General features: G+C 50.9%; 2 protein-coding genes and 1 long non-coding RNA gene across 21 annotated transcripts; 2 read left to right on the top strand and 1 right to left on the bottom strand.

The window, feature by feature from the left end:
• Positions 1-49736: 49736 nt before the first annotated feature.
• On the top strand, positions 49737-78120 carry LOC138915125 (leucine carboxyl methyltransferase 1-like). 5 transcript variants are annotated; one of them, XM_070269713.1, is made up of 8 exons: positions 49737-50080; positions 66603-66694; positions 68603-68724; positions 69368-69400; positions 73405-73481; positions 75234-75295; positions 76996-77124; positions 77951-78120. In XM_070269713.1, exons 1-7 carry the CDS (start codon positions 49971-49973, stop codon positions 77001-77003), a joined length of 504 nt encoding a protein of 167 aa, XP_070125814.1. In that variant the 5' UTR covers positions 49737-49970; the 3' UTR covers positions 77004-77124; positions 77951-78120. The 5 variants fall into 5 exon arrangements, 3 of the variants coding, with proteins under 3 accessions (XP_070125814.1, XP_070125815.1, XP_070125816.1); XM_070269714.1 differs by lacking the exon at positions 69368-69400; XM_070269715.1 differs by lacking the exons at positions 69368-69400; positions 73405-73481.
• LOC102149382 (heparan sulfate glucosamine 3-O-sulfotransferase 4-like) lies at positions 65811-123806 on the bottom strand. Of its 15 annotated transcripts, none has more exons than XR_011439619.1 (10): positions 122742-122962; positions 122364-122633; positions 96940-97095; positions 95566-95686; positions 90343-90392; positions 88322-88415; positions 87010-88069; positions 68414-68427; positions 67105-67519; positions 65811-66009 (listed from the first exon to the last, which is right to left on the bottom strand). XR_011439619.1 is itself a non-coding variant. In XM_070269705.1 (9 exons), the coding sequence occupies exons 7-9, from the start codon at positions 87676-87678 to the stop codon at positions 67285-67287; spliced, it is 918 nt and encodes a 305-aa protein (XP_070125806.1). In that variant the 5' UTR covers positions 87679-88069; positions 88322-88415; positions 90343-90392; positions 95566-95686; positions 96940-97095; positions 122364-122636; positions 123510-123806; the 3' UTR covers positions 66018-67284. The 15 variants fall into 15 exon arrangements, 10 of the variants coding, with proteins under 10 accessions (XP_070125806.1, XP_070125805.1, XP_070125812.1 ...); XR_011439618.1 differs by having other exon boundaries at positions 65811-66004; XR_011439620.1 differs by lacking the exon at positions 68414-68427 and having other exon boundaries at positions 65811-66004.
• On the top strand, positions 98335-104623 carry LOC138924624 (uncharacterized). Its single transcript, XR_011439625.1, has 4 exons — positions 98335-98563; positions 99310-99355; positions 99943-100003; positions 100282-104623. It is a non-coding gene; the product is annotated as an uncharacterized lncRNA (long non-coding RNA).
• Positions 123807-141501: the final 17695 nt, after the last annotated feature.

Here is a 141501-nt window from a genome sequence, read left to right as displayed (position 1 = left end):
GCCGGCCCCGAGTCGGGCCCCGAGGACGACGTTCCGCCGGGCTCAGCGGGGCTGGGGGCCGCGCGCTCCACGAGCACCTCTGGGTCCTTTCCCCGCTCCACCGCCCGCTCGACGCATGGGGAAGACTCCCTTCCCCGACCACAGCCCGCCCCGCGCTGACAGAAGCGGGCGCACAGCGTGCACGCGGTGTGCCACACCCCGCCTGTGGCGCCCGAGAGCCCCCAGGCTCCTCCCGGGGACCGCTTCTCCAGGCAGGGCCGCAGGAAGAGGGCGGCGAGGCGGCGGGGCAAGGACCCCGGCGACTGTGTGGGGGATGGCCACGGTCAGGGTGCTCAGGAGGGTCGTGCTTCCGCGCAGGGGGCCGACGTGTGTCCAAACACACTCGTCGGAACTCTGCAGGTGGAGGCGGGTCCCCACCTACCTTGGCCCTCCGAGTGTTCTCCAAGCCGGCTGGGAAGATCCCCGGCCGCAGGACAGGAGGGAGCGTGGGAGGCGCTTGGCGGCAGCCAGAGCCCTGGGGTCCTTTCTGCCCACACGCGCTGCCCCGCGCACAGGTGGCGGTGGTGTGGGGATGGCGGCCTTCAGCGCGGCGTTCCTGGCGGGCGGCCCCAGGGGGCAGGGGGGCCGCCTGGCCCCCGGGGGCGGCACTGAAGCAGAGGGAGAGGGGGGCCCACCGCCGTGGTGGGAAGCCCTGGGGATGAGCGGAGGTCCACGGGGCTGGCGGTGGGGGGTGGAGGGGGGCGGAGCGGGGCACGCGTGTCAGGAGGTGGCCATGGGTGAGGGCCAGGCGGCAGGCCTCGCGGTTGCGGGCAGCCCCTCCCCTCCCCTCCGGGAGCCCCGAGCCCAACGGTTGGAGCCCGCGCCCCGCCCAGGCCCCGCCCAGGCCCCGCCCAGGCCCCGCCCAGGCCCCGCCCCCAGGCCGCCAGCCCGCCGTTGCCTAGCAGCGCCTGGCTGTGATTTGACTCTTAGCCTCGCGCAGCCGCCGGGGCCCTGACACTTGGCGGGGCTGTCCGACTGGGCTGGACGCTCTTCGCGGAGCGCACCAGGTCAGTGCTGTGACCCGCAGCGATGGCCTCCTGGTTTGGCCGCCCCGGCCTCGGCTCCGGCTTAGGCCATTCCCTGGGGCGAGTGGGCGGCAGCGTGGCTTCCCTCCCCGCACACCTCTCTGACTTCACCAGAGGTGTGCTGAGGGAGGGGACGCAAAAGCTGCCAGACTTACCCGACTCGGGGAGAACGGAGACGGAAGCCATTCGGGCGACCGGACCACCCGAGAAGGAGAGACCGGCAACTCCAGCTCGGAGAGACACCGCAACTCTGCGGGAAAGCCTCGAGGAAGGAGACACGAGGCTCGCCTCCCTGCAAGAAGAAGGCAGTCACCTGAGGGAAGCACTGGAGCCACAGAGACAACGGGCTCGAGCCGCTCCAGTGGTTGACCCGAACACCCTCGACGCCGGGACACAACTAGAATCTGAGGGGTCTCAACTGAAAGGGATCGAAGGTCACCTGGAGGAGGAAACCCAGCATCCTCCAAGGACCACTGAAGAGCAAAAGCAGAGGAAGGCGCTGAAACTTGGGACCGAAAAGACGATCCCTCTGACCGAGCGGCTTGATGAGCCGGACGACGATGAGACCGGGCCACGAACTCAGACGATCCGGCCGCAAGACTGGCAGAGCCAGGGCCTTCCCGCTCGCCTAGCTTCGGCTGCCTCCGTCCAGGATGCGGGGGGCCTCCAGCAGCAACTGCAAGCCTCTGCTTTGGAAAGGGAACGGGTGTTGGCCGTTTTCGACGAGAAGCTGAGGGAAAACAGCCACCTGAAAAGGGCGTATCACACAATGATGGACCTGCTGGTGGCCAAAGAAGCAGAGCTCGCGAAGCTGCGAGGCGAAAGTCAGACACGGCGCCCTCGATCTGACAGCGGCGGTGAGGACATGTTTCGAGAAGCGATCCGGCACTTATCACGCCTCGTCCGAGCCAAAGACATTGAAATCGGTGCCTTGAGCCAGAAATGTCAGACTTTACTGACCATCTGGCAAACGTCCGACGCCGGCCATGAGGTTCGGGGCGTGGACGCGAATCAGTGGGAGGAGCTTCTCCGGGAACGGGACACGTTGAAGCAGCGGGTCAACGTGCTGGAGGAGTGGCAGCGGCTGGTGCTCACCGAGGTGCACCATCTGCAGCGGGAGTCATCCCAACTTCAGAAAGAACTCCCACCACTCGAGGCACGGGCCTTAGTGGACAGCGAGGAGAAGCGTCGGCGACAGATGCACTCTGCCGCCCCGTTCCCGCGTCCTCGAGGGGATGCGACCCAACTCCGGCTCTTGGGGAAGAGACTGGCACAGATGCAGCTCGGCCTAGAGCAGCTCTGCAATGCCAAGGAGGTTCTCTTGGGTCCACCCGCCCTCACGTCACCACAGCCGCCCGCCGCATCGTCGCGGACTTGCGAGGCGGCCGGCTCTCAGGAGGCAATTAAGTCCGAGGCGCCGGGCGAGTCTTCGAAAGGGCCGCCAGCAGAGGTGGAAGCCTTAAGGCGAGCCACGGAGGAAAAAGACGCAGCCATCAGAAGCCTCCAGGAGGAGACTCAGAGACTGTCCGAGGCGATGGCCGCCACCTCGGAACGGGAGAGAGAACGGCACGCACAGACGGATTCCGAAATTCAGCGGCTCAAGGAGAAACAGGAGGCTTTACAGAACACGCTGGAGGACAGAGAGCTCTTAATCGAGGCGCAGAGGGAGGAATTCCTTTCTCTGAGGGAAACCCTCACGACCCAAGCGAGCGAAAACGAACTGTTGAGGCAGGCGGTGACAAACCTGAAGGAGAGGATAGTCCATCTGGAAGCGGATGCGTGCCAAGTCAAACGGGAGAATGCAAAACTGCTGGCAAGGTCCAGGGAGAAGGACACCGAAAACCAAGCCTTACAAGAGACGAACAGGCGCCTCTCTACGATGCTGAGGGAGAAGGAATTCGAATGCGTCTCCGTGAAGAAGAAGGCTCTGGCTTTTGAGTGCCTCCTGAGAGAAAAAGAAGAGGGCCGGGCTGGGGAATTCAGCCAGCTTCTCAATGCAGTGACCTCCATGCAGGAAAAGAGCATTGTCTTTCAGCACGAGAGAGATGAGGCGGCGCTGGCGCTGAGACAGGAACGAGCGGAAAAGTGCGCCCTGCGGGAGGAGGTTCGCCTTTTGCGGGACAAGGGAGCGCGCCTAGGCCAGGAGCTGGGGAGGTCTCGGACGCAGGCTTCAGAATGCGAAGACTGGCATCTCCGGGCAGCGCGGCTGGCAGAAGACAGAGCGGCTCAACTCAGGAGGAAAGTCACGGCGCTAGAGGAGAGGCTCCTGTCATCTTCCCACGCCATGCAGAAGGCGAGCCAGCGGGCCGCTGCCCGGGTCGGGTCCCTGCAGGAACAACTGGCTGCGGTCACCCAGCAGAAAGAGGAGACTGCCCTCCAGCTGTCCGCCTCCCGGGAAGCAGAGAAGCAGCAGGCCGGAGCCCTGGCCAACCTGAAGGTGGTCCTGGCCGAGTGGATGCAAAAGGCAGACGGCCTGGAAGGGAAGCTGAGGTCGCTGCAGGGACGGCTGGAGAGAGCGCAAGCCGCCTCGCGCCTGCAGGAGGAGCAGATCGGAGAACTGCAGCGACAAGACGAGGCCCGACGGGAAGTGCTGGAGGACGTCCAAAAGAAGTGGACCGACTTAGTGAGCACCCTGGAAGGAAAAGCAGACAAGGCCCTCCTGAGAAAGCTCTTCACGGACGCCTTGCAAAGCGCCAGACACGAACGCCGGGAAGCGTTCCGACGGATGGGAAGCACCCTGGGTGTGGAAAGGGAGGCCATGGAGCAGTTGCTGCAGGAAGAGCAGGGCGGCCTTACCGGATGGGTGACCGGGCGGCTCGGATCCCGCAGTGCCCCCGACACGCCTCCTCCTCGGAGACCCAACCAGCAATCCGAGCTCAAGAGTTCCTTCTCGGAGCTTTTCGTGAACTTTCTAGAAGCTGAGTCTCAGGGAGCTTCTCCACCACGACAGCTCCCCGCTCAGCCCAGGAAGCGTCCCGGAGCACCCGCCAGGAAGAGACTGCCTAAGAACGTGCCAGCTCTTCTGAGAACCGCCCTCGCAGCCACCCCCAGAAGATCGGACGGGAATCCCTGCTGCCCAGCCGTGTCTCTCATCGACCCACCCGGCCCCGGAACCGGAGGGTCTGGGCACCTTCTCTTAGACGCCGTGACCGACGTCGTGCCCACCGGCACACCTTGGCTGCTGCCACCCGCCAAGAGTGCTGCCGGGCTGCTCCAAGGCCTGTCCAAGCCCTAGAGGCTCCCCAAGCCGCAGAGGAGACGACGGCGCCTTCAGGAAAGCCGGTCCCTCGCTGCGGGTTCCTTAGCACAAAGTGGCCTTGTGCTAAAGCTCACAGGTTTCTCTGCGGCTTCACTGGAGCTTTCAAAGAAATAGCTATGGTTCGCGCTTTCAAAAGGGTGTCGCTGCAGGTAGCCACCCACCTTAAAGCGGACGGACGTCACTTCTCTGGAGAGCAGGCGCGGCACGGGTGGGATCGCAGGCTGTGGGCCAAGGACGCTTCCGATTCTGTTTGTCACGCTGTCACCGTCTGGGAGGAGCTGGGGGGCGTGGGGTGGGGGGGTGGGGGTTGGGTCTGGGAGGTGGGGGGGTTGCGGGCGGGTGGGGGGTGGGGGTGTGGGAAGAGTGGGGGGGTGGGGGGAGGGGGGCGTTTATTGAGCTTTCCCTCGGGGAGCGGGAACCTCACTTGCCTTAGTGCTGCAGCATCAGAAAGCGCGCGAGGGCGCCCACTCCCGGGACAGTAGGAAGAAAGGGGAAGGGCACCAACGTGCAGCGGGCATCCAAACTTCACGAGGAAAGCTTGCTCTCCCCCGGCTCGGTCCTCCTCCTCTTTCCACTGCCTGGGAAACCGCCCTCGGGTGCTCTGCGGCCTCTGGGACAGAGAGGAAAACTCCTAAGCACGGGAGGATCTTATTCCCTGACTCGCTTTGGGTTGCAAAGCCAGTCACCAGACCTCAGAGATCTTTGCAAGGGTTTACGAACTGCTTCTTGTTGTTTTCCAAAGCAGGGGTCTGTGGTCTGTGGTCCGGATGGACACCGACTGACTGAACCGGCGCCTCGCGATGGGCATGGAAGCCGCTTCCGCCCCCAAGCCCCTCAGAGGGCCGTGGTCAACCCCCCCCCACCCCGCCCCGTTTCCTCAACAGCCCCTCCAAATCATCTCCATCGCCTGCCTCAAGCGGGATCGTCCTCATACCCGTTCGGTACCCGAAGAGATCAGAGGCCAGCTGGTCAAGAACTCTCCGTTTCCCCGCACCACCCCCCACCCCCGTTTGAACGTCCCTCTATTTCTCTCCACCCACCCCTCCCCTTTCCCTTTGGTTTTCCAGGAAGAGGGATTCAGCTTGGCAGTTCCAGGGTCCTGGCTCCACGTGGGGTGCCCTGGGAACCGTCTGCTCAGCCTCCCCCAAAGATCTCGTTCCCTCAGTTGGCCAGCTGCTTTCTCTTCGGCCCGTCTCTTTCCTTAAGCCGCTGAGCACACCCAAGTCTCTCCCAGCATCCACACCTCTCCTTTCCGCTCCTCCACCACCGCCTTCTCTCTCTACCTTTCACGGCTAAGCTGCTGCCAAAAGACCTCGACTCCTCGTCAGCCATCCAGTCATCGCCTCGTCTCTCACCGGCTCCTCGAAAGACTCCCCAAATCTCGTCCTATCAAGAGGCCAGGGCACGCCCTTCGGTTCCTTCGCCTTCCTAAACTCTCTGTGGTGTCTGAGGAATGCTGCCCACGCCTTCAGTCTCTGCAAGTTCTCTCCACCCTCTTTCTCTGGGGGATGGCCCCCTCCCCAGGTGCCCTTCCTAACCTCAGACCCCTCTGTCTCCCTTTCCTCTGCGGCTTCTCCTCCCGACCACTTCTCCAAGGGTTCTGTTCTCGAAGGCAAGGCACGGTCTTCAGGGAGCAGGAACCCCTCGGGTCTCAGAGCAAGCTCATGCGCTCTCCTACGATTCGACTCGCCCCCCGGATGCCCAGGGCTTCTGAGTGCGTACGACTGACGTCACCCTGCCCCTGACTCCACGCTGCTTTCTCTAACTGTCTGCTGGACGCACCTCTCGGGATGTCCAAAGGCTTCTCAAAACCGACACGTCCAAAAGGGAGCCCGGTATCCTCCAAAAGAACCCTCCCCCTCCTCTTACCTTCCTTTCATCACCTCAGAAAATCTCTGCCCATCTCATCCCCCCCCCCCCCGAGAGCGAGAGGCCTCAGGGCCACGCTTGAGCTCTCTGTCTCACCCACTTGGCAGCCTACCGACTCCCAAAGGGAGCCGAGCGCCTTCCCGACTTTGCCGTCCCCGCTGCTCTGCCGCATGCCTTCCTGTCTCTTGCACGCAACCAGCCCAGTAGACTCCTTACTGATCTTGCCGGCTGGCCTCCTGGCACACCGCACCCCCCCATCCCCGCTTGAACCCATCCTCCACACTGTTGGGAGGGTGACCCAAGAGGAAAACCCTGCCGTTACTGACAACACGGTGCCCGGCCCCCACAGGGGTGGACGTGGGCGAGAAAGTAACCAAAGTTTCTGAGGTTGTTTTGCAGAACAACAGGAAGACGGCAGATCAGAGAGCAGCTTGATGGCAGCCCCCCCGGACCCCGCCCGAGCGGACATCGTGCAGAGGCTTGGACCAGCTGAAATGACGGATCGCCCACTTTCCGCGTCACGGACAGAGATCCTCGGCGTGCAACGCGTCGAACCCCACTGACTTCGCACTTGTGACCCACGAAGAAATACGAGTGACAGTCGCACCTGAGCAGAGGACTCTTCAAGCTTCACCCCCAGCGCTCTCCTGGTCCCACCCCTACCCCAACCCCAGATAAACGCCCCAACGTTTTGCTTTCCCTTTGAGGAGGCGGGTTTGAGTTTTACGCCCACCTCCTTGTCTGGCCGCCTCTTGATCATAAACCTCTTTCCTTGCTGCACCCCTGACTTCTCACTGATTGGCTTGGCTGCGAAATCGGGTACCCGGACCTGAGTTTGTGTGTGGTCCCATCGCTTCCCTGCTTGAAAGGAATCCAGGGTTCTCCACTGCCTGCAGGCCAAACTGGAGCAGAATCTCCAAGGCCTCGCCCCTGCAGCCTTCCTCCCTGCTCCTCACCCACACGCGGGCCACCCTCCCGCCACGTGCGACTCTCTGCAGACCCCAAACAGGTTCTGACTCAAAGGACTTCAAGCTCATCGAGCGAGCCTAATCCTAGCAGGGTAATCCCTTCGATCCAGTGCACACCGCCAGTGTTCGACCTGCCTCTTCTTGGCAGGACTCAGAGGAGAGAGAGGTTGGACGGGAGGACGGGAGGACGGGCGGAGGCGGAAGGGGTGGAAGTCCAAGGCTCAGGGAAAGGCAGCAAGCAGCGGAGAGCAAGGAAAGGTGGATCCCCTTTCCTGCACCGCCTGCTCCCCCCACCCATGCCGGCTCGCCTTCTTCCATCCTCAACCTCTTCCCCGCCCCGCTTCCTGGGGCATTTCACACTCAGCGCCCGCCGGAAGAGCACGGCAGCAGGACCAAAGCAACACGGAGAAGCAGCTGCTGCCAAAGCCAAAGGGAGGAAGAGGATCCGGAGAACCCTTTTTCCTTTCACTGGCGCCCGGCGCCTGCATCCTGCTCCCGATTCCAAATTTCACGCGGGCAACAACTGGCACCGCTCCTTCCTCCTCGCCCTGGGCTGGAGGCAGCACCGCCTCCCGCTTCCCTGAAGGCCCAAGGGAAACGCACGCACCGAGGGGATCCCACCGGCTGGAAGCCCCTTTACAGATTTCCGCTGTCTGCACTTGGACCTCAAGGGTCTGCGCGGCGCGCCCTGCCCCCACGACCACCCCACGTCACTCCTTAATCGCCCCCCCACCCCGCCCCGCTGGAGCCCAAGGCTGAGAATCCGGTCCCAGCACCCGCCAGCCCGCCGCGCCCCGCCCCGCCCCGCGCCCCCCACCCCAGCGCCGCCGTCATCGCCTGTGCAAAGGCACGCGCCCCAGGGATGCGAGTGGTGGCCCCAGGCAGCCAGCACGGGCGCCAGGGTCGCCGGCAGGACAGGAGAAGGCGCAGGTCCCTGCTCCCGGGGGCGGGGCCCGGGCGGTGGAGACCCCGACGGGTGCACGGAGGGAGGCGGCCGCCCGGGGCCCTCACCTGCCCATGCTCTGGTGGGCCCGCGGCCTCCCGCAGTGCAACGGCCACTACCTGGCGGCGGCGGCGGCGGCGGCGGCGGCGGCTCCCCAGCCTGCGGGGCTCCTGGCGCGCGCATCGGGACGGCCTGGCGGCTGCTCCCGCGCGACACTGCCGAGCCGGCGGCGGCGGCGGCGGGGGCGGCGGCGCCGGGCTCCCAGGCCCGCGGAGCTCGGGGCAGGCTGACCGGGACTTTCTGGTCGCTGCGGCGGCGGGTCCCCAGGCCCGCGGGGCCAGCCGCGCCGCCCCCGCGCCCCGCGCCGGGGCAGGAGCGCACGGCAGGCCCAGGGGGCGGCGCGCAGCCGGGCCTCGGCCGCCGGCCCCGAGTCGGGCCCCGAGGACGACGTTCCGCCGGGCTCAGCGGGGCTGGGGGCCGCGCGCTCCACGAGCACCTCTGGGTCCTTTCCCCGCTCCACCGCCCGCTCGACGCATGGGGAAGACTCCCTTCCCCGACCACAGCCCGCCCCGCGCTGACAGAAGCGGGCGCACAGCGTGCACGCGGTGTGCCACACCCCGCCTGTGGCGCCCGAGAGCCCCCAGGCTCCTCCCGGGGACCGCTTCTCCAGGCAGGGCCGCAGGAAGAGGGCGGCGAGGCGGCGGGGCAAGGACCCCGGCGACTGTGTGGGGGATGGCCACGGTCAGGGTGCTCAGGAGGGTCGTGCTTCCGCGCAGGGGGCCGACGTGTGTCCAAACACACTCGTCGGAACTCTGCAGGTGGAGGCGGGTCCCCACCTACCTTGGCCCTCCGAGTGTTCTCCAAGCCGGCTGGGAAGATCCCCGGCCGCAGGACAGGAGGGAGCGTGGGAGGCGCTTGGCGGCAGCCAGAGCCCTGGGGTCCTTTCTGCCCACACGCGCTGCCCCGCGCACAGGTGGCGGTGGTGTGGGGATGGCGGCCTTCAGCGCGGCGTTCCTGGCGGGCGGCCCCAGGGGGCAGGGGGGCCGCCTGGCCCCCGGGGGCGGCACTGAAGCAGAGGGAGAGGGGGGCCCACCGCCGTGGTGGGAAGCCCTGGGGATGAGCGGAGGTCCACGGGGCTGGCGGTGGGGGGTGGAGGGGGGCGGAGCGGGGCACGCGTGTCAGGAGGTGGCCATGGGTGAGGGCCAGGCGGCAGGCCTCGCGGTTGCGGGCAGCCCCTCCCCTCCCCTCCGGGAGCCCCGAGCCCAACGGTTGGAGCCCGCGCCCCGCCCAGGCCCCGCCCAGGCCCCGCCCCAGCCCCGCCCAGGCCCCGCCCCCAGGCCGCCAGCCCGCCGTTGCCTAGCAGCGCCTGGCTGTGATTTGACTCTTAGCCTCGCGCAGCCGCCGGGGCCCTGACACTTGGCGGGGCTGTCCGACTGGGCTGGACGCTCTTCGCGGAGCGCACCAGGTCAGTGCTGTGACCCGCAGCGATGGCCTCCTGGTTTGGCCGCCCCGGCCTCGGCTCCGGCTTAGGCCATTCCCTGGGGCGAGTGGGCGGCAGCGTGGCTTCCCTCCCCGCACACCTCTCTGACTTCACCAGAGGTGTGCTGAGGGAGGGGACGCAAAAGCTGCCAGACTTACCCGACTCGGGGAGAACGGAGACGGAAGCCATTCGGGCGACCGGACCACCCGAGAAGGAGAGACCGGCAACTCCAGCTCGGAGAGACACCGCAACTCTGCGGGAAAGCCTCGAGGAAGGAGACACGAGGCTCGCCTCCCTGCAAGAAGAAGGCAGTCACCTGAGGGAAGCACTGGAGCCACAGAGACAACGGGCTCGAGCCGCTCCAGTGGTTGACCCGAACACCCTCGACGCCGGGACACAACTAGAATCTGAGGGGTCTCAACTGAAAGGGATCGAAGGTCACCTGGAGGAGGAAACCCAGCATCCTCCAAGGACCACTGAAGAGCAAAAGCAGAGGAAGGCGCTGAAACTTGGGACCGAAAAGACGATCCCTCTGACCGAGCGGCTTGATGAGCCGGACGACGATGAGACCGGGCCACGAACTCAGACGATCCGGCCGCAAGACTGGCAGAGCCAGGGCCTTCCCGCTCGCCTAGCTTCGGCTGCCTCCGTCCAGGATGCGGGGGGCCTCCAGCAGCAACTGCAAGCCTCTGCTTTGGAAAGGGAACGGGTGTTGGCCGTTTTCGACGAGAAGCTGAGGGAAAACAGCCACCTGAAAAGGGCGTATCACACAATGATGGACCTGCTGGTGGCCAAAGAAGCAGAGCTCGCGAAGCTGCGAGGCGAAAGTCAGACACGGCGCCCTCGATCTGACAGCGGCGGTGAGGACATGTTTCGAGAAGCGATCCGGCACTTATCACGCCTCGTCCGAGCCAAAGACATTGAAATCGGTGCCTTGAGCCAGAAATGTCAGACTTTACTGACCATCTGGCAAACGTCCGACGCCGGCCATGAGGTTCGGGGCGTGGACGCGAATCAGTGGGAGGAGCTTCTCCGGGAACGGGACACGTTGAAGCAGCGGGTCAACGTGCTGGAGGAGTGGCAGCGGCTGGTGCTCACCGAGGTGCACCATCTGCAGCGGGAGTCATCCCAACTTCAGAAAGAACTCCCACCACTCGAGGCACGGGCCTTAGTGGACAGCGAGGAGAAGCGTCGGCGACAGATGCACTCTGCCGCCCCGTTCCCGCGTCCTCGAGGGGATGCGACCCAACTCCGGCTCTTGGGGAAGAGACTGGCACAGATGCAGCTCGGCCTAGAGCAGCTCTGCAATGCCAAGGAGGTTCTCTTGGGTCCACCCGCCCTCACGTCACCACAGCCGCCCGCCGCATCGTCGCGGACTTGCGAGGCGGCCGGCTCTCAGGAGGCAATTAAGTCCGAGGCGCCGGGCGAGTCTTCGAAAGGGCCGCCAGCAGAGGTGGAAGCCTTAAGGCGAGCCACGGAGGAAAAAGACGCAGCCATCAGAAGCCTCCAGGAGGAGACTCAGAGACTGTCCGAGGCGATGGCCGCCACCTCGGAACGGGAGAGAGAACGGCACGCACAGACGGATTCCGAAATTCAGCGGCTCAAGGAGAAACAGGAGGCTTTACAGAACACGCTGGAGGACAGAGAGCTCTTAATCGAGGCGCAGAGGGAGGAATTCCTTTCTCTGAGGGAAACCCTCACGACCCAAGCGAGCGAAAACGAACTGTTGAGGCAGGCGGTGACAAACCTGAAGGAGAGGATAGTCCATCTGGAAGCGGATGCGTGCCAAGTCAAACGGGAGAATGCAAAACTGCTGGCAAGGTCCAGGGAGAAGGACACCGAAAACCAAGCCTTACAAGAGACGAACAGGCGCCTCTCTACGATGCTGAGGGAGAAGGAATTCGAATGCGTCTCCGTGAAGAAGAAGGCTCTGGCTTTTGAGTGCCTCCTGAGAGAAAAAGAAGAGGGCCGGGCTGGGGAATTCAGCCAGCTTCTCAATGCAGTGACCTCCATGCAGGAAAAGAGCATTGTCTTTCAGCACGAGAGAGATGAGGCGGCGCTGGCGCTGAGACAGGAACGAGCGGAAAAGTGCGCCCTGCGGGAGGAGGTTCGCCTTTTGCGGGACAAGGGAGCGCGCCTAGGCCAGGAGCTGGGGAGGTCTCGGACGCAGGCTTCAGAATGCGAAGACTGGCATCTCCGGGCAGCGCGGCTGGCAGAAGACAGAGCGGCTCAACTCAGGAGGAAAGTCACGGCGCTAGAGGAGAGGCTCCTGTCATCTTCCCACGCCATGCAGAAGGCGAGCCAGCGGGCCGCTGCCCGGGTCGGGTCCCTGCAGGAACAACTGGCTGCGGTCACCCAGCAGAAAGAGGAGACTGCCCTCCAGCTGTCCGCCTCCCGGGAAGCAGAGAAGCAGCAGGCCGGAGCCCTGGCCAACCTGAAGGTGGTCCTGGCCGAGTGGATGCAAAAGGCAGACGGCCTGGAAGGGAAGCTGAGGTCGCTGCAGGGACGGCTGGAGAGAGCGCAAGCCGCCTCGCGCCTGCAGGAGGAGCAGATCGGAGAACTGCAGCGACAAGACGAGGCCCGACGGGAAGTGCTGGAGGACGTCCAAAAGAAGTGGACCGACTTAGTGAGCACCCTGGAAGGAAAAGCAGACAAGGCCCTCCTGAGAAAGCTCTTCACGGACGCCTTGCAAAGCGCCAGACACGAACGCCGGGAAGCGTTCCGACGGATGGGAAGCACCCTGGGTGTGGAAAGGGAGGCCATGGAGCAGTTGCTGCAGGAAGAGCAGGGCGGCCTTACCGGATGGGTGACCGGGCGGCTCGGATCCCGCAGTGCCCCCGACACGCCTCCTCCTCGGAGACCCAACCAGCAATCCGAGCTCAAGAGTTCCTTCTCGGAGCTTTTCGTGAACTTTCTAGAAGCTGAGTCTCAGGGAGCTTCTCCACCACGACAGCTCCCCGCTCAGCCCAGGAAGCGTCCCGGAGCACCCGCCAGGAAGAGACTGCCTAAGAACGTGCCAGCTCTTCTGAGAACCGCCCTCGCAGCCACCCCCAGAAGATCGGACGGGAATCCCTGCTGCCCAGCCGTGTCTCTCATCGACCCACCCGGCCCCGGAACCGGAGGGTCTGGGCACCTTCTCTTAGACGCCGTGACCGACGTCGTGCCCACCGGCACACCTTGGCTGCTGCCACCCGCCAAGAGTGCTGCCGGGCTGCTCCAAGGCCTGTCCAAGCCCTAGAGGCTCCCCAAGCCGCAGAGGAGACGACGGCGCCTTCAGGAAAGCCGGTCCCTCGCTGCGGGTTCCTTAGCACAAAGTGGCCTTGTGCTAAAGCTCACAGGTTTCTCTGCGGCTTCACTGGAGCTTTCAAAGAAATAGCTATGGTTCGCGCTTTCAAAAGGGTGTCGCTGCAGGTAGCCACCCACCTTAAAGCGGACGGACGTCACTTCTCTGGAGAGCAGGCGCGGCACGGGTGGGATCGCAGGCTGTGGGCCAAGGACGCTTCCGATTCTGTTTGTCACGCTGTCACCGTCTGGGAGGAGCTGGGGGGCGTGGGGTGGGGGGGTGGGGGTTGGGTCTGGGAGGTGGGGGGGTTGCGGGCGGGTGGGGGGTGGGGGTGTGGGAAGAGTGGGGGGGTGGGGGGAGGGGGGCGTTTATTGAGCTTTCCCTCGGGGAGCGGGAACCTCACTTGCCTTAGTGCTGCAGCATCAGAAAGCGCGCGAGGGCGCCCACTCCCGGGAGAGTAGGAAGAAAGGGGAAGGGCACCAACGTGCAGCGGGCATCCAAACTTCACGAGGAAAGCTTGCTCTCCCCCGGCTCGGTCCTCCTCCTCTTTCCACTGCCTGGGAAACCGCCCTCGGGTGCTCTGCGGCCTCTGGGACAGACAGGAAAACTCCTAAGCACGGGAGGATCTTATTCCCTGACTCGCTTTGGGTTGCAAAGCCAGTCACCAGACCTCAGAGATCTTTGCAAGGGTTTACGAACTGCTTCTTGTTGTTTTCCAAAGCAGGGGTCTGTGGTCTGTGGTCCGGATGGACACCGACTGACTGAACCGGCGCCTCGCGATGGGCATGGAAGCCGCTTCCGCCCCCAAGCCCCTCAGAGGGCCGTGGTCAACCCCCCCCCACCCCGCCCCGTTTCCTCAACAGCCCCTCCAAATCATCTCCATCGCCTGCCTCAAGCGGGATCGTCCTCATACCCGTTCGGTACCCGAAGAGATCAGAGGCCAGCTGGTCAAGAACTCTCCGTTTCCCCGCACCACCCCCCACCCCCGTTTGAACGTCCCTCTATTTCTCTCCACCCACCCCTCCCCTTTCCCTTTGGTTTTCCAGGAAGAGGGATTCAGCTTGGCAGTTCCAGGGTCCTGGCTCCACGTGGGGTGCCCTGGGAACCGTCTGCTCAGCCTCCCCCAAAGATCTCGTTCCCTCAGTTGGCCAGCTGCTTTCTCTTCGGCCCGTCTCTTTCCTTAAGCCGCTGAGCACACCCAAGTCTCTCCCAGCATCCACACCTCTCCTTTCCGCTCCTCCACCACCGCCTTCTCTCTCTACCTTTCACGGCTAAGCTGCTGCCAAAAGACCTCGACTCCTCGTCAGCCATCCAGTCATCGCCTCGTCTCTCACCGGCTCCTCGAAAGACTCCCCAAATCTCGTCCTATCAAGAGGCCAGGGCACGCCCTTCGGTTCCTTCGCCTTCCTAAACTCTCTGTGGTGTCTGAGGAATGCTGCCCACGCCTTCAGTCTCTGCAAGTTCTCTCCACCCTCTTTCTCTGGGGGATGGCCCCCTCCCCAGGTGCCCTTCCTAACCTCAGACCCCTCTGTCTCCCTTTCCTCTGCGGCTTCTCCTCCCGACCACTTCTCCAAGGGTTCTGTTCTCGAAGGCAAGGCACGGTCTTCAGGGAGCAGGAACCCCTCGGGTCTCAGAGCAAGCTCATGCGCTCTCCTACGATTCGACTCGCCCCCCGGATGCCCAGGGCTTCTGAGTGCGTACGACTGACGTCACCCTGCCCCTGACTCCACGCTGCTTTCTCTAACTGTCTGCTGGACGCACCTCTCGGGATGTCCAAAGGCTTCTCAAAACCGACACGTCCAAAAGGGAGCCCGGTATCCTCCAAAAGAACCCTCCCCCTCCTCTTACCTTCCTTTCATCACCTCAGAAAATCTCTGCCCATCTCATCCCCCCCCCCCCCCGAGAGCGAGAGGCCTCAGGGCCACGCTTGAGCTCTCTGTCTCACCCACTTGGCAGCCTACCGACTCCCAAAGGGAGCCGAGCGCCTTCCCGACTTTGCCGTCCCCGCTGCTCTGCCGCATGCCTTCCTGTCTCTTGCACGCAACCAGCCCAGTAGACTCCTTACTGATCTTGCCGGCTGGCCTCCTGGCACACCGCACCCCCCCATCCCCGCTTGAACCCATCCTCCACACTGTTGGGAGGGTGACCCAAGAGGAAAACCCTGCCGTTACTGACAACACGGTGCCCGGCCCCCACAGGGGTGGACGTGGGCGAGAAAGTAACCAAAGTTTCTGAGGTTGTTTTGCAGAACAACAGGAAGACGGCAGATCAGAGAGCAGCTTGATGGCAGCCCCCCCGGACCCCGCCCGAGCGGACATCGTGCAGAGGCTTGGACCAGCTGAAATGACGGATCGCCCACTTTCCGCGTCACGGACAGAGATCCTCGGCGTGCAACGCGTCGAACCCCACTGACTTCGCACTTGTGACCCACGAAGAAATACGAGTGACAGTCGCACCTGAGCAGAGGACTCTTCAAGCTTCACCCCCAGCGCTCTCCTGGTCCCACCCCTACCCCAACCCCAGATAAACGCCCCAACGTTTTGCTTTCCCTTTGAGGAGGCGGGTTTGAGTTTTACGCCCACCTCCTTGTCTGGCCGCCTCTTGATCATAAACCTCTTTCCTTGCTGCACCCCTGACTTCTCACTGATTGGCTTGGCTGCGAAATCGGGTACCCGGACCTGAGTTTGTGTGTGGTCCCATCGCTTCCCTGCTTGAAAGGAATCCAGGGTTCTCCACTGCCTGCAGGCCAAACTGGAGCAGAATCTCCAAGGCCTCGCCCCTGCAGCCTTCCTCCCTGCTCCTCACCCACACGCGGGCCACCCTCCCGCCACGTGCGACTCTCTGCAGACCCCAAACAGGTTCTGACTCAAAGGACTTCAAGCTCATCGAGCGAGCCTAATCCTAGCAGGGTAATCCCTTCGATCCAGTGCACACCGCCAGTGTTCGACCTGCCTCTTCTTGGCAGGACTCAGAGGAGAGAGAGGTTGGACGGGAGGACGGGAGGACGGGCGGAGGCGGAAGGGGTGGAAGTCCAAGGCTCAGGGAAAGGCAGCAAGCAGCGGAGAGCAAGGAAAGGTGGATCCCCTTTCCTGCACCGCCTGCTCCCCCCACCCATGCCGGCTCGCCTTCTTCCATCCTCAACCTCTTCCCCGCCCCGCTTCCTGGGGCATTTCACACTCAGCGCCCGCCGGAAGAGCACGGCAGCAGGACCAAAGCAACACGGAGAAGCAGCTGCTGCCAAAGCCAAAGGGAGGAAGAGGATCCGGAGAACCCTTTTTCCTTTCACTGGCGCCCGGCGCCTGCATCCTGCTCCCGATTCCAAATTTCACGCGGGCAACAACTGGCACCGCTCCTTCCTCCTCGCCCTGGGCTGGAGGCAGCACCGCCTCCCGCTTCCCTGAAGGCCCAAGGGAAACGCACGCACCGAGGGGATCCCACCGGCTGGAAGCCCCTTTACAGATTTCCGCTGTCTGCACTTGGACCTCAAGGGTCTGCGCGGCGCGCCCTGCCCCCACGACCACCCCACGTCACTCCTTAATCGCCCCCCCACCCCGCCCCGCTGGAGCCCAAGGCTGAGAATCCGGTCCCAGCACCCGCCAGCCCGCCGCGCCCCGCCCCGCCCCGCGCCCCCCACCCCAGCGCCGCCGTCATCGCCTGTGCAAAGGCACGCGCCCCAGGGATGGGAGTGGTGGCCCCAGGCAGCCAGCACGGGCGCCAGGGTCGCCGGCAGGACAGGAGAAGGCGCAGGTCCCTGCTCCCGGGGGCGGGGCCCGGGCGGTGGAGACCCCGACGGGTGCACGGAGGGAGGCGGCCGCCCGGGGCCCTCACCTGCCCATGCTCTGGTGGGCCCGCGGCCTCCCGCAGTGCAACGGCCACTACCTGGCGGCGGCGGCGGCGGCGGCGGCGGCGGCTCCCCAGCCTGCGGGGCTCCTGGCGCGCGCATCGGGACGGCCTGGCGGCTGCTCCCGCGCGACACTGCCGAGCCGGCGGCGGCGGCGGCGGGGGCGGCGGCGCCGGGCTCCCAGGCCCGCGGAGCTCGGGGCAGGCTGACCGGGACTTTCTGGTCGCTGCGGCGGCGGGTCCCCAGGCCCGCGGGGCCAGCCGCGCCGCCCCCGCGCCCCGCGCCGGGGCAGGAGCGCACGGCAGGCCCAGGGGGCGGCGCGCAGCCGGGCCTCGGCCGCCGGCCCCGAGTCGGGCCCCGAGGACGACGTTCCGCCGGGCTCAGCGGGGCTGGGGGCCGCGCGCTCCACGAGCACCTCTGGGTCCTTTCCCCGCTCCACCGCCCGCTCGACGCATGGGGAAGACTCCCTTCCCCGACCACAGCCCGCCCCGCGCTGACAGAAGCGGGCGCACAGCGTGCACGCGGTGTGCCACACCCCGCCTGTGGCGCCCGAGAGCCCCCAGGCTCCTCCCGGGGACCGCTTCTCCAGGCAGGGCCGCAGGAAGAGGGCGGCGAGGCGGCGGGGCAAGGACCCCGGCGACTGTGTGGGGGATGGCCACGGTCAGGGTGCTCAGGAGGGTCGTGCTTCCGCGCAGGGGGCCGACGTGTGTCCAAACACACTCGTCGGAACTCTGCAGGTGGAGGCGGGTCCCCACCTACCTTGGCCCTCCGAGTGTTCTCCAAGCCGGCTGGGAAGATCCCCGGCCGCAGGACAGGAGGGAGCGTGGGAGGCGCTTGGCGGCAGCCAGAGCCCTGGGGTCCTTTCTGCCCACACGCGCTGCCCCGCGCACAGGTGGCGGTGGTGTGGGGATGGCGGCCTTCAGCGCGGCGTTCCTGGCGGGCGGCCCCAGGGGGCAGGGGGGCCGCCTGGCCCCCGGGGGCGGCACTGAAGCAGAGGGAGAGGGGGGCCCACCGCCGTGGTGGGAAGCCCTGGGGATGAGCGGAGGTCCACGGGGCTGGCGGTGGGGGGTGGAGGGGGGCGGAGCGGGGCACGCGTGTCAGGAGGTGGCCATGGGTGAGGGCCAGGCGGCAGGCCTCGCGGTTGCGGGCAGCCCCTCCCCTCCCCTCCGGGAGCCCCGAGCCCAACGGTTGGAGCCCGCGCCCCGCCCAGGCCCCGCCCAGGCCCCGCCCAGGCCCCGCCCAGGCCCCGCCCCCAGGCCGCCAGCCCGCCGTTGCCTAGCAGCGCCTGGCTGTGATTTGACTCTTAGCCTCGCGCAGCCGCCGGGGCCCTGACACTTGGCGGGGCTGTCCGACTGGGCTGGACGCTCTTCGCGGAGCGCACCAGGTCAGTGCTGTGACCCGCAGCGATGGCCTCCTGGTTTGGCCGCCCCGGCCTCGGCTCCGGCTTAGGCCATTCCCTGGGGCGAGTGGGCGGCAGCGTGGCTTCCCTCCCCGCACACCTCTCTGACTTCACCAGAGGTGTGCTGAGGGAGGGGACGCAAAAGCTGCCAGACTTACCCGACTCGGGGAGAACGGAGACGGAAGCCATTCGGGCGACCGGACCACCCGAGAAGGAGAGACCGGCAACTCCAGCTCGGAGAGACACCGCAACTCTGCGGGAAAGCCTCGAGGAAGGAGACACGAGGCTCGCCTCCCTGCAAGAAGAAGGCAGTCACCTGAGGGAAGCACTGGAGCCACAGAGACAACGGGCTCGAGCCGCTCCAGTGGTTGACCCGAACACCCTCGACGCCGGGACACAACTAGAATCTGAGGGGTCTCAACTGAAAGGGATCGAAGGTCACCTGGAGGAGGAAACCCAGCATCCTCCAAGGACCACTGAAGAGCAAAAGCAGAGGAAGGCGCTGAAACTTGGGACCGAAAAGACGATCCCTCTGACCGAGCGGCTTGATGAGCCGGACGACGATGAGACCGGGCCACGAACTCAGACGATCCGGCCGCAAGACTGGCAGAGCCAGGGCCTTCCCGCTCGCCTAGCTTCGGCTGCCTCCGTCCAGGATGCGGGGGGCCTCCAGCAGCAACTGCAAGCCTCTGCTTTGGAAAGGGAACGGGTGTTGGCCGTTTTCGACGAGAAGCTGAGGGAAAACAGCCACCTGAAAAGGGCGTATCACACAATGATGGACCTGCTGGTGGCCAAAGAAGCAGAGCTCGCGAAGCTGCGAGGCGAAAGTCAGACACGGCGCCCTCGATCTGACAGCGGCGGTGAGGACATGTTTCGAGAAGCGATCCGGCACTTATCACGCCTCGTCCGAGCCAAAGACATTGAAATCGGTGCCTTGAGCCAGAAATGTCAGACTTTACTGACCATCTGGCAAACGTCCGACGCCGGCCATGAGGTTCGGGGCGTGGACGCGAATCAGTGGGAGGAGCTTCTCCGGGAACGGGACACGTTGAAGCAGCGGGTCAACGTGCTGGAGGAGTGGCAGCGGCTGGTGCTCACCGAGGTGCACCATCTGCAGCGGGAGTCATCCCAACTTCAGAAAGAACTCCCACCACTCGAGGCACGGGCCTTAGTGGACAGCGAGGAGAAGCGTCGGCGACAGATGCACTCTGCCGCCCCGTTCCCGCGTCCTCGAGGGGATGCGACCCAACTCCGGCTCTTGGGGAAGAGACTGGCACAGATGCAGCTCGGCCTAGAGCAGCTCTGCAATGCCAAGGAGGTTCTCTTGGGTCCACCCGCCCTCACGTCACCACAGCCGCCCGCCGCATCGTCGCGGACTTGCGAGGCGGCCGGCTCTCAGGAGGCAATTAAGTCCGAGGCGCCGGGCGAGTCTTCGAAAGGGCCGCCAGCAGAGGTGGAAGCCTTAAGGCGAGCCACGGAGGAAAAAGACGCAGCCATCAGAAGCCTCCAGGAGGAGACTCAGAGACTGTCCGAGGCGATGGCCGCCACCTCGGAACGGGAGAGAGAACGGCACGCACAGACGGATTCCGAAATTCAGCGGCTCAAGGAGAAACAGGAGGCTTTACAGAACACGCTGGAGGACAGAGAGCTCTTAATCGAGGCGCAGAGGGAGGAATTCCTTTCTCTGAGGGAAACCCTCACGACCCAAGCGAGCGAAAACGAACTGTTGAGGCAGGCGGTGACAAACCTGAAGGAGAGGATAGTCCATCTGGAAGCGGATGCGTGCCAAGTCAAACGGGAGAATGCAAAACTGCTGGCAAGGTCCAGGGAGAAGGACACCGAAAACCAAGCCTTACAAGAGACGAACAGGCGCCTCTCTACGATGCTGAGGGAGAAGGAATTCGAATGCGTCTCCGTGAAGAAGAAGGCTCTGGCTTTTGAGTGCCTCCTGAGAGAAAAAGAAGAGGGCCGGGCTGGGGAATTCAGCCAGCTTCTCAATGCAGTGACCTCCATGCAGGAAAAGAGCATTGTCTTTCAGCACGAGAGAGATGAGGCGGCGCTGGCGCTGAGACAGGAACGAGCGGAAAAGTGCGCCCTGCGGGAGGAGGTTCGCCTTTTGCGGGACAAGGGAGCGCGCCTAGGCCAGGAGCTGGGGAGGTCTCGGACGCAGGCTTCAGAATGCGAAGACTGGCATCTCCGGGCAGCGCGGCTGGCAGAAGACAGAGCGGCTCAACTCAGGAGGAAAGTCACGGCGCTAGAGGAGAGGCTCCTGTCATCTTCCCACGCCATGCAGAAGGCGAGCCAGCGGGCCGCTGCCCGGGTCGGGTCCCTGCAGGAACAACTGGCTGCGGTCACCCAGCAGAAAGAGGAGACTGCCCTCCAGCTGTCCGCCTCCCGGGAAGCAGAGAAGCAGCAGGCCGGAGCCCTGGCCAACCTGAAGGTGGTCCTGGCCGAGTGGATGCAAAAGGCAGACGGCCTGGAAGGGAAGCTGAGGTCGCTGCAGGGACGGCTGGAGAGAGCGCAAGCCGCCTCGCGCCTGCAGGAGGAGCAGATCGGAGAACTGCAGCGACAAGACGAGGCCCGACGGGAAGTGCTGGAGGACGTCCAAAAGAAGTGGACCGACTTAGTGAGCACCCTGGAAGGAAAAGCAGACAAGGCCCTCCTGAGAAAGCTCTTCACGGACGCCTTGCAAAGCGCCAGACACGAACGCCGGGAAGCGTTCCGACGGATGGGAAGCACCCTGGGTGTGGAAAGGGAGGCCATGGAGCAGTTGCTGCAGGAAGAGCAGGGCGGCCTTACCGGATGGGTGACCGGGCGGCTCGGATCCCGCAGTGCCCCCGACACGCCTCCTCCTCGGAGACCCAACCAGCAATCCGAGCTCAAGAGTTCCTTCTCGGAGCTTTTCGTGAACTTTCTAGAAGCTGAGTCTCAGGGAGCTTCTCCACCACGACAGCTCCCCGCTCAGCCCAGGAAGCGTCCCGGAGCACCCGCCAGGAAGAGACTGCCTAAGAACGTGCCAGCTCTTCTGAGAACCGCCCTCGCAGCCACCCCCAGAAGATCGGACGGGAATCCCTGCTGCCCAGCCGTGTCTCTCATCGACCCACCCGGCCCCGGAACCGGAGGGTCTGGGCACCTTCTCTTAGACGCCGTGACCGACGTCGTGCCCACCGGCACACCTTGGCTGCTGCCACCCGCCAAGAGTGCTGCCGGGCTGCTCCAAGGCCTGTCCAAGCCCTAGAGGCTCCCCAAGCCGCAGAGGAGACGACGGCGCCTTCAGGAAAGCCGGTCCCTCGCTGCGGGTTCCTTAGCACAAAGTGGCCTTGTGCTAAAGCTCACAGGTTTCTCTGCGGCTTCACTGGAGCTTTCAAAGAAATAGCTATGGTTCGCGCTTTCAAAAGGGTGTCGCTGCAGGTAGCCACCCACCTTAAAGCGGACGGACGTCACTTCTCTGGAGAGCAGGCGCGGCACGGGTGGGATCGCAGGCTGTGGGCCAAGGACGCTTCCGATTCTGTTTGTCACGCTGTCACCGTCTGGGAGGAGCTGGGGGGCGTGGGGTGGGGGGGTGGGGGTTGGGTCTGGGAGGTGGGGGGGTTGCGGGCGGGTGGGGGGTGGGGGTGTGGGAAGAGTGGGGGGGTGGGGGGAGGGGGGCGTTTATTGAGCTTTCCCTCGGGGAGCGGGAACCTCACTTGCCTTAGTGCTGCAGCATCAGAAAGCGCGCGAGGGCGCCCACTCCCGGGACAGTAGGAAGAAAGGGGAAGGGCACCAACGTGCAGCGGGCATCCAAACTTCACGAGGAAAGCTTGCTCTCCCCCGGCTCGGTCCTCCTCCTCTTTCCACTGCCTGGGAAACCGCCCTCGGGTGCTCTGCGGCCTCTGGGACAGAGAGGAAAACTCCTAAGCACGGGAGGATCTTATTCCCTGACTCGCTTTGGGTTGCAAAGCCAGTCACCAGACCTCAGAGATCTTTGCAAGGGTTTACGAACTGCTTCTTGTTGTTTTCCAAAGCAGGGGTCTGTGGTCTGTGGTCCGGATGGACACCGACTGACTGAACCGGCGCCTCGCGATGGGCATGGAAGCCGCTTCCGCCCCCAAGCCCCTCAGAGGGCCGTGGTCAACCCCCCCCCACCCCGCCCCGTTTCCTCAACAGCCCCTCCAAATCATCTCCATCGCCTGCCTCAAGCGGGATCGTCCTCATACCCGTTCGGTACCCGAAGAGATCAGAGGCCAGCTGGTCAAGAACTCTCCGTTTCCCCGCACCACCCCCCACCCCCGTTTGAACGTCCCTCTATTTCTCTCCACCCACCCCTCCCCTTTCCCTTTGGTTTTCCAGGAAGAGGGATTCAGCTTGGCAGTTCCAGGGTCCTGGCTCCACGTGGGGTGCCCTGGGAACCGTCTGCTCAGCCTCCCCCAAAGATCTCGTTCCCTCAGTTGGCCAGCTGCTTTCTCTTCGGCCCGTCTCTTTCCTTAAGCCGCTGAGCACACCCAAGTCTCTCCCAGCATCCACACCTCTCCTTTCCGCTCCTCCACCACCGCCTTCTCTCTCTACCTTTCACGGCTAAGCTGCTGCCAAAAGACCTCGACTCCTCGTCAGCCATCCAGTCATCGCCTCGTCTCTCACCGGCTCCTCGAAAGACTCCCCAAATCTCGTCCTATCAAGAGGCCAGGGCACGCCCTTCGGTTCCTTCGCCTTCCTAAACTCTCTGTGGTGTCTGAGGAATGCTGCCCACGCCTTCAGTCTCTGCAAGTTCTCTCCACCCTCTTTCTCTGGGGGATGGCCCCCTCCCCAGGTGCCCTTCCTAACCTCAGACCCCTCTGTCTCCCTTTCCTCTGCGGCTTCTCCTCCCGACCACTTCTCCAAGGGTTCTGTTCTCGAAGGCAAGGCACGGTCTTCAGGGAGCAGGAACCCCTCGGGTCTCAGAGCAAGCTCATGCGCTCTCCTACGATTCGACTCGCCCCCCGGATGCCCAGGGCTTCTGAGTGCGTACGACTGACGTCACCCTGCCCCTGACTCCACGCTGCTTTCTCTAACTGTCTGCTGGACGCACCTCTCGGGATGTCCAAAGGCTTCTCAAAACCGACACGTCCAAAAGGGAGCCCGGTATCCTCCAAAAGAACCCTCCCCCTCCTCTTACCTTCCTTTCATCACCTCAGAAAATCTCTGCCCATCTCATCCCCCCCCCCCCCCGAGAGCGAGAGGCCTCAGGGCCACGCTTGAGCTCTCTGTCTCACCCACTTGGCAGCCTACCGACTCCCAAAGGGAGCCGAGCGCCTTCCCGACTTTGCCGTCCCCGCTGCTCTGCCGCATGCCTTCCTGTCTCTTGCACGCAACCAGCCCAGTAGACTCCTTACTGATCTTGCCGGCTGGCCTCCTGGCACACCGCACCCCCCCATCCCCGCTTGAACCCATCCTCCACACTGTTGGGAGGGTGACCCAAGAGGAAAACCCTGCCGTTACTGACAACACGGTGCCCGGCCCCCACAGGGGTGGACGTGGGCGAGAAAGTAACCAAAGTTTCTGAGGTTGTTTTGCAGAACAACAGGAAGACGGCAGATCAGAGAGCAGCTTGATGGCAGCCCCCCCGGACCCCGCCCGAGCGGACATCGTGCAGAGGCTTGGACCAGCTGAAATGACGGATCGCCCACTTTCCGCGTCACGGACAGAGATCCTCGGCGTGCAACGCGTCGAACCCCACTGACTTCGCACTTGTGACCCACGAAGAAATACGAGTGACAGTCGCACCTGAGCAGAGGACTCTTCAAGCTTCACCCCCAGCGCTCTCCTGGTCCCACCCCTACCCCAACCCCAGATAAACGCCCCAACGTTTTGCTTTCCCTTTGAGGAGGCGGGTTTGAGTTTTACGCCCACCTCCTTGTCTGGCCGCCTCTTGATCATAAACCTCTTTCCTTGCTGCACCCCTGACTTCTCACTGATTGGCTTGGCTGCGAAATCGGGTACCCGGACCTGAGTTTGTGTGTGGTCCCATCGCTTCCCTGCTTGAAAGGAATCCAGGGTTCTCCACTGCCTGCAGGCCAAACTGGAGCAGAATCTCCAAGGCCTCGCCCCTGCAGCCTTCCTCCCTGCTCCTCACCCACACGCGGGCCACCCTCCCGCCACGTGCGACTCTCTGCAGACCCCAAACAGGTTCTGACTCAAAGGACTTCAAGCTCATCGAGCGAGCCTAATCCTAGCAGGGTAATCCCTTCGATCCAGTGCACACCGCCAGTGTTCGACCTGCCTCTTCTTGGCAGGACTCAGAGGAGAGAGAGGTTGGACGGGAGGACGGGAGGACGGGCGGAGGCGGAAGGGGTGGAAGTCCAAGGCTCAGGGAAAGGCAGCAAGCAGCGGAGAGCAAGGAAAGGTGGATCCCCTTTCCTGCACCGCCTGCTCCCCCCACCCATGCCGGCTCGCCTTCTTCCATCCTCAACCTCTTCCCCGCCCCGCTTCCTGGGGCATTTCACACTCAGCGCCCGCCGGAAGAGCACGGCAGCAGGACCAAAGCAACACGGAGAAGCAGCTGCTGCCAAAGCCAAAGGGAGGAAGAGGATCCGGAGAACCCTTTTTCCTTTCACTGGCGCCCGGCGCCTGCATCCTGCTCCCGATTCCAAATTTCACGCGGGCAACAACTGGCACCGCTCCTTCCTCCTCGCCCTGGGCTGGAGGCAGCACCGCCTCCCGCTTCCCTGAAGGCCCAAGGGAAACGCACGCACCGAGGGGATCCCACCGGCTGGAAGCCCCTTTACAGATTTCCGCTGTCTGCACTTGGACCTCAAGGGTCTGCGCGGCGCGCCCTGCCCCCACGACCACCCCACGTCACTCCTTAATCGCCCCCCCACCCCGCCCCGCTGGAGCCCAAGGCTGAGAATCCGGTCCCAGCACCCGCCAGCCCGCCGCGCCCCGCCCCGCCCCGCGCCCCCCACCCCAGCGCCGCCGTGATCGCCTGTGCAAAGGCACGCGCCCCAGGGATGGGAGTGGTGGCCCCAGGCAGCCAGCACGGGCGCCAGGGTCGCCGGCAGGACAGGAGAAGGCGCAGGTCCCTGCTCCCGGGGGCGGGGCCCGGGCGGTGGAGACCCCGACGGGTGCACGGAGGGAGGCGGCCGCCCGGGGCCCTCACCTGCCCATGCTCTGGTGGGCCCGCGGCCTCCCGCAGTGCAACGGCCACTACCTGGCGGCGGCGGCGGCGGCGGCGGCGGCGGCTCCCCAGCCTGCGGGGCTCCTGGCGCGCGCATCGGGACGGCCTGGCGGCTGCTCCCGCGCGACACTGCCGAGCCGGCGGCGGCGGCGGCGGGGGCGGCGGCGCCGGGCTCCCAGGCCCGCGGAGCTCGGGGCAGGCTGACCGGGACTTTCTGGTCGCTGCGGCGGCGGGTCCCCAGGCCCGCGGGGCCAGCCGCGCCGCCCCCGCGCCCCGCGCCGGGGCAGGAGCGCACGGCAGGCCCAGGGGGCGGCGCGCAGCCGGGCCTCGGCCGCCGGCCCCGAGTCGGGCCCCGAGGACGACGTTCCGCCGGGCTCAGCGGGGCTGGGGGCCGCGCGCTCCACGAGCACCTCTGGGTCCTTTCCCCGCTCCACCGCCCGCTCGACGCATGGGGAAGACTCCCTTCCCCGACCACAGCCCGCCCCGCGCTGACAGAAGCGGGCGCACAGCGTGCACGCGGTGTGCCACACCCCGCCTGTGGCGCCCGAGAGCCCCCAGGCTCCTCCCGGGGACCGCTTCTCCAGGCAGGGCCGCAGGAAGAGGGCGGCGAGGCGGCGGGGCAAGGACCCCGGCGACTGTGTGGGGGATGGCCACGGTCAGGGTGCTCAGGAGGGTCGTGCTTCCGCGCAGGGGGCCGACGTGTGTCCAAACACACTCGTCGGAACTCTGCAGGTGGAGGCGGGTCCCCACCTACCTTGGCCCTCCGAGTGTTCTCCAAGCCGGCTGGGAAGATCCCCGGCCGCAGGACAGGAGGGAGCGTGGGAGGCGCTTGGCGGCAGCCAGAGCCCTGGGGTCCTTTCTGCCCACACGCGCTGCCCCGCGCACAGGTGGCGGTGGTGTGGGGATGGCGGCCTTCAGCGCGGCGTTCCTGGCGGGCGGCCCCAGGGGGCAGGGGGGCCGCCTGGCCCCCGGGGGCGGCACTGAAGCAGAGGGAGAGGGGGGCCCACCGCCGTGGTGGGAAGCCCTGGGGATGAGCGGAGGTCCACGGGGCTGGCGGTGGGGGGTGGAGGGGGGCGGAGCGGGGCACGCGTGTCAGGAGGTGGCCATGGGTGAGGGCCAGGCGGCAGGCCTCGCGGTTGCGGGCAGCCCCTCCCCTCCCCTCCGGGAGCCCCGAGCCCAACGGTTGGAGCCCGCGCCCCGCCCAGGCCCCGCCCAGGCCCCGCCCCAGCCCCGCCCAGGCCCCGCCCCCAGGCCGCCAGCCCGCCGTTGCCTAGCAGCGCCTGGCTGTGATTTGACTCTTAGCCTCGCGCAGCCGCCGGGGCCCTGACACTTGGCGGGGCTGTCCGACTGGGCTGGACGCTCTTCGCGGAGCGCACCAGGTCAGTGCTGTGACCCGCAGCGATGGCCTCCTGGTTTGGCCGCCCCGGCCTCGGCTCCGGCTTAGGCCATTCCCTGGGGCGAGTGGGCGGCAGCGTGGCTTCCCTCCCCGCACACCTCTCTGACTTCACCAGAGGTGTGCTGAGGGAGGGGACGCAAAAGCTGCCAGACTTACCCGACTCGGGGAGAACGGAGACGGAAGCCATTCGGGCGACCGGACCACCCGAGAAGGAGAGACCGGCAACTCCAGCTCGGAGAGACACCGCAACTCTGCGGGAAAGCCTCGAGGAAGGAGACACGAGGCTCGCCTCCCTGCAAGAAGAAGGCAGTCACCTGAGGGAAGCACTGGAGCCACAGAGACAACGGGCTCGAGCCGCTCCAGTGGTTGACCCGAACACCCTCGACGCCGGGACACAACTAGAATCTGAGGGGTCTCAACTGAAAGGGATCGAAGGTCACCTGGAGGAGGAAACCCAGCATCCTCCAAGGACCACTGAAGAGCAAAAGCAGAGGAAGGCGCTGAAACTTGGGACCGAAAAGACGATCCCTCTGACCGAGCGGCTTGATGAGCCGGACGACGATGAGACCGGGCCACGAACTCAGACGATCCGGCCGCAAGACTGGCAGAGCCAGGGCCTTCCCGCTCGCCTAGCTTCGGCTGCCTCCGTCCAGGATGCGGGGGGCCTCCAGCAGCAACTGCAAGCCTCTGCTTTGGAAAGGGAACGGGTGTTGGCCGTTTTCGACGAGAAGCTGAGGGAAAACAGCCACCTGAAAAGGGCGTATCACACAATGATGGACCTGCTGGTGGCCAAAGAAGCAGAGCTCGCGAAGCTGCGAGGCGAAAGTCAGACACGGCGCCCTCGATCTGACAGCGGCGGTGAGGACATGTTTCGAGAAGCGATCCGGCACTTATCACGCCTCGTCCGAGCCAAAGACATTGAAATCGGTGCCTTGAGCCAGAAATGTCAGACTTTACTGACCATCTGGCAAACGTCCGACGCCGGCCATGAGGTTCGGGGCGTGGACGCGAATCAGTGGGAGGAGCTTCTCCGGGAACGGGACACGTTGAAGCAGCGGGTCAACGTGCTGGAGGAGTGGCAGCGGCTGGTGCTCACCGAGGTGCACCATCTGCAGCGGGAGTCATCCCAACTTCAGAAAGAACTCCCACCACTCGAGGCACGGGCCTTAGTGGACAGCGAGGAGAAGCGTCGGCGACAGATGCACTCTGCCGCCCCGTTCCCGCGTCCTCGAGGGGATGCGACCCAACTCCGGCTCTTGGGGAAGAGACTGGCACAGATGCAGCTCGGCCTAGAGCAGCTCTGCAATGCCAAGGAGGTTCTCTTGGGTCCACCCGCCCTCACGTCACCACAGCCGCCCGCCGCATCGTCGCGGACTTGCGAGGCGGCCGGCTCTCAGGAGGCAATTAAGTCCGAGGCGCCGGGCGAGTCTTCGAAAGGGCCGCCAGCAGAGGTGGAAGCCTTAAGGCGAGCCACGGAGGAAAAAGACGCAGCCATCAGAAGCCTCCAGGAGGAGACTCAGAGACTGTCCGAGGCGATGGCCGCCACCTCGGAACGGGAGAGAGAACGGCACGCACAGACGGATTCCGAAATTCAGCGGCTCAAGGAGAAACAGGAGGCTTTACAGAACACGCTGGAGGACAGAGAGCTCTTAATCGAGGCGCAGAGGGAGGAATTCCTTTCTCTGAGGGAAACCCTCACGACCCAAGCGAGCGAAAACGAACTGTTGAGGCAGGCGGTGACAAACCTGAAGGAGAGGATAGTCCATCTGGAAGCGGATGCGTGCCAAGTCAAACGGGAGAATGCAAAACTGCTGGCAAGGTCCAGGGAGAAGGACACCGAAAACCAAGCCTTACAAGAGACGAACAGGCGCCTCTCTACGATGCTGAGGGAGAAGGAATTCGAATGCGTCTCCGTGAAGAAGAAGGCTCTGGCTTTTGAGTGCCTCCTGAGAGAAAAAGAAGAGGGCCGGGCTGGGGAATTCAGCCAGCTTCTCAATGCAGTGACCTCCATGCAGGAAAAGAGCATTGTCTTTCAGCACGAGAGAGATGAGGCGGCGCTGGCGCTGAGACAGGAACGAGCGGAAAAGTGCGCCCTGCGGGAGGAGGTTCGCCTTTTGCGCGACAAGGGAGCGCGCCTAGGCCAGGAGCTGGGGAGGTCTCGGACGCAGGCTTCAGAATGCGAAGACTGGCATCTCCGGGCAGCGCGGCTGGCAGAAGACAGAGCGGCTCAACTCAGGAGGAAAGTCACGGCGCTAGAGGAGAGGCTCCTGTCATCTTCCCACGCCATGCAGAAGGCGAGCCAGCGGGCCGCTGCCCGGGTCGGGTCCCTGCAGGAACAACTGGCTGCGGTCACCCAGCAGAAAGAGGAGACTGCCCTCCAGCTGTTCGCCTCCCGGGAAGCAGAGAAGCAGCAGGCCGGAGCCCTGGCCAACCTGAAGGTGGTCCTGGCCGAGTGGATGCAAAAGGCAGACGGCCTGGAAGGGAAGCTGAGGTCGCTGCAGGGACGGCTGGAGAGAGCGCAAGCCGCCTCGCGCCTGCAGGAGGAGCAGATCGGAGAACTGCAGCGACAAGACGAGGCCCGACGGGAAGTGCTGGAGGACGTCCAAAAGAAGTGGACCGACTTAGTGAGCACCCTGGAAGGAAAAGCAGACAAGGCCCTCCTGAGAAAGCTCTTCACGGACGCCTTGCAAAGCGCCAGACACGAACGCCGGGAAGCGTTCCGACGGATGGGAAGCACCCTGGGTGTGGAAAGGGAGGCCATGGAGCAGTTGCTGCAGGAAGAGCAGGGCGGCCTTACCGGATGGGTGACCGGGCGGCTCGGATCCCGCAGTGCCCCCGACACGCCTCCTCCTCGGAGACCCAACCAGCAATCCGAGCTCAAGAGTTCCTTCTCGGAGCTTTTCGTGAACTTTCTAGAAGCTGAGTCTCAGGGAGCTTCTCCACCACGACAGCTCCCCGCTCAGCCCAGGAAGCGTCCCGGAGCACCCGCCAGGAAGAGACTGCCTAAGAACGTGCCAGCTCTTCTGAGAACCGCCCTCGCAGCCACCCCCAGAAGATCGGACGGGAATCCCTGCTGCCCAGCCGTGTCTCTCATCGACCCACCCGGCCCCGGAACCGGAGGGTCTGGGCACCTTCTCTTAGACGCCGTGACCGACGTCGTGCCCACCGGCACACCTTGGCTGCTGCCACCCGCCAAGAGTGCTGCCGGGCTGCTCCAAGGCCTGTCCAAGCCCTAGAGGCTCCCCAAGCCGCAGAGGAGACGACGGCGCCTTCAGGAAAGCCGGTCCCTCGCTGCGGGTTCCTTAGCACAAAGTGGCCTTGTGCTAAAGCTCACAGGTTTCTCTGCGGCTTCACTGGAGCTTTCAAAGAAATAGCTATGGTTCGCGCTTTCAAAAGGGTGTCGCTGCAGGTAGCCACCCACCTTAAAGCGGACGGACGTCACTTCTCTGGAGAGCAGGCGCGGCACGGGTGGGATCGCAGGCTGTGGGCCAAGGACGCTTCCGATTCTGTTTGTCACGCTGTCACCGTCTGGGAGGAGCTGGGGGGCGTGGGGTGGGGGGGTGGGGGTTGGGTCTTGGAGGTGGGGGGTTGCGGGCGGGTGGGGGGTGGGGGTGTGGGAAGAGTGGGGGGGTGGGGGGAGGGGGGCGTTTATTGAGCTTTCCCTCGGGGAGCGGGAACCTCACTTGCCTTAGTGCTGCAGCATCAGAAAGCGCGCGAGGGCGCCCACTCCCGGGACAGTAGGAAGAAAGGGGAAGGGCACCAACGTGCAGCGGGCATCCAAACTTCACGAGGAAAGCTTGCTCTCCCCCGGCTCGGTCCTCCTCCTCTTTCCACTGCCTGGGAAACCGCCCTCGGGTGCTCTGCGGCCTCTGGGACAGACAGGAAAACTCCTAAGCACGGGAGGATCTTATTCCCTGACTCGCTTTGGGTTGCAAAGCCAGTCACCAGACCTCAGAGATCTTTGCAAGGGTTTACGAACTGCTTCTTGTTGTTTTCCAAAGCAGGGGTCTGTGGTCTGTGGTCCGGATGGACACCGACTGACTGAACCGGCGCCTCGCGATGGGCATGGAAGCCGCTTCCGCCCCCAAGCCCCTCAGAGGGCCGTGGTCAACCCCCCCCCACCCCGCCCCGTTTCCTCAACAGCCCCTCCAAATCATCTCCATCGCCTGCCTCAAGCGGGATCGTCCTCATACCCGTTCGGTACCCGAAGAGATCAGAGGCCAGCTGGTCAAGAACTCTCCGTTTCCCCGCACCACCCCCCACCCCCGTTTGAACGTCCCTCTATTTCTCTCCACCCACCCCTCCCCTTTCCCTTTGGTTTTCCAGGAAGAGGGATTCAGCTTGGCAGTTCCAGGGTCCTGGCTCCACGTGGGGTGCCCTGGGAACCGTCTGCTCAGCCTCCCCCAAAGATCTCGTTCCCTCAGTTGGCCAGCTGCTTTCTCTTCGGCCCGTCTCTTTCCTTAAGCCGCTGAGCACACCCAAGTCTCTCCCAGCATCCACACCTCTCCTTTCCGCTCCTCCACCACCGCCTTCTCTCTCTACCTTTCACGGCTAAGCTGCTGCCAAAAGACCTCGACTCCTCGTCAGCCATCCAGTCATCGCCTCGTCTCTCACCGGCTCCTCGAAAGACTCCCCAAATCTCGTCCTAGCAAGAGGCCAGGGCACGCCCTTCGGTTCCTTCGCCTTCCTAAACTCTCTGTGGTGTCTGAGGAATGCTGCCCACGCCTTCAGTCTCTACAAGTTCTCTCCACCCTCTTTCTCTGGGGGATGGCCCCCTCCCCAGGTGCCCTTCCTAACCTCAGACCCCTCTGTCTCCCTTTCCTCTGCGGCTTCTCCTCCCGACCACTTCTCCAAGGGTTCTGTTCTCGAAGGCAAGGCACGGTCTTCAGGGAGCAGGAACCCCTCGGGTCTCAGAGCAAGCTCATGCGCTCTCCTACGATTCGACTCGCCCCCCGGATGCCCAGGGCTTCTGAGTGCGTACGACTGACGTCACCCTGCCCCTGACTCCACGCTGCTTTCTCTAACTGTCTGCTGGACGCACCTCTCGGGATGTCCAAAGGCTTCTCAAAACCGACACGTCCAAAAGGGAGCCCGGTATCCTCCAAAAGAACCCTCCCCCTCCTCTTACCTTCCTTTCATCACCTCAGAAAATCTCTGCCCATCTCATCCCCCCCCCCCCCCCCCCCGAGAGCGAGAGGCCTCAGGGCCACGCTTGAGCTCTCTGTCTCACCCACTTGGCAGCCTACCGACTCCCAAAGGGAGCCGAGCGCCTTCCCGACTTTGCCGTCCCCGCTGCTCTGCCGCATGCCTTCCTGTCTCTTGCACGCAACCAGCCCAGTAGACTCCTTACTGATCTTGCCGGCTGGCCTCCTGGCACACCGCACCCCCCCATCCCCGCTTGAACCCATCCTCCACACTGTTGGGAGGGTGACCCAAGAGGAAAACCCTGCCGTTACTGACAACACGGTGCCCGGCCCCCACAGGGGTGGACGTGGGCGAGAAAGTAACCAAAGTTTCTGAGGTTGTTTTGCAGAACAACAGGAAGACGGCAGATCAGAGAGCAGCTTGATGGCAGCCCCCCCGGACCCCGCCCGAGCGGACATCGTGCAGAGGCTTGGACCAGCTGAAATGACGGATCGCCCACTTTCCGCGTCACGGACAGAGATCCTCGGCGTGCAACGCGTCGAACCCCACTGACTTCGCACTTGTGACCCACGAAGAAATACGAGTGACAGTCGCACCTGAGCAGAGGACTCTTCAAGCTTCACCCCCAGCGCTCTCCTGGTCCCACCCCTACCCCAACCCCAGATAAACGCCCCAACGTTTTGTTTTCCCTTTGAGGAGGCGGGTTTGAGTTTTACGCCCACCTCCTTGTCTGGCCGCCTCTTGATCATAAACCTCTTTCCTTGCTGCACCCCTGACTTCTCACTGATTGGCTTGGCTGCGAAATCGGGTACCCGGACCTGAGTTTGTGTGTGGTCCCATCGCTTCCCTGCTTGAAAGGAATCCAGGGTTCTCCACTGCCTGCAGGCCAAACTGGAGCAGAATCTCCAAGGCCTCGCCCCTGCAGCCTTCCTCCCTGCTCCTCACCCACACGCGGGCCACCCTCCCGCCACGTGCGACTCTCTGCAGACCCCAAACAGGTTCTGACTCAAAGGACTTCAAGCTCATCGAGCGAGCCTAATCCTAGCAGGGTAATCCCTTCGATCCAGTGCACACCGCCAGTGTTCGACCTGCCTCTTCTTGGCAGGACTCAGAGGAGAGAGAGGTTGGACGGGAGGACGGGAGGACGGGCGGAGGCGGAAGGGGTGGAAGTCCAAGGCTCAGGGAAAGGCAGCAAGCAGCGGAGAGCAAGGAAAGGTGGATCCCCTTTCCTGCACCGCCTGCTCCCCCCACCCATGCCGGCTCGCCTTCTTCCATCCTCAACCTCTTCCCCGCCCCGCTTCCTGGGGCATTTCACACTCAGCGCCCGCCGGAAGAGCACGGCAGCAGGACCAAAGCAACACGGAGAAGCAGCTGCTGCCAAAGCCAAAGGGAGGAAGAGGATCCGGAGAACCCTTTTTCCTTTCACTGGCGCCCGGCGCCTGCATCCTGCTCCCGATTCCAAATTTCACGCGGGCAACAACTGGCACCGCTCCTTCCTCCTCGCCCTGGGCTGGAGGCAGCACCGCCTCCCGCTTCCCTGAAGGCCCAAGGGAAACGCACGCACCGAGGGGATCCCACCGGCTGGAAGCCCCTTTACAGATTTCCGCTGTCTGCACTTGGACCTCAAGGGTCTGCGCGGCGCGCCCTGCCCCCACGACCACCCCACGTCACTCCTTAATCGCCCCCCCACCCCGCCCCGCTGGAGCCCAAGGCTGAGAATCCGGTCCCAGCACCCGCCAGCCCGCCGCGCCCCGCCCCGCCCCGCGCCCCCCACCCCAGCGCCGCCGTCATCGCCTGTGCAAAGGCACGCGCCCCAGGGATGCGAGTGGTGGCCCCAGGCAGCCAGCACGGGCGCCAGGGTCGCCGGCAGGACAGGAGAAGGCGCAGGTCCCTGCTCCCGGGGGCGGGGCCCGGGCGGTGGAGACCCCGACGGGTGCACGGAGGGAGGCGGCCGCCCGGGGCCCTCACCTGCCCATGCTCTGGTGGGCCCGCGGCCTCCCGCAGTGCAACGGCCACTACCTGGCGGCGGCGGCGGCGGCGGCGGCGGCGGCTCCCCAGCCTGCGGGGCTCCTGGCGCGCGCATCGGGACGGCCTGGCGGCTGCTCCCGCGCGACACTGCCGAGCCGGCGGCGGCGGCGGCGGGGGCGGCGGCGCCGGGCTCCCAGGCCCGCGGAGCTCGGGGCAGGCTGACCGGGACTTTCTGGTCGCTGCGGCGGCGGGTCCCCAGGCCCGCGGGGCCAGCCGCGCCGCCCCCGCGCCCCGCGCCGGGGCAGGAGCGCACGGCAGGCCCAGGGGGCGGCGCGCAGCCGGGCCTCGGCCGCCGGCCCCGAGTCGGGCCCCGAGGACGACGTTCCGCCGGGCTCAGCGGGGCTGGGGGCCGCGCGCTCCACGAGCACCTCTGGGTCCTTTCCCCGCTCCACCGCCCGCTCGACGCATGGGGAAGACTCCCTTCCCCGACCACAGCCCGCCCCGCGCTGACAGAAGCGGGCGCACAGCGTGCACGCGGTGTGCCACACCCCGCCTGTGGCGCCCGAGAGCCCCCAGGCTCCTCCCGGGGACCGCTTCTCCAGGCAGGGCCGCAGGAAGAGGGCGGCGAGGCGGCGGGGCAAGGACCCCGGCGACTGTGTGGGGGATGGCCACGGTCAGGGTGCTCAGGAGGGTCGTGCTTCCGCGCAGGGGGCCGACGTGTGTCCAAACACACTCGTCGGAACTCTGCAGGTGGAGGCGGGTCCCCACCTACCTTGGCCCTCCGAGTGTTCTCCAAGCCGGCTGGGAAGATCCCCGGCCGCAGGACAGGAGGGAGCGTGGGAGGCGCTTGGCGGCAGCCAGAGCCCTGGGGTCCTTTCTGCCCACACGCGCTGCCCCGCGCACAGGTGGCGGTGGTGTGGGGATGGCGGCCTTCAGCGCGGCGTTCCTGGCGGGCGGCCCCAGGGGGCAGGGGGGCCGCCTGGCCCCCGGGGGCGGCACTGAAGCAGAGGGAGAGGGGGGCCCACCGCCGTGGTGGGAAGCCCTGGGGATGAGCGGAGGTCCACGGGGCTGGCGGTGGGGGGTGGAGGGGGGCGGAGCGGGGCACGCGTGTCAGGAGGTGGCCATGGGTGAGGGCCAGGCGGCAGGCCTCGCGGTTGCGGGCAGCCCCTCCCCTCCCCTCCGGGAGCCCCGAGCCCAACGGTTGGAGCCCGCGCCCCGCCCAGGCCCCGCCCAGGCCCCGCCCCAGCCCCGCCCAGGCCCCGCCCCCAGGCCGCCAGCCCGCCGTTGCCTAGCAGCGCCTGGCTGTGATTTGACTCTTAGCCTCGCGCAGCCGCCGGGGCCCTGACACTTGGCGGGGCTGTCCGACTGGGCTGGACGCTCTTCGCGGAGCGCACCAGGTCAGTGCTGTGACCCGCAGCGATGGCCTCCTGGTTTGGCCGCCCCGGCCTCGGCTCCGGCTTAGGCCATTCCCTGGGGCGAGTGGGCGGCAGCGTGGCTTCCCTCCCCGCACACCTCTCTGACTTCACCAGAGGTGTGCTGAGGGAGGGGACGCAAAAGCTGCCAGACTTACCCGACTCGGGGAGAACGGAGACGGAAGCCATTCGGGCGACCGGACCACCCGAGAAGGAGAGACCGGCAACTCCAGCTCGGAGAGACACCGCAACTCTGCGGGAAAGCCTCGAGGAAGGAGACACGAGGCTCGCCTCCCTGCAAGAAGAAGGCAGTCACCTGAGGGAAGCACTGGAGCCACAGAGACAACGGGCTCGAGCCGCTCCAGTGGTTGACCCGAACACCCTCGACGCCGGGACACAACTAGAATCTGAGGGGTCTCAACTGAAAGGGATCGAAGGTCACCTGGAGGAGGAAACCCAGCATCCTCCAAGGACCACTGAAGAGCAAAAGCAGAGGAAGGCGCTGAAACTTGGGACCGAAAAGACGATCCCTCTGACCGAGCGGCTTGATGAGCCGGACGACGATGAGACCGGGCCACGAACTCAGACGATCCGGCCGCAAGACTGGCAGAGCCAGGGCCTTCCCGCTCGCCTAGCTTCGGCTGCCTCCGTCCAGGATGCGGGGGGCCTCCAGCAGCAACTGCAAGCCTCTGCTTTGGAAAGGGAACGGGTGTTGGCCGTTTTCGACGAGAAGCTGAGGGAAAACAGCCACCTGAAAAGGGCGTATCACACAATGATGGACCTGCTGGTGGCCAAAGAAGCAGAGCTCGCGAAGCTGCGAGGCGAAAGTCAGACACGGCGCCCTCGATCTGACAGCGGCGGTGAGGACATGTTTCGAGAAGCGATCCGGCACTTATCACGCCTCGTCCGAGCCAAAGACATTGAAATCGGTGCCTTGAGCCAGAAATGTCAGACTTTACTGACCATCTGGCAAACGTCCGACGCCGGCCATGAGGTTCGGGGCGTGGACGCGAATCAGTGGGAGGAGCTTCTCCGGGAACGGGACACGTTGAAGCAGCGGGTCAACGTGCTGGAGGAGTGGCAGCGGCTGGTGCTCACCGAGGTGCACCATCTGCAGCGGGAGTCATCCCAACTTCAGAAAGAACTCCCACCACTCGAGGCACGGGCCTTAGTGGACAGCGAGGAGAAGCGTCGGCGACAGATGCACTCTGCCGCCCCGTTCCCGCGTCCTCGAGGGGATGCGACCCAACTCCGGCTCTTGGGGAAGAGACTGGCACAGATGCAGCTCGGCCTAGAGCAGCTCTGCAATGCCAAGGAGGTTCTCTTGGGTCCACCCGCCCTCACGTCACCACAGCCGCCCGCCGCATCGTCGCGGACTTGCGAGGCGGCCGGCTCTCAGGAGGCAATTAAGTCCGAGGCGCCGGGCGAGTCTTCGAAAGGGCCGCCAGCAGAGGTGGAAGCCTTAAGGCGAGCCACGGAGGAAAAAGACGCAGCCATCAGAAGCCTCCAGGAGGAGACTCAGAGACTGTCCGAGGCGATGGCCGCCACCTCGGAACGGGAGAGAGAACGGCACGCACAGACGGATTCCGAAATTCAGCGGCTCAAGGAGAAACAGGAGGCTTTACAGAACACGCTGGAGGACAGAGAGCTCTTAATCGAGGCGCAGAGGGAGGAATTCCTTTCTCTGAGGGAAACCCTCACGACCCAAGCGAGCGAAAACGAACTGTTGAGGCAGGCGGTGACAAACCTGAAGGAGAGGATAGTCCATCTGGAAGCGGATGCGTGCCAAGTCAAACGGGAGAATGCAAAACTGCTGGCAAGGTCCAGGGAGAAGGACACCGAAAACCAAGCCTTACAAGAGACGAACAGGCGCCTCTCTACGATGCTGAGGGAGAAGGAATTCGAATGCGTCTCCGTGAAGAAGAAGGCTCTGGCTTTTGAGTGCCTCCTGAGAGAAAAAGAAGAGGGCCGGGCTGGGGAATTCAGCCAGCTTCTCAATGCAGTGACCTCCATGCAGGAAAAGAGCATTGTCTTTCAGCACGAGAGAGATGAGGCGGCGCTGGCGCTGAGACAGGAACGAGCGGAAAAGTGCGCCCTGCGGGAGGAGGTTCGCCTTTTGCGCGACAAGGGAGCGCGCCTAGGCCAGGAGCTGGGGAGGTCTCGGACGCAGGCTTCAGAATGCGAAGACTGGCATCTCCGGGCAGCGCGGCTGGCAGAAGACAGAGCGGCTCAACTCAGGAGGAAAGTCACGGCGCTAGAGGAGAGGCTCCTGTCATCTTCCCACGCCATGCAGAAGGCGAGCCAGCGGGCCGCTGCCCGGGTCGGGTCCCTGCAGGAACAACTGGCTGCGGTCACCCAGCAGAAAGAGGAGACTGCCCTCCAGCTGTCCGCCTCCCGGGAAGCAGAGAAGCAGCAGGCCGGAGCCCTGGCCAACCTGAAGGTGGTCCTGGCCGAGTGGATGCAAAAGGCAGACGGCCTGGAAGGGAAGCTGAGGTCGCTGCAGGGACGGCTGGAGAGAGCGCAAGCCGCCTCGCGCCTGCAGGAGGAGCAGATCGGAGAACTGCAGCGACAAGACGAGGCCCGACGGGAAGTGCTGGAGGACGTCCAAAAGAAGTGGACCGACTTAGTGAGCACCCTGGAAGGAAAAGCAGACAAGGCCCTCCTGAGAAAGCTCTTCACGGACGCCTTGCAAAGCGCCAGACACGAACGCCGGGAAGCGTTCCGACGGATGGGAAGCACCCTGGGTGTGGAAAGGGAGGCCATGGAGCAGTTGCTGCAGGAAGAGCAGGGCGGCCTTACCGGATGGGTGACCGGGCGGCTCGGATCCCGCAGTGCCCCCGACACGCCTCCTCCTCGGAGACCCAACCAGCAATCCGAGCTCAAGAGTTCCTTCTCGGAGCTTTTCGTGAACTTTCTAGAAGCTGAGTCTCAGGGAGCTTCTCCACCACGACAGCTCCCCGCTCAGCCCAGGAAGCGTCCCGGAGCACCCGCCAGGAAGAGACTGCCTAAGAACGTGCCAGCTCTTCTGAGAACCGCCCTCGCAGCCACCCCCAGAAGATCGGACGGGAATCCCTGCTGCCCAGCCGTGTCTCTCATCGACCCACCCGGCCCCGGAACCGGAGGGTCTGGGCACCTTCTCTTAGACGCCGTGACCGACGTCGTGCCCACCGGCACACCTTGGCTGCTGCCACCCGCCAAGAGTGCTGCCGGGCTGCTCCAAGGCCTGTCCAAGCCCTAGAGGCTCCCCAAGCCGCAGAGGAGACGACGGCGCCTTCAGGAAAGCCGGTCCCTCGCTGCGGGTTCCTTAGCACAAAGTGGCCTTGTGCTAAAGCTCACAGGTTTCTCTGCGGCTTCACTGGAGCTTTCAAAGAAATAGCTATGGTTCGCGCTTTCAAAAGGGTGTCGCTGCAGGTAGCCACCCACCTTAAAGCGGACGGACGTCACTTCTCTGGAGAGCAGGCGCGGCACGGGTGGGATCGCAGGCTGTGGGCCAAGGACGCTTCCGATTCTGTTTGTCACGCTGTCACCGTCTGGGAGGAGCTGGGGGGCGTGGGGTGGGGGGTGGGGGTTGGGTCTGGGAGGTGGGGGGGTTGCGGGCGGGTGGGGGGTGTGGGGTGGGGGTGTGGGAAGAGTGGGGGGGTGGGAAGGGTGGGGGTGGGGGGAGGGGGGCGTTTATTGAGCTTTCCCTCGGGGAGCGGGAACCTCACTTGCCTTAGTGCTGCAGCATCAGAAAGCGCGCTAGGGCGCCCACTCCCGGGACAGTAGGAAGAAAGGGGAAGGGCACCAACGTGCAGCGGGCATCCAAACTTCACGAGGAAAGCTTGCTTACCCCGGCTCGGTCCTCCTCCTCTTTCCACTGCCTGGGAAACCGCCCTCGGGTGCTCTGCGGCCTCTGGGACAGACAGGAAAACTCCTAAGCACGGGAGGATCTTATGCCCTGACTCGCTTTGGGTTGCAAAGCCAGTCACCAGACCTCAGAGATCTTTGCAAGGGTTTATGAACTGCATCTTGTTGTTTTCCAAAGCAGGGGTCTGTGGTCTGTGGTCCGGATGGACACCGACTGACTGAACCGGCGCCTCGCGATGGGCATGGAAGCCGCTTCCGCCCCCAAGCCCCTCAGAGGGCCGTGGTCAACCCCCCCCCACCCCGCCCCGTTTCCTCAACAGCCCCTCCAAATCATCTCCATCGCCTGCCTCAAGCGGGATCGTCCTCATACCGTTCGGTACCCGAAGAGATCAGAGGCCAGCTAGTCAAGAACTCTCCGTTTCCCGCACCACCCCCCCCCCCCGTTTGAAAGTCCCTCTATTTCTCTCCACCCACCCCTCCCCTTTCCCTTTGGTTTTCCAGGAAGAGGGATTCAGCTTGGCAGTTCCAGGGCCCTGGCTCCACGTGGGGTGCCCTGGGAACCGTCTGCTCAGCCTCCCCCAAAGATCTCGTTCGCTCAGTTTGCCAGCTGCTTTCTCTTCGGCCCGTCTCTTTCCTTAAGCCGCTGAGCACACCCAAGTCTCTCCCAGCATCCACACCTCTCCTTTCCGCTCCTCCACCACCGCCTTCTCTCTCTACCTTTCACGGCTAAGCTGCTGCCGAAAGACCTCGACTCCTCGTCAGCCATCCAGTCATCGCCTCGTCTCTCACCGGCTCCTCGAAAGACTCCCCAAATCTCGTCGCCGTCCCGTCCTAAGCAAGAGGCCAGGGCACGCCCTTCGGTTCCTTCGCCTTCCTAAACTCTCTGTGGTGTCTGAGGAATGCTGCCCACGCCTTCAGTCTCTGCAAGTTCTCTCCACCCTCTTTCTCTGGGGGATGGCCCCCTCCCCAGGTGCCCTTCCTAACCTCAGACCCCTCTGTCTCCCTTTCCTCTGCGGCTTCTCCTCCCGACCACTTCTCCAAGGGTTCTGTTCTCGAAGGCACGGTCTTCAGGGAACAGGAACCCCTCGGGTCTCAGAGCAAGCTCATGCGCTCTCCTACGATTCGACTCGCCCCCCGGATGCCCAGGGCTTCTGAGTGCGTACGACTGACGTCACCCTGCCCCTGACTCCACGCTGCTTTCTCTAACTGTCTGCTGGACGCACCTCTCGGGATGTCCAAAGGCTTCTCAAAACCGACACGTCCAAAAGGGAGCCCGGTGTCCTCCAAAGAAACCCTCCCCCTCCTCTTACCTTCCTTTCATCACCTCAGAAAACCTCTGCCCATCTCATCCCCCCCGAGAGCGAGAGGCCTCAGGGCCACGCTTGAGCTCTCTGTCTCACCCACTTGGCAGCCTACCGACTCCCAAAGGGAGCCGAGCGCCTTTCCGTCTTTGCCGTCCCCGCTGCTCGGCCACATGCCTTCCTGTCTCTTGCACGCAACCAGCCCAGTAGACTCCTTACTGATCTTGCCGGCTTGCCTCCTGGCACACCGCACCCCCCTCCCCACTTGAACCCATCCTCCACACTGTTGGGAGGGTGACCCAAGAGGAAAACCCTGCCGTTACTGACACCACGGTGCCCGGCCCCCACAGGGGTGGACGTGGCCAAGAAAGTAACCAAGGGTTCTGAGGATGATTTGCAGAACAACTGGAAGACGGTTGAGCAGAGAACAGCTTTATGGCAGCCCCCTGGCCCCCGCCTGACTGGACATCGTGCAGAGGCTTGGACCAGCTGAAATGACGGATCGCCCACTTTCCACGTCTCGGACAGAGATCCTTGGCATGCACCACGTCGAACCCTACTGAGTTCGCACTTGTGACCCATGAGGAAATGGGATCGACCGTTGCACCTGAGCAGAGGACTCTTCAAGCTTCACCTGCAGCGCTCTCCTGATCCTACCCTTCCCTCTCGAGGCGATATACTCCTTGTCTACAAATATTACTTAAGGCCATCTATGGTGTCACCTACATATTAGCCCAGCTTCTTCGTGGACCCCCTCCAGCAAAAGACTCTAGAAGCTATCCTAATTAAAATCAACAAGCCATCCCACTATTGCCCTCAGAGACTCCTCTGGTGAAGAGGCTTCGGCAACCTCCTCTCATGCTTCCTGGAAAACCCAAAACGTGGGTAAGTTTCTGTCGGTTCCTGAGCAAGAAGCCCGCCTCATTGGTCCTGCATTCGGCAGTATTAGAGCAGCAATCAGTGGCCTGTTTTGGAAATAGAGTCTTTCCTGGACACTGAGGCCTCCATTCCCAGCTGCCTATTATCACTTTAGTCCTGGAAGCAGCACGCAACAAGTGTGGGAAGGTTACCAAGGCCTCCTTGCAACAGGATGGATCCAAAAATGGTCCCTGTGGCATGTCCTAAGTGTCAGATTCGGTGCCCTCCCCTGTCCTCCATCCATTGCCGAAAAGCATGGAGCTGCAGATGTCACCTCTCCCAGAGAACCCTTGGCTACCTTACTGATCTTATTGGCTGCCCTCTTGGCCCCCCTTGGATCCATCCTTCACACTGCTGGGAGGGTGAACTAAGAGGAAAACCCTGCCGTTACTGACACGGTCCCCGGCCCCCATAGGGGTGGACGTGGCAAAGAACGTAACCAAAGTTTCTGAGGTTGTTTTGCAGAACAACAGGAAGACGGCAGACCAGAGAGCAGCTTGATGGCAACCCCCGGCCCCCGCACGACTGGACATCGTGCAGACGCTTGGACCAGCTGAAATGACAGATCGCCAACTTTCCGCGTCACAGACAAAGATCCACGGCATGCAACACGTCGAACCCCACTAACTTCGCACTTGTGACCCACGAAGAAACACAAACGACAGTCGCACCTGAGCAGAGGACTCTTCAAGCTTCACCTGCAGCGCTCTCCTGGTCCCCACCCCTACCCGAAATCGAAACCGCAGCTAAAAACCCCAGCATTTTTCCTTTGAGTTTTGCGTAGCTACTCTCACCTCCTTGTCTGGCTGCCTCTTGTTCATAAACCTCTTTCCTTGCTATAATCCTAACGTTTCACTGATTGGCTTTGCTGCAAAATCGGGTAAACAAACCTGAGTTTGTGTTTCGTTTCATCGCTTCCCTGCTTGAAATAATTCAGGGTTCCTCATTTCCTGGAAGCTGAACTTTAGCTGAATCTCCAAGACCTCGCCTCTGCAGCTTTCCTCCCTGCTCCTCACCCACATACAGGCCACCCTCCTGCCACGTGCGATTTTCTGCAAACCCCAAACTGGTTCTGACTCAAATGACTTCAGGACCATCTGCCTTATCACAACAGAGCCCTTGCTTCAAGAAACTACACACCAGAAGTGTTTAATTTTCCTTCTCTTCACTTAGATGCTGCAACTCTCACCCCCTCTCAGGTGATGGCATGTCTGAATGCTTTACAGATGAGCTCAACAACAGTTTATTTGTCAAGTAATCTCCCATCCCAGGGGAATACACTGCACTCCATGCAGAGCCAAACAGGGAGAGCTCTTTGGAAGAGAGTAAATATGTATGGCTATGGGAGCACACTTTTCAGTGACAAGAGGGTGGTTGTGACCCTTGGTTCCTGCAGGAAGGTATGATTGCCTTCTTTGAGTAATTACACAGGCTGATAGTAAACTGGAGCCTACTACTTGTGGAGCAACTGTGCCTGGTCCCTGTGATAAAGGGGTCTTTTTGGTGAGGGGACCTTAACTGTGGGAGCAGAGAGGGTAGGGAACTTGCAAGTAGGCCATTTAAGGCCCTCTGATTTGACCGGAAGTCAAGGCCACACTTAATACTGAATCTTCGTTTCAGGCCTCATACCAGAATTGATTCTTTGATGCCTTGACATCAATTACACCTTGGTGATGACTGAGACTTTTAGGGAGGAAGACAAATGCTTCCCTGGAAGCACAATTGGCCAGAAAGGAGAAGTGGTCATCAGCAAACTCAAGTATATGAACTCTCGTTGACATTCACTCGGTTGATCCTAAGGGAATCCCCAGGTACTAAGCGACCTGGGGAAGGGGTAACATCCTCCAGCATCATGGCATCTGGCAATGGAGTGGGGACAGGGGAGAGCACCCTTGCCAGCAGGTAGGACATGCCATGTGGCCCAGGTTTGGCTCCATCCTGTAGCAAAGAGGCCTTGCTAACTCCTGAACTTGTGGGGTACTGCTTCCATGACCCAAGGAATAGTGGGCAGCTGGGTATGGAGGCTCAAGGTCTGGGAGAATCCCGAAGATCCCAGTGCATGACCAGTGATTGCTGCTCTACTATAGTATAATGCAGGGCCAAGGAGGGAGGTTTCTTGCATCAGAAGCCCAGAGACAGTGTATGCACATCGTGGGTGGTCCAGAGTCTCCAGGAAGCGTAAGAGGAGGTCGCTGAAGCCTCTTCACTGAAGGAGTCTCTGAGGCTCTGACAGGAGTGCCTGGTGATTTTAATTTGGACAGTTTGCAGAGCCTTTTGTTGGAGCAGACCCCCGCTGAAGGTGGGCTAATTTATTTGTAACAGCATAAATAGGCTTAAATAAAATTTGCACACAAGGGTTATGTTGCCTCCAGAACCAAAAAACTACTAAAAGATTGTGGACTTGTATGTCCATTGCAAGTGTGTCAAACAAATGTCCTCGAAGGAGGAGGTCATAAAAGTTGCTTCATACCTGTACTCTTGGGGAAAGGGGGATTCAGTGAGGATCCTGTCTGCAAAGACTGCCTGTGAGAGCAGAATGGCTTAGGTACTTGTGGGTAAGAAGGTAAAAACATGTCCTCTCAGAGGTGATGGCAAACTGTGGCTGAGAGGATGTTCAAACAGGCTCTGAACAGAATGTATTAACCAAATATAAAATAGCAAAATATTCAGCCTTGTGTAAATGAAGTGGGATCCCAGGTGTTTTAAGGGTACCCAAGATTTGTTTCCACTAGGTACAGTCTAACACAAAGATACAGAAATAGCTGTCATGAAGAAAGAAGTTTTCTGTCCTCACAGATCTTGATCAACAGAAGGCAGGGCACACCGTGGAGGGCCACACAGGGCAGCGCCAGGGTCAGTCAGGAGGCAGAAGGAGCAAGGGGAAAACGTGGGCAAGAGCCTTTCTTGTGGATTCCACAGGAAGCGAGGAGCAAGGTGACGAAAACAGGTGTTAGATTGGCTAGTTTGACTCATTTCAGTGGGCTCAGGGCTCAGTGGTGTCCCTGGTTGTCTGGTCCCTGTCCCTGAGGTAATGAGGGCAGAAGAGTGGCCCAGAGTGGAAGAGCCTCATAGAGGAGGGGGTTGGGGTGTTGACTCTAGATGATTACCTATGAAAGGAGCGCACTGAGGAGTCATCTGCTATCTCTAGCAACTAGTTAGCCCTGGCAGAGACAGTCCCTCCAGGGTGACCAAGGCCTCAGATGTCAAAGCGTTTAGTACAGAAAGTGGAAAACATGGTTACTACACTAAGTATAACTGTAATTTGAGCCCTGGTGTAAAGCCTTGAAGGTTTGCCAACTGGTGCATTTTAGCAGATGTTAAAGTTAGTTCAGAACCAGTGTTGTAGAGGCAAAAGGCCAGTCAGTGCCATTTATCTTTTCACCATATAAATTATTTTAGTAAATTTTCAATTTCTAAGTGGGCCAAATTGTGAGCCTTTCTGGAATTCGTTCTTTTGTGTGATTGCTTCCTCCAGATGTATCCAGCTTTCTCTCCTTCATTTATCTTTTGATTGGTCTGATGGTCAAGGATGCACTTGAGGCTGGGGAGTGTCTTTCTGCCCTGCTCTTGTGTATCAGTTTTCCCTCCAGAGAGGCTCAGGTCGGGAGCATCAGGGTTAGGGCCACTCTCACAGCAATGGTTGTATTTAAGTCAGGTTTGAATTAACACCTTCACTGTGCCACAGGGGTGCTGTGCGTTATTTTCCTCATAACCCTGAGGATCAGGGTTTTGTGCCACCCAGGCTTAGGCAGCAGGGTGCATGGAGGAGCACAGGCCCCCCCACCATCCAGACGTTGAGGGGTGGAAGCCATCTTCTGCTGCAGCTCTACCTTCTCCCCCCTGGGGACTGATTCCCTCCCCCTCACCTTCTCTCTGTACATATTCTCTCAGGACATTTTTGCCTCTAGAGTCACAGTGTTTGTGTTTCTGCATCCAATGACATGTGGACAGACCTTCTGAGTGGTTATGGAGAAAGAGAACCAGGTGTTGGACCTCATAGATGAGTATCCTTTTCCTCCAGGGAATGCCAGTCAATCTCCCCAGTACTGAAGTCCACATCCGGGAGGTCATTTTGTCTATGGCCAAGGTGGGGACCTCAAGCCTCTTGATGACAAGATTAGTCCTTTGGCATGCTGGTCAGGAACAACACTAAGCAAAGCCCAAGTGTGCTGGTTAGGGGTTTTGCATTGGGAGAGAAGTTGAATATGAAGTGCTCCCCTACACACACTTTTGCCTTTTGTCATCAGTGCCTGGGCCATGAGCTGCCATACATGTGCACCTCGAAACCCTTATGGGTCTGGAGAGCCCCTGACAGCAGCAAGATGAGCAGCAGCACAGGAGATGGGTGAGCTCACTGCCTTTGCCTGAACAGCACTGACTCAGGAGGGAACCAGGAGTCCTTCTGAAATCTTCCTGGGCTTGTGGCCTCCTTCCTTTTCTCGAGCTAAAGAGGGGGTCATCCCCAGGACTGTATGGGGGGTGTACTTTCCCAAACAGTGTCTCTGTGACTGCCCCAAGCAGCCACTGATGGTAATCTGGCTAGACACAGTGACCAAGGAGCACCAGCCCAACATTCAGGAAGTGGAACTCAAGCACCCACCAGTTAGGAGGTTGTGTTGTCACTGGCCTCAGGTGCGAGCCTGGGAGACTGCCTGCCAGACACAGGCCACACCTGATGGCACCTCAGTCCAGTATACAGTAAATTAAGAATATGTTTTGCCTTGTGGGCAAGAATGAGACATTTGGGTGGGAAGAGATGGCAGCATCCACTTGAGAGAACAGAACACAAGCTAAAGCTCAAGCTGGCCGGCAATCGGCCCTCACACCCGAGATGGTAACTCCTGCCAATGACCCAGTTAGTTAGAAGAGGAATAGTTAGTGAAAGCTGTCTGGGTGTCCTCAGGTGAGGTTGGGTCATCTTGTTTATGATGCTGTTTTAGTCACCTCCTCTTTACTCCATTGGTGAGAGAGAGATTCCCATCCAAGACTCATGGGGATGTCTGAACACAGAACACAGGACACTCGGCAACAAACAGACAGGATGAGCAGGAGTTTGTTAGTTTATCATGTATACTCACAGCCTGGGGAGGAGGACAACACACACCATGCAGGGCCACATGGGGATCGCACTTGGGGGCTGACTGAACAAGCAGAGGTTTGGGTAGTAACAGGACTCTGTGGTAACAAGAGGGTGAGGTGAGCCCTGGTTCCCACAGGAGGGTGTGATGGGCTTGTTGGAATAATTCCATGATAGGGAACTGAAGCCTGAGGTCGGGAACAAGCAGGCACTGTGTCTGCTCCCTGTGATGAGAAGGGTTGTTTGGCCAGGGGACCTTACGTGTGGGAGGAGAGGGCGAAGAGGAGTGGGGAATTGCAGTTAGGCCATTTGAGGTCCCCCAGATTTACCGGATATCAAGACAGTTCATAATATTGCATCTTAATATCATGCCTTATACCACAAGTAGTTATTAAAAAAGTAATTCTTCCTAGAAGTAACAATAGAGTTCACCAATGTCATAGGAAGGAGATAAACACACAAAAGTCAGTTGTATTTCTGTGTCCGAGCAATGAATATGTGGACAGCAAAGTTTAAAATACACTTAGGATCACTAATAAAAAAAATACTTAGATGTAAATCTAACAAAACATGTCCAGGACTTGTATGCTGAAAACTACACAACACTGGGAAAAGAAATCAAAGATCTAAATCAGTGGAGAGACAGATCATGTTCATGATTGGAAGACTAAAGGCAGTAAAGATGTCAATTCTCCCCACATTGATATAGAGATCTAACGCAATAAAGAAAACCAGTAAGATTTTTTTGTAGCTATAGACAAAATAATTCTAAAATTTACATGGAAAGACAAAGGAACCAAAATAGCTAAAACAGTTTTGCAAAAGAAGACTAAGTGGGAGCCATCAGTCTACCTGGTTTCACAACTTATATACAGCTACAGTAACCAAGACTGTGTAGTATTTGCAGAGGGATAGACACATAGATGAATGAAACAGAACAGAGAACCCAGAAATAGTCCCAACAAATACGCCCGACTGATTTTTGACAAAGTTGCAATAGTAACTCAATGGAAGAAAGATAACCTTTCTAACAGACTACAGCTGTTTAAGGCTTGTTGGGGAAATCAGGCCAAAGATGGAACCACAAAGAAGGAAGATAATGATTTGAATGAGGTGCTAGGATGTGATGATGGGAAGGGAGGGATAATCTGTGCCCAGCTCAGGAGTAAAGTTGCAATTGCCAGGTGACAGTTTATTTCATCTTTCTGAATTCTCCTGTTTCTGACAGACGAGCTCCATAGGCTCTGGTAATTTTCCCATCAGTTAACACACTCTAAACTCAGGTCACCCCTAGCTACGCATACACTGCCTCAGACTCCATTAGCCTTCCCATTAGCATCATTCTCAGGCTATATAAGGTGGCAAGAGGACTCTCATTAGGTTCAAATTTACCTCCTCCCAGGTTCAAGTCTGGCAGGAAAGAGAGCACTTCCAGACTTTGTAACTTTTATTCAATTCCTGGGATTCATTCTGATTGGACCAACCTGGTGAAACTCTGCACACACAAAAGCACATACATACCCTGGAAGTATATCTGGGGTGCTTTGTATGTGCTTGACAGGCCTTGGTAAGGTCTGCCCTCAGTGCCAGGCATGGAGCCTCACCTGATCCAGGTAGACCGAAAGGAGAGTTTAGTTCTTCAGAATAAACTCTAGCTCTTGTAATAGAAGCATGAAATCCTGGACAGGCAATGCAACAAATGTCCTCTCTAGCCTCTCCGGGAGAAGTTCCATGGTTAATACACAGATTTTCTCTCCAAATATTAATGTTCATGTGGATTGTAAACTCCAGTCACTCTTTTTTTGACTTTGTCAGAGGATGCAAATTAGGTGGCACTGAACTTTCTCAGGCTGGGACACTGTTCTCGGCTACCCCAGAGCAGTCACATATTTGCAGACATCGTGCAGCCCGAGATAGCTAAGCTTGCCACTTCCAGATGCCTCTGCTAAGTTGTAAAGTTCCAGCCCCTTGATCAGGAGCTTAAATGGAATGAGCTGGCCCTGTCTGCAGGAAGCCTTTGGGGTGGCCCCTCACCGAAAAACTGACCAAAATCTCTGAATCACCGGTTTTTCTGACTCAAAGTCTTGGCAAAGAACACAAGCATTCTTTGCTCATCAATCAATAGAGGTATATCAATGCATCTGCCTCCACTTTCTTCCAGTCACCCTCAGCCTCACCATCCAGAGCTATGGGATCCACACCTTCTACTACGTGTTGTGACACTTACTACCCACTAATACCCATGGACTGTGTACACTGTCAAGCTGGAAGACTGTGATTGTTCAGTGGTTTGCAATACCCTCTAGGCTGAGAATGAGTCAAGGAGAGTGGTGGATTTCATCTTATCACGACTCCCCCTGGCTAAACTCCCTAACCTCTGCCTTCCCCACTGTCATTTCTACTTTGCGTATCAGTGAGCTCTTGTTTCTCCATTGAATAGCTTTTAATATCTGATCTTGACACAAGATATGTGTATTGGGTTTTGCTGTTATTGTTTGTTTGTTTTGCTTGTGTGTGTGTGTGTGTGTGATCCAAGGTTGTTAAAGTTTGAGTATATCTATTCCCTGGTACCCAACAGATAATGAAATGAAATATACAAGCATACATCTTTTTTTATTTACTTATAAAATGTTTCATAATAAACACAGTATAAAATATATGTTGTGAACATCCTGAATATGCATAATAATGAAACAAACATGTGAACGCACCCCAACTAGAGAAGTCGTTGAGTCGTCTCTGTACTCCTTCCCCATTCCCATCTTTGTCTTCCAGTGTCCTACCATCCTCTCTTACTAAAGGTCACAAATATCCTGATTCCTGTTTTTCCCTTCATTACTTTACCTTCCTGTATAGTATTTTACCACATATGTGCATTTCTGTAAACAATATTAGTTTTGCTTGGTTTGAACTTTACAAAAACGTTATATTTCCTTCTTTCACTGAGTAGTATGTTGCTGAAATTCAGCCATTGATGCTTGTAACTGGGAGCTCTGGTTTATTTTCGGCGCTACATAGTTTTCCATTGTATTACTTTTCCACACATTCCTTCCTTCACAAAAAATGCGATTACGCGTGGGAAGCACGTTGCACAGTACCTGGCGCAGATTGGGCGCTCCATAAATATTTGTTACATTATTGAATGAGATTGAGTCCCGACTGACTGTAATGCTGACATTTGTTTCCCCAGGCTGGATTCTCTGCCCTTCGCCCTAGTCCCGAGTATCCTGCCAGCTCTTCCGCCCTGAGTTAATTGCAGTTATAAAATTTCGTACCAGCAACAAGAAACCCGGCGGCCTGCCTACGCACCTAAGACTACAATTCCCTGAAAGCACTTCGGTGATCTTGCGTCCATTTAAGTTTACGTTCCTTCCGGGTGAACTTCCGGGTTACGTGGGCGGGGCCGAAAGAGTTCTCCAATGAGCTCGCTTGCGGACGGAGCGGGGCGGGGAAATGGTCCGGTGAGCGTCTAGGCGGCGGCGGCAGCGCCGACGAGGGGACAGCTGCGGGGCCGTCGTGGTGGGAGGCGTCTCTGAGCCTCGCCAGCCTAGCCGAGCCGGGTGGAGTCCGGCCGCTCACCCCTGCTTTCTCCCGGACTCGTTCATTCCCCCGGCGTCCGTGGACGCCGCTCCGTGTCCCCGGTGGGCACAGCAGCCCGGGCCCTCCACGCCCATGGCCACTAGCCTGAGGAGGCCCTCCTTCAGCTCCGGCTCTTCCTCCTCGCCCGACGCAGAAGACGAGGGCGTGCGCAGCACCTGTGAAGATGCTTCTATTTGCAAGAGGTGCCTGGGGGCTGGGGCCTGGGGGCGTGGGGCTGGGGGCTGGTGGGAGGCGAGCCTGTATCTGAGGAAGAGGCTTGTGCGCCAAGAGGTGCCCGTCAGGTCGCGAGACAGCTGTGCGGCGCGGGGAGCGAGGGGGGTCTCTTCGTGCGCGTCACACGTTCATGGAACGGGCGGTGTGTGCCGGGCACGGGGCCAGCCTGGGGATGCGGTGCCCGGGAGTGGGACGCTGAAGCGGCACCCGTGGTCTTGGCTTCTTGGAACCAAGTCTTGCTGGAAAGACAGAGGTGAAGTAGATAATAATAACGTTGGTTTCGATGGGTTCTGAGGAGTGCAGGTCTCCCTCTTTTAGAGGATACATTCCACTGGGGTTGTCATCATCCCCATTGTGCACCTGAAGCTCAGGTCAGTTCAGGGGAAAATGGCCTGTCTAGACCACATAATATTTGTGTGCAGAGCCCAAAGCTTTCCAGAGCCCTTGAGTGTGTGCACAAGAGCCTACCTGTTAGGGGGCTGTGTGGGGAGCATTGTGAGCACAGGTATGTATCCTGCACTTGAAAGCATGAAAAAGAAAGCATGAGGCTCAAGGGTACTCACTCCATTCCTTCCTTCCACAGAAATTATTGAGAGTTCACTCTGTGCCAGGCCCTTCCTTTCTACTGGTTGGTTGGTGGGTATTCAGTGATCAGGACACATGATGAGCAAGACTGACGTGGTGTATGACGTAGTGGACCTCACAGCCTGGTTGGAAAGGATAGACAGGGAGCAAATAAGTACATAAAGTAGATAATTACAATTTTGTGTTGAGTGCTGGGAAATACAGCATTTACCATTAGAGGTCGTATTTTAGACGATGATGTTTAAGGTTAGAACTAAAATAAATAAATAGTGCAGGAGAGCATTCAGAGAGAGCAAGAAAGGAGAGGAACTGAAAGAATGCCCTGGAAGCTGGGCCCGCATAGGGACTATAGGGTGGGGAAAACAAAGGCTGGCACTTTTTGTACGTTCTTGGAGACTAAGCAAAGTGCTTCAGAACATGACTCTGGAGCCAGACTGTGTCAGACGGACCCTAGCTCTGCCACTTAGGAGCTGTGTGAACTTGGGCGAGTTACTAAACCGTTCTGTGTCTCGCTTCCCTGATCTGTAAAATGGGGTGATCATAATCGGTACTTCATAGGTGAGTGTAAAGATTGAATGATATTTCGTTATTAATAAAGTACTTAGAGCAGTGTCTGGCATTTAGTAGTTGTTAGTAGTGGTTGATTAAATGAATGGATAAATACGTACATAGGTGTTAAAGGCTTGGAGACCGTTAGTGGTGAAATGTGTGGACTTAAATGGATTATACCCAACTTTATTTCTTCTCCAGCTTGCAGTTGCTACTGATCACATCTGTAGCACTGTTGAATTGGAAATAGTATCTCTCGTATCTACTGCTATTTGCAAAGAAAATCTGAAGTGCCGTCAGAATTATCAAAGGGAAATAAAATAGTTTTCAGTAGCACATTAGGGTTAGGCTTATTTGATATTGATTGGTTTTATTGGTTTATTTAATATCTGTTGGTAACATTTTTTGTAAACTTATTTAAAGTAAACTAGCTATAAAATAGTTCAGACACAAAGAAATGTACAGAGAAATAGTTTAACTAGAGTATGTTTTTCCTTGACTCTCTGTTGGATGGTTTTTATAATTTCAGCTCTTCTCTGCCTCAGTTTCCAATGCCCTCTGTGTCTGCAGATGTCTAAACATGTAGGGGAAGTTTGGGTTTGGAACTGCGGGGAATCTAAGGCAGTAGTTCCCAACTCACACTGCACATCACTGTTGTCTGTGGGGCTTTTTAAAAGAGCACAGATGCTCAGGGCCTGCGCTGGACCCACTGACTCAGAATCTTCTGGGATATGTCCTAACTGAAAAGACCACACACGTTCGTCATCCGGAGGCATTTCATCAAAGGTTTTTTGCATGGGGTTTTCCCTCATCTGAAAAAACATGCAAAGAAATTGTGAGAATCTATAATATAATGTTTTAAGATCTTTTGCAAGACTCAGTGTCTTTCAGGTTCTGTGATACTGTGATCTGCATTTTTACTGTAATGTATTAAAACTTTAAATCTTGTGAAAAAGTCATGTTATTAAAGAAGGATTCCTTGTGTGAATCATGGGCAAGTTACCCACTTTCTGCCTCAGTCTCCTCACCTTTAAAGTGGGGATGATAGTGGTAACCTACCTTTTGGATGTGAGGGTTAAGTGAGATAATCGATGCAAAGCAGGTAGCGCAGGATCTGGCACAAAGTCAAGGCTTCCATAAGTTATTATTATATTAGTTTTGATTTTCCTCCAGTCTGAATAGTATTTGGTTGAAGTTACTGAATATGTTGTAGCTGTGGGTCAGGCTGGTGTCTGCCGCCGTGAGTTAAGCCATAAAAATCCCTAAAGTAACTTTAAAAAAGCCTGTCAGTCTCTCGAGGCTCCTACACTTCCGTTACTTCTGTTTTTGCTTGCTCCCTCCTTTGGAACAGAGCCCGTCTGGGGATCCTAATGAGGTCATCTGTCTCATGGGTTGTTGTGAGGATTAAATGTGGAGTGCTCGGCACACAGTAGGTGTCATCAGACCATCACCATCATTGTTGTCATGATGGCCTCGTGCTATCACTCCTACAATCTGATAGTTAGGACTCGTCAGATTGGATATACTAGGTTTATACCTAATAATTCCATTTGTTTCAGCAGATATCTGTCAAGCACTTACCATGATAGCTAACTCTCCCCACTCCCCATTCTCTCTCCTTATCTTCCCTGTCGTGCTGTGCCCCTAGTCAGTTCTCTACTCTTTTGTTTACCCATGATCCCCCCAAACCCTCCCAGTGTCCTCTGAAATTACCACTCCATAATCACCAGCCACCTCTATTTCCTCAGCCTCTCCTTAGTCCTTCCCTCCCTCTCTTTGCCTTGACCCTGGCCCTTCCCTAGGAATATCCTTTTCTTGAGGCCCTGTCAAGTGGTGCTTCTGTTTTCTCATACACTGCAGATCTCAGGATTAGCAGGTTGGAGATTTGTGTCTTCTCTGCTCTTTGTCCCCTGCCCCATTTCTTTGAGATCCATGGTCCTCAGCTGGAGCACCCTCTCTTCCTCCTCATTACTCTTTTCTGCCTGATTACTCCCCTATTTCATTGAAGATTTGGGTGCCTGGCCCACAGCCTTCCTCTCTGCCTCAATTCTTGCCATTATCCTAGTTCACATCAGTGTGCATGTGGAGGACCCAGTGTACACCCAGGGCACTCATTTTCTTCAAAGCCTCATCTGCAGTGCTGACCTCTTCTCATCCACCTGTCGCCATTCCCACCATGATAGCCTGGATTTCTGTTCTGAGGCCCTCAGCATCTTTTTCCATAGGACCTCCATGGTATTTTTTATCCTTTAGACGCTTCCTCTAGGCTCTTACCTCTCAGTTGAGCTCGGGGTTCATAATGTATCGTTCCGGAATTCTCTTGGCAATGCCTCCTCTCCCTTGCCCTTCAGTCCCAGTAAACCCAAAACCAAACTACCCATTTTTGTCTTGAGTACTGGTGATAGGACTCACAGAGCAGGGCAGCTGGGTACTATTTCGAATTCATGTCACCCCACCTCACCTGTGCCCTCACAGAGCCTGACCATTCTAGTATGATTCTCTTGTCAAGTCACTCTCCCATGCTCCAGAATATTTAATGCAGACGTTTTCCACAAACTTCTGATTTACTCCCCCCAACCCTTCATTCTCAAGATAATATGGGTGATGTTTTGAGCATGCTTAACATAGAAAATAGAAGCCTTCAGATTGGAACTCCATTCACTTCCTACAAGAAACTTAACCAACCAACCTATCCTACTGTTAGAGTTGCAATGTCCTCCAGCAAAGACCACCAGAAACACATCAGTAGGTAAACCAGTTGGGTTTAATTACTCTTTGTAATGAGGGAGGCCTCACATCATAGGGAACTCTGGGGCCTATCAGGATGAGGGCGTTAGAAAGAACTTACAGGATTTGGGCTTTGGGTGGATAGTTTGGGGAGGGTTCAAGGAAGCAGGGATTTGCTCTGGACTGGGTGCTGACAGGAGGCAGGGACGATTCTGTGATCGTGTAGCTCAATCAATCAATTCTAGAAGGAATTGTGACTAGAGTGAGACAAACGCTATAATTCATAAAGAAGCCACAGTTGCTCGCTTCAGCCAGGAGAGAGGGATGTTTGGTATTTTCTGGATGGCATGACGGCCTTCTATTTGTCTGTTTAGGCAAAATGATGAAGTGGTCTTGTTTTGTCTCACATCATCGCTGTTGCAGCGTGACCTTGTGCTGGTGTCTGTGAGAAGTTTATGTCCAATAGGTAAACAGCATGGTTTGTGTGAGCATGAGGCCAGCTTCTAACAACAGGAAAGCCTGGCTCATGGTGAAGTGGGGTCAGCAAGCCGAAGAGTCAAAAGAAAGATTTCTTGGACTCTCAAGGTCTGGCAGTAGTGCTCTTTTATTTAGATAATAGTGTGGAATAACATGGGGACAGGACCCATGGGCAGTCAAGAGCTGCTGCATGGGGACAGGACCCATGGGCAGTCAGAGCTGCTGCTGCTGCTGCACACATGGGTTGAGAGTAGGGCTAAATTTAAGCCATAGGTATGTGAGTTATCTCTTTACAAGAGAAAGGAAAGAATATGTAAAAAAAAGTTGTTAAAGTGGTATCAGTGCTGGTGGGGTCTGGTTATTGGGTGGTCTTATAACTTTTAGATAAGAATCAAACAGGATTAAGTAAATGGCAGAAGCCACCACCTTAAATATTATCTTCAGCTAAAGACAAAGGAGGATGTTGGTGGTGGTGGGTAACCATGAGGTTACCAGACAAGTGCAATAAACAAGACTTAAGTCCTTGCCTCCCCATTAAAAGTTTCCAGAGATAGGGTCATCTCCCTTCCTCCTGGTGCAGAGAGGGAGACACTCCCCGCAGATGGAGACTTCCTTCACAAATACAAATGTCTCTCATCAAAGGGCAAGCAAATTCCACTCCTCAGAGCTTCCTCATCTGCAGTTTTTAAAAGTAACCAGCCTAAAATAATCCTCATCAATGGTACCGGGCTAGCTCCTGGATGTCAGCACTGCTTTTCTTCTTTTCACAGTGGAGGAAGTGAGTCTTAAAAAGATAGGTGTTTGTCAGGCAGGAGAAGACAACATGACCTAAACAGCAATGTAGATTGATGCAGAGGATTATTTGCAGAGGATTATCTGCAGATTATGCAGAGTATTAGGAGAAGTGGACTTTCAGTAGGGGTGTGGGTGGCCAGAGAACTCCAGAGAGGTTGTCGGAGAATGAAATGCAGAAGTCCCAAGGTGAATAGAAGGTCCTGAGGGGTTTTAAGTGGAAGAACTGACATGATCTGGTGTGTGTTGTAGAAAAATCCCCAGCAGCCGTGCAGGAGATGGGGTGGTGACAAAGAGAAGGTCTGTGCTCTTTTCCTTCCCCACTCCCGTAGCCCTTGCTCACGTCTGCTCGTTCACCCGGTCTATTGCACCACGTCCTTGTTGTCGGACCTGCTTTGGTCTAACCCCCTCCTCCAACCCAGTGTTTATGCTGTGGCCAGGGTGATTTTGGGGAATCACAAATCTTGTCCTATCACTTTGTCACTTAAAACCTTTGGATGTCCCATCAACCAGAAGGTAAAAACCTACACGACGTTGCATGACACTACACCCTTCATGATCTGATCATGCCCTGGATACCCACCGCTGACTGGAAAACTCCATTTGGAGGTCTCAGAATGATCTCAAACTCATTATTTCCAAAACTGTCTTCAAGATCATCTTCATGTGCTCTCCTCCTCGTCACCTCCCCAAACCCAGTGAATGGGCTGTTCATTCAGTTCCCAAGTGCAAAAGGTAGGAGTCAGCTTGGAACTGCCCTTTCACTTACCCCGATGCGATCAGTCCCCCAGACCTGTTGATTACGTGTGCTGAACATTTCTGGAACCAACTCTTTTTCTCCACCTCTGCTGCTTCTATCTCACTGCAAGCTGAGGTCACCTGTAGTCTGAGCTATGGCACTAGTCCGCTAACTGAGGACCCTAAGTCACTCTTCCCTCCCCCAAATCCATATCTCCCACTGAAGCCAGAGGTTTGTAAAGGGCATATGTAATCCCTCATTTAATGACTTCTTGTGGCTGTGGGAAAAAGACCAAGGATTCCTACGTGTTCTCCACAGCCCTGCCTGCTCCGTCGTACTTCTCCAGCCTCACTTCACATCACTCCGTGCTTCCCTTTGGGGTCTCCTTTGTTCTTCAGATATGCCCTGTTCCTGCCTTCTGTGGGGCCTTTCAGCACGCTGCTCCCTCTGCCCACAAGGCTTTCTCCCAGCCTTCCTGTCTCAGTAGTTCTACATCATCTCTCAGATGGAGGCATCCATTCAACACTCTTTATTGAGTGCCTGCTCAGTTTCTGGAGACACTGTTCTAGTGCAGTTATAGTAGTGAGCAAAACTGGAGCTCTTATGGTGCATTTTTTTTCCAGGGGGCAAACAGAAAGGAAGCCAAAATACCTGGCATGTCAGGTGGAGGTAGATGTAGTGGGAGTGTTGGAAGGAGTTGTCACTGGAGATGGGATGGCCAGGGAAGGCCCTGCTGACAAGGCCAATGCTGGGGAAAGACTTGTGGGGGGTGAGGAGTGAGCCCTGTGGATATCTGGGGAAACAGTGTCCAGGTAGACAGAACAGAGAGCAGAGAGGCCCTGAGGCAGGAGCTGGCCTCCCCTGTTCTAGGAGCCACAGGCCAGCATGAGTGAGAGGGAGAAGAGTAGCAGATGGAATCTGGGAGGCCGTGGGGACAGATGTTGCAGGCTCTTGTAAGGCCCTAACTTGTGCTCTGAGATGGGAGCCACTGGAGGATTTTGAACTGAAGAAGGTGACGTGACTTGAATTTCCACAGGATCGCTTCAGCTTCTCTGTGGAGAACAGACCGTAGAGGACAAGGATAGAACAGGGAGATGAGTTAGTGGTACTGGAATATCCCAAGTCAGAGATGCTCGTGGCTTGGATCAGGATGGTAGTGGAGCAAGTGCTGAGAGTCGGTCAGATTCTGGGTCCACTTTGAAGGTAGATTGAGCTGATGGAATGCGTTGACAGACTGGATGTCGGGGGAGACTCAAGTGTCAATGATGACTGCAAGGTTTTTGGTTTCTCTCAGATGAGGAACCCTCAAGGAGGCCTCTCTGATGCCCGCAGTCAAGATCTTGCCCCTGTTATATGTCCTCATGACACTCTCTGCATCGCCTCTGTGGTCATCAGCCCAGTTGTAATTCAGACATAGTGTTTCATGTTTTTCTCTCTGACTAGAGTAAATGTGGTACAGAGCAAGGACCATGTCTGCCTTAATGCCGTGTGCATTGTAGACGCATAATAATTTGTCAGATGGCTGAAGTGAAGAGGAACTCAGTGTAGATGGTCAAGATTACCTTTCCTGATGAGGTCTTAAAATTCTGGTTTTCTGTTTTACTGGTTTTCAGTTATCTGTATGTTTTAGAAACCAGTCCAGGGGCTGTAAATCTGAAATTCCATTGTGAATATTACAGAGTTTAATTTGATTTTCCAATGGAATCGAAAAATGCCCCTCTTGACATGCAGGCAGGCCACAGTGTCACCTCTCAGGAAAGGCGGCCTTTTCCTGGGGGCCTCGGCCTTTCCAGCACACTAATCATATCTTCACAGCTGTGCCCCAGAGAGCAGGGCTGAAATTTTCATCAGAAATATTTTGACGACAGTGGCTGCTGCTTTCCTCCCTGGAGATGATATGTCACTTTAGAACTAGAACATTCTATTGAGGATAAATTAGCTGCCAAAGTTGCCCATCAAGAAAGTCAAATAAATTGTGGATTTTTCCCCTTTTAAAAAGAGGAATTAAATTTTGGAAAATATCTGTGAAAGATAATGATCTTAGATCTAGAATATTAGCATCACATCATTTTTTTCTCTTAAAAACTTTTTTTAATTAATTACAAAAGTGAATACTTTTTCCCCCTCAGTAGCATAATATGAACCTATTGTATGTAGTTTCACACAGATCCACTTCATTCTTTTTAATGGCTGCACAGTATTCGCAGTGTGGTTGTAATTTACTTGACTGCTCTTCTGTTGGATTTTTGCACGTGGCTTGAGTTTTCCTATGAGATGGATTTCAGGGGAGAAGTTTCTGTAAAATGGTTCTTGAAAGAGGTTATGTTAGTTTTCATTCCCATCTGTAGTGAATAAGATGCTAATCACCGAATATTCTTAGTTTCTTAAATTGTTTATCAACTGGCAGCTGGAAAATAATACTTCTTTTTAGTTTGTATTACTATAATCACTAGTGAGGCAGAATTTTTAATCTGCTCACTATGATTGATATTTTCTATGTGAGCCCTCTCTCCATATCATTTTCCTAGTGGGCTGTTGTCTTTTACTTGTTTGGTTATTTGTGTTTTTATTATTGATTTGTAAGAACTTTTTATGTCAGGGATAGTAATCTGTTGCCTCTGTATTTGTTGCAGTATTTTCTCTCAAACTCATGCTTGTCTTTCAGTTTAGCTTGTATGGTACATTTCATAATACAGAAATTGTGAATCTTTACGGTGCAGAATCTGACAACTTAACTTTATGGCTTGTGGATTTCAGGTAATGCTTTGAAAGACCATATTCTCGATCATTCTAACATTTTCTTGTAGCACTTTTATGTTTTTGACTTTTATGCTTAGATCATTCATCTATCTTTATTATTTTATATATTATAAAGTAGCAGTCTAACTTAATTTTATCTCAAATTATTAGCCAGTTGTCCCTACACCATCTATTGAATGGTCTCTATTTTCCCATTGATTTGAAACATCACTTGGATTATATACTAAATTCTTATATATATTTTAACACAGCAATGCATTTGTCATTCTTGAGTTCCAGTTGAAATTGCTTTTTTTTCATTTTGATGCCTGAAAACTTTGACTCACAAAGTTACTTAGCTGTGAATTGATTCAGAGCTCCCATAGCTTGTTTCACAGGGTAAGAATAGGTTTGTACCAGGGAATATCAGAATTTTTTAGTCTGTTTGAGCAGCTGTGCTCCAGGAAGAAAGAAAAGGAAGGGGTGCTAACAAAAGACATGTGTCTGAGTCTGTCCCTTTTCATCAGGAAAGCAATAGCTTTACGGGAAACCCTACCCTGTAGGCTTCTATGTACTTCTCCTTAGCCAGAACTAGGACATGTGGCCCCACCCCTGGCTGCAGGAATGCGTGGGGAGGTGAGAATTTCTACTTGGGTAGATTGACACCTCAAACAAAATTGGGGTCCTCTTCGTAAGGAGAAAGGGGTGAGTGGATATTGAAAAGGGAACTTGGAGGGTCAACTACATTTCTCATCTTATCTTTTTCCCCCCCAAATTTCCCCAGGTATTCTTAAGAGAAATTGGGGGGTGGGAGGTGGGGGGCGGGGAAGAAGAGGGAGGTGGAGGGAGGGGGAGAGAGGAAGATAATTTATATAATAAAAAGCTCAAGTTGTCAGTGTTCAGTTTGATGAGTGCTGACAACTGTATATATCTGTTACCACCACCAGAAACAAGATATAAAATATTTCTGAAACTCCAGAAATTTCCCCTGTATCTCTTTCTGGTTAGTCTTCCAACCTCCACTTAGTCCTTTTCTGATTTCGGCCACGATTGATTAGATTCGCCTATTCTTGAATGTCATGTCAGTGGAATCATATGATATGTATTCTTTCTGTGTCTTCTTTCACTCAACGTGTTCTTTGAGATTCGTCCATGTTGTGTGCACTGTCAAAGATCAACAAAGCCAGATAGTAGTTAAAGTGGTAAGGACAGATTTTAATCACTAATAACTACTGCAATAAAGAAAAGACTCCAGTGTGAACTAAACCCAACTTTGATTTGTCCAGAGGGCATTTTAAAGGGAGAATGAGGGAGTAAGGAGAATAATGAGTAGAGTCAGAGAAGAGAAAAATTACGCAAAGTGGGAAAGAGGGATCGGTCCATGTGAAACCATCTGAAATTGCTAACTGGAAGACTGGGGCCCTATCTTTAAGTGTTGCTTGGAACAAACAGTAAATGCTTTTGCCAGCGTTGAGTTTTCTTAGGCGGGCACTTCAAGGGGGACTAGCGTCATCCTAGGGGTGTGGCTTTGAGCTGTTAGAAGCTATCTTAGTGTTTGTTCAAGTCTTTATAGAATAAACCAAGTTTGAGGCCTGTCGAGAAGAGGGCTCAGGGGAGCCTGGCTAGAGTTTGGTCAGGGAGAGAACCTTTGTCAGTGTAAAGTAGTTTGCTCCTTTTTATGTTGTGTGAATATACTCTGATTAGTTCATCCATTCACCTGATTATGGATGAGTTGTATCCAGTTTTTGGCCATTGTGAATAGCCTGCAATGGACATTTTATATGTCTTTCATTTCTCTTGGATAAATGTCTAGGAGTGGAATTGCTTAGTCAGAAGGTGGGTATGTATTTTAATTGCCAGACTAATTTCCAAAGTGGTTTATCAGTTTACACCAGCAATATATCAAAACTGCCATTGCTTCATATCCTTGTTAACATTCGGTATTGTCAGTGTGTGTGAAATAGCATTTCATTATGGTTTTAAATTGCATTTCCCTGGCAACTAACGAGGTTAAACATCTTTCTATGTGCCTGTTGGCCATTCCTGTATCTTCTTTTGTGAACTGTCTTTCCAAAACTGCGCATTTTTGATGATGTATACATGCACACGTGTATATACGTGTATGTGTTTTATTGTACATGTGTATGTATATACAAACAGGTACACAAACACACTCACAAACAGATACACATGACGTAAACAACTGAAGTGTTGGAAGAGGGGTCTAGATCAGGTGGGTAAGTAGGTTTGAAAAGCAGCAGAATGAAGTTCTCTGCAAGGTTGCACATCTTGAGGAAACTACCTTAACATCTGTCTGTAAAGCAGTGCCTTCCTTGTAGGCTTGTTAGGAGGGTTATGTGTTCCTATGTGTTAAGCGTTTAGAATAATGCTTGGCGCCTAGTGAGCACTCATGAGTGTTGATTAGAAGTAAAATGAACCAACCCAGCCTTGATCCTCATCAGCCAGCGAGCAGAGAGGGCACCTTCTCGTGCCCTGAACCCTCTGATGAAGGGATGCCTATGGGAGGCTTTTTCACACCTTTGCCATGAAATTCCCATTGTGGCAGTTGACACCCACGCAGATGGGACAGAGTCAGTAAATCTTTCTTGGATGAATAGACAGAGGTTGGGCCAGGTCAGTGTTTCCCACGGGAGGAATGTGAGATGGTTTCAGGCGGTACACAGACTGGTATTTTAAATTTAAATAATTAGGTATTTATTACAGAATGCGTTAGGTCTGATATGCTACCAGATATCTTCTTCTGAGTATTAACAAAAAGGTAGTTGATTTCAAGACATATTAAATTGAACATGTGGTATGTGAATGTCATGAAAATTTTTAGAGTAGTAGTGGATTGAATGAAATTGAGAAAATCTTTGAGGTCTGTCTAAATCTGAGATATTTGATTCTTTGCATCTGGGTTTCAAACATGAAATTAGGACATACAAGTAGAAGGGATGTTCTCTGGGTTTTGGGAACAGAGGACTAATGGGAATGGACAGCAAACAAGATGCACAGGATCGTGGTATGGAGATAAGTAGTATTAGATTTTTGGTATCTACTTTGGACAGTCTTTATGTATATGTATATGTTCATTCTAGCAAAATTGGGAACATCCTGTATATGTAATTTTGTATTCTGCTTTGTTCGCCTGATGCGATAATTCCAGGTTCAGTATTCTTGTACAAAAATCTTTGTGTCCATTCTTGTTTCCTTAGGATAAGATCCCAGAAGTGGGGTTGTTCTGTCATTGTGTACACATGCTTTTCTGGCTTTCTGTACCTGTTGCCACGGTGCCTTGGACGTGCCTGTGCCAGTTGATTGTTCTGGCGGTGGTGTTGAGTGCCATCCTCCTCAGCCCTCTCCAGCGCCAGCTTCTGTTAAAAAATAGTCCTGTTGCCAATTTGATAGGAGAAGTACTGCTCTCTGCTTTTGCTTTCATTGTGCTTTTTAAAAAATTATTGATAGAGCTGATATGTGTGTTCATTGATCAGTTGGATTTCTTTTGTGAATTGTTCTTTTTTCTGTCTTTTGTCCTTTTTTTCCTTCTTGGATATTAGGGGTTTTTTCTTACTAATTTACTAGTCCTTTATACTGAAAGGATGTTAATACTTTGTGGTGTGTCACAGATATTTTTCCTAGTTTAATATTTGCCTTTTATGTTTGTTACTGTTTTCTTCTTGTGAAGCAATGCTGTGTTTGATTGATTCTGTGACACATGTGTTCTTGCCTTTTAACTTTTTTGAAATCAGATGTGACTTATTCTTGATGTGTCCTGCAGTCACTGTCAGGTTGTGTTAGATTTGTCATTACCTGTGCAAGTGGACATGGTCGTTATTCCTGGTGGCAGGGCTGGACCTCTGCAACCACAGCCCCTGGATGCTTTTGTCCCCATACCATTTAAAGGCCATTTGAAGAAGGAGCACAGATCCTGATTGCTGTTTGAAAACCATCCATTGATACCTTCTGATGGGATCAAGAAAAGGTATCAAAACTTACAGAGTGAGGGGCAGCAGCTTGGAAGAAAATCTCAGAGAAAGATGATGATGGTCTTTTAAGAAATGCGGCGTCACCAACACCCTCGATGGTATGAAGGTCGCTATTGTGTGGAAACTCACAGATATCCTGAAAGTGAAAACTTAATCAACTTATTTCCCTCATCTTTTTCTTTTTGTGTGTGTACAAGAGAGAGAGATGATGGTAATCTGTTTAAAGAAGTCTAAAAGAGCTTTTTCAATAACCACAAAATTAAAATTCTAAGCGATAAGAAAAACTAATCGGCAGTGTATTTTCTTTCTTTTTTCAGTCATACAATTGATTGCATCTTAGATATAATGAGATATGGCATGTGGTTGTTAGTGTACAAATTTTAAAAACATAGATACATTTAAAAGAACCCAGAAATCTCAGAGATAATCATTAACATTTTGATACCAATTAGTCCTCCACTACTTCTGTATTTACAGACATACACATATGAAACTGGCAACCAGTTAGCCATTGATGATTAAGTAGCTAGGAACTAATATTCTTTTTCCTTTTTGCAATTACTGATTATAGCTTTTAGCAGTTTATCCTACCCATTGTTAACTGTGCTGTTTAGGCAGTATGCTATCTGACTCCCTCTAGGTTCCTATAGATAACATCTCCCTGGAGCCTGGGTCACCATGGTAATGGGTGTTTAAACTGTTTTTCAGGAATTAGAACCCCTTTGTCCACTCCAGGCCAGTTGAGACCACCAACTCATCAGCTGGACCCACGCAGATATCTGATAGGCGACCTTTTGATGTCAGGAGGCTAAAAACCCCATCCTCACATCATGTTCACACTGCCATTTTGTGAGCATGTGTCCTCTAAAGAGGCATGAAGTCTGACTATGCATGCACACATCATCAATTACTTCACCTCTCCTTATCTCCACATTTCAGACCACCTTGCCCCCCTATCCCATAAATATCCTTGAGTTCCTATTTTCGGGGAAGTGGATTTGAGACTCATGCTCTCGCTTCCTCACGTGGCTGTCTTGTGATTAAACTCTCTCTCTGCTGCAATCTCGTCATCTCTGTATTTGGCTTTCCAGGTGGCAGGCAAAAGTGAGCCTGGCACGGTAACACACCTATTTGTGGCACATACGCTACATGTATTTTTGGTCTTACCTTTTTCTCTGAAAAGCGTATCTTGACCATCTTGCCATGTCCAGTTCTTTTAGTTTATGTTTTCAAGATTGGTTAGTATTTCATTGCGTGGATGCACTGTGATTTGCTCAGCTAATCGCCACTTGATGGCCTGTAAGTCCTGAAACATGCTCATTCACCTCAGAACTCCCATGAGCAGTGCCCAGCAGCACTCTCTTCCTTACTCTTTCCCACAGTGTGTTGTAAAGCTTTTTATCTTGGCCAATCTCATAGGCAAATCAGTGAGGTCCTTTTTCCTCGAGACAGGGGAACCACTGTCAGTCATCTTGATTTGAAGATCAGAAAGAAACACGTGTTAGAAACACCAGGAAGCAGGAATTGTGGGAACTAGGATCAGATGTACTTGTGTTCCGTCCTGTTGCATCTCCCCACCTTTTGTGCTGCGCATCACTGACCACGTCCAGTGTGCTGTTGAGATCAGTCCCAGGCTCCTGCCAGGCCCTCTGTGACCTCAGCTGGCTTCTCTCTCTAGAGTCCTCTCTGGTTTCTCCTGTTTTCTACTGTTCTCCAGCCCCCATGCCTACTTTCTGATACTAGAACGCTCCCAGTCCATTCCCACCCCGCAGCGTTTCTATCTGCTGTTCCTCCCGTCTGGAATGACTTTTGCACAGCTGACTTTGTCCAATTCCCTAGGACTCAACTCAGCATCCCCTTTTCAGAGAGGCCTTCCCTTTCACCTTCTCTAAAGTAGGTCCCTCTATCCTCCATACTGTTGAATCCTTCATTTGTTATAATCTCTTATTTATGTTTGTCTCTGTCCCTTCTCTGTCTTGTCACCACTGTATCCCCAATGCCTCGCACTTAGCAGACACTCAATAAATGTTGCTTGACTGAATCAATAGTATTTAATTGACTGATAATACAGAACTGAGAGGAATAGAAACTGCTCCTTGTTATCCAAGAGGCAATAATAAGTCCAGGAAGGAGCGCTTAGAGGGAAGCAAATTGACCAGCTTTTCAGCAGTTGCTTAGCAGTGGAGTGAGTGCCTTCTTTGTGGGGAGTAGTCAAGCAGTGGCTTAATACTGTTGAAAGCATTCTTGCGCTGGATATTGGAGTTGACTAGATCATTTCTAAGTCCGCTTCCTACCCTTAACCTGTTTGGTTTGTGTTCTCATCACTGCTCTACCACTCCTGCCTCAACTGCAGGTATGGCTTTTACCGCCAGATGGCACCAGAGGATTCCTTTGAAATCAGTTTTCATCACATGGCCACCAACAGTGAGAAAACACATTTCATTGCACTTAGACCCCCAACATGTGCTTGAAACAAAAGCTTCACGAAACAGTCTTAACCCTTACTATGTGTAATGCATGCTTATATTTTCCGTTTTACTTTGTTTTTTTAAATGCAGACTTGCATAGTATTCAACTGATTTCATATTAAAACAGCTCACTGTTTGAAAAGCACTCTTTTAGATAACTGAGCAGGTTTACCCTGTAAAACTTGTGGGTCTGCTGTTTTCCTTGGACATCTGGGCTTATAGCAAATTGTGTCCTTTAGTGAGTCTTTGTGTGTTTCTGTGCTGAGTTGTTGCATCGAGTAGCTGAACATGTGCTTCCTTAGGAGTGTCTATGGATGTACAAATATGGATGGAGAGACTGTGGGGGACATGTTTGTAGGGAAGTCAGCACCTGTTGCAGTCAAGGCAGCAGCAAGCCTTGTGAGTAGATAGAAAGAAAAGATATAGTATCTGCTTCTGGGGCCTCAGAATCCAGCTGGGTGAGATCCCATACACACACACACACACACACACACACACGCGCGCGCGAGCGCGCGCGCGCGCACACACATATCTTAATTTTCAGCTTACTTATCAAGCAACATGGAGATGGGTGTATTATTTGGGATATCACTTAGGATGCTACAGCCTGCAAGTAACAGAAGCCAGGCTCAAGTTGACTCAAGTGGTGAAGACGTTTATTATCTCACAAACTATCCGTTGAGAGGTAGAGCAGGCTCCAGGTCCACAGGGGTGTGGCGTGGCATTGCCTTAGGGATCCAGGTTCCTTCCATGACTTCTCAGTTGTCCCGATGCTGGTTCCACTCATGGTTGCCAGAAGACTTCCAGTGGTAATCTGGGCTTCAGCTCCTAGGCTTGGAACACTAAAATCTTAATTCCTTGTAATGTACACTGAGAGAGAGTTTAGGCTACCATAGCATTTGCCAGGTTGTAGCTGTTTTGTTTACTTTCCCCTGGTTTCCCCACTATGACCTCCTTAAGGGACGTGAAATGACTGGCACTTAGCACAGAGTTGGGAGAAGTACTTAGGGAGTTAGTAATGATGTTTGCCAGATACTTCTGGGTCTCGCTTCTCTGGACCCAGAACTTTTGGTTGAGTGGAGTTATGTGACTAGATCTGGCCAGGGAGCTTGCTAAGTAAATAAATAGTTGTAAGTGATCTGTGTGAAGTATGAGGTGAGGTTATTTGCTGTTTAGGCTTCTGAGAAAGGAATTAGCGACATGAGGAAAGAGAGAGGTAAGAAATGACCACTATGGGAAACGTGATGGGCATGTATATGAATAAAAAATGGATGGATGAGTATGTTTAAATTTGTAGAGGGGCACTCTATGTGCATTGATTGGCCTTTTGAGGGAGATAATTTTCCTCTGGATCCTTGACCTGGCTCCTGGGAACTTGGCCTGAACCTGTTCTCTACTCATCTGCCTCCTTTTTCATCCCTTTCAGGTTTGCAGTAAGCATTGGCTACTGGCATGACCCTTACCTCCAGCATTTTGTGAAACTGTCTAAAGAGAGGAAGGCCCCTGAGATTAACAGAGGCAAGTGACCATCCCCCTCCCAGGATCTCCTCATCAGCCGAGAGGCCTGAGGTTTTAGAGACTCATTCTTAGAGAGTTCCGGTGTGCACTCTCTCCTCTAGTCTACGGAGTGCTAATTTCCCAACATCCTCACCAACACAGTGTATTATGGAACTGTTTAATCTGTTAATCTGATACTTGAAAAATGCTATAGTAATTTTATTTTATATTCCTCCTATTTACGGGTAAGATTGAAGATCATTTTCATACGTTTAAAAGCCATTCATATATCTTTTACTGTGAATGGTCTATTTTGCTGCCGTATTAAAGTGTTAGTAACAGTATTAGGCTCTGCAAATAATTTCCATCAAAGAAGTCACAGAATTTGAGACAGGAGTGTGGCGTAGCCTCAGCCAGACTGAGAAACTGACCAGGTAATTCCTGTGTGTGCTGGAAATCTTGGCCCTAAGGATGGATCCTGAGGTAGGTTCTTTCAGAAATACAAAGAAATTTTGAAGTGGAGGTTCCTGAGAATAAGGACACGGTATTTCCTTTGAGCTGAGGGTGAATCCAGGCATCCGTAAGATTGGGCGAGGCCTGGCAAAGAGGCCTTAAGCCTCCCTCCTGTGCTCTTGAGGCACATTTCCTTCGGAATGCTGCAGAGGGACGCACCATGGCGCCTGACTCTGTGCTTCGGGCAGCATGTCAGCCCTCCTTCCTTCCTTCTTCCTCTGCCTGGGTTTGCCTCTGTACTGGGGACCTGCAGCCCAATAGGAGAGTGCTTCCCAAACAGTGTGTGGTGAGGATCTCTTTTCCCCAATATCCAATCCATTGTGGATGACATTTCTGTAAAATACAATAAAAATGATTTACTAGCAAAATAAAATGAATAAGACATGCAAAATACAAGCCCAAATTATTTACTAGTAGATTCAACAGGCATAAGATTCCTGTGTCAAATTGCAATAAAACTTTTTTTTTTTTTAAAGATTGGCACCTTGCGCTAACATGTGTTGCCAGTCTTCTTTTTTTTTTTCTTCTCCCCAAAGCCCCCCCGGTACCTAGTTGTATATTCTAGTTGTGCCTCTGGTTGTGCTACGTGGGATGCCACCTGAGCATGGCCTGACGAGTGGTGCCATGTCCACACCCAGGATCCAAACCGGTGAAACCCTGGGCCGCCAAAGCAGAGCATGCGAACTTAACCACTCAGCCACGGGGCCAGCCCCACAATAAAAGTTTCTAAATGCCACTCTCAAATTTTGTTCTTAAAATAGTCACACTTAGAGCAGCCAGCCTTACAACACAGACAGACTTTATCTTCCTTTGTTCTTCTTTATTTCTCATCTCCTTTGCCCAGCTCCCCACCCCAGAGCTTAACAAGTCAATTTGTTAGACAAGCATTCCTCCCCCAATCTGTGATGCCATGTTACAGACACCGAGGCTCTAACCTATACAGGGTGGAGATGACAGGAACACAATAAGAAGTGTGGCTTTCTTTGCTTCGACACTCATCCATCCAATATCCTGACCTAAAAATATTATTTTCCATGTGACCTTGCAATTTCGAGTTTTACCACAGAGCTAAGTAGCTTTTACTATAGCTATGAAAAGGCACACTTCCTAGAGGAACATTTAGATCAGATGTTTTCATGTAAAATACTTGTCTTTCGTAAGTAAAATTATAGTGCATTTTATTTTTCTTAGGATAGTTAATTCTGCCATTAAATAGATTGTACTTACTTTGGTTCAAACGGCTGAAAAAAAAAAGAAGAGAATTTAAAATTTGCTATTTCTCCTATAAAGTCACGGATAATCCGCTGACCCCGAGGAAGGGCAGAAGTGCTCTGTTTGGCTCTCCTGCTGCAGAGAGCTTTGCAGGGATTATTTCTCATCGCTGAGTGACAGCTTGTTTCTGTCTCTCTCTGTTAGGATATTTTGCTCGTGTCCATGGCATCAGGCAGCTTATAAAGGCATTTCTACAGAAGACAGAATGTCAGTGCCAAATTATAAACCTGGGCGCTGGGATGGATACAGCCTTCTGGACATTAAAGGTAAGTTAATATCCCCCCTCTTTTTTCCCCAGTTGTTTAAATTTGATTTTGTGAAGATTTTCACCATATTCAAAACTTTTAAAACTATATTAAAAGGGATGCAGTGACAGCCTGTCTCCCACCATTGTCCCCACCTGCTTGCACACCCCCCCCCCACAACCCCCATCAGCCCCGTACTTTATCTCACCGGGGCCCTGGTGAAGGATATGTGGGTTGTTTCTCATCTTTTGCTGTTACAAACAGGGTTATAAAAAAAATCTTTGTATATATTTCCCCCTGCATGTGTGGAAATATATCAGGAGAGAAAATTCTGCCAGTGGAATTGCTGAGACAAAGAGCACATGCCTTTGTAATTTTGATAATAACTAAGATTTTATTGTCAGCATAGCAGCGTTTAGGTAAAATTTCTCTGGGCGATGATAATATGATACAAAGCCCTTTTGTAGCCAATCTGTGATTTGATCCCTTACCTGCTCTGTTAGGATTCAAGAGCAGGTGTAATTGCATTCACAGGACAGGAAACTTGGGTCTCATTACAGGCAGAAGCAGGACTAAAGCACTGGGCTTTGACTCCTGGGGTGGAATTTTGCCTTCAAACCTTTGCCCTACGAAGATTCCACTGATCGTATTTTCTTTTTTGTAGGTTTGTACAGATTTTTTTAGGGTCTTCTATCAGGTCAGTCATGTGGCAGTAATGGGTATGTGCATTTCCCCAGATTTCTCCAGATGTCCACCAAGATAAATTAGAGTGTGAGGGCATAACCCGACCTGCATATCTGTTTTGTCCCTAATCAGCTCACCTGATAAGATGGCCTTTAGTCATCAGAGCTCCCAGCCTTTCTCTTACTCAAGGGAGAAGTCGGTGGCATCAACATGGTCTTAGTATTAAACGTTTGCCTCTGCATTCTTCATTTAGGATAAGATAACTAACATTTATGAGGTGCTTTTACATACATGGCCTCACGAATTAACATGAGACCTCTGTGAGAGGGGAGAGCTTTACACAGATGGGGAAAGTGGGGCTACGAGAGCTTGTGTCTTTCCCCAAATTGGATATCTGGTGGCACTGGAATGTGGAACAAACATTGGAGCCCAGCTCATCGAACTGCAGACTCCTTCCCCTTTCCTCTACACACAGCCCTGTGGGTGTTCCAGCGGTTCTTTTCTGTAGGTTGATTGTGCCTGTGTAACACGGGGACCATGGTGTAGCAGAAGGAACTGGAAGAGAATGCAGCGTAAGCGAATGTGCAGTGTCAGTGTTCACAGGGGCCACTGGAGAAATCCCTCCTTTGGGCCTGACACCTTTTTGACTGGTCCCATGGTTTGGTTTTGTCCCCGTCTTGCAAGTGAGTTAATAATTAATAAATCTGAGATTTTTATTTCTGAGCAAGGTACACAGAGGCTTACGTGCTCCTTCCAAGGAAAAGGCTGTCTGTCAGTAGTGAGGAAGGAGAGTAGCGCAGGGTCTGAAAGTCTTTTGTGGAAGTTTTTTGTTTTGTTTGATAATCATATTGGTCTGAAGGGATTTTTTAAAATCTAAAGTTCCTCCTTTTTTGAAAAACAATTATTATGTTTGCTCTTTTGGAGCCGAGGTTGCATGGGCCAAATCCAGCCTGCCACCTATTTTTAGAAATCAAGTTTTATGGGATGCAGCCACTCCCATTTATTTCCATATTCTCTGTGGCTGCTTTAGCACTGTGACCGCGGAGTTCAGCAGTTATGACAGACCGTCTGGCCTTCACAGGCTAAAATACTTATTTCTGACTCTTTACAGAAAATTTGCTAATCCCTGTTTTAGAAATATATGTGCTCCTATAAAAGAGTGAGGAAAATCTTGTCTGTTGGTCTTGTTGTCTCATGCACCTCCCACCTTGGATGGTCCCCTGGCTGCCCCAGCAGAGGCTTAGCTGTGAGTCAAGGCTTTCTGCTGTCACTACTATATGAGTTTGGTCTGTATGATCTCAGGGGCCCAGGACTGGAGGGTTGAAGACTCCCATCTTCGGGCAGCGGGCAAGAATAGGGCAAGGGAGAGCCGGTATTGTCACAAAGAATAAGGAGTGAGTGAAACTCTTAAGGGGCCTCAGTTGTTTGGTGTCTCTTGAATTCTGTTTCTACAAACTGAAAGGTCAAGTACATAGGGGAAGGATTGTCAATTTTGCTGGCCTGTGAAACAGTCGGCCATGTTGGATCTGCTTTGAGACTAAGTGGTACCCTTCCTCCTGGCTGCTCCTGGCTGCCCTCTGGTACTTATAGTCAGTCTTGGGTGTCTCTCCTGCCTCCTTGAGACGTGTGAGCTACTTGGGAGTGGAGCGTCAGAAGGGCCTAGAGAATCACAGACTAAAAAGTGAAAGTATCACTTCCCACAGCCATTTTGCCCTTTTCTGAAAGCCGAGAAAGAGGATGTCTGTTTCTTAAAAGCTCCAGGTGTGCCTTTTGGAAGCTTCCCTTCCACAGTGCCCTCTTATTCAGAATCCTTGGGAGGATCAAATGAGCTACTGCAGGGAAAGCTCTTTCCAAAGTCAGAAGACCCATTTGAGTTGTAGGACTCTATGCTATCTGTCATTCATTTGCTTTTAATTGCTCTCTTTGTCTTCTGGAATTTTAGACTATCTTTAACTTTCCATACCCTGAGAGTAAAAGTTCTTGAAAGGTCTCGTAGAATTTCCTAGAGAAAGTCAGGAAACCCCTTAATGGGTTTCGCTCACTCCTTATTCTTTATGACAATACCGGCTGGCTCTCCCTTGCCCGCTGCCGGAACATGGGAGTCTTCAACGCTCCAGTCCTGGGCCCCTGAGGTCATACAGATCAAGTTCATGTAGCAGTGGCAGCAGAAGGCCTTGACTCGCAGCTAAGCCTCTGCTGGTGCAGCCAGGGGACCACGCCAGGTGGGAGGTGCGATTTCCACACATCCTTTAAACACGTCCTCCACGGATCTTCAAATAGATTACATAGCCCTACTCTGCTGATAGGCGGGAGCTCCTCTGATGTCAGGAAACTGTCTTGTTTATTCCTCCCCCCACCCTCCGCCACTGCCCCCCTCGTACCTTCCTTTCCTTCCTCTCTTCTCTCTCTCTTTCTCTTGCCCCATCCTTCCCTCTCTCCCTCCCTCCCTCTCTTCCTTCCTCCTCCCCCACCCCTCCAGATCCCCTAGGACTTTAACTGAGGACTAGTGTCTGCATAGGGTGGGGGAGCTGGATCTCACATTTCTGACACTTGCCCTTAGGGGTCACCTTCCTACTAGGAAATGCTTGCTCATGATTTCCATTCCCATCATGCTGTCCCATCAGGTGGTCTGCTGCCCCTCCATACTGCTCTCCATCTCTTACTACTGTCTACATAAATGGTTCTCTCTCCTGCCCAGTTGCTCAGGGCAGAAACAAGGGTGCCATCCTTATTCCTCCTTTTTCTTTATTCCACCCTCTATTGACACCACCACCAGGTTCTGGATATCAGCAACTTTCTTTTTAAATAAGTAGTTCTGTATTTCTGGAATATAAGCACAGATGGGAGCAGGGATGTTAAAAGAGTACTAGGCCAGAAGGTGGGCAGGTCGGCCAGGTTGTGGAGCACCCAGCATCTTAGCTCAATCTTAGAGGTGGGAAGGGCTGCTGCAGGCAACATGAAGTGTGTCGTTGAAAGAGATCAGAAAGGGATGTTGTTAGAGTCTGTGCAGTTGGGGATAGAGCGGAAGAGGAGAGGATGCATTCTAGGATAGTCAGCAGGCAGGGCTGAGTGACTGATCAAACAGGGTGGAGATGGAGAGAATTCTAGGATGACCAGTGAGTGACTGTGGGGAGAAGGGTATAGTACCAACCAAGCTAGGGAAAGCAGAAGGGGAAGCAGGGCCGTGTTTGTGTGTCTCTATGTGTGAGGTGTTCACAGTTTTTTTTTTTACTGCAGCTCACAGTAAAAAATAAATGTATATCCCAATCTAGCACCCACATCTATGTACTGATGTCTGTAAATAATAAGGGCACACACATGGTGCTTACTAGGTGCAGGCCCTGTTCTCTCACTGCTGTATTTCCTCATTAATCCTCACAACCCCACGAGGTGGCATCATTTTCTCTACTTTTCAAATGAGGAAGCCTTGGCTCAGGGAGTTTAGTGACTTTCCCAAGGCCTCAGAGTGAACAAGTGGTGGAGCTGGGATTTGAACCCTGTCCACCCGGGCTGCAGAGTCCCTGTCCTTTACCACCCCAGTATACTCCACTGTCAGAGAAAAAAGTAAATATATTACAAAATAGTACTTACCCTCACCTCATGTGATGCTTTCTGATATTTGCTATTTTATTTCATTTCATCCAAAAGATTCTTGTCCATACCCACTACACTGATTTCCTGACTCTCTCTAATTGGTCTCAAGCTGCTTACTGTTACATCCTACGTCCAGAGTGCCTCCTGCTCCTCCCCACTCCATCCCAGTGGACGCGTCCCCAGTTCTGGCTGCCCATTACTTCTTGCCTAGGTGACCACAGTAACCTCCTAATTTTTTGCGCCATCTGTTCCTCATACTGAGACCAAAGTAATTTAGAAAATGCATTTCTGACCATATCATCCCCTGATTTAAAATCCTTAAATACCCCATTGCTCCTCGGGCCTTGGTACTTGGTCTGTGAGGATGATCAGTGAATATATGACTGAATAAATAATTATAAAGATAACTGTGTTTTTTCTCAGGATGAGGGTCTTCTCCCAAGGAAATATTTTGAAGTTGACTTTCCGGTGATAGTCACGAGAAAGCTACACAGCATCAAGTAAGTGTGGCTTTGGCCAGAAGAGAGAGCCTGGTAGAATTCAGAACCAGCCTTCAGTAGACAGCAGGTCTGAGTGCCAGAGACCTCATTTTAGGGCCCTGCTCTCCTCACTTGCTTTCTTGCCCCGAGACCCTCATTCCAGTGTGTCTTGCAGTCTTCAAAATGAAAAATACCCTCCCTTGTGACTCTTCTCTCCATTCATGTAACTTCTCTGAACACTTAAAAAGTGACCTATCATAGTTTAGTAATCTGAATTAAAATTCACATAATGTGTATTTTGTTTACTTCTTTATCCCAGGGCACAGAAAGGTACCTGGTCCAGAAAAGATATGTAGTAAATATTTTTTGAATGAATGAATGAATGGGAAACTGAACTTAATCATTTATTATATATGAGATATGTGGGGGCCATTCTGAGTCGAGGTTTCAAGGAGTTAGCAAAGTTGTAGATGATGAGTTTGCTCATCTTTGCCGAGAGCTTTCCGTGTTAAATGCTTCACTTGGATTGTCTCATTCAATCCTCGGAGCAGACTCATGAATTAGTGCTATTATTAGCCCCTTCTTACAGATGAGGAAACTGAGGCTCAAGGAAGTTAAGTTAATTTGCCTAAAGTCACCTGGCTAGGAAGGGGTGGAGCTGAGCTTTAAACCCTGACTTCAAGCCCAAGGTCAAGGTTTCTCAGTACAGTCGTGTGTCCCCTAACAGTAACAGGGATGCGTTCTGAGAAATGCATTGCTAGGTGATTTCAGTGTCATGTGAACGTCGTGGATTACACTTACACAGTCCCAGATGGTGTAGCCTACTATACATCTGGGCTATATGGTGCTAATATTGAAGGACCACTAGCACGTATGTGGTCTGTGGTTGACTGAAACGTCATTATGTGGTGTGTGACTTAGTTTTAACCTGTACTCCCTCCTTTTAAAATTATCTAAATAAAATTCTAATTCTTATATTTAAACAACATTTTAATAAACGCAAAAGTTTCTACCTGTCCTTTAGAGATGTCTAATCCTCACAAACTGGAAATGTTTTTTCTTCTCTAGTTTATCCTAGGAAAATAAGTTTTTTTACCCTTTCCAAATATAAAATTGCATTTTACATTAAATAGGCTTTTTGGATAATATATGGCAATTCTGATGCTCTGGGAACTGCAAAGTACTACTAAGCTTGTTAAAACTCTGAGTGAAGTAAGAGTAAGTAGGCTCTAAATCAAGGCCAGACACGGTTTCCTGGGGTGAAAAACGCAGTGGCGTTTGTGTATGGTTATTGGTATAATGAATTTGGCTCTCTGATTTCTGATTTTTTACATATTCTTCATTGAGGGAGTTATCACATAAATGTTACTGAACTTTAGGTCTGAGTGAAAGTCAATTTTTGTTATCTGTGAGAAACAATAGCTATCTTAAAAATTTTGTTTGAGAAGAGGCAAGAAACTTGGGATGACCTGAAAAACGCTGGAACATTTGGAAAATGCGTGCTAGCCTATCTGTAGCTATTTCTAAGTATTTCATGATCAGTTTGCAATTTGACATCAAATTCTGAGTGTAATGCTTAGCTGACCTAACCCGAGAGCTGTATCCGCTGGATTTTTGCTGTACGTGGTCAAATGTAATTAAACAGAAGGCCTTCTGTAGTGGCCCTTGCTTTGAACAGTAGCAGTATACAAGTCCCATCTCTGTAGTGGGCCTCTGCATTTTTAGAGTAAATGAGCTGCTTGACTTCTCCTTCTCTCTCCCATCTTCCCATAGATTCAAGTCTCTCCTATCAAAAACCAATTTAGACTTACATTCAGAGGAGACACTTCAAATGGGTAAGTATCCTTGACCTAAGTGATACAGTACGGACTATGTAACTGTTTTGGCTTTCCCCCCTTTCCTTCTTAAAGATGGTCTGTATCTGTGGGCATGTGTGTGCATACACGATGTCATACAGCATGTGCTTCTGCTGATACATTTAGACTTTTATTGCAGTTACCATGGAGGAATTTAGAACAATTGCTCGTATGACTCTTCTTAAATGTCCACAGGTCCCCAATCTTAAATCTTTTTTAAAAAATTTAAATTAGCTGCCAACATTTCAAAAAGGAGATTTTTCATGAGAATCTTGATTTCCAGCTTTCCTTGGAAAAGTTACATCTGGCAACATTAGACCCGAACTCCTACGTGGCAATAATTGAGCAGCGGCCGCCTCGTTGGGAGGGGTCGTGCATTCTCCACTTCTGTCCTCGCCCCTCTCGGTTGTCTTATACTTTACCTACTTCCCTCACTTCTGTTACCTCCTCAGCCCCTGCAGTCAACTTTTCCAATCAAGTTTTAATTATGAGTGTTTCCAACAACACTTCCTCATTTCTAAGCCTTTCAACTTATGGTAAGCCTCTTCCAGAATCTTCCATCATTTTCAGTCTTTGTCTGACAGAGAGAAGATCAATGGGGTTATTAATAATTCAGATCAGGGCTGGCCCGGTGGCGCAGGGGTTAAGTGCGCATATTCTCGGCGGCCCGGGGTTCGCCGGTTCCGATCCCGGGTGCGGATGTGGCACCTCTTGGCAAGCCATGCTGTGGTAGGCGTCCCACGTATAAAGTAGAGGAAGATGGACACGGATGTTAGCTCAGGGCCAATCTTCCTCAGCAAAAAGAGGAGCATTGGCAGTAGTTAGCTCAGGGCTAATCTTCCTCAAAAAAAAAAAAAATCAGGTCAGAAAACATGCTTAGAGAGGATGGTCTTCTCGGATGGTCAACACAATAACATCAGGAACATCACAGCTCGATAAGCTGCCTTTTACACACAGCCACAGTGCTTCAGTCCTTCTTTCCTTCTGCTAATCACATTCACAATTAAGTTTGTACAGAAAACATCTCCCCCATCCTTGGTTTCCCTCATACAGTTGGAAGTAGAACCTATTCAGGCTTTGCCGTTTGCTGGCCTCTTTGCTTTTCCACACTTTTGCTATCATTTTCTACATATTTGGTTAATATTTGTGTCAGAATGGTTATCTGTAACAAAAGATCTAATACTTTGAGTTCCTTTTGATGAAATAATGTAGAAATATATGAAATAGAAAGTAAAGACCCTCCATAATCTCACCCACCCCCAGAAGATAACCACTATTCAGTGTGTTCTCCTACAGATGAGCAGTATACCCAGAGACAGGTAAATAGATGCACACTTAAATGCAACCCAGGGCCTGGCACAAAAGAGGTTCAGTACTCCTTTTTTGAATGAATGTATATACACATCGAATAAATATATGTTGTAGTTCACTGTGTATTTGTTGAATTATAGATTACATGGAACTTTAATTAACAGTGAATAATTTATACATACTGTTTTGCAACTTGCTTTTTTTCATACCCAGTAAATCATGGCTGTCTTTTCATGTCGGCCTGTAGGAATCTACTTCATTATTTCTAATGGCTTTATAGTACTCCTTTGCGTGGAAATTCCATTTAATCTCTTTCCTACCGATAGTCATTTAGATTGCTGTCTTTTTTATGTTTTTGTATTAAACAGGATTGTAGGAAACATATGTATATGTGCATATCTGCAGGAACTGTTTGCTCAAAGAATTGGCCATTATGAATTTTAGCTACTGCCCAACTGTTCTTCAAGACCTCTTTATGAATTCCTACTTTCACAAAGGTGGGTCAAGATTCTCTTTCCCTACACCCTCACTTACACTGGGTATTGTTATTTTCTAAAATTTCTACCAATCTGATAGGCTGAAATGATGTCCTATTATTTTAAAGCTTTCTATCACTTTGAAGGCTAGTGAGGTGGCTGGAGTAGCTTTCCTTAGTTTTATTGGCCTGCCTGGCCCCATGCCCAGTTGCGTGAGCGGTGTGGGATAGGCTGCAGACAGACCAAAGAAAAGACCTGGAGATGGCAAACAACACATAGGGGTTTATTAGGAGTTACTTACAGGGAATGTCCAGTGGTGGCCGGCTAGATGGAAGTGTGCACCTGCTACCTCAGGTCGGGAGGGGGTTGCTTCTATAGGAAGGGGCACAAAGGCTATATGCTTGCCAAGAGGAGCTGTCCCTGTTACGGCCAGCATTCCCAGGAACAGTAGTTCATGTGGAGGGGCTCTGTGTTTCTTTAAGACATGATGGTCTTTGAGTGAGATAAAGTAAGATCCAGGCTGGCCAGGCCTGGGATCGTTACAAATTTCAGCAGCTGGGCGTCCTGTCCAGATGGTTGGCATCCTGCCCAGGACGACACATGGCTCTTAAAGGGCACTCAGGGTAGTGCCCCTACATGGCTGTTGGGATGACTTTGTAAATTTCCTTTTTTATTTCCTTTGCCCTTTTTTTCCCAGTTGAATTGCTTCCTTTTCTTTTCAATTTATAGGAACCCTTTATGACATAAAGATATGTTCTTTGATGAAGGTCCCTTGTCAACCTTTCTATTGCAGATGTTTTCGTTAATCTTTTATTTGATTTTGTAACTCTGTGTGTGTCTTTTGTAGGCAAATCCGCCCGCTGTACAAACTATTGGGACTTCCTGGCTGATTGTGGTGTGGATGTTGTAAGTACCAATTTGCTGTGTGCTTCCCCGCTCCTTCTTCTGTTCCTCTTTATCCCCGCTCCTTGTTCTCTTTCCCTTTATCAATAAACTCTGATTGCTCAAACAACCAAATAGCCTTGGCGGTACCTATCATTCCTCACCCTTTGCGGCTGCGGACAACAGCAACCCTAACTAGTGAGTGTTAAGGAAAAAAAAAATCAAGCGCCTGCTTTTAATTCATGGCAAATGGGCTGAAAAGCTGATTTAGTGAATTATAATTTTAGATTGAAATTCCCAAGGCAGTTATAGAGGAGCTTGTCAAACCACAGAAACCAATGGAATCAAGAGATGACTTGAACTGGGCAGTGGTTCAATCCGTTTCAGAGATACCATCCATTATGCAAACCCAAAACCTTGAAAACTTTCTAACGTACAACCCTAGCAATCTCTCATTCACCTAAAGTCTCAAGGCCCCTCTCCTGACTCAATTTAAAATGAAAAATGCCTGGTATGACTTACAAATGTAAAAATAATTAAATCATGTTATGATGTCTGGGGAACACCAGTGCAATTGGCCAAATCTCATCATAGTTTGATTTCAAACATAGTTTGATCTCAAATGGGAGTTTGGCAGGGTCTTCTAGAACAGTCCTACCTTCTCAAATGCCTTCAGCTCTGCAGAAAAATGGAAGGCAAAGCATGCCCTCGGCATTCTAAATGCCTCAGTCCCTCTCCAGGGCAGGTGGCCTCCATTCCTACTGTGGGCTCAAGAAAACATCAGCAGGAAAGCCTGCAGAGCCTGCCCCCTTCCATACCCCGTCCCCTTAGTGGAGAAGGCTGGCTGCAGGTACCCCAGGAAATCAGACTCTTCTCCTCCTTTGGCTCAAGTTACAGTACACCAAATTCTGGAATCTGGTTTGCATTATTCTCTGGAGAGCTACTTAAGAGCTGCTTAAGGGCTTGAAATCCCTCATTCAGACATAATCTTGAAATAAAAGATGATATCCTAATGAAAAATGCATTACAGCTTTCTCTGTTGGGCCTTCCATACTGATAGGCAGGATAGAAGGAAGGAACTAAGAAAAATGAAGAAGAAAAGCAAAGGAAAATTAGGAGACAAAGGGGAGAGAAGAGGAGGAAGAAATTTATGTCACATACTCTGCGTGGGGGCACTTTAAATGCCATTTCAGTTCATCCTCACATAATCCCTTGCAAATCAGTCATATTGAGCCCATTCTGCAGATGAAGAAATTGAGGCTTGGTGATATTAAGTAACTTGTCCAGGGTCACACAAAGAGGATGCAGTGGATTCTGACTCAGAGATACAAAAACAGGCACCAAACAATGTTGCCTCTAACTGCTCTCTTCCTTCCTCTGAAGGGTCTAACAGAGGTTTGTTCTAGAACCATAGTATTATAGTGGGTGCATGTACCCTATGGAGACAATGTAACCTCATGAGATAAGAAACAGATTTAAAAAAAACGAAAGAAGGAAACAGATTAATATTAAGTAACCTGGCATCAAATAAAACTATCTGGCAAAGCAAAACCAGACCCAGTTTTTCTAACTCTCATGTCATACTCAGTCCACCTGACCAGAATCTGTTTTATAAGTAGTTTATATGGATCAAATATGGGACTCCTGATTCATGAGTGAACAGCTGAGAATTTTCCTGCCTTCAAGAAAATGTTCATTGGGAAGAAATGAGATAGTTATTTGTGAATTGTCTTTTTCTGCCTCAATGCTTCTGTTTCTATCGGGCTCCTTTTGTTGGGGTTGCAATATATCTGGGAGTATTTCCCCCACGCTGTTGCAAAATCTGTAAGAGGGGAAAAAAAACTAAATTAAAATAGCACGTGGAAGCCATAATTCTGACAACTACAAAGGGTACAGGTGTGCCAATTACTTTCTGAAATGAGTTTAAGCCAGAGTCACAGACTGGTGGCCGGCTGGCTGTATCCAGCCCACAGGTGGGTTTTGTTTGTCCGCAGTCCTGGCCCACACCACGCTTTGAAGAAATTTCGATCTGTTGCCAACGTTAAGAACCAGACAATTTCACGTCTAAACCTGGCTTTGCAGTTTCTCTTACTAAGTGGAGGATCTGATAACCCTGACGCCACATTTGCACGTGGAAAAGAGTAGCTGGAACGGAGCAGTGGCTGCCGGTTTAGACAGAGAATGTGCGTCCCAGTTTCTCCCCACCTGGTCTATTTCATTCATTTATATAATCGCTGTGGGCCCAGAAGGCATCTGAGTGGCTGACCCTTTGTTTAAGACATTAAGAAGATGTAGATTGCAAAGCCAATCATTATTAGACTTTTCCCAAAAATATTCCCAATAAGAGACTCTTCAGTCAGTAGTATGATAGCAGTGATAGAAGGTAAAGCATATGAGACCAAAATGATTTGAGAAATGGAAAAACCCAGTAGTTGGGTCCATTTGGTTTTCTGCTCTAGGATACTCACTTTTTGTTTAGAAAATACGTTCACTTTTACTTCATTTACTCCTTCCAAAAATCCTGCAAGTAAGAAATTACTCTCAGATCAACAACCTGAAACCGAGTGACCTTAAATAGGTTATCCAGCCAGGATCATCCAACTATTAAGTTGCAAAACCAGGTTATGAACCCAGTTTTAGCCAGCTCCAAACACTGTGCTTTTGTAAACCCATGAGACTTGTTTCCACCTCAGGGCCTTTGTACCTGCTGTTCCCTCTACTGGAAACCTCTCCACCTAGATCTTCACATGGCAGGATCTTACTCTTTCATTTCATTTACATCACCTCCACAGAGAGGTTTCCCCTAACCATTTCACTTAAAATAATATCTGTGCATGCACACACACCCCCCCCCCCAATTACTCTCTAGACTCCTGCTTCTCAAAGTGAGGTTCAGGGATCAGCAGCATCAGCATCAACTGGGAAGTTAGAAATGCAGAGTCTGAGGCCCCTCCCCAGTCCTGCTGAATCAGAATCTGCATGTTAACAACACCGCAGGTGATCCATGTGCATTTCACGTTTAAAAAGCACTGTTCTACAGGAGCCCTGCCCAATGGAAATGCAATGGGAGTCACAAGTGTCATTTTAAGTTTTCTATAGCCACATTAAAACGGTTAAAAGAAAGACTCGTTTGTTTGCTGTCTCCTCTACCACCCTACTAAAAGATGCCATTTCCACAAGAACAGGTCCTCCCTCTGTCTTGTTCTCCACTTTATCCTCAGTACCTAAAACAGTACTGGGCACCTGGTAAACGTTATTGAATGTTTGAAGAATGAAAGAAGGAAAAGACATTCTAGTAATTTCTGTGCGGCAGCGTGGTACAGGGAAAGAAACCAGCACTCTGAAATTGGACAGATGTGGTCAACTCAACCAATGACCAGCTGAGCAAACTTGAGCAAGTGGTTCACCCTCCAGGAGCCACCTGTAAACCAGGATTGTTGCTGTTTAACTCACAGCCTCATCATGACACCCCGATGTGATAACATATCTATAAAGCAACCACCACCACAATCACAAGGGTTCAAGAAATGCCAGTGCCTCTCCTCTGTCTTCTTTCATTCTTTCCAGATACCATGTGTGAAAAATGCTGGGGACCACTTTCCTCTGGGAGGCATGAGCATGACTATTGAAGCTGTTACCAGCGCACTGGGTTCTTGTTGTCCCCCAGGATAGAAATCAAGAGAGACAACAAATGGGAGTAGAAAAGTAAAAGTTTATTAGTTTGTGCACAAGGGGGGCACAAGGGAGCCAGCCACCGGCCCCTTTCCTTTCCACACCGGCCCCCTACTTCTGTAGGGATGTTTGTTATGTTATGTTATCTTGATAACCCTTGGGAAGAGGCCATGAGGGCGAGGCCTGGTCACCTCTTTCCCTTAGTTGTCTATCTCATTCATCCCCTCCTCTGTTGTCACCAAGTCAAGGTTAAATTCCAGCTGGACCTGAGCAGAACCTGAAACTTCTGAAAAATCAAAATCTTGAAAAACTTTCTATCAGGGACTTAACTCTCAACCCTGGCGTTGGGAGCCCCAGCTCCCAGCTTTCTCCAAGCCTTTGGCTCTTGCCTCCCTGGCTTGCCTGGTGCCGGTTCAGGGACTAAGTGCCTAGGTTGAATGGGACTTGACTAAATCTTATAAGTATACTGACACCTGCAGTTGGGCTCTGCACCCTTCTCCAGGCCCACTGTCAGTTTGACACTGGCTTTACCATCATGGGGGACAACCCAAGCATCCCCGGAGACTCACCACTTGGGTGAAACACTTTCAATTGGATGAGTTATGCCTCAGAAACTCCATCTTGGAGAATACTTGAGTGGTTTCTCTGTGCCTTTGTGATGTAGTTGGACAGGTAGATCAACCTATAATGTCATTTGAGGTACAACCCAATTTCTCAGAAATCAAGAGCAACTGTCCTTAAAAAAATCCTTGCAAGACTGGGAATGCAGCTCTAGAGACAGTTCAGGTTCCACCCATTTCAGTTACCTCAAAGAGCTTGCCAACCCTCCAGGGAATATCTAGCCCATCATTAATTCCTAGGACTGAGGAAAAAAAGTAAAAAAGGAAGGAAAGAAAAATGGCCATAAGAGCAGCTTAGCCAAAAATCTAGCATCTTGAGTGTCTTCTCCACAAAACATTAGTAAAAGGCCTAAAACAAAACTTGGATTCATAGCCAGGGAGCTTTGTATTACTGTACCTGATTCATAGCTGTAATTCTAAACAATAGCTGTGGAGTTTTTCTTTGTCTCTATGTGTGCTATATGTGTTATATTTTATCTCCAGATGGTATAATTTCTAAAGAACTATATGCAGTTGGTTTAAAGTAAGCACTTACATAAATTATTTCTAAATGGAATAGAAACCACCCAAATGTCTTTCAAGTTAACATGATATGAAATAATCTTTGGTAAAGAGAAGCTTAGTTAAGTTTGTTGGTTTGATTAAAGTAAGCATGCCCTTAAAGTTATCAACATTGGATATGATGCAGACAGGCAGCTAGGTTTACTAGTCAAATAAGCCCATGTTATCCTTGTTCCAAATTTGTTAGCAAAGTAATAAGTTAAAATGATGGCTAATTTTGTCTAATGTCTCATGAAGTTTTGCAGGCAACCTAAATAATTATTGGGAACAAGTAAACTAAATAGACACGAAAAAGATAAGAGTGTTGGGTGAACTTTTTAACAATTATGTGTTATGGCATGTGTATTTAAAATCACTTCCAAAATATTTCTGCTAACTTGAAACTTTGAAGTTTTGCCAGGTGAAATTAAATGATAAAAAACTCTTTAGATATCTGGGTAATTTTCAAATACAGTAACCTATTGAAACATTGTCACTAAACATGTCTAAGTTTATCTACTTTTGGCTTCTTATTACAGAGAAACTAAAATATGCTTAGATATTGTATTCTTTTAAAGATTGTACTATGAAATAACATGTTTTTAGAAATTATAAAAAGCGCTTAGAATGCTAATATAAAAGATAGTACATAATTGCTTACTTTTTAGTTTTCACTAAGGTCTGTAAGGGTTCAAAATTCTACTAAAAATTAATAAGGAAAACATCTTTGTATTCAACAAAAGCCAGGTGTATGCTTCAGTAAAGAAGGTATAAACAAAGGAAATATTTTTGTTTTGTTCAGAAAGATAAATTTGGGGCCAGCCTGGTGGCGCAGTGGTTAAGTTCCCACATTCCTCTTTGGCGGCCCAATGAAGACAACTTGAAACCATGGAGGGTGACTTCCCATTGCCCTGGAGCTGAGTGGTTTCCAAAGCAAAGCGGTCGTGGTTACTGTACAGTCTGTAAACCACGAGGGAGACCACAGCTCGAGTCGTCTCTGTCACTTTGATGAGTTCTGCCGTGGCAGCCAGCTGGCCTGCCACAAGGTCTCATCCCTTAGATCAGTTTAAGTTTTCTGCCCAGACACTGTGTATCAGCTCATACTGAAAGATGTGTTGTGGCTTTACCCTTTTACTTGGGGGAGGTGGGTGAAGGGAGGAAGGAGTGGAGAGTTCAGCCTACTCCCACTTATTAATCATTGGCCTGTGTCCATCCACCAAGTGAGGCTTGCTTCTCCGTAGCTTTAACACACACATCCTAATCCATCAGTCTATCCTGCCCTGAAAACCAAATGCACATGGTCTCGTCTCAGATGTGTTTTTAAATCACATTAGATTGATGGCATGAGAGAAAGCAAAACCTAGATTTAAACATAACTGGAGTGACACCAGAAATAAATCTGCTAGGGCTGCCTGGTTGGATATGAGGAAACCCAAAGCCAGCTGCTCTGGGAGCAGCCCTAATTTCTTCTTGCTCTCCCTCTTGCTGAAAACACAGCAACCAGAAACACTTGCAGAATTAGTAGGCTATTGGGAAGCACACCAAAAACAAAAAGAAATACAAAAACAAATAAATGGGGGGAAAATTAAAGTCTTTAATTAACCTGTGGATCTCTAACTACTCAAACAGTAGAGTAAGATTTCAGGCAGAATACCTGGTATAACCATTTAAGTACAGATGTCACCATTTAAAAGACGGAGTTGTACCAGGGAACCAAGAGGTGTCTTTTACTGGTTTGAATCAATGCCACTGTTTCCTTTTCTACAACAGAGTGAGGTTGTCATCCCCTCTTCCTACATGGGAGAAAGAGAGGAGAGACAGAGCTAATGAAAATCCCACAAATGTCCTCAAAACACTGCTGTCCCTTGTAAGGCTGGAGAGCTATCCAAGGCCAGTCCCAGCACACTCAGCAACTGTGGGTCCAAGGGGTTTCTGGGAGTCTTCTCAACAGACAGGTTTGGGTGGCTAATGATTCCCTCTATGTTGGAGAGATTCTCCTCCAGCACTTCCAGTCGGCACCACTGAGCATCATAAGGGTCTCGCATGGGTGAGTTTCTGGAGTCGCAGATCGAGGACACAGAGATACCATGTGGTCCTCTGAAGTGAGGATCAAGGGAATCTAGCTCTATCCATGTCTCTTCAGCGTAACAGTTATACGGCGGCTACCAAATATTGACACCATGCCCCAAATATCACAAGTGATGGCTGAGAGAACCATAAAGCTGGAATGACATCTTCAGTAACCATGTCATGACAGCGAGGCCGGTTCATACCTTCTTTTCCCAACAGCAGTATTTAAGAACATGAGAAAATCTGGCATCTTCTATCCTTTCATTCAGAAAATTCTCCAGACCCTACGATGGGACCTCCTGACACGCATTCCACCATGCACCCTACATCAACTTCAAGTCACCTGAATCAAACACCCCATCTCTATTTCCAGCTGCCACAAAGCAACACAACACATGTTGGAAAGGTCTGATCTTCAGGCCTTCCTCACCCCCAAGGGGCATCTGACACTTCTCACAAGATACACAGCTTTGAAATTAGAACTGGAAAAGAGCACAGTGACCCTCAGAGGGCTGAAGCAACCCCATAGCAGAAAGCAGAACATTCCTACAACCAACGATTAAACAACCGAAACCTTCCCAAACATCTCCTCCTTTCTCTGGCTTGCTGTTGTTGCATTAATCCTCCTAACACCTTTTGTAATTCTAATCGCAAACTGGAAGCCATGACTTGCAATGTTATAAATACTGATTTTCCAGTTCAAGTAGGCATTGACTGGCTTCTGTTTTGATAGGAAGGGGCTGTTTGAGGCCTCCTAAAATGTTGCAATTAGTTCTCGCTGTTGAAACAGACAAGATATTGACAGACACGTTTACTGTTTCCATTTAACCGGTGGAATGTTTATGCCTAAATGTACTTTTCTCAAGCTTTGAAAGAATAAGGCGTATTTTTTAAAGTGGAAGAAATCAATCAATACATATTATATATTCATATATAATATATATTACATAATACACACATATAGTAATATATATTATTATATAATACACTATATATTTCTTAAGTTAGGTTATTTCTAAAACTCTTGCAGGCTGTAATTTAAACTTAGAAAGCACATCTCTTCAACAGCAAGGCACCTTGTCAGGAAAAAATCCTTATTTTACCTATTGGCCTTGTGAAGATGATAATATCACTTTAGCTGACAAAACCTGTGTTTGGCTCACAACTCCAATTAATTACTGAGATGCAACAGAGATGGGACCAGCCATCCAGATGTTTTCCAGAAAGAGATAAAAGGTGGGGGGGGGAGCAAAGGATGTTTGCCTTTGGGGCATCTGCTCCAGTGTTATTTAAATGTTATGGCTGGCAGGAAAGCCGGATCACTAATTTATTTTACCTGCACTTAACTTTCTACTCTCCTCTCCTTTCCCTCACCGCTAGGAGACCGTGGAAGAGAAGGGAGATGAACATCTGTTGCGAAGGAGGCGCCGGTTAGAAAGGGCAGGGGTGCAGGATGTAAAAACTCTTAGGGCACCGACTGTCCTGCAGACCTTGATGCTCCTGATGCAAAATCAACCCAGGGTTCCTGCAGCCACCTGGGGATAGAAAGTCCTGGAGATGGGGAACATCCTCAGTCTTTTCTAGCAAGCCAAAACTCACCAGCGCCATCTTTTTAACTGTTCCCTGTTCATTTTGCTCTAACCTGAAAATACTAAAGTCGGATTTCAGACACGCAAATACGTTTGAGGGCGATTTTGAGAGATTCCAGGAGAACTCAAAGCCCTTCAGTCAATCTAGCTATCCTGCTTCATGCCTTAGCGTCCCCAACGCAGCAGAGCAGAGCCCCACAAGAGCCTGGGCTGGGAAACACCCCGCGGGCACCTGGGCTGGGGATTCCCAGGCGTGGAGCTAGGCAGCTTCAGAAAGCACCTCCCTGGGTGAGGAGACTGAGGCAGGCAGAGCAGTGTGACACCAGCTCCCCTAGCCCTGAAATACAGCGATCCCTGGCCAGCCTCCAGCCCTCTCCGCGCTCCCCCGAGCAGCCCCGCCAGGGTCCGCAGAGGCCTCGTGGGGCGAAGGGCTCTCGGAGAGGTGCCTGGATGTCGAAGGGCGTGGGAAGCCGCAGCTTTCCCTCTGGGTCTTCCCCACGCATCTATCCCCTGCGCCGAGCCCAGAGTCCTACCTGTACCACTCTAGCCCCTTTTCGTAGTTCCTGTCGAAGAAGCGCGGCTCTATGCCCACCGCCCACACCTCCGGGTGGACTCGGATCGCCTCCAGCCGCGCGGGTGCCTCCTTTCTTGACCCCAATGATGAGGGCCTGTGGCAGCTTCTTCTCCCCATAGTTGGGGGTGCTGAGGGCGCCACCCCTCTCGCTGCTCCCATTGACAGCTCTCCGGCCTGCGAGCTCGTCGTGGGTGGTGCTGGACTCCTGCGCTTCCCTCTCCAGCAGCGCGCTCTGCGCCGTGATCATCTCGACAGGGGCCACCGGGATCCGGAGCCAGGTGTCCCGAGCGCCCCCGCTGTCGCTCGCCAGCCCCCAGCCGTCGGCCACGGGGGCAGGGGGCTGCTTGGAGGGCTCCGGGGGCTCCCCGTGGCTCGCGTTGTCCGGCGGCGGGGGGGACGGCTGCGAGGGGGTGCCGAGGCGCACGGGGGCGGTAGTAGAGAGGGTGGCGGCGGGCTCGGGGGCTCCTGCAGCACCACGGGGAACTGCAGGGTGCCCGAGCCGCCCAGGAGGCTGTAGCACAGGTAGGTGACAGACAGGGACAAGGCGCAGAGAAAAAACAGCTTGCGCGCCAGGCAACGGCGGCGCGGCGAAAGGTGGAGGCGGAGGAGGTGCGGGCCACGGGGTCATCGCGGCTCCGGGCTCGCGGCGGCGGCGGCGGCAGCCCCCGGCGCTGCCCGAACATGGTTTCAGCCGCCGTCAGCGCCCCCGCCCGACCACCCCCCAGCCGCCCAGGCTGCATGAAGCGACGCCCCCGGCCCTGGCCGCTGTCTCGCTGCGCCGGGGAAGAGCCCGGCTGCATGATCCCCCTCCCCACTCTTCCCGCTCAGTTCGGGTGGCCCCCCACCACCTCCCTCAGCCTCCGGCAAGGGGACCGAGGGGGACGCGCGGACCCGCCGGCTGCACCTGCTCCGTCTGCAGCGCCCCCGCTTCTCCGGCTCCGACGCGGCTCCTGCTTCAGCCTCTGCCGCCGCCGCCGCGCCCTGTTGCAGCCCCGAGTTCCTTCCCCGCTGCTAACTTTCTGCGGGGAGAGAGAGGCTCGGAGGGGAGATGGAGGGGAGGCGGAGGGGCCTGGGCGCGCGGTCCGCGCCGCCGAGGGAAGGAGGAGTGCGGCTCACGCGCGCCTGCAGAGGGGGACGCGGAACAGAGGCGTGCGCTACGCCTGGGGCACCCGGCAAAGCGGAGATCGTGCCCCTCCACCGCCCCCCACCCCGCCTCGCACCACATTCATGCTGGAGAGGTTCCCCGCCCAACCCCGCGTGCTTCCCCTCACCTGGGAGCCTGGGACGCCAGTTTCTCCTTCCCTCTCCAGATACTTTCAGGGACTTAGAGCCCGACGCCTGCCTCCAGTGCCGCCCAACAGGAAGCTGGGGGCCACAAGGTGGTGAGCTCTCGCTTCCCCTTTTCTCATGGGACTCCTGGCAAACTCGGTCCATCCGTGACCCGCCCTTCTCCCTCCCTGGACATCGTCCTGCCTTTGACCCAGGAGGAATTTCTTGTCCGTACCAGGTTTCCCATCCCAACTTCCATCTTTCCAGCCTCCCCATCTTAGCTTGAAGCTCCTGATTGGTGGAGCTTCGACACAAACCCCCAGATTTCCTTGCCCTAGAGCTTTTGCCTCTCTCCCGCCACCGGTTGACTGTGCTTTCTGCTCCAAAAGGAGAGGCTGTCTCCTCCTCGACACCCTGAAGAACAGATGCACATGCGCCCCTTGGGGACCATTGCCGCTAAAGGAGTTCAGATTTCCCTGGACCAAAATAGACTGAGACTATCATCGCTCTGAACACCTTATAAGCAGAGAGAAGCTATGTTGCTGTGTCTGTGCATCGCTTCATTGAATTAAAAAGTATCTTCTTTGCAGAGAGATTTCCGTCCCTCACCTCCCTCTCCTGGGGGGAATGGTAAACATCAGAAGGCTTTGGAACATTCAAAACTAGACTTTGCTTCCTGTTTCCTTTTGCTCAGGGAGGTGGAGGAAACGCGAGGCTGGAATGTCAGGAATAGGCAGAGCTATCAACTGAGGCACTCCAGCGGACTCTGCTTCCTGGGGGCAGGGGCTGGCCCTGCACGCACCTGGCCCCAGTCTTTCCCAGAGGCTGGCTCCAGTGAGTCCTGTTTACCCTGCTAGCCACAGCTGGGTGCCTGCAGGGTCTCCTTTCGCCTACAGGGCTGATGTGCTTGGCATCTCCGGTTTTGTCTGATCACATAACAGGAACAACGGTTGAAAGAAAATGTATATAATGTCTAAATATTAACTAGATACCTAGTGCCAAAGAGAGAAAAAAATGCTACTCCAATAACATGAACACAGACTTTTCCCTGAGTGAACAGAAGCTCATGGCTGCTCTCAGCCGGACGTGAGCTTCCTTCACTGCAGCTTCAGCTCAGATAAAGATTATTCCTTTAGAATATATTTTTTATGGTACACCGGAGACCTCTGAAATGCAGAGTCTGGTGTCCTGTAAATCATTTCGTGGAACTAGGGATGCTTTTTCAAACTCCACGCGACTGCACTCCTGTAATGTTAATGGGAAGGGGCCAACTGGAGCTGGGAGCAGCACAGCTTGCCCATCCCTCCTTCGGCTCCAAGCCCAGCTCTGGGTGGTCGCCCAGGAGGGCCCGGTTGCAGCAAATATTGTCACTGCCGTGGTCCATCTCCCTTTCAAAGCTCAGGCGCCAGGATGCCCAGCACGTGGTCCAGGGGCCTCCCTACAGTCCCTGCCAGGCTCCCAGACTTCTCTGTGCCCGCTCTCGGCAATCCAAATGAACCTGCTCTGTAGCTAGTTTTACTAAACATGTGCTTTCAAATTTGGAAAGGTTTTGATAAAATGGTACTAACATTTAACCTAGAGGTGGCAAACTGGTAACAAATTAAGAGCTGAATGTGGCCAGCGCAGTGATATTTAGAAGTTTAAACTGGTTGCCATGTTTTAAAATTGAGGACTTTCCCAAAAAATTTGGCTATGAGGTTTCTGCTGAAATAGTGGATCCAGCAACTTTGGGCCCCTCAGCCAGAACTGAAAGACCCCCCTGACATGGAGCATGTGCCCTGTTCTTCATGGTGCCTCCCCCCGCCCCAGAGTGCCCTCATACATTTATGTTACTTGCCTGGATGCTGCTAATGAGGACACTTCCCAGTGTCCCTTCTCCCTCTTGTCCACAGATAGTCCTACTTAAATAAGAGACTCTTGAAAGAACGGAACCCCATTGGTGAAATGTTAGGCCCCACAACTGATGGGGAAGAGGTGATTTTGGGGGAGAGGAGCTTTGTAGATTTCTCACTTGGGCACTTACCTGTTTTGTTCTCCATCCAGGTTTTTTCTGGGAGCCAGTTCTTGAGAAACCTATAATGAAAAGTACGAGCTATCTACATAGGGAGAACTCAGACTTCGTTCAGCAATTCCCTGCGCGTCTGGAGACTGGATAGAATACTTTTTTCTTTTTCCATTGCCAACACCCATGCCCATTCAGGCCTATGTGAGTTTTTACAGTGCTCCTCCAACTGGTCTCCAAGCCTCCAGCGTGCCTCATTTCTCTTCATCGTAGAGGACAATAGCAGATCAATGTTTCTGAGGCATGGCTCCACCAGTGCCCTCTCTGATGCGGAAACCTTCCTCTCACTGCCTACCTGATAGACTCCAACTCTCTGCCTTAGCACTCAAGGGCCCCTCCGCCTTTCATGTATCCCACAGTCCTGCCAAACCGAACAGTACCCACTACCCAAAAACACACATTGCATTCTTCTCTTTCACCTCTGCCTGATCAGATGATGGAGTTGAAACAAAGCCATCATTTGCTAGTTAAGTGACTTTTGCACAGGTCATTTCACCTCCCTGACCCTCAGTTTCTGCATATGTAAGTGATGAATAGTAAGATTCACCTCATATTGTTCTTATAAAGAATTAAAATTGACTTAGAGAGCATATGCAAAAACAGCTGGCTCCCTGCCTGACATGCTGCAGTCACCAATAATTATTCGGATCTAAATATTGGCTCATGCCATGCCCTGCTTCTTTTCCTATTAAAACCTTATCCTTCAAAAATCGGTGTGTACCCTTTCTTGAAAACCAGCCCAAGGTGTAAACTGAAGTTCACTTTCCTAAACCGCTCAGTGACATTTATAACGCAAAGTCTAATGCGTTAGATCTTTTTTTTTTTTAAGCAAAAGAAGCTAACTCTGGCTAACTTCAGTTTTCTTATTAAAGAAATTGACTAGAAGGATTTATGGTAACTCACATAACTGAAGGGAATTTTTGAAAAAATCAACAAACAAAAAGCAAAAATAAGCTTTGGAAGGCACAATAGAGCACAGTGTATAGTTATTATTACTGCCGTTCACCAGATATTGTCGGCTCTTCTCTGGCACACAGAAGGGATGTATCTTCTTGGCCCCTTAAAGTCAAATGTGACTTTGTGAGCCTTTGGCAAATGAAACTTGAGCAAAAATGAGGCTGTCTCTTCCAGACAAACCTTGGCAAACAGTAGGAGTGTGTTTTTCCTGCCTGGCAGTTGTGCAAGAAGTTGGATCGAGCATCTTTTAGCTGCCATCTACTCAATCCTCCAGAGTGAGCAAGGATAATACAGAGCCAGCCCCTGATGACATGGAGCATGTTCGAGAAATAAACCTTGGTTATTTTTAGCTGAGACGTAGGAGTTTGTTGTGAATACAGCACAACATGGACTATCTGACTGATGAAAACATATGTAGGGGAGGAAGACATTTCCTCTTCCCAAATTTGGGTTCGTCTGGCTGGAGAACGAATTAAATTCACATGAGACAGAATAGCAAGAGAAAATTAAACAAAGCTTTATGAGGAACCGTGGCCCGGTGCCTTTCTTCCCGAAGGAAGAAAGGGCACCAAAGAAGTGGGGTGCACATAGTGGTTATATACCGCCAAACAGGGTGTTTCACATGTGATTGAAATGTCCCTCCCACAATAGTCACAAGATTGCCCTGTCGCACTTGATGGACACAGCAGGTAGTGGGTCTGCTATCTCAGTGGGCATAGCAGGACTCAAGTCGATTGTCTGGAGCTGGGCGGTCACAGGTGAGCTCAGCAATCAGTTCCTAGCCTAAGGAAAGATGCTTAATCCTTAAGAAATGCCAACGTTGGGAGAGGGAGGGAAGTCAGTTACAGGAGGTTACCAGACTAGCACAATAAAATGCAGATTTAAGTCCTTGCCTTTGGTATTGATTAAGAGTTTTTAGAGAGAAGGTCATCTCCTTTCTTCTTCCTGGTACAGAGAGGGAGGCAACTTTTACAGATAGAGATTTACCTTACAAATGTAAATGTGCCCTAACAAAGGGCAAGTTCCATTCCTCCTTCCCTGTCCCAGTTTATCAAAAGCAATCAGCCTCAAATAATCCTGATGCCAAAGAGACATATCTTGGGGTGGCCATTTCCAGGTCCCCACACATACATATTACCAATTTCCTGTGCTGTTGACCGAAATGATGCGGGGTCGGTGAGCCAAGGAGTCGAAAGAAAGATTTCTTAGACTCTCAAGATCTGGCAGTAGTGCTCTTTTATTTAGAGAATAGTATAGAATAGCATGGGGACAGGACCCATGGGCAGGCAGAGCTGGTGCGTGGGGACAAGACTCACCGGCAGTCAGAGCTCCTGCTGCTGCCCCTAGTTGAGGGTTAGGGCTAAATTTAAGGCATAGGTATATGATTCATCTCTTTACAAGACAAAGGAAAGAACATGAAAAAAAGTTAAAATGGTATCAGTGCAGGTGGGATCTGATCATTGGGTGATCCCATGACTTTTAGACAAGAATCAAACCGGATTGAGTAAATGGCAGAAGTCACCGCTTGAATTTTATCCTCGGCTAAAGACAAAGGAGGATTTGTGGGGGGGGAGGGGTGGGGGTCAGTTACATGAGGTTGCCAGACAGTAGCCAACTTAAGTTCTTGCCTCTGGCATTGATTAAGAGCTTCTAGAGATAAGACCATCCCCCCTTCTTCCTGGCACAGAGAGGGAGGCATCTTCACAGATAGAGGTTTCCCTTAGAAATGTAAATGTTTCCCAACAAAGGGGCAAACAAATTCCATTCCTTGGAGCCTGAATCTCATCTGTAGTTTTAAAACTAACCAGCCTAAAAATCCTCATCGTAAGCCATTTTAAAATTAAGCAGCCTAAAAATCCTCATCAAAAATGACTTCAGTGAGCCAATATTAGAATTCCTTTTCACAAAGTGGATAAGTGACAGATTAGAAGTCTACACTGTCCCAGGAGTGTAGACAGATACCATGCTTATATATAGCAAAAATATTTCCTCATTTTGTCCTTTACCTGTCAATAAAAAGGTATATCTATAGAAATCTGGAGGTAAAGCTCCAGACAAAACCAACATGGTGACAAGGAGGAACATTACATACTTGTAAAAGGAGCGACAGATGAGAAAATAATAATAATGGCTGGGAACTTATAGAACCTTGCATTGAAAGTGATCTCATATGGAACTCAGGAAATATTTATAGCTGAAAGCACTACATGACAAAATCTGGTGGATCGAATTAAACAATACTTAGAAGAAAGATAGCTTCAACATACGTATCTAAAAAGAAAAATTAGAAACCAATGAGCTACTTGTTCAAGAAGCTAGACAAAGAGCAAGACAGTAAAGTCAGGAAGAAAGGAAATGAGAAAGAGAAATGCCAAACCTTTGTTTCTATTTATTTGCTCTTTATTTATTGCTATGGACTGAATTCTCTCTCCCCGCCATTCATATATGGAAGCCCTGGCCCCCCTTGTGACCATGTCCAGACACAAGGTCTTTAGGAAGTAATTATGGTGAAAATGAAGTCATAATGGTGGAACCTAAATCAGATAGGACTGTGGCCTCATCAGAAGTGGAAGAGATCTCTCTTTCTGTTTCTTCACACGCATACACACACCCTGCCATCTGAGGACTCAGTGAGAAGGGGACCTTATGCAAGCTGAGGAGAGAGCCCTCGCCAGAACCTGACCATGCTGGCATCCTGCTCTCAGGCTTCCAGCCCCCAGAATGGTGAGAAAATAAATTTCTGTTTAAGTCACCCACGCTATAGCATTTTGTTATGGGAACCCAAGCTAAGACGCTTATCTTTCACAGTTTGTTCCTAGGTTCTGGTACCAATTCCAATGTGTGTGGGGTTGGGGGTCGGGGGAGTCCCCCACACCAACAAGCAATTCTTGGGACACCAGCTGGGTGTCCTACAATTCAACTCGATTCTGACACTATGTACCCAGAGACAGCATCACATCCCACAGGTTAAGGGTTCAGCCCACAAGACTGCCCCCACTGCAGGTGCCAAGAGCAAGTCTAGGTTGTCGCCTATGATTCTGAGCAACTGGCTGTCAGTAGGAGGTTCCCAAGACTCTCTACTCCGGTTCGATGAATTTGCTAGGGCGGCTCACAGAACTCAGAGAAACCTCTTACTTACTAGATTACCTGTGTATTAGAAAAGGATATGACTCGGGAATAGCTCGATGGAACAGACGCATAGGGCAAGACATGGGGAAAGGGCACTGAGCTTCCATGCCCTCTCCAGGTAACCACTCTCCCAGAACCTGCACATGGTCACCAACCTGGATGCTCTTGGAAATCTGTCCTTTTGGGTTTTTATGCATAAGCTGTTTATTTATTCTCTTACCCTCAGCTGCTGTTTTTCCTTCCCCATTTACAGCCCAAAGCCAATCAAAGAAGGACATGTGCAGTGTGCTGCTGTTCCTGTACATTTTTTAAGTGCATAACAATGTAAGAATTTGTTAACGGAGACATACACATGTATGTCTTGACTATGCATAAAAATGTAATCTTTTGTTAATGGAGCCATGCACATGGATATTCTCGGAATCATAAAGAATGCAATTAATTTTAGGATATTGATACCTATGATGAGGGAGGGAGGAGAACGGGATGGAAATGTGAATTTTAGGTGTGACGGCAACATTTTGCTTCTTAAAAACAGATATCGTTGTGGGCTGAATCATGTCCCTGAAAATTCATATGTTGAAGTCCTAACTCCAGGACCTCAAAATAGGGCGGTATTTGGAGAGAGGGCCTCTAAAGAGGTAATTAAGGTCAAGTGAGGTCACATGGGTAGGCTCCAATCCAATGTGACTGATAGTCACGTAAGAAGAGAAGATTAGAACTCAGACACACACAGAGGGAAGACCGTGTGAGGACACAGGGAGAAGCGGCCGGGGAGAGAGGCCTCAGAAGAGACTAAACCGGCCAACGCCTTGATCTTGAACTTCGGCCTCCAGAACCGTGAGAAAATAGATTTCTATTGTTTAAGCCACCCTACGTGTGGTATTTTGTCATGGCAGCCCCAGAAAATGAATGCAACATCGGAAGCAAATAGGGCAGAATTGAACGTCTGTTCTTTCTGGGTATTGGGGCCGGAGATAGAGGTCATACTATGTACTCTTCTGCTATTTGAAATATTTCCATAATAGTTAAGAAAATAACAAGCAGATCCCGAAAAAGAATAACCAGAGAGTAGAAATTTATGTGTGATTGCCTTACAGGCCAAGGTGTGTTTCGCGTTGGGCAGGTGGTTCTCTTCCACAGGGTGTGTCAGTCACCCATGAATTCCCGTCTCTTGGCTCCGCCATTCCTGACGCCCGTATCATTGTCTGCAACCAATCTGCACAAGGAGAAAGAAGGAACACGGAGAAGACACACCTGCTTTCAAAAGTTCCAACCTGGAAATGGCACACACCACTTCCACTCCCATTGCATTGGCTGAAACATAGTCACACGCCACACCTCACTGCAAGTTGCTGGGTGACTGCCTTCCTGGGCACCCAGGACAAGGATGTGGACAAACAGCCAGTAGTCCCACCCACAATGTCATCAGGTTGACCCTGGTCTTCATGCTGCTGCTCAGTCTACAGCGTGTCTGCCAGGCCTATGGTTAGGGTTTAGATATTTTACAAAGGCGTGGGGTTGGGGGTCATGGTTTGGGACTTCAAAGAGGAGGAAGCCAATTCACAGGGAGACAGAAAACCAAATGTTTGCTGGGCCATCTCTAAACAAATGAGAGAGAACTTGTGTAAAATGGGCCCGGCTAGGTACCTCCTTCTCTACCACATCTAGAGTTCCCTACGTTGACAGCTCCTTCCTGGAACAGGACTTCTGTCTTAAATTCTTTGAGGCAGTTAGGGGCAAGGCCAAAGTTTCTTTTATATATAAATTTTATGTGTATATATGTAATTTATAGAACTAAATAAATGAATTTAAATATAGATACAATGGATTATATATTCTATTATATATCAATATTAATATATTATATATATATAGATAGATAGATAATCTCCTTGGTTCTCCAGAGAGCCCTGACGAATACAGGAGGAGTTAATATTCTTTTATCTATGGCACTTACATTTAATCATTTGAAATTCTTAGTTACGACATTGTTATGGCTTGCAAGGAAGTGTCCTTTACAGTGTTTCATTTAGAGGCCTCAAGATACCAATTTTAAAAAGTTTCCCATTTTATTTGTTTGGTTTGATAGGCTTTTTCCAATTGAGTGCACAGATAAACCAATTTAGGAATTTCAAACGAGCCCCATTTAGACCAGTGAAGCTTTAAATCACCCTGAGTAATCTGAGCCCAGTGGGACAAAAATCTACATGTAGAAGGTCTGTATTCTTTAAAGACAAAACCAGCAGGAGTCCCAGAGTGGGGCTGTTCTTTGGTGGTCCTCTTAGAAAATGGATTTCTCATTTGTATGAACTTACCAAAGGATCAAAGGCCCAAAAAAGGAGTGAAAGAAACAGAAGTTTCTAACAAAGCTGACAATGGAAGGATGGCCAGAACCAGTATCAAAGGACGCCGACATAAAGAGTCTGGACCTCTACCAAAAATGGGAGGTCCAGGCCCAGGAGGACTTACCACCAGGAACCAGAGCCACCAGGAGGAGACGACAGAGCACAAAAGATTCTTTGCAGGCACCTTGCTTGTGTCTGTGAAGTGGCACCAGAATTGAAGGTCAGTAGCTAGGGATCCCACTTCTGTCACCATGTAAAGTCAGCAAATAAGAGGCATAAACTGCAAAAGAACCAAAAAGTTTATTTGGGGTCTCAAGAATTGCAATTCAGGAGATGTAGATTCGAGTAGAAGCTCAAATGTGCTCCTAGGAAGACAAAGGAGGCAGGGGTAGATGAAAGGAAAGGACACAGGCTTACAAAGGTCTACAGTGAACAGTTACTGACTGGTTCTGGCATGGGGTGAGCTGACTTGCCAGAACATAGTTGGTCCTAGGCAGACTGCCCCTTCTTGGAATGAGGAAACACTTCAAGATGTGACCTCTGCTGTCAGGTAAAGCTCAAAAGTTCAGTTAACATCTGGTGGTGGATGTGGTGTACAAGCATAAGCCCCACTTCCTTAATGGCCTCCCAGCTCCATTTTAGAAGCCTTGAAAATGGTACTCCATTTTGTCATTGTCATCCACCACAGTCACGCACCATGTAACAATATTAACGATGTTTCGGTCACTAATGGACCACATGTATGACAGTGGTCCCATACGGGTAGCACCACATAGCCTGGGTGTGTAGTAGGCTCTACCACTTAGGTTTGTGTAAGTACACTGTTTGATGTTCACACAACAGTGAAAGTGCCTAATGATGCATTTCTCAAAACATGTCCCTTTCATTAAGTGAGGTACGCCTGTACTGATTTTAGTCTTGTGAGTGTTGAATAATGAATTACTCATTTCAATTATTTGAGTCAGCCCCACTGGCTGAAGACGGTAAAGGCTGACTGAAGCAAAAAACTAAAATTTGTTATTCAACATTCACAAAACCAAATGAGTAAAGAACTTTAAGTTCTATATCAGGGTTCATGTAAGGCAAAAACATTCTAAAGGAAAGATGGATTTGAGGACATATATGATTCTGAGTGTAAATGTCTGGGTACTAGCAAAAATTCCAGGGAGCATTTCAGACTTCGAGGCAGTGGAATTGGTGAAACCAAAGTCAAGCTCTCCAAACAGTAAAGGGGGCCCAGGTAATATCTGGAGTACAGGTGGAACAGGCAGAAAATTCCATTAATGTAATTGTATGATATGATGAACGGACAGAGTTGGAAAATAGGATGGCAGGGTAGGGCAGAGGGACCTGGAGGGCCCAGGATGGATGGAGAGATCAGCTGGGCTGGTGGGGGGAAGGGGCCATGGGCACACCCTCTGCATGTCCCCTCCCCCACCCTCTGAAACCCTTTGTGACTCTTCAGTGCTCTGTGATGCAGGCCTGGGATTATAGGCAAGTGTGGACACTCTCAGAGCTCAGTTGCCTCAGGCAGCCTTGCGATTCAGAAAATGGAGTTCAGTCAATGGAATGTTCTCTCATTTCTGAATAGCCATATTGAATTGTTTTTGAGCATCTGCTCAACATTCTTAGATAGTGACCACAACCTCACCATCGTGTGTGGGTTGTGGTTGCTTCTTCTGTTCCTGTGCTTCCTGGTGGGGATTCCATCTTTACCAACCTTCTGGAAAACCAAAATCTACCAAAAGGTAAGGATCCCTGGGCAAGCCACCAACAGGGATTTTTTATTGTTGTTTCCATTTCTAGTCCCACATTTTTAAATGAGTTGGTCCAGAGAGACTCCTAAGATGGCAAGTCTGAATAGAGGATAGAACATCATCCTTCTAGGGGAATAGGCCAGGCAGGACTAGGGGTTCAGCTGGGACTGTTTCCCATTTAAAACTCACAGACCATCTGGGTGTGGTGGAGGATTCCTGGATAAAATCCCATCACTGATTTCACGGCCCTGCATTAGGTTATTTAGAGAGTTTGGGATCTGTGTAGGAGAACACTGTTCCCAACACTGGATCATGAGTCACATTCCCATGTCGGGCGTCATTCGACCAAACCGTCCTTTGTATTGGGCAGATCAGGAGAGCAGGGCTGAGCCTCTGAGCAGACGCTGGAGTGTGAGCTCTGTCCCAGGATACAGGGTCCTATCTGAGGAAGCACAGATGTGACTGTGGGCCTCAGAGTCTATGCCCTCCTTGAGCAGAGGACTTCTGACTGAGAAGATCAAGTGTGGACTCTAGCCAAAAATCCTCCTTCGAGTTTTTCAAAGAAGGAAAAATTGAAAGTATCTTATCACCTTTAGAAATTCAGAAAGGGAAAGAACACAAAGTGCTAGTAATAAAAATGGAGAGTGACATTAATCTTGGATGAATATCTGAGTTTCCTAGAGAGAGGAGCAAGCCAACTAAGTCCTCGCTCCTCATTCTTTTGTTTTTGTTCTCAGCGTCAGGGCACAGCCAAGAGGAGAAGAAGAGGTGGAACATCAAGTGGTAAGGTTCCACCTATCCCACCTGAGCTCTCCAAGGGTGACCCTTCCTGTCCTCTCCATGAGGTCCCAGGTCCATGGTCTCCGAGGATGTCAGTCGCTAGATAGAGTCCCTCTCAGAAGATAGAGGCCTCAGAGGAAAGGCTCATGGGAAGGTAGTCAGAACCCGAGACATTTCTCAGATTCCTGCTCTGCCCAGCTCTGGACATGAAGCAGTGATGGGCCTTGACAATGGGTGTTGCCCAGTGGGTGGCCGTGGGAGACGTCAAGAGTCAGAACTTCTGTCTCCTGACCTTGTAGAAACTACGTTGACTTCCTGGATGATCAGACTCCTCGAGGTAACCATTGACCTCTGTTCCTCACATGGTGGTTTTGAACATATATGTATGTGACAGTACTTTATAAATGAAGCAACAAACACATGTGAACCTTATTAATATTATCATTGACCGTTTGACCACATCTACTGATTCTTGGGGCTTTCAGAGTTAATAGCCCGTTAATATCCCAAGGGTCTCCCATAAAGGGACTCCTGTGTAACACCTATGCTTCTACCTTTATTACATGTAATTCACTCTTCTGGTTTCCCAGGTTGGAGAAATTACCAGAGGGAAACAGAGGAGAAAAGGAGGCTAATTTCTATTCTGAAAAGGTGACTAGTCTTTTCTTTCCTGATCCCTCTTTAACATGTTCTCTGCAATTCCAGGGATTCAGTACAGCCTGCAGTAGTCATGGGAGGGGTTTGCCATAGGAACGGGTATGTGAATGAAGGCCTTGGGGTGAGGGCTGCTGAGTGTATGGTGAAGTCATAGACGTGGGGCATTGTGAAGGGGCAGCAGGCTTCAGGTGGCCCCTCCCCTGACAGGCCAGCAGGTCCTCCTTTCCATGTTCTGGTCCTGGCTACAGTTTTCTACTTCCTGTCTCCCGCAGGCCCCTAGGCCGGCCTCTCGATATCACCCGCTTTCGTCAACTATTATGCCCAGACCCCTCCTGTGAGGTGTGTAATAGCACAACTGCTGAGATCAATCGGCTCCTGGAGGACCTGGAAGATGATACTGCCTCTGTGTCCTCTATGGCTTCCACAGCTTCTGGGACTGAGTCATCATTCACTCTGTCCTCTGCCTTCTCAGAAGTCCCTCCAGGAGACCTAACACCATCCCCTCCACCTGACCCTTCCCCACCGCACCCCTCCGTCCTCTCACCTAACCCAATGACACCCTTAGCTGACTTTCTTTCACCCTCACCACCGGGTCACTCTATGCCACCAGAGTCTTTTCCTCCCTTGGAGTCCAAATTCCCAGCAGACCGTTCCCCACCCCAACCCCTTGCCCTTCCCCCTCTGCCACCACATGACACCCAGGCAACGGGTCCTATTCTCCAACCAGAGGCCACTCTGTCTCTGAATACGATCTTCTCTCGACCGCACCCTTTCCCAAGATATTAACCCCTTACCAAATTTGTCCCAGATAATCAATCCCACTGATTCACTGGCTTGTCATCACACACCACCAAGCCTGTCTGTCTCACCACCGACAGACCACCCTTTAACTGTGACTCAATCTAAATTGGTTTCCATCTTATTGAAGTCTGTTCCAGAGAACTCATCTCCAGATAGCCCTGGTGGGTTGTCCACTTATGTCCCAACAGTCAGAGGCACTGACCATTCAAGCCTGTCAATTTCAGAATTATCCTGGTGGCAAGCTTGTGCCAAAGACTTGTTCTTAGCACCTTCCACCTTGGCACCATGTGATTTTAATCGAGAGTTTCTTGCCCTCCATTCTTCAGAGTCCTCTCTGGAGAGACACCCTACAGCTAACCTTATAGAGCCTGGTAACCTCTCATTTCTCAGCCCTCATGTCCTGGCACTCCTGGAGAGACAAGTCCGAAAGAGGAGTGATTTCCTGATGTGGAAAGAAAAGGAGAAGGAGAAGGGTTCTTTTCCAAAAAAACTTAGGCCAGGCCACCAACTAAATCCTTCGGGGAAAACGTTAGAGTCAAATGCTGATGAGTGTGACTCAGCATTCTCCCTTCCTTTCTGGAGCAGTGCAGGCAAACCAAAGGAGCTGCACGTGCATGAGCAGCCCCCATATCCTAAAATCTTGGAGGACCATTTACAGGAAAAATGTATGCAGCTCTTCTGGGGTCTTCCATCTCTGCACAGCGAGTCCTTGCCCTCTGCTATCCGTGACTCAAGTGACTGCACCACAATCTTCCTTTTCAATACCATCCCAAATGCCTCCACGGGCCAAGAATCCCCAGTACCTCTCCATCGCCCACCTCCATCCTTGCCTGAGATCCAGCCCCAACACTTGCCTCAAACCCTGCCCCAATCTCAGCCACTACCTCTCACTCAGGTCAAGTCCCAGGCCCACCTTAAATCTCCACTCCCAATCCTACCATCTGGTCCTCTACCCCAGATAAGGATCTGTGGGGTGTGTCACCATAGACCCCAGGATGAATCAGAGTCTCTCACCTCATCTGAAATTCAACAACTGGAATGGAAAGTGTTGCAGAAGCAACAGGAAAGTTTGTGGGGTTCCCCCTCTGTAGTCCAAAGATCTCAGGAAGAATTTTGTTCTTCAGCTCCCAACTTTCCTTACCATCAGGCCTCCCAGGCCCATGCCTCCATCTCCATCCTTCCCGTAGAGTTTCCTCTCAGTGATGAGCTGAGGAAGAAACTGGAACATCACCTTCGAAAGAGGCTCATCCAACACCGGTGGGGCCTGCCCCGCAGGATCTGTGAGTGTCTGTCACTGATGATGCCTCCAAGAGATTCCTCAGAGATAGTTAAGTCAGAGAGCAATTGTGGACTCTCATGGATCTCGGTGAACAAAGATCTAAATGTTGGATTGAGCCAATCCAAAAGCTTCCATGAGAGGGGTTCAGAACTGCTTCAGGTAGAGAAGGAGATGGGGAAGGATCGGGGGCACAGCCCAGAGAACGGCCCAAAAGCTCATCTGTTGAGTGACCCAGAGAGCTCTTCAGATAAGGATCCGGCATATGACTCTGAGAAAGACCTAAATAGTCACGTGGCAAGTCTGTCAGGGAAAAATTCAAGGGCCTTGGAGGAAAGTCTAGATCAGAAACAACTTGAAAATGTCCTGAAAGCACATTTGAGCAAGAAGTTTGAGGAAATCAGTGAGGCTCGGCTCCCTGGGACGGTGCGCAGTTCATGGCATGCCAGCAAGCAGACATTGCTGCTTTCTGACAAATCCCGCACCCAAATAACACAGAGGAGTTTGCCACCTTCAGTGGGTGGGGACTCCTCCCTGAATACCTTCCAGGAGCTTTGCTTCATTGATTCCAGTGCACAACAGATGATGGAAAGCCATATTAAAAGCTTTCGTATGAGAATGGAGTGGGGCCTTCCCTGCAGGGTCCTTGAATCCATACAGGCGTTTAAATTGGAAGATGCTGCATCCCAGTCCTTGACCTATTTCTACTGTCCCCCCTCAAATAACCCAACTTTGGAAGTGGACTCCAAATCCGAGGGCTTCGAGCCCCATAGAGGAAGCTCTAAATCTGTTCTTCAAGAAAAAGCGGAAACAACAAATTCAGCCCTGGTCCTGGATCGTCTTTGCCCTGCTACTTCACCTATGGGCAGGCAAGGACAAGGGGTGCCGAGACAATCACCCTCTGGTATCAACCAAGAGATTGCAAAGGTTGTTCAGAGGAGTAAGGGTGCCAGGCAGACTCATCTGCCTGTCACATGTGGCATCACAGGCAAAGCGAGTCAGAAATTTACTCAGCTAGGCAACAGATGCCCCCCAGAGCTGCCTGCAAGGCAAGCTGGTGCCAAACATGAGACAAAGGATGAGAGAGTGAGTCCCAGTGATAGAAGAGAAGGGCGACAGGACAAAAAGATGAAGTCGGAACCCTTTTCCGTGCACAGCACGGCCAGGGACATATTCAGGGCCAAGGAGCTCAACGCTCTGCAGTCAAAAACTGGTAATGTGTTGACAACCAGCAAGCCAGGAAGCTCCCAAAGGATACGTGAGAATCACAGTAAAATAGAAATTACTGGGACCATTGAAAGCCCTGCACCAAAAAGACAAGTTCCCCAAGACCCAAAGTCATCGGATCTTAAGGAACATCTGTTTGGGGAATTAAAGTCGAAACTAGAGAAGAGGAATCAGAGCCAGGTCCAAGGCCAACACACTGACAGGTCCCCTTCCTCAGAGAGCTTGACTTACAAGGCCTCACCGACTCATGCCCACGGTGTCTCCAGTGGGGACATGGGAGCTTCCCAGGTGCTGCATGTCCATCTGGAGGACACTGGGATCAGCAGGAAGCAGCGGCAGGAGCCTTGGGTCCCTAAGAAAGACCGAAAGAGGTACGAGGATAAGAAATTCCCACCAGCTACAATGAGAGTGAGCCCTCTGGGCACCAACAAAGAAGAGCTTGGTGGAGGGGATGCAGGGTTGGGGACATGCCAACCTACAAGAAAGAGTTTCCCTACTCAGATCACAGCATCAGAGGAGACGCTTGGGAGCAAGTCTTCCCAGACCTCATCACAGAAGGCACAGCCTCCTCCTGAAAGTCTGTTCAGAAAAAAGATGAACCACATTTTTCAATGGCTTCGTCCTGGGACAAAAGGCAAAAACCAAGAACATCCCCAGGAAAAGGGCAGCCCCATATCATCTGCACAGAGCAGAGGCCTGGTTAAAGGGAGAGCTGCCGTTACTGGGACCACCACAGCTCAGAAGACCAGGACAGTCCCTGGGAAGTTCCCAGTGGAGAAACTGGGGCAGCGGTGTGCAGCAGAGGTCACCCGCCCTCAAGAGCCCCTTCCTTCCCTGAGGAAGTTTGTGAAAACTGAGCAGAAGGCAGAAGAGCAGGCCCAGGCAGAGCCCGTCCAGGGGCATCCTTCCAACTACAGGGCTCCCTCCTGTAAAGTGCCAAGCACCAAGTCCTGCCACCAAGAAGTTGTCTTTGCTGGCCAGAATTATCCTACATGTTCTAGACGGATCAGAGACCAGAACAGACACCCTCAGAAAGCCGTGGCGTTTAAAGATCAGCTATTGGATCAGAAGCGTCCCTTATCTGTGCCCCGCAGGGAGCATGTGCCCCATGCAAGCTCCACCTGCAGGCGTCAAGCCGGCCCAGGGGCCTCCAGCTGTTCTCACCACTGCTAAAGGCACTATGTTTAGGGATCCGTCTCTATGTCAATAGAAAACGCTTTTCCAGCGTTTCGAGAGCGGAAAATTTCCCACCGCAAAATAATTCCTTCTTGTGGAGAATGTTAATTCTCCCCAATAAATGATTCTCTAATAATAGTGATGTCTTTTCTGTGTCCTGTGTTGGGGGCATGGGTTTCAGGTAACTCAGGGCTTGTGCTTAGGGAAAAGGAGGAGTGAGTTCAGCTCTTACTGATTGCTTCCTCTGGCTTCTAAAAGGTCACCAGTGCTCTGGAGCTCTTGTTGACAAAGAGATATCACGTGCCCCCAAAAGCCCATTTCCTCCCTGATGAAGTTTGAGGAGGTGGGCTCTGCCTCCTGCCTCTTCGCTTAGCCTTAACGAAAGTGTAGAGCAGCCCACACCTTCCGCTCACTGAATGTTTTACATCCTTCAGAGAGTAGGGAAGACAGGTGTTCTCTCTCCGAAGAGGGTCAAGAATAGGTATGCAGTTCATAAAACAACAATGAAGAAAAAACAGTGGCTTCATCATGATTTAGAGGTCAGTGACCAGAGGACCCCACAGGTGGGTGAACCCTGAATGGGATTTGGGGGGTGGGGGAGGGTATTGCTGCAGTGGATCCTGGGCTGGTGGGGGAGGGGGTAGGAACAGCACAGACACTCCTTAAGAATCTGTCATGTGAGTATATTAATGTGTTAGGGAAGAATACTTTAAACTTTACATTGAGGTTTCCCTACTGGAAAGGAACCTGGGGGAAGTGGTTCCCCTCTCTAGGTATTTCTTCAGACTGCCAAATGATATTTTGTTGCAGAGCAAAAGCATCACTCAGCTGCCAGTAGTAACAATGTTGACCGGGGAGCCACCTACCTCCCAGGATAAAATAAAGCTGAGAGTAAGGAAAAGATGACTTGGAGTAAGCGAGGAGGGAAGAAAAAATGAAGAGGGGAAAGAAGGACCTTGCTGGTAGAACAAAGCTTTATGCCTCATCATCCATATGGTGACCCTGTCCTGTTCCCCCCGCCCCCTCCTCAATCTGATCCAGGCATCACCACCTTGAGGCTGATCCAGGCACTGCACAGCACACTGATGCCTTATTCCAAAAAGGCACTGGGCTGTTCTTTGAATACTAAACAATATCTGCAGGGAGGTCATCAGGCATGGCATCCCCCTCTATGGGGAAGGTGATCTTGCTGCCTTCCTTCCATCTATGCTTAATAGGAATATACAAGATCTTGCCCTTAGTGTGTACAGTTCACCTATCGGGATGGAAGTGCCGCCTCTGATATTCACGGCCTTGGTGGAGCCATGGCTGGTCTCCACCAGAACACCTGCAGCTCATGAACCAGAGGTGAGTCCCAGACTATGCACCAGGTTACAGATATATGGGGGTCTCACCATGGACTGCACACATACCCACCCTTACAATAGGGGTTTGGAGGAAAGGCAACTCCACTTAGACAGACTGGGACTCAAAAATTGGCTGAGTGTCAACTGGGGCAAAATTCAAAAAGCATTATGATGGTGAGCATTAAATACATTAAGTTGCAGATGTCTAAGTAAAATAAAGATGGTTACAAGGGTGGAAAAATAAAATACCAATTTTGTTTTCTAAAAACAACATGATTTTAAAAATGGAAGGGAGGAGAAAAAGGGAAAAATAGAATAAAATGATTGTTCTGTAAGTAATAAGAGGGGGTCAAGATACAGGTGACAAACGAAATAAGACACCAAGTAAGGGAAAGGTATTTGAGGACGTTAGAAAAGATAAAAGTATAATGGTAACTATTGTAACAAAACCGAACGCACGCGCACACACTCACACACACACAAGCTCTACACAAATGGGGTATCCCAGAGGGCACTGGAGGTAGTTTTCCCAGAAAGGCTTGTGAATGCTAGGTGTTAAAACAAAAACCAAAAACAAAACCGGTGTCCACTACAGCCTCTCTCACTCCACACTTGTATCTTCTCGTCCAGAGTTATGCCATTGAACCCACAATGTCTGAAACTTGAGGTCAAAGAAAGAATGCAGATTCTGTGGAGGTCCTGGGAGGGGGATGGGGCCCAGGGCAGGAGACTTGAAGAGGTGAGGAGGCCATGGAGGGCTCTACCATCGATGTGGATAGACCAGCCAAAGACCAGCCTCTCAGTTTCTGCATCATCTCATCTTAGGGTCCTTTCCTTCCATTCCAGTGTAGTTACTGCCACACTCCAGAGCTTATCACCAGGAAGACTTCAGCCATCCAGATTATTACAGTCGGACATTCCACCCCTTGGCCTCGTCTCTCATTCTTCTGATTCATATGCCCCTTGTTAACTTTTCAACTCCAGGCCCTTCATTTTTCCACTTGCTCCTTGTCTGTCGGTCAAGCTCTTGTTTACATTTCCTCCCTCTCCGGGGTAGACTCGATGGTCTGTCAGCTAACCAACATTTAAAAAGCTCCGCTACTAATGGGCCCCATCCAATCCCTTTTAATCCTGCCTGTCTGGCAAAATCCCATCTCTCTGCCTTTCCCAGAAATGCCTTCCTATAACTAATTGATCACTATTGGATTAAATCTCACAATGGAGTCTACCGATGCCACAGTAAATTCAGCCCCAGCACTAGCTGGGAATCACTCACTCATTCCACAAAGAATTATCCCATGCTTACTAACATGAGAACAAGACAAATGGAGCTTAGGTCGCTGTTTCCTTATTCCATTCTCTCTCCAGGGACACTCAAATCTATTTCAAATCTCCTTCACTTTCCTCAAATTTAGGCTGTCTCCATTTGCTCAGTAGATGTGCTGGACCACTGATCACAGAGGAACTAGAAGTCATGAGACAGGAACTTTCCATCAATAAAGCTTCACAAAAACCTTTTCCCGTTCCTCCTTTCCTTCTTTCCTGTTATATGAAAAGAGGTTTCCTTCCTAACCTCAATGATTACACTTCCTGAAATGTCCTTATTGAGAGAGCTAAACCCTCGTCTTGACGGACTGAGCCCCCTTGCCAGGTATCCTCTCGTCCCCTCCCTCTCTTTAGGAGGCACCCAGCTTCTTTCATTATTTTAAGCTTCTATTACAGAAATCTTTAAACATGCACGAGAGCAGTGGAACTTCCCATGTACCCCTTACCCCACTTTCACAGTTATCATCTGGCACGTGTGATACGGCCCGTCTCCTACACTACGGTTAAGGGGCAAAAGCCCATGGGAACATCCTGCCATCCGTCTCTCAGGTGTATGCTTTGTGCCCATGTCACAGCTCTCACGTTTCTTTGACATTTACTACCTGTGGAGCTCACTGACCCAAAACAGATGGACAGAGCCATGGGGAGGAAACGCACTGAGCTTCAGATGCTCTGGCCATCAGTTCTGCTCAGCCCTGTAGTCAAGCCTGAGAAGTCACTGAGTTAACTCCTCCCTCCACCCCACGCAGAAAGGAATCTTCCTAAGCAAATGCAGTGCACGGTGTTGCAGTCCCTCAGTCACACAGTGACTGCAGCACGTAGAGAGCACAGAAGGAGAAAACTGTACATGTGATAAGGACTTCACATCACCATGCAAGTGTTTTCAAATATTTAGAAGAAAGTTTCTTTCCTGTAATACATTTAAAACGAGCTACTGTATGATGAGTTAAACACAGGAGATCAAACACTTTTTTATCTCCTCTCCTTCCCCAAAAGTAAAATATTACATGAAAAGATGCTCCACATCATTAGTCACCAGGGAAATGCAAATCAAAACCACGGTGAGATAGCACTTCACACACAGGATGGCTAGAATCAAAAAGTTAGATAATAGCAAGTGTTAGAAGGCCGAGAAACGGAAACCCTTCTATGCTGCTGGTGGGTATGAAAAATGGTGCAGCTGTTTTGGAAAACCGTCTGGCAGTTCCTCAAAAGTTAAACACAGAATTACCACATTACCTAGAAATTCCACTTCTAGCTAGACACTCAAGAGAAATGAAAACATATGTCCACACAAGAACTTGTACACAAATGTCCATAGCAGTATTATTCATAACGGTCAAAAGACGGAAACAACCTAAACGTCCATCAACTGACGAATGGGTAAATAAATTACGGTATATCCACACAATGTAATATTTTTTGGCAATAAAAAGTACTGATACATGCTACAATATGCACAAACCCTGACAACATTATGCAGAAGTGAAAGAGGCCAGTCACAAATAACCTCATATGATTCCATTCATACGAAATGTCCAGAACAGGGAAATCTAGAGCGAGAGGAAGTAGACTAGTGGTTGCTTAGGGCTGGGGGGATGAGAGGACAGGGGCATGACAGCTAAAGGTTATGAAGTTTCTTTTTGAAGTCATGAAAATGCTTTAAAATTGACTGTGGTGATGGTTACCCATCTGTGAATACACTAAAAATCATGGAATTATACACTTTAAATGGGTAAGTTGTATAGTATGTGAACTATATTTCAATAAAGCTGCTAAAACAAAGGATTTAAAAAGAACAAGGCCCTTGAGGATGACAAGAAGGGGAGAAGATATGACAAAAGATGTCAACACAATTTTTGAAGACGGAAATCCGGTGCAGGAGTGGTAACTGACTAGCAGAGCAGAGGAAGTGCCGGCAAACCAACTCACACCACAAAACCCCAGAAGATGGACGACCCAGTGGCACCAGATAAGGAAGAAATTAGGGGTTTCATGCTGTACACATGTTGAATATTTTGTTCTTTCCTTTGGTTCTTGTTTTATATTATGTATAATTTTTTTAAAAAAAATTTTGGGGGGGATGCTCTTTTCCAGTATTTTGTGAAACCCTGTTGAAATGTTAGCACACTTTAAATGTGCAAAGAGGATCCAGGGTTTCTTGCCTGGGACAGAACCTGCGACAACTGTTTTAAAGTCACCATTGCACACTTCTGGGGTCTGGGTAGGCTAGCGATGGCAGGTGCGGGAATAAAAGCCAGAAATTTCAAAGGTTAGGCAAAATTTGGGACAACAGCCAACAGTCCATTTTTAAAATGTATTTATTTAAAGATAAACTTGTGGAAAAGTTGCATGGATGGTAAACAACCTTCCCCCCCTTATCCAGGTGTACCCGTTAGTATTTTGACCCATTTTCGATATCTCTCCATTTTGTCTCTGTCTCCGCTCCCTCCCTCCCCTTTCTCTCTATATCAGCACACACACACACACACACACACACGGATGTCCATGAATGTGCCATGTTCGCGCCCGGGATCCAAACCGGCGAAATGCTGGGCCACCAAAGCGGAGTGTGCAAACTTAACCACTCGACCACGGGGCCGGCCCCACCTGAAACTATTGTTGGTGGAGCTTATCTTGCTCAGACTTTAAAGGATGATTTTACAATCATGAGTCCTGGGGACCTTAGGGGCAGTCAGGACCAGACTTGCTATAAAAAAAACAATGCCAGAGAAGCAAAGATACATAGAGGGATTTGTCTGAACAGAGACCTCCTGCAGTCGAGGGAGGGTACATGAGAGGGGTGGGCTTGAAGTGTACCTTCCTTTTGGGTAGAGACGATGGTGAAGCTGTGGATGAGGGAGAAGACAGGGAAAGAAAGGAGCTGTCATTACTGGTAAACCCTCTCACATGGGAGGGAAAGGATTGGGTGTCTGCGGCCAAGATAGATTCATCAGACTCAGCGAGGGAATGCGGGCAGGCAAAGGGAGGACATGACACAGGGCTTCATTCCAGCAGTTTAGCACTAAACAATGAAGCTGTAAAAGTTATACCTATTAAATGACTAGCTAGCGTGGGGGGAGATGAAATAAATATATATACACCATCAACAAAAATGACATTATTGTTTAAAAAGGTACAGAGATGTCAATGGGAATTTTGGGGAAAAGATAGAAAGTAGATGGGGAAAAAAATCATAAAACCTTTCATGGAAGAAGTAACCATAGGTGTGATTCAAAAAAAATCTAAAGGTACTGTCAAATATGATTACAACTGTGCTCACTAGAAGTTATGCTAAAGAGAAGCCTAGTCCTAAATCAAGATGAGATTGACCCTGCAGGTCATGGTCCAGCACAATTGCTCTGTAAAATAATGGAAAAGTTTAAAATTTTGCTGGGAGGAGGGGATTTGGCAGAGAAAAAGAGGGAGCAGCAGGGTGAGACACCGTATGGGTGGAAGGGGCCAGATTTGAGAACCTTTAGAGGCTGACTAGCCTAAGAGGGATTCGGGGAAAAGAAGAACTACCAAACATTTTCAAGTTGTTTGCCCTGGGTCCACGGATGTGCCACGCCCTTGTGGCCCTCTTTCTCATGCTTTCTGTTGGTTGATACAGGCTACTCTGTTCTCTCATGCTTTTTGGTGATAGTGGATTCTTTTGAGGAGATAACGGGAGGTGGGGCTGCTGCTGAGTGTATTTCTGGTTTCATACAGGTAAAAACACATTATGTATGAGGGGAAGTTTTAGTTGAAGGCCGAGTAGATCTTGGGGATGTAAATCCCTGGGCACAGGACCGACTTTCAAAGATGAGGTGGGGGTCCAAAAGGAGATCACCAAGCAATAAAAGGCTCTTAGGTAACAGCTGGGTAACAGAATAAATAGAAAATTTCACCAAGGTGAAATATATGCCATGGTGAATATGTGGAGTTGGAAGGTAAGTTGGAAGGATCTAAAGGGCCTCAGAGGGGTGGACTGATTTGCTGGCCTGGATGGTGGGGGAAGGGTTGTGGGTTCATCACTTCTGTGTTTTCCCCTCCCCGACCATCAAGAACCTTTGGTGTCTATGCTAAAGCTCTGTGATGCGGGCCTGGAACTCTAGTCTAGAATGTGCACTCTTAACGCCCAGCTGCCTGAGGTGGCAGTGCACTTCTGGTGATGCAGATCACCCTCTTTGTCTGAGGAATGTTAATGCACCACGGCTGAGCTCCAGCTTGAGCTCCTAGGTATTCCCATCCCTGCCTTCCTGTGTGGGGTGGGGCTCCTTCTTCTGTCACTCTGCTACCTAAAGAGGAGTCCATGTTTCCCAATATTTCGGAAAGAGAGAGACATCAATCAGGTAAGTAAATCAGGTCCCTCAGAAATATCAAATCTTTCTTTTCAAATAGATGCATTCAATGCTATCAATTTCCCCCTAAGTACTGCTTTTGCTATACCTTATAAATTTTAATAAGTTCTATTTTAATTTTCATTTAGTTTAAAATACTTTGAGACTTCTTCCTTGACCAATGTGTTTAGTAGCGTGTTGTTTAATCTCCAAACATTTTAGGATTTCCAGCTATCCTTCTGCAATTGATTCCTAGTTTAATTCCATTATGGTCTGAAAACATACTTTGTCCAATCTCTATTTACTTTTGTTAAAGTGTGTTTTGTGGCCAAGAACGTGGTCTATCTTGGTGAATGTTCCATGAGAGTTTGAGAAGAATGTGTATTATCGGATGAAGTACTCTACAAAATGTCAATTAGATCACGTTGACTGATGGTGCTGTTCAGGTCAACTGCATCTATACTGATTTTCTGCCTGCTGAATCTGTCCATTTCTGAGAGAGAGGGTGAAATCTCCAAACATAACAATAGATTCAACTATTTCTCTTTGCAGTTCTACCAGTTTTTGCCTCATATTTTGACACTATGTTGTTCGATGTATACATGTTGAGGACTGTGTGTCTTGTTGGAGCATGGACCCTTTATGGTTATGTAATACCCCTCTTTATCCCTGATAGTTTTCCTTGTTCTGAAGTCTGCTTTGTCTGAAATTAATATAGTTACTCCTGTTTTCTTTTGGTTAGTGTTAGCAGGGTACATTTTTCTCTGTCTTTATTTGTAATCTATCTGTATCTTTATTTTTAAAGTGGGCATTTTGTATACAACATTTAATTGGGTCTTGTTTTTTTATCCACTGACAGTCTCTGTTTTTTAATTGGTGAATTTACACGATTTATATTTAGCGATTTTTTTTAAAATACGGTAGGACTCATACCTACAATGTCTATAACTGTTTACTATTCATTATATCTATTCTTTTTTCGTCTCTTTTTCTGCGTTTTCTGGTTTTAGACAAGCATTTTCTATGATTCCATTTTCTCTCATCTCTTACTATATCAATTGTTCTTTAAAAAAAATTTCAGTGGTTGCTGTAGAGTTTGTAATATACGTTTATAAGTAATGTAAGTCCTCTGTCACATTGTTTTCATTCCTTTCACTTATCCATATACTATAATCACCCAATACATTGTCACTATTACTATTAGCTCAATTGAGAATAAGAAAAATAAAAGTTTCATTTTACCTTGATTTATTCCTTCTCTTCCTCTTTTTAATGAAGATCCAAGTTATCATTTTCCTTCTCCCTGAGGAACTTTTAAAAAATATTTATTGCAGAGCAGGTCTGCTGCTGATGAATTCCCTCAGTTTTTGTTTGTCTGAGAAAGGTTTGATTTCTCCTTCACTTTTGAATGATAATCTCACTAGATATAAAATTCTAGGTGGGTGGTGGTTTTTCTTCTTTCAACACTTTAAATATTTCACTCCACTCTCTTCTTGCTTGCATGGTTTATAATGAGAATCCCACAATTCTCATCCTTGTTCCTCTAGATGTAGGGTGTTTATTTTCCTCTGGATTCTTTCAAGATTTATCTTTTGGTTTCCTACAGTTTGAAGACGATATGTCCAAGTATAGACGTTTTTAGTATTTATCTTGTTGGGGTCTTTTCTGAGCTTCTACAATCTATGGTTAACCTGTCATTAATTTTGGAACATCCTTGGCCATTATTACTTCAAATATTTTTCTACTCTGTTCTTTCTCTTTTCTCCTTCTGGTATGCCAATTACACATGCTACATATTTTGAAACTGTCTCACAGTTCTTGGATACTCTGGGCTTTAAAATTTGTTTTCTTTTTCTCTGTGCATTTCAGTTTGCAAAGTTTCTATTGACATATATTCAAACTCACATATTCCTTCCTTGGCCGTATGCAATCTACAGATGAGCCAATCACAGGCCTTCTCCATTTCTTGTAGTGTTTTTGGTTTCTAACATTCCTTTTTGATTCTTTCTTAGAATTTCCCTCTGTCTGTTGACATTCCTCATCTGTTCTTGTGTGCCATCTATTTTTTCCATCAGAGCCCTTAACATACTAATCATGGTTATTTTGGATTCTATGTGTGATACTTCCAAAACCTGTGTCAATGTGAATGTGGATCTGATGCTTGCTTTGTCTGTTTAGACTGTTTTTTCTTGCCTTTTAGCATGCCTTGTAATTTTTGGTTGAAAGCCAGACATGCTGTATTAGGAAATAGGAACTGAAATAAATAAACCTTTAGTGTGAAGTTTTATGCTCATCTGGCTAGGTGTTGGGCTGTGTTTAATATTTACCGTAGCTGTGCATGTCAGAGGCTTCAATTTCCTCTAGTGTCCTTGTTTTTGTGTTTCTTGTGTCTTTAGGTTCCCCTAAATCTCCTCCTTAAACAGAGCCTATGCCTTGCAACTCTTTCAGCTATGATCCCATCACTATACTGCAGCCCTGGGGACGTGGTGGGAAGGTGTTAAGGGAGGGGATATAATTAAATCTTTTAGTGGGCCTGTGTCCCTGGGTTGTGACGTTCAAAAGTGTTTCTAAGCTTTTTTTTTTCTTTCCTTTGAACTCTTTAGGTGAGACAGGAAGGCTACAGGGGGTTGCAGTTGGGTAATTGCCCTTCACCCACGTGGGATAAGGCTTGGTACTCTTTTCCCCTGCTGAGGAGGCTTCTATTACGGAGCACACTCAGGGGATATTTCAAAATCCTTTCAAAATGGTAACCTTTCTCCCCCACCCTCCCGTGCCAGAAACATCAGAGTTTCTTCATGGTTCTTCACTGTGAGAACTTAGTAGGGTTCCTGGAAGTAAAACTCACGAGTAGGTGGGGCCTCCCCTTAAATGGTCCTCCAGGAGTTTCTCACTTTCATGCTAGCCCACATGCATCCTCAGCAGTTTGTCAGTGTCTTTTACATGTTTCTACCAGTTTATGGCTCTAGTGGCTTCTGCTCCAGGTAAGCTGATCTTAACTGTGATTCTCTGCATTCACCCTCTCTGAAGATTTTGGGTAGTAGTTTGCCCTGCAACCTCAATTCTCTGGTGACTTCAAGAAAAGCCATTGATTTTCAGTTTGCTCAGCTTTTGCTTCTCCTAAGGACCATAGTAAAGACTCCCAAGATCTTTAAGTGTTGGAGCTGGAACCAAAAGTCACTCCTCAAAGGATAATTCTTTATTTTCCTGTTCCCTTTCTCACATTTTTAAATGAGTTTGGCTGGGCCAGAGAGACACCTAAAATGGGAAGTCTGAGGAGAGGACAGACCATTGCTCCCTTAGGGGAAGAGAACAGGCAGAACTAGGGCTTCAGGGAGGACTAAGGATTCCATTTAAAGCTCACAGACTATCTGGGTGTGCTGGTAGGTTCCCCAATAAAATCCCAAACAGTGATTCTGTAGTCCTTGATTCAGTTATTTAGCGTTTCAGATCTGTGTAGGAGAACATCGTTCCCAGCACTTGATCATGAGTCATCTTGCCATGTCAGGTGCCACTTGCCAAGCCTTCCTTCGTGTTGGGCAGATCAGGAGAGCAGGGCTGAGCCTCTGAGCAGACACTGGAGTGTGAGCTCTGTCCCAGGATACAGGGTCCCATCTGAGGAAGCACAGATGTGACTGTGGGCCTCAGAGTCTATGCCCTCCTTGAGCAGAGGACTTCTGACTGAGAAGATCAAGTGTGGACCTCATAGCCAAAAGTCCTCCTTCAAGGTTTTCAAAGCAGGAAAAACTGAAAGTATTTTATCACCTTTAAAAATTAATAAAAGGAAGGAATGCAAAATTATAGGAATTAAAATAGAGAGTCATATTATTCTTGGATAACAAATATCTGACTTTCCTAAACAGAGAAGTGAGACCAATGAGTCCCAGCCCCTCATTCTTTTCTTTTTGTTCTCAGTATCAGGGCAGAGCCAAGAGGAGAAGAAAAGGTGGAACACCAAGTGGTAAGGTTCTACCTATCCCACCTGAGCTCTCCAAGGGTGACCCTTCCTGTCCTTTCCATGAGGTCCCAGGTCCATGGTCTCTGAGGATGTCAGTCACTAGATACAGTCCCTCTCAGAAAACAGAGCCCTCAGAGGAGAGGCTCATGGGAAAGCAGTCAGAACCTGAAGCATTTCTCAGATTCCTGCTCTGCCCACATCTGGGCATGAAGCAGTGATGGACCTGGGCAATGTGCGTTGCCCAATAAGTGGCCATATGAGATGTCAAGAGTCAGAACTTCTGTCTCCTGACCTTGTGAAAGTACTTTGACTTCCTGGATGATCAGATTCTTCCTTGAAGTAACCAGTGACCTATGTTCCTCACATGGTGTTTTTGAGCCTCACATGGGTTGACATACATATATGAATAAAAGCCCTTTGTGAATGATAAAGCAACATACATACGTGAGCTTTATTATTATCATTAACCATGCGATCTTGAATCCTAACTCTTGGAGCTCTCCAAGTCCAATCTACCAAGGGTACCATAAAGGACATTCTACTCTGCCTCCTAAAAGATCTCTTTGCTTCTGTCTTCATCACTTTCCTGGTTTCCCAGGTGGGAGAGCTTGCCAGAGCGAAGCAGAGGAGGCAAGGAAGGTGCTTTCTCTGCTGCAAAGGTGACTAAACACAATCCTTCTTTCCTGTATCCCGCTTCTTAGCAGGGTCTAAGAATTTCTAGGGCCTCAGTGAAACGTGAGATTGATAAGGGAGGGAAAATCCTCAGATTTTGAAATCCAGATTGTGAAAGTCTTGGGGAGAAGGAAACAACATAGATTGTGAGCTCAAGGAAGTGGGGGGATGTGAAAGGACAGTATGCAATGGGTGCCCCTACCTCTGTCAGACCTGCCAGGGCCCCATATATTTGTTCTGGTCCTGGCTGCAGCTATGTATATCCTGTCTCCTTCAGTCCCCGGGGCCAGCATCGCGATACCATCTGCTTTCGTCAACTGCTATGTCCAGACCCCTCCTGTGAGGTGTGTAATAGCACAACCGTGGAGGTCAATCGGCTGCTGTTCCTGGGGGACCTGGAAGATGATACTGCCTCTGTGTCCTCTATGGTTTCTTCAGCTTCTGGGACTGAGTCATCATTCACTCTGTCCTCTGCCTTCTCAGAAGTCCCTCCAGGAGACCTAACACCATCCCCTCCACCTGACCCTTCCCCACCGCCCCCCTCTGTTCTCTCACCTAACCCAATGACACCCTTAGCTGACTTTCTTTCACCCTCACCACCGGCTCACTCTATGCCACCAGAGCCTTTTCCTCCCTTGGAGTCCAAACTCCCAGGAGATCATTCCCCACCCCAACCCCTTGACCTTCCCCCTCTCCCACCGCATGACACCCAGGCAACGGATCCTTTTCTCCAACCAGAGGCCACTCTGTCTCCTAATACGATCTTCTCTCTTGACCGCACCCTTTCCCAAGATATTAACCCCTTACCAAATTTGTCCCAGATAATGAATCCCAATGACTCACTGGCTTGTCATCACGCAGCACCAAGCCTGTCTGTCTCACCACCGACAGACCACCCTTTAACTGTGACTCAATCTAAATCGGTTTCCATCTTATTGAAGTCTGCTCCAGAGAACTCATCTCCAGGTAGCGCTGGTGGGTTGTCCACTTATGTCCCAACAGTCAGAGGCACTGACCATTCAAGTCTGTCAATTTCAGAATTCTCTTGTTGTCAGGCTCCTGCCAAGAACATGTTCCTCCCCACATTATCACACTCTGATTTTCAACGAGAGCAAGTTTCCCTCCGTCTACCAGAGACTTGTCTCTGGGGAGACTCTGCTACCAATCACATGGAGGCCAGCAGACTTTCTTTCCTTGGCCTTAACGGCCAGGCATTCTTGGCAAGACAAATAAAAAATAGAATGGATTTCCAGATTTTAGAGAAGATAGAAAAGGAGGAAGGACGATTTTCAAAACAAATGTGCTCAGAAAACCAACGGATGTCTTCAGGGAATTCATTGCAGCCACTTGATGTACAAGACACCACAGTCCCCAAAATTGGCTGGGACATCACAGGCAAACCAGAGCAGCTGAGCATTTGTCAACAGCTACTGTATGTCAAGACTTTGGGAGAAAACTTGCAGCAGAAATATACCCAGCTCTTTTGGGGTCTTCCCTCTCTGCACAGTGAGTCCCTGCTGGCCACTCCTGGTTTCTAGTAGTAGTGCCCCACTAGGGTCGCATTTTGTCTTATTCAATGGAATCTGTAATGCTTCTGCAGTCAAGATGTGGGATCAAGAATCTCCACCACTTCCCCATTCTCACCCTCCTCCCTTCCCCGATGTACATCCGCAACCCTTCTCTCAGACCAACTCCCAATCCCAGCCCCCACCTTTCACTCAGGTCCAGCCCCATGCCCACCTTCAACCCCCACTCTCAATCCTACCATCTTCTTCTCCATCCCAGATTAGGGACCATGGAGTGTCTTTCCATAGATCCCAGATTGAGTCAGACTCTCATATCTCAACTGAAAATCAACACCTGAAATGGCACATGTTGCAGAAGCAACAAGAAAGTCTGTCAGGTTTAGTCCCTGCATTCCAAAAATCTCAAGAAGCCACTTGTCCTCAAGCTCTCACCCCTCCTTTGGTCAGCCAGTCCTCCCATGCCTATGTACCAGTCTCTGTCCTTCCTGGCCATTTTCATATCACCAGTGAACCCCAGGATAAAATGGAACTCCACATTCCAAGGAGGCTATTCTCACACTGCTGCCTCCAGGCCAGTAGGAATCTAGAGTCTCTGTGTAAATGCACAGAAACATCTCAGCAAAAAGGCAGACATGCTCACTCACAGCTCCGTCAGCTTCAGGGCCAGAGTAGCAAGGATCTAGCAGAGACTGAATTGAGTTTCCCAGGAAGCTTCCATGAGACGATCTCAACAAAGTTTCAACTAAGGCAGGACATGAAGAGGAATCTTGGATATATCCTAGAGAAGAGCCCAGAAGATAGTCCTCCAAGGGTCTCAGAATGCTACCTACTAAAGAGTCTGAGGGCTGCCTCAGAGACAAAAAGTAGCTGTGTGTGTCACTCAAGGAATTACTCAGGGAATGAACTCTTAAATGTCTCAAGGAAGGACACAGACCAGAATGAAATGAAAACCATTCTTAGATTACATCTAAGCCAGAAGTTTTGGCAGATCACTGCAGGGAGGATCCCCCTCGGGGTGTGTCATTCATGGCTGGCTGAGGACAACCCATCCCCTCCTTCTGGGAGTTCCCAGAACAATATGGAAAACAGAAATTTGAAAAACATAACAGTAGGTGGGGTCCACCCCCAGATGACCACTCCAGAGCTTTCTTTTCTGGATCCCAACACCCGACAGGTGCTAGAAGCCCACATTATAAGGTTTTGCGTGAGTCAGAGGTGGGGCCTACCCCTCAAAGTTCTTGAATCCATAAAATCCTATAAGTTGAGAGAAGCCAAAACATGGCCTCTTCCCCAATTTGACTTTCTCTCCTCAGCCACCTATATTTCTGGGGTGGATTCCAAAAGCTGAGGTTTCCAAGCTCCTTGAGGGAAGCTCTAAAAGTTTTCTGGGAAATAAGGTGAAAACAACGAATTCAGTCCCCATCCTGGATCTTCCACTCCCTGCTACCTCATCTGTGGGCAACGAAGGACGGGGGCCCTAAAACCATCCCACTCTGATATCGACCGGGAGCTTGCCAAGGACATCCAGGCAATCGAGCATGGCAGACAGACTTCAGAGATCCTCACACACAGCTTTATAGACAAAGTGAGTCAGAGTAAGACTGCACTAGACAATAACAGATGCAGCTGAGAGGTGTCCACAAGGCAAGCTGGGGCTGGACATGTGCCAAGGGATGAGAATGTGAGTTCCAGTGATAGAGAGGACATGATTCAGGGCCAAAAGATGGTGGAGAAGAATTGAAAACATTTTTCCACGTCCACCATGAACTTCAGGGAGATATTCAAGGCTGAGGAGCTGTGCGTTCTTACATCACAATCTCATGACATCTTGACAACCAACAAGTTGGGAAGCTCCCAAATGGTAAATATCAATGTGAGCAAAGTAGAAACTACCCTGACCAGTGAACATTCCTCACCAAAAATACCAGTACCCCAAGATTCCAAACCATCAGACATTAAAAAACAGCTCCTTACCGAGTTGAAGTTTCAAATGAAGAGCAAGGAACATAGCCAGCCTAAAGGCTCTCCCGCTGACATATCCCTTACTTCAGATAGCTTGCCTTCGACGCCTCACTGACTCAGTCCCAGAGCGTCTCCAGTGGGGACATGGGAGCTTCCCAGATGCTGCAAGTCCACTTGAAGGACAATGGGGATTGGCGGGAACCCTGGGCCTCTAAGCATGTCTCATGGAAATGCCAGGATAGGAATTTCCCACCAGCTGCAAAGACAGTGAGACCTCTGGACTCCAGAGCAGGAGAATGTGGAAGCGAGGATTCAGGAGTTGGGACATCTAAAGCCAGAAATAAGAGCCACTCTATTGAGGACAGAGAATTAGAGGGCACTTCCCCGTATCTGTCACAGAATGTACAGTTTCCTCCTGAAAGTTACTTCAGAAAAATAATGAGGCAGTTTTTTCAGTGGATTAATTCCAAGAAAAAAATCACAGGGCAGGAAAGTCCCCAGCAAAAAGCCAAGTTCACGTCAACCTTTGCACCGCTCCGAGACCCAGCTCAAAGTGCAGCTCTCGTGAGCTGTGGGCCTCCTGAAGCTCATGAGCTCATGGCAGCCATCGGGAAGATCCTAGAGGAGAAACTGGCATGGAGATACGAACCTGAGGCTGCAGAGTTAAGTCAGCAGAAGGGGGAACTGCAGGCCCAGGTAGAGCCTGACGAGGGACGTCCCTCCAACTACGGGGCTCTCTCTGACCCACAGCCAGGGGAATGGGCAAGGACCACATCCTGCAGCCAAGATGCTGTCCCTCCTGACAAGAGTTTTCGTACAAGGGTTAGACAGAAAAGAGACAGGATCAGACAGCCCTGGAAAGTTGTGGCCTTCAGGGACCAGCATTTATGCCAGAGTCAACCCCCTTCCCCACCCTACAGGGAGTCTGTGCCCCATCCAAGACCCACCTGCATGCATGATGCACGCCACTTCCCTCCGGCCACCCTCACCTCTAATGAAAGCACTGTGTTCAGAGATCTGACTCTTCTATTCAAACAGGAAATGCTTCTCCAACACTTCCAGGGAGGAACAATGTCCCCAAAGAAATCATTCAGTCCTTGTTGAGAAAGCATTGCAGTTTTCACGAGAACACATTCTCTGATGAGAACCATGGTTAGCACAACCAAGGATACTGATCGTCCTCAATAAATGTTTCTGCTAAGAGAGAGTAGTGTTCTCTGTGTGGTGCTTTGGGGGAGTGGGTTTGGGTTTCCCAGCGCTTATGCTCAGGGAAAGGAAGGAGGGAAGTCAGCTCTGACTGATTTCCTCTTTCGGTTTCTGCAAGACGACCAGTCTCTTGTAGGGGGCCTGACAGTGGCTTTCTCAGTTTTATCTTGGGTCCTGTATTTGACCTTACTCAGATGTCCTGTACTTAAAACACTTTACTTTTTCATAAAAAGTACAAAAGTTTACTCTAAAAACTTCCAGGCCTTTTCAAAATGAGAAAAACCCTTCAAGTCCAGAACTTGGCTCAACTTGTCTTTCCATCTGCTCCCTCACTATCCTGAACTATACACAGCTGCAGGGTGGGATGCGTTCCTCTGGAAGGATACAGCCAGAATGTCCCCTTGTTGCCTCAGAAAGTTTTGGAATTGGAAGTGTGGGGGTGTTTAGGCCCTGAGGTGAGTGGCAGGGGGAAATGTTGCTCTTGGATCTCTTGGTGAGGAATGAATGTCACCTGCTCCTAAGAGCCTTTCTCTCCCTCAGGAGGTCTGGGTGGTGGGCCACGTCCCCACGCCTCAGCTGACCCTAACAAAAATGGGGAGCAGTCCACCCTTCCCCTTCCTCTACCCTTCCTGGAGCAGAAGGGAGGAGAGAACTTGCAGCTCTGAAAAGGACCAGAGATAGGAATATTTTCCTGAAAACGGAAACTTACCTTCATTTAGAAGAAGTTGCTGATTCCTGAGTATCTCACAGGTGAGCAGTCAGTGCAGGTGTGCGTATGGATGGGTTTTGCGATTGTGGACACTGGAGTAGCCAGGGCAGGGTCCAGGAACTGGGTGGGTCCCGCTGAAGAATCTGTTATATGTGGGGTGTTAATCTGTCTGGAAGGCACATTCTGAGCTCAACAATGAGGTCTCCCTGCATGTGAGGACACCTCAAGGAATGGGAAGAGCCGCTCCCGAGGGAAACTGCCTCAGGATGCCCAGCTTGGTAGAATTATTGCAAGACCAAGAGATCACCTTGCTATCATTTGTAGGAATGGTCATCGGGCAGCCACCCAGAATTTGGGGCAAAAGGAGACAACAAGTAGGGAGAAAGGAATGGTGGAGTGAGTGGAAAAGGAAGGAAAAAATGAGGAGGGGAAGAATGACCTTATCATCACTCCTCATGATCCCTGAGGGTCACTTCGAGCTCACAATGTCCCTTCCAGACAGATTAACACCCCACATCCTGGCCATCCACTCCACCCAGCACTACCTTACCTAGGCCTCACCTCCTGGAGACTAATCAGGGCTGGGGGGAGCACAATGATACCACTGCAGCTAAGAGAACTTGGGATAGTCTTCGAGATTGAAGACAGTATCTCCAGGAATGTTGTCAAGGAGGTTGTCCTCTCATTTGGTGCCTGCCTTCCCAGCCATGCTACATCTTACACCAAGGTTACAGTAATTTAGGGGTGTGTTAGTTACTATATAACAAATACCCCAAAAGTTAGTGGCTTAAAAAACCAAGTATTTATTAATTCATGGTTTCTGTTGGTGAGGAATCTAGGCAAGGCCTACCTGGGTTCTCTGCTCCAAGGTCTCTCACAAGGCTGCAATTAAGGTGTCAGCTGGGGCTGGGGTCTCATCTGAAGGCTTGACTGGGGAAATACACGCTTCTTCACTCACTTCTATAGCTGCTGGCTGGATGCAGTTCCTCAAGGCCTGTTGGACTGAGAGCCTCAATTCCTGGATGGCTGTTGGCTGGAGCTGGCTGGAGGCAACCTTCAGTTCCTTGTCATGTAGGCCTCTCCAACATGGCAGCTTGCTTCATCAAAGCCAGGAGAGAGTCTGCTAGCAAGACAGAAGTCACAATCTTGTAAACTAATGAGGGAAATGATATCCCATCACCTTTCCCTTATTCTATTGGTCAGAAGCAAATCACGAGGTCCAGCTTACACTCAAGGGGAGCAGTTTATACAAGGGTGTGACTAGCAAAAGAAGGGATCTTTGGAACCTTCTTAGAACTCTTCCTAACACAAGGGTTTCTTCTTGGACATCCCACTGAGTTCACTGAAGCAAAAGTGACCAAAGGGACCAAGTGGATCCTTGTGCTCATCCATATCCACGTCATCAAAGTTAAAGCTGTTTAATGGCTAAGCGGAGTAACGTCTGGTAAGAAAAACTTCAAAGAGATTGGACCATCCAAAGAAGCAGGGAAAGGTGGCATGGAGGTAAAGGCGGTGTGGGGTCATCATGAATGGTAAAGTGAAAGGAGCCCTTAGAACCACCTGCCTCACCACTGCCAGTATTCAGACTTAGAGGGGAGGAAAAATTAGGAGCAAGACGGCTCATCCTTGCTCTGCCACCGTATCTCCACTCTGCTCTAGCTCCCCGACTATAGGCCTAAAGAAGCAACCTTCAGTTCCCATAGAGATAGCCAGGCTGATAGAGGATGCAAACCCTACAGCTTGCAAGGTTTAACTTCTGCTCTTATTGATATATTTAATATAGCACATCCATCATTTCAAATTTGCTTCTCACAGCTTGAACATCAGAGAGAATGAATCACACAATCGATGGCAAAGCCAGTACTAGGGAATTCAGCATGTAGCTCCCATTCTGGGATGTTTTGCATGAACCCATTGCCAAAGAGCTTCTAACCAAGGGAGAGGTGGTGGCTCAAAAGGGCTGACTTACTGGCTGGGGTCACAAAACTAGTCATACCTGGTGCCCAGATATTTGCTTCTATTCAGAGAAACACTGGATGAGGCAACGAGACAGAATTTGCACACTCAGCACATCTAGGCAGTGAACTGTCCAAATGAGGTGACAGTACCACCCAGGAGTGATCCCACACTCTTGTTCTGCTTCTAGTACTGTTTTCCTTTTTCCCAGATTCCAGTTCCTATGGGAAAGCAGGACTCTTACCAAAAGAAGGAAAACGTATTAGCTGAACAGTGACTGGAGAGATGAGGATGAATTTCTCTAGAAACAGATTTCATGGGCTTGCTGCTTATACCCAGAGATCAGTGCTGTGCAGCTTGGGGGGTGTGGGGGTCTCATTTACATGATATTCTGTGGCACCTGAAGAATTTTCAGTGACATAGAATGTGATGGGAATGGGTTACCTGAATTTTTATACCCTCAAGCCCACACTCCAAACCTAATGTCGGGGCAAATAAAATGCATGAATTGACTGGTACCTTGATGTGACTTGGGTATGGGAACCCCAGATCCCAGCTTCAGGCACTGTGAATGTCTCTGGTACCTGGAGCTGCCTAAGGGAATCATCTTTCTTGAGGCAGCCTTCACATGGATTAACACTCAGAACTGTGCCCTAATCTGCAGCCACAATGAAGGGGCCCAGGCTATGAGAAGGGGCTCTTCTCTCTCTCTCTCTCTCTTTTTTTTTAAAGATTGGCACCTGAGCCAACAACTGCTGCCAATCTTCTTCTTCTTTTTTTCTCTTTTTTCTCCCCAAATCCCCTCAGTACATAGTTGTATATTTCAGTTGTGGGTCCCTCTAGTTGTGGCATGTGGGACGCCGCCTCAACGTGGCCTGATGAGCGGTGCCATGTCCACACCCAGGATCCAAACCAGTGAAACCCTGGGCCGCCAATGCGGAGTGTGTGAACTTAACCTCTTGGCCACGGGGCCGGCCCCGGGGCTCCTCTTGAGGCCTTTCCTCTGGAACTTCCATTGGCCCTGGATCAGAGCCTAAATTAGGCTATTTTCCTGGGGTCACAAGGACACGTTTGGTCTTCCTTAGGGAGGCCAAGTGGAAGCTCAGAGATTTGTGGAGGCTGCCTCCCTATCTCTCCCAGGAGACTCGGGGTCTGTTCCTTCCTTCTATGGGGGCCAGGAGGTAGAGAAGGAACTGAATATTATGCAAGTTTAGCAATGATTCACTGTGGGAGGGGGTTGGGCTGACAAGAGTAGGTAATTTTCCTTTGCAGGGATTCCTGCCCAGCTTGAGGCAACCTTCATTTGAAACAGGATAATGCTGTTTCTACCCTCCACCTGAGGGGACTCCAGAAGGAATAAAAGTTACCTTTCCTCATTTGTCTTACAGGAAGTTCTGGGCTTCTGGGTTCAGGAGTTATTAATGGCTTTCATGTTTCCTGAACCCAAGCAGAAGTTGTGAGATACCTGTTGTACCGTCCTGCCCAGACCCTCATGTGGGAGGAGACTTTAGCTGGCTGCTCCAAGGAGAGAGGAGATGGGGGTTGACACAAGTGCTGGGGTGAGAGAAGGAGAGTTGCCTAAAGGTAGCAGTGGCTCCAAGACCCTGAGAATCGGGATGTAGAGACGAGTCCCTTAGGTGGACGGGTTCTGTGTGGCAGTCCTCTAGGAGACAGCACAATGTTTTAAGGGATGAAGCGATGATGCTGAGATGACTAATCATCAAGTCCCATCATCTTGAGAGCTGTCACAAGACATGGCATTGCTCACACTTAGCACAGAGGCTGTGCAGCCACTGGCCTTTCAATGGGCCTGAAGGGCTTGGGCAATGAAAATACCAGGGGCAACCAAGATGGACTCAAGATCACAGGCTCTTACCTACATATTTGATGGTGAATACTTAACTAAATAGGCCAAAAGCTCCCATTAATGACTACTATTGTATATCTTCCTACCCTTTAAAATGGGGTCTTTGAGCCAGATTTAATTTAATTTAGAAAAATTAAGTACTGCTTATTGTACTTCAATGTTGTGAAATAAATTTATGCTTTTTATGTATATTATCCCATTTAAACTTTACAATGCTTTGAAGTAGGTTTCTTTACCCTCTTTTATAGAAGGGCACGACCTGAAGGACAGAGAAGGTAATATATATTCAGAGTGCTAGCACAGAAGAGGGAGCCAGGGATGGAGAGCCCCCTTACGCTGTGAGGGATTCTTTGGATGTAAATGATGGCAAGTACAATTCAACTGACTTTAAAAACAGGATCTGTTGACTCAGGCACCTGAAAAAGCTCTGGGAGTAAGGCTGCCCTCAGGCAGGAGGATTCATATTGGGGCTCAGCTGATGTCATCAAGTTTCAGTTTCTATCCATTTCTCTGCTCTAGATTCTGGACTGGCTACCTTGTAAGTCTGTCTGGCAAGTTCGTAGCTACATCTTCCAAACTAAAAGCGCAGCTAAAAATGGGTTGTTTCTCCCACTAGTCCCTTCAAAAGTCCCACTGTGCCTTATTGTCTCCAGTTGGGTCACATGCCCATCCGTGACCAATCACTGTTGCCAAAAGCATGGACCAATCTTTTTGGCCAAGCCTGACTTCAATGCCCTCCTTTAAAGTAAGAGCGTTAGTGATAAACAACTCCACTTGACATGGACTGAAACTGACGACAGGGTTAGATCCCCAGAGGGCAAAAGAAGGACTATTTTTAGAAGGTGAGTGAATGCTGAGTGTCAAAATAAAAACAAAAACAAAACGGATGTCTGCTTCAGCCCTCTCTCTCACCACCCCATTTCTGCCGTCTTGTCCAGAGTCATGCCATGGACTGAAGGTTAGAGTTAGAGGAAATGCCAATTCTGTGGAGGACAGGAAAGGAACTCAAAGTGGAAGGAATCAATCAGAGGCCCCAACATCCATGTGGATATACCATCCAATGATCTGATCTCTCACTGTCTGCTCCTTCTCATCTTAGAGTCCTTTACCTTCATTCCAGTTCAGTTATGGCCATATCCTAGAACTTAACACCAGCAACACTTGAGTGTTCTGAAAAAATACAGTCTGACATTCCACCCTTTATCCACTCAGCTTATGCCCTCAGCATGCTAATTCCTCAACCTATTCAGGAACTACAAGGCACTCTAAACTTAGGCAAGCGAGTTGACTGAGAAAACAATCACAGAAGCTCCCCCGAGACAGGGCCTCTGTTTGTTGCCTCCACTGGGTGTCCCAAGTGCTTGGAAGAGTGTCTGGCACATGGTAACACAGGAGGAATGACTGGATTCTGAGGCAGTGGTGGAGCTGAGCAACAGATGTAGAACAGAAGTTTATGGGGCACAAACACACTTGTGTGATTTTATCCAAGAGGAAGCAGGCCCTTATTTGAAGGCAGTTCTAAAACAGGCAGAGTTGGATTTTGCTAGACGGGACGAATGAAAAAGGGGGTAGGCTGTTTAGAGAAGAGCACTATATTTAGGTTTAGGATTAAGTGATGCCCCATGAAGTTAGGGAAACAGAGAAGTCATCCGATTGGAACTTTTCTTCATAAAAACTTTTTTACTTTGACGTAGTCCCGTTTGTTCATTTTGTGTTTTGTTTCCATTGCCCAGTCAGACACGGTGCTTGAAAATAGGCTGCTAAGACTGATGTCAAAGAGCATACTGCCTATGTTTTCTTGTAGAAGTTGCATGGTTTCAGGTCTGACGTTCAAGTTGTTGTGGTTGTTTGGTTGGTTGGTGGTTTTGCTTGGGTGTACGTGTGATCTAAGGTTCTTCAAGTCGAAGTCTGTGCGTTCCCTGGTAGCCAATAGGAAATGAAATACACAAGCATACTTCTTTTATTTATTTAGAAAATATTTTACCGTAAGTCCAGTACCAAATGCGTTGTGAACATCTTCAGTACGCACAATTGTGAAACAAACACAAGTGAGCAGAGCCCAACTGGAGAAATCATTGAGGTGTCTCTGTACTCCTTCCCCATGCCCGTTCTTTGTCGACCAGTGTCCTACCCTCCCCGCTTGCTCAAGGTGGCAGATCCTGCTTGCTGTTTTTTCCCCCTCATTCCTTTCCTTTTCTGTGTAGTATTTTTCCTACATGGATGTATGTTGCTCTAAACGACATTATTATTGCTTGGTTTGAACTTTACCAGAATGTCCTATTTCTTTCTTACACTGAATATTCTGTTCCTGAAATTCAGCCGCTGATGCTTGTAACCGGTAGCTCTAGTCCATTTTCACTGCTTCCTAGTTTTCCGCACATTCCTTTCTTCACAACAAAGGCGAGCAGGTGTGCCAAGCCCACAGCACAGTTCCCGCCGTGAGTCTGCTCTCAGTCAACATTTGTTGAATGGAACTGAGCCCGGACTGACGGTTAACAGCGACGCTTGGTTCCCTAGGCTGCATTCTCTGTCCTTCGCGCCAGGGCGAAGGATCCTGCCATGTCTCCCGCCCCCAGTAAGCTGCAGTTCTCAAAGTTCTGGGTCAGCCATAAGAATACCCGCGGCCTCTCGAGGAACCCCAGGAGGCTGCAGTTCCCCTAGAGCGTAGCGGGGACCCTGCGTCCCTGTCAGCGCACCTTCCGGCTCCGCGGAGGTCCGAAGCAGCGTGTGGGCGGGGCCCCAGGAGTTCTCCCAGGAGGGTGTCCCTGTCGCTGTCCGCAGTCCAGCGCCGGAGGGGGGGGGCAGCGGCCGGGGAGCGTCTGGGCGGCGGCGCGCGCGGGGAGCGCGCGCGGCTGCTGGGCCGCCGTCCGGGGAGGCGTCGGCGAGCCGCGCCTGCCTGCCCAGAGCCGAGCCCGGCGGAGTCCGGCCACGCTGTGCCGCTCTCTCCCGGGCCGGGCTCGTCCGTTCCCCCGGCGTCCGTGGACGCCGCTCCGTGTCCCCGCTGGGCACAGCAGCCCGGGCCCTCCACGGCCACGGCCGCTAGCCTGAGGAGGCCCTCCTTCAGCTCCCGCTCTTCCTGCTCGCCGGACACGGACGACCAGGGCGCCTGCGAAGATGATTCCATCTGGGAGAGGCACCTGGGGGCGTGGGCCTGGGGGCTGGTGGGAGGCGAGCGTGTGCCTGAGGAATAGGCTTGTGCGCCCAGAGGTGCCCATCAGGTCGCGGGACAGCTGTGCGGCGCGGGGAGCGAGGGGGTCTCTTCGTGCGCTTCACGCGTTCATGGAACGGGCGGTGTGTGCCGGGCACGGGGCCAGCCTGGGGATGCGGGACCCGGGAGTCGGGCGCTGAAGCGGCACCCGTGGTCTTGGCTTCTTGGAAGGACAGACGCTAAGTAGATAAGGATACTGGTCTGGATGCGTTCTGAGGAGGGCAGGTCTCCCTCTTTTAGAGGCTACGTTCCGTTGGGGTTTTCATGAAGCCTGTTGTGCCCCTGAAGCTCAGCCCGGTCCAGGGGAAGTGGCCTGTCGAGGGCCACGTAACGTTTGTGTGCAGAGCCAGTGCTTTCCAAAGCCCTTGACTGTGCAGAAGTCTACCGGTTAGTGGTGCAGTGGGGGCTGTCCGGGGAGCATTGTGAGCACAGGTGTGTGTCCCACACTTGAAAGTCTGGCAAAGAAAGCGTGAGGCTTGAGGGTGCTCCGTTCGTTCCCTCCTTCCACAGAAAGTCTGGAGAGTTGGCTTTGGGACTTTGGGACTTCCTTTCCTCTGGTCGGTGCGTGTTCAGTGGTCTGGACACTTGGTGGGCAAGACTGACAGGGTGTTTGACGTACTGGACCTAGCAGCCTAGTTGGAAAGGACAGACAGGCAGCAACTAATTACCTAGGAGATACGTGAAAGCAATTTTGTGTTGAGTGGTGAGAAATACAGCAATTACTGTTAGACTTTGTGACTTGGGCAGTGATGTTTAAGCTGAGAGCAGATGCCTAAAAGAAAAGGAGGACTTGTGCGGGAGAGTGTTGGGACAGGGCAAGGGAGGAGTATGGCCTGTCAAAGGAGCTGAAAGAATGCCCTGGAGACTGGGGCCGCGTAGGGACTGTAGGCTGGGGAAAATAAAACTTTTCGATTAAGGCTGGCGCTTTCTATAGGTTTTTGGAGACTAAGCGTGGTGATTCAGAACGTGGACTCTGGAGCCAGACTCTGTCAAATGGGTCCTAGCTCTGCCACCTACGGGCTGTGTGAACTTGGGCAAGTTACTGTACCATTCTGTGTGTCAGTTTCCTGATCTGTAAAACGGGGATGATTATAATACACACTCCATAGGTGAGTGTAAAGGTGAGAGGATATTTCATATCCGTAAAGTACTTAGAGCAGTGTCTGGCCTTTAGTAGGCATTAGTAGTGGTTGATTAAATAAATGGATAAATGCATACATACGTAAGTATTCAAGGCTTGGAGGCTGTCCCTGGTGAAACGTGTGAACTGGAATGGATTACACCCAACTTTGTTTCCTTTCCAGCTTGCAGTTGCTACTGACCGCATCTGTAGCATTGTGGAATTAGAAATAATCTCCCTCGACTTGGCTGCTCTTGGTAAAACAATCTAATGCTGTCCAAATTATCCCAGGGAAATAAAAGCCTTTTCAGTAGCATAGATCACTTGACTTTTACACCCAAAGTCCTGGACATTATTTTTGTCTCCAGTTTATATGAGGACACTGAGACTTAGATGGATGAAAGGACTTTGCCAAGGTCACCCGGTTAGTAAAGTGTAGAATCAGTATTAGAACCTGACTTTATATCCTCATCTCTGTGCATAGTGCCATAGGTGCTAAACAGGTTATTTTAATTAACGTGATCAGGCACAGAGTACCCTGAACTCTCTTATAAGTTCTTGCTCCCTTAGAAAAGGAATCTGCTGCTGTCCTTAAGGAGCCTATAAGATCTCTGGGGTAATAGAATACATTGTTTGTAATAGACAATTATGAAAGGGTGAGTCTGCAGGGCTAAAATGTTGAACAATGTGTGTGCATTAAGAGTCTTTTAGTTGCAAGTGGTAGAAACTCAACTCAAAATGGCTTCAGGAGAAAAGAATACATGTATTGGAACACTTAACTGATTCAGATATGGCTGGATCAAGGAGTTCAAATAATGCCATTGGGCATATGTCTCCTTTTGTTTTATTCTTGATTCTTAACCAGTCTCTCCTCAGTAAGGGAAAAGATGGGCACAGGCATCTCCAGGGTCTACACCCTACCAGCTTGTCCACCCCAGAATAAAAATTGTGTCTATTTCCCAACATAGGTTTAACAAACATCCTGAGGTACGGTAGTTGGCCCAGGTTGGGTGGTATCTCATTCTTGGAGCCTGGGGTTGGAGTTGAGCTTCAGATAAATCACCTGGACTGATAATTTGGATGTGCTGCCTCCCTCAAAAGAAAATTGGAGGTTACTTCCAGAAGGAGTGATTAATGACATAGGCAGGCAATAAAACAAAAAACATACTTTCACTACAGATAGAATATTTGGAGTTTCAGATTAACCCGTTTGTCCCGGTGTGATCCCTGTTGGCTTCCTGGAGGAAGTAGATTTTCCCTTTGGCCTTGATAAACATGGAGGGTATTGTGGTGAGGAGAGAAACAGGAAAGGTATTTCAGGCAGGGAGCCCCTTCTTCGCAAAGACTGAGATGTGGGAAGATGTGTGCAGGGGCACTGAGGAGAGGGTTTGCCCTCACAGAAAGGTTAGGGCTAGTGTCTCTTGATTAGGTCCCTGCTGTGTGCCCACAAGTGATCGAGCTCCTCGAAGGGCTATGGATAGTCGAGAGTCATCGCACAGTCTCTGGAGGCGGATGCTTGAGTTTCATCGTCATTTTCAAGCTGTGTGATGTTGGGCAAAATCTTCACGTTCCAGGGCTCAGTCTCCTGTTCTGAAAAATGGGAATAATAGTACCACCTCGCTGTAAGAATTAAAGCCAGTGGGGGCCGGCCCGGTGGCACGGCGGTTAAGTGCGCACCTTCTGCTTCTCGGTGGCCCGGGCTTCGCCAGTTCGGATGCCGGGTGCGGACATGGCACAGCTTGGCAAGCCATGCTGTGGTAGGCGTCCAATGTATAAAGTAGAGGAAGCTGGGCAAAGATATTAGCTCAGGGCCAGGCTTCCTCAGCAAAAAAGAGGAGGATTGGAAGCAGTTAGCTCAGGGCTAATCTTCCTCAAAAAAAAAAAAAAAAGAATTAAAGCCAGTGATGCCCAGAGAGTGCTTAGCATTGTGTCTGTCACATTAATATTCGATAAACGTATTATTTTTATTTCCCTCAGTGACATGAGGTTAGTTTGACTCCCCCCTTTCAGATGAAGGTAAGCAACACGTGTAATGTGCTCTGAATCCAGAGACATGGCCCTCCTCTTATCAGAAAGCTCTTTGTTGGGGGGAAAGACAATTAGATAGCTAAGGCAGGGCTGAATCATGTGGAGTCTTACCTCGTCCTAACAGAGCTGTGCTCCCACCATTCCAAATCCATGTCAATGTGGGGTTTTGAGTCAGAAACACCTGCCTTTAGGTCCCACTTCTACCCTGTACTGGTTTTGTGACTCATGAGCTACTCTCACGGTGCACATTTTAGGATAAGTGACATCTTTCGATATCACACAGTTAAGAAGATTCAAAGCCCAGATTTGAATGTTGGTCTTCTGATTCCAGACAGGGGAAATCACAATCTAGGATGTTCAACTCTAGGAATCTCTAGAAATTCAAGGGCTAAAATGACACGGTAGCATCCTCCTCCATCCATAAAAGCCCTTAGGAATTCAAGTAGCTCTTGGGGAAACCAAGGCCCCTCCTTGTCTCTCCACACCCCTTGGCCTCGTTCAGTCTCTGGGCCAACAGCTGAGCGCCCACCACATGTGGACACTGTAGGAGGTAGGAGGCCGCCTGTTGTTCAACACATGACCCAGGACCCTCTGGCCTTCCTGGGGTCAAACGCAGCTTTTCCTGCCCATGGCATCCATCTTAGGGTCGCTCTTGATTGCAGGATGTGGTGTCAGAAGTCTACTCAGTCATTCACACACATTAACCCACTCATCTGGATTATATAGCTCTGCCATTTTGAAAGCTCTCTCATATATGTATTTTCATACCATTCTCCTGGGAACAGCAATACCTACCATCTATTGGATATTTACTGTGTGAGTCTGGCTCTCTGCTCAAGTCCTGATGTATGTAGACCCACCAGGTTGTTTAAATGTCACCTTCTCAGTATGACCTTCTTGACCACTCTATTTAAAATTGCCTGCATCCTCCACTGCCCATTAGCATCCCTAGTCTCCTTCTTTCAGTTAATTTTTCTCAGTAACAGTTACCTCTCCCTAACGTAACATCCAACGTAATTATTCATTTCCTAGTGTCTGTCTTCTCCCACTGGGATGTAAGTTCCACACAAGCAGTTGTTTCTGTTTTGATTACTTCCGTGTGCCCAGAACCAAGCCTGGAAACTGGCATTATGGATGAATGAATAAATGAGCTTAATATTCACAATATCTCTGGGAGGTCAGTTGTGTTATTACCCCACTTTACAGACGATGAGGCTAAAGGTTAGGGGGAGTGCTTCGTTTTCATTTTCATTTTTAGTTAATTTGCCCCCAATGTCACAAAACAGGAGAGACCAGAAGCGAGACCCATGGCCAGGGTCTCTGGTTCCCAGTCCCCTGCTGTTTGAGCAGCCACGCGGAGGGAAACAAGTCAATTCAGTGGCAGTCCTGTTTCAGTCAGCACTGCTGTTTATGCTTGCAGTGTCCATAAAAATGTTATTTTAGTCCTGACACTGATGCTTATGAATAAAATTTAGTCCTCATTCAAAAGCACGTTAGCTGAAGCCATTTGGCGTCCTGTTACAGCGTTAATTTTTATGGAGAAGAATACACTGGTGAGGAGTACCTCTTCCACCTTCAAACAGAACAAGCGCCTCGAAGGCCAGGCCTGGCGACGCTCCCTCTGATCATAAGGCATTCCGGCATGTTGCTGTCGCTTTACTTATGGGACCAGGGATGTAATTTTCAGATGGTGGTTTGTTTTGCCGCCGCGTTACATCTCGGGCTTGGCAATTACATTTCATTAACAGGGAAACATAAGCCATAAATCATTGATCAGAAACAGGTTGTTAATTGGTCTAGTTAAAGCGGCTGCCGGCTGGTAGGGTGCGGACTACAAATTGATGGATGCCTGGGCTCAGAACTTGCCCAGGTAGCCCATTAAAGCAATACTGCTAATAATTATCACTAATATTTATTGAGCTAGATTCCTATGTGCCTGTAAGTGCTTTATCCTCACAGCAACCCTAAAAGGACTATTCCCATATTACAGATGAGGAAATTGAATTCCAAAATGGTTAAATGATTGGCGGCAGTTCACACAACTTGCATGTGGCAGGGTTTGGACTCTGAAGCTGGTGCTCTTAGTACATTCCTCCTTCCTGAACTTCACCATTGGAGGGGGAAAGGGGACCGCATTTGAGGCCACCGGCCAAATGTCTGACTTGCACACTGCTCCCCGTGGCGGCGCCTTTCTGGGGAACAGACCTAAGGCAACAGCAAGGAGGTTTTGGGAGAAACGTAGAATTTGCAAGACTGAATTTTAATCTGTGCCTCCAAACAGCTGAAGTTGACCAGCACGGCCAGGCTGCAGGCTAATTCATCTGACTTCGTCTCCACGCCTGTCGTCCGCGAGCAGAGTGGTGGCAGCTAGGCCCGTTCACATCCTATTAACCTTGTCTGTTGGAATGACACCTGGCTGTGCTGAAGCCTTGGTTCCTGTAATTAGGAATGTAAACAACTCCAGCTTCCTCCCATCAGCGCTGGCTCTGTGCCTGCCTCCAGGTCTCCCAGCCCCAGGCTGTGCCTCCTGAAACAGGTGCCCTCCCCAAGCTGAGGCCCCATGGAACTGTGGGTGCCTTTTATTTGGGGTCTAACAGTGACCTGTTGGTCCCCTTGCCCTTTCTAAGGCATGACCTCAGTTAAACTCATAGTGACCTCACCTGGGTTATTTATTCCCATTTTATGGATAAGAACATGACTTTGGGAGAGATTGAATGCATGAGCTAAGGTGATACAGCTACTTTATCTCTGGGACAGGTTTTTTTTTTTAATCATCAAAAGTCCAGAGTATACATTAGTGTTCACTCTTGGTGTCGTACATTCTGTGTACAATATAAATTTGTTTGGACACATTTCTAAAGACATATACCCACCATCGTAGTATCATACAGAATAGTTTCACTGCTCTAAAAAATCTCTGTGCTCTGCCTGTTTCTCTCCCAGCCCCCCAACCCGGTGAAACACGCATCTTATTACTGTTTCCGTAGTGTTCCCTTTTCCAGAATGTCATATAGTTGGAATTATACAGTATGTAGCCTTTTCAGATTGGCTCCTTTCACTTAGTAATATGCATTTAAGCTTCCTCCGTGTCTTTTCATGACTTAATAGCTCATTTCTTTTCAGCACAGAATAATATTCCATTGTCTGGATGTCCCACAGCTTATTTATCCATTCACCTGTGGAACGACATCTTGATTGCTTGCAGGTTTCGGCAGTTATGAATAAAGCCGCTGTAAACATCCACGTGCAGGTTTTTGTGTGGACATAAGTTTTCAGCTCCTTTGCGTAAATACCAAGGAGCACAATTGCTGGGTCCTTGGTAAGAGTATGCTTAGCTTTGTGAGCAGCCACCAAACTGTCTTCCACAGTGGCTGGACCATTTTGCATTCCCACCAGCAATGAACAAGAGTTCCTGCTGCTCCTCATCCTCACTCGCATTTGGTGGTGTCAGTGGTCTGGATTTTGGCCAGTCTAAAAAACTTTTGAACCCAGATGTTTTGGCTCTAAATCCAGTGAACCTTCTAGTGGGATAATAATGCGTATCTAATAGGACCAGTGTGAAGATGAAATGACATCACACATGTATTAGGAAAAGGAGAATATCTAACCTTTGGCACGTGCCTGGCGCTGTGCTAAGTGACAGGCGGACTTCATCCTCACAATAACCTCGGGACTCAGGTGCTGTTACTATCTCCATTTTGCAGATAAAGACAGAAACTCAGCGAGATTAAGTGCTGTGCCCAAGGATGTGTAGGGAGTGGCAGAGCCAGATTGAAACCCAAAGCTGCCTGACTCTGGGGTCAGTGCCTTTAACCACTGGGCTCTGCCTTGCCTCGTATATAAGATAGATGTTCAATAACAGTGTTGTTCTCCCTCAGGCACACAGCAGGATCAGTTTCCATTCATTGCAGCAAAGGATCCACTGTGATGCCAGGGTCTCCATCAGGTGGCCTGTGGTGGTCCTCCTTGTAGCTTTTGTTATAAGACCCTGCGGTCAGCTCGCCAGCACACCCCGGCAGAGCCCCGAGTCCGTGCCTGCGGAGAATACGGAAGCCCAGAGCATCACCCCCATCACAGCCTCAGCATGCGCTCTGAATCCTCGTATCATCAATAACATTGATACCAACTAATTTAAACCCACTGAACCAGTGAACTTGGGCTGCAGATGTGTTTATGAGCAGGATACTAAGTAGCTATTTTAACTAAGTGGAACATTTCTTGCTTCAATTAATGAAAAGGTAGCAACTCTGAGGAAATATTAGGGGCATTAAGTTTTATATTGGCGCCATTTATTATATATGATTTTTAACACTTTTAATCACTTTATTCCATGTTGACAGCTACTGAGAGAAAAAGAGCTTTCCACGGTGAGTGTGACCCAGGAATTACTGTCAAGCTGAGACAGATGATCATTAGCCCCTGAGTTGCCTTGGTCTTTTGAGGAAATAATGAGGATTTTATTAGTTTTATTAATGGCACTCAGGGAGATCAAGTTATTGATTAGCAAAGAATGAGTCCTTAACATGCACATTTCTTGGAAAGGGTAAACGAAGTAGAAGGGAATTAACATTTATTCAGCACCTACTGTGTGTCAGGTGTGTGCTGGGCTATCTACATACTGAATTAAATCTCCAAGCAGTCCTGTGAGGCTGGCTACAGTGATGTCCATTACACAGAGGAGGAAATGGAAAGACTGAGATACTTGCTCATTCAGTAAAACTTTTGCAACCTGCTAGTTCACGACGGGGCTTAGATCGTGAATACTATAGTACACTCCCTGCCCTCAGGAAGCTTCTATTCTGGTGGGGGAACTAGATATTTATGATTATTTTTGATGATTATAATAGTGAAACAAGTGCTGGGACAAGGAGAGAATGGAGGTTCTCTGGGAACCTGGAAAAGGCAAACTTCATTTAGACCTTAGGGTGAGAAGTTAAGGAGGGCTTCCTGGAGGAAGTGATGTCTAAGCTGAGATCTGGATGATGACCAGGGCTCAGCCAGGCAAACAGGGGAGGTGGAAGAGGGGTGGAAGCGTGTGCCAGGTAGAGGGAATATTATGTACCAAGGCACAGTGGTGGGGCAGAACCACTAACTTCCCAAGGCTCGTGTCTCTAGTATGTGACAAAGCTAATGTCTGAATCCAGGTTTATCTGACACTTTCTATTGAAACCCAACACAAAAGGGAACCCGTGCTCTTCTTAGCCACATAATTAAAATATCTAGTCCTCAAAGCAAGCATCCAAGTAGTCTGAGATATGCCTACGGCTCCTAGTTCGTGCCTTGGTGGTCTGACAGTGACGTCCGTGGTCCCAGAGAGTCAGCATCTTAGGGCTTTGAAGCTAGGCGTGAGAATTGTTCTTGGCTTCCTTCATGGTTTCTCACACAGCGATTTAAGGCTTCAAGGGGATGTCTCTGTAAATGTTAGGTTGTGAGGAAGGAATCCCCGGGCTCGCCAGCTCAAGCGCTTGTAAGGTGCGGGGAGCATTTTGCCTTCGCGTTGGCGTGACTGAGGGTAAAGCAGTGCCAGCAGAATGGTGGTTCTTTCTCCACTGCCTGGCTCCGTCTTGCACCCTATGTGGCCCATTCCCAGGCAGGTGCTCCCCCTTGTGGGGTGGATGGCTCTCGCCGTTGTGATTCTTCATATTGTCGGTTGAAGTCCCGACCATATACGCAGGATGGGGTGGGATGCGAGCGACAACCTAAGCTCAAATGGAAGCCCTGCCATCTGAGACCCCTGGCTCTGATTGGCCGGCTTCAGCCGTCTGCTCTCCCTGGAACACTCGCTGTTGTGAAGGGAATGCGATAAGCTGGTTGGCTGAGGCCGGGCTTGGGCGCTCCACGCCAGCTGCACAGGGGCTGCGCGTGTCCAAGACACGGTTCTGGGGTGGGGGGGAAATGGGGCTGTAACTGAAAGGATGGGGGGTGGATCCCGGGCTCTTGCGAGACTACCTCATGCCCTAAGGATATCAGTCCTCTCTTGAAATCCCAGTGACACCCACGACAAACACCAGCCTTGGGGAAACGCTGAGGGGGAGCCACAGCTGTTTCAGGGGTCGCGTGGAAGGAAGCCAGTCTGCTCTAGAAACCCCAACACCGGCGTTCCCGTCGAAGCTGCACTTCTACGCGCTGTGACACCTCAGGCACATCTTTTAGTCACTCCGGGCCTCAGCTTCCCTCTTTGTGAAATAGGAATGTTGATCCTGGGTTTGCAGTGCTATTGGTAGGATAGATGGGATACGGGACATAAAACCCCCGGTACCTGTCACACACCGTCCACGCGGTAACCGCCAGCAGATCCAGTGAGCTGCCTGGCTTTGAATCCTTCCGCTCCTCTTAGTATGTTATTCAACTCCGTTAGCTGTATGATATCTTCCTTTTTCCTATTATTACCTTATCATATTTTTCTTTTTGTTCTATGTAGTCTTGTTTGGTATTTTTAATCTTTTAGATTTATTTTTTCAATCTTATTATAACTTATTCTCTCTATTTACCCATTTTATCTTATGTTATCTACATAGCTTACCATTTCGTACGATATTGTAAAGAGAACATGATATACTGTGTTTATTTTCTAGTCACCATTTTTATCTTTCTAAGACTGCCTTTGAGCGAATTTCTTCTATTAGTAAATGCAATTAAGTTGATCCTACTTATTTATTTTTTAACGAATATTCGTTTCTTTAAATATGTTATTTGTTTTTAATGCTGGGTCTAAATACTCGGTGATTATCTGTTGTAATAATGGCACTGGAATTCTAAGCTGTACCCAGATACCCCAGCAACATTTAACAATATTACATTAGAGCCCTTTGCAATTAAAAAAATAAATAAAAGTACTTTAATAGCCAAGATCTTATTTTCGTCTCACAAAAGCTCTGCCAGGAGGAAGAGAAAAAATTAAAGTTCAGAAAAGTGCACCCTCTTGACTCAAATCGCATAGCTGAATGGTGGAAGCAGAATTCTCTTTCTTTTCTTTTGACTCAGAGCCCACTGTTCTTTCCATGTTAACGTTCTTTTGCTTCAGGACCATGCACCTGTTGAATAAAGCCAAATCCTTGGGAACTGGACTTCACTGTTTTTTTCAGGACAATTGAAATCTCATTTCCATCAAATTTCCCAGAATGTTCTTCACTAATCAAAGACAGTGTAGAGTTCACAGCAGGCTGAGGACTTGTCAGTTATCACAGCAGATTCTTGAGTGAATTATACTATTTTCCTCCAGCTAAGAGTGTTTTACCAGGAAACAGGGCCTTGTAGAAAGATCATGACCTTTGGAGTCAAGAAGAAAGACGTTTATATCTTGGCTTTATCATTTCTTAGCTCTGTGGTGACTCGGTTAATCAAGACATTTTCCATACCAGGGACAGCAGCCCAATGTAAAGTGATTTAAGTAAATAGAGGAATTTGTCAGTCTATGTATATGCAGAGTTCAAAGGTAGCATTTGCTAGGTCTCGTGCCTATCTCTGAACCAATCTCTGTGTCCAGGGAGGGAAACACAGTGATTGGCTCTGCCTCAGCCATGTGCACATCCCTGGATGCACAAGGACTCAGAATGGGGGTGGATAGTTTCTCAAAGAGAAATCAAGAGTCCTGAAAGGAGAGAACAGTCAGGAAGCTTCATCAAGAAAGTTATCACAATGACCTTGAGCAAATTATTTCACCTTGCTGATCCTTAGTCTCCTTATTTATGAGACAGGAAGAATGACATACTTACTCTGCTTGTGGTTTGGATGAGATGTCAAAAATATTTTGCATGTAGTAGGTGAACAATAAATGTGAGTTTTCTTGATGCTTCCACCTCCATTTTTCCCAGACTCTCCCAGGAGTATGTATTGCAACAGCGATAGTGTGTCACCTTAGTAAGAAGTGTAGTTGCTTTAGTTGATTTGTTCTTCCTCCTTATAAAAAATGGTATATTTGTAGATAAGACGGAGCAGGAGATAATCAGTAAAAATAATGATACAGGAAATTCTTTCCTTGCTGAGAACCAAAAAAGAAATGTGATCCAAGACCAGATAAGATTTGGGATGAAAATGCTTTCTAATTGTTGTTTATAGCAATTCTCTGCAGACATTGGTGGTGGTAACATTCTACCCTGATACCTTCCTAGGTTCTCAGGAGAATCCTTAATTTGTTGTGTGACTGATTGCTTTATACCCGTCCTCTTCTACCAGAGGGCTGGGATAAGACTGAGGACAAGAGAAAGTGCTAGGAGAGAATTTTAGAGCTGTTTTGTGTGGTTTAAATATCTAGAGAGATGCATATCATTTAAAATTATAACATAGGATTTAACTATATTATTTTTTCTTTACATTTAGATTTTTAATCTATCTAAAATTTAATATACAGTATAAAGTAACAGATTTCATTTTTTTCCCAGATAAAAGGCAGTTGTGTCAATACTATTAAATAAAAGTATGCTTTGGTTACTGGCATTTTTCATTATTTACAATTGTCATCTATAATGCAATTTATCTCAAGGTTCACCCCCCATCTATTTATTTATTTATGTCAATACCGCATGGTTTTTATTATGATGATTTCATTATATGTTGTAATACCTTGCAAGGCATGTCATTCCTCACTATTCTTCTTTATTGTATTTTTGGTTATTTGGGGAAATTAGTTCTCCAAGTGAAAATTACCATCATTTTATAAAATTGACAAAAGTTTCGTATCCAAATTGAAATTATATTGAATTAATATGATAATTTTCAAATAGATATTTTAATACGTTGTCATGCCATCCATGGACATTTATCTTCCCACTTACTGTATCTACATTCATATTCTTAAATACAATTTTATAGATTTCTTCATTTAATTCCCATATCTTTGCGTTTAATGCATTTCTAAATATTTCCTAGCTTTTATCATGTTTATGAATATGTTTTTCCCATTTTTATTTCTGAGTGCTCAATTTAGAAATGTATTGATTTTTGTGTATTTATATTACATACAGCCACTTTATCAAATTAAAATGTTTTTGTTTTTTTTTTGAGGAAGATTAGCCCTGAGCTAACTGCTGCTAAAATGGTTTTTGTCTGTAGACTCTTAGACTTTCTATATTTATAATCGTATCAGCAAAGATAAAAAAAATTTTCTCTTCTTTTCCAATAGTTCAGCAATCATTTATTTTTCTTGTCTTCTTGTATTTTATAAAACCTCCCCCAAAATGAAAAATAATGCTCGTGTGCAGAGCATCTTTACCTTGTTCTTGATGTCAGTGAAATGGTTTTTGAGAGTTTAAGGAGAGCAGTCCTGATGTCCATGTGCCATTTCAATTTCAAAATTAACAGTTCCTTTACTCGTATCTCATAAGACATGTTTTAAGGTTGAATTAGGTAGAAATCTTATGGCGGCAAATGGCAGAAACTGAAGTTAAACTAGGTAAAGAACATTTGTAAATTCAAATAACTGAAAAGTTCATGATGGCTTCAGGAACGATTGGACCAAGGTTCTCATTAATGACATCAGGAGCCTGTCTCTCTCCATCTGTGATATTTTCTCCACTGGCTTCATGGCCACACTGTCCTCTAGTAACCCCAGACTTACGTCCCTTCAATGCAGCAAGCCAAACAGAAAGTGCACATTTTCCTAATAGTTCCAACTGAAGTCCTGACCTGATTTGGTGATCATGAGCCTCAAAACTAATCAGTCGCTTTTGCCATGAGGATAAAACTGTGACGGGACATGCCTGGATTATATGCCTATTGCTCTGGCTGATTTTAAGGCCCAGCATGGGCTAAGAATGGGGATGGGAGAGATGATTCCCTAAGGAAAAATGAAGTGTTGTTCCCTAAAGAAT

The sequence above is a fragment of the Equus caballus genome, chromosome 6, assembly GCF_041296265.1.
Source record: "Equus caballus isolate H_3958 breed thoroughbred chromosome 6, TB-T2T, whole genome shotgun sequence".
NCBI lineage: Eukaryota > Metazoa > Chordata > Mammalia > Perissodactyla > Equidae > Equus > Equus caballus.
Note: the sequence above shows the minus strand (reverse complement) of the source record. Positions and strands in the feature narration are given on the sequence as shown.

What these genes read in the sequence shown, in the direction of transcription:
- LOC102149382 (XM_070269705.1), bottom strand. Translation starts at nt 87,678, where the DNA reads ATGACCCCGTGGCCCGCACCTCCTCCGCCTCCACCTTTCGCCGCGCCG.
- LOC138915125 (XM_070269713.1), top strand. Translation starts at nt 49,971, where the DNA reads ATGGCCACTAGCCTGAGGAGGCCCTCCTTCAGCTCCGGCTCTTCCTCC. An exon ending in TTTTTAGGGTCTTCTATCAG is followed by an intron (nt 69,401 to 73,404) that starts GTCAGTCATGTG and finishes GTTTTTTCTCAG; the next exon opens with GATGAGGGTCTTCTCCCAAG. An exon ending in AGAAAGCTACACAGCATCAA is followed by an intron (nt 73,482 to 75,233) that starts GTAAGTGTGGCT and finishes ATCTTCCCATAG; the next exon opens with ATTCAAGTCTCTCCTATCAA.